General features: G+C 41.5%; 1 protein-coding gene across 1 annotated transcript; it reads right to left on the bottom strand.

The window, feature by feature from the left end:
- Window positions 1-36855: 36855 nt before the first annotated feature.
- Window positions 36856-132665, bottom strand: SCN10A (sodium voltage-gated channel alpha subunit 10). Its single transcript, XM_032861166.1, has 27 exons — window positions 132396-132665; window positions 130664-130791; window positions 127609-127689; window positions 104543-104671; window positions 103899-103990; window positions 101578-101799; window positions 101118-101181; window positions 97080-97221; window positions 96742-96939; window positions 95856-96026; window positions 92403-92696; window positions 89997-90108; window positions 80312-80550; window positions 77954-78127; window positions 65755-66114; window positions 63769-64215; window positions 62280-62420; window positions 60506-60629; window positions 59299-59453; window positions 56009-56182; window positions 51757-51879; window positions 50238-50522; window positions 49470-49523; window positions 48516-48653; window positions 46107-46211; window positions 41369-41639; window positions 36856-38567 (listed from the first exon to the last, which is right to left on the bottom strand). Exons 1-27 carry the CDS (start codon window positions 132663-132665, stop codon window positions 37354-37356), a joined length of 5907 nt encoding a protein of 1968 aa, XP_032717057.1. The 3' UTR covers window positions 36856-37353.
- Between the last annotated feature and the right edge of the window lie 10184 nt (window positions 132666-142849).

Genomic DNA, 142849 nt, shown 5'->3' with positions numbered 1-142849 from the left:
CAATGTGGGGATTTTGCCTGTTGTCAACTATGCCATTCCAACTGTCAGAGGTCAACAAACTTTTTTTGTAAAGTACCAGATACTAAATGTTTGTGGGACAGATATTTGTCTCCTCCTCCTTCTCAATACTTTAAAAATGTAACCAACAAATTGGACAACCTTGAAGAAATGGATAAATTCCTAGAAACATATAACCTTCCAAAACTGAATCAGGAAGAAATAGAAAATTTGAACAGACCAATTACTAGCAATGAGATTGCATCAGTAATTGAAAAAACTCCCAAAAAACAGAAGTCCAGGATCAGATGCTTTCATGGGCGAATTCTACAAAACATTTAAAGAACACTTGATACCTATTCTTCTGAAACTATTCCAAAAACAAAGAAGAGGAAGAAAACCTTCCAAATTCAGTCTGTGAGGCCAATATTATCTTGATACCAAAATTGGATAAAGACAGTACAAAAAGAAAAGAAAAGAAAACTATAGGCCAATATCTTTAATGAACATAGTTGTAAAAATCCTTAACAAAATATTAGCAAACTGAATCCAATGGTACATTAAGAAAACCATTCACTACAATTAGTGGGATTTATTTTAGGGATTTAAAAAAAAAAAAGAAAAAGTAAGAACCTTTCTTAGCTTGCAGGCTATGTCAAAAGATCCCCCCAAACCAAAGAACAAATAAAACAAACAAAATGAAATTACAACAACAACAACAACAACAACAGAACAAAAAGAAGGAAAAGGCAAAAGGCCAGATTTGGCCCACAGGCCATAATTTGCTAATCTCTGGTCTAGACCAGTGCTGTCCAATAAACTTCCAGTGATAGTGGAAATTTAAATTTAAACAGCTGCATGTGGCTAGTAGTGACTACATTGAACTACACAGATCTAGGTTCAGTAACTAGAGCATGGGTCAGTGAATCTACAGAATCAACTATGATTTGACCTTGACACTATTCATCACCTGACTCTCATAAACCCCCATTTTGACTGGTAGACCATAGAGGCATTTTGTGTCCCCTCAAATTAGTGTCGATTCAGAGTCAGTGTTTTGTAACCTTTGGAAGGTCTGCGTATTTCCCTTTTCCCAATGCACAGTTACTAGAGTAATTGGTTGCAGATCACTTTGGGAAAAGCCTGGTAGAAGATTTACAGTATATACTTAACGAGCTCTGCAATACCACTCTTCAAGGAGAATTTGTCTTCCTTTCAAGTGAAGGGATCTTAGCCTGTGAAGTTGTTAAGGAGGAGAGGTTTGACTCTTAAATGTAATGACTCAAGTTATGTTTCTGGCCACTGGATCTGGAGTTTCTCCTGTTAAGTAGATCAAGCGAATTTTAGTAGGATTCCCATTTATTTTATTCCCATCAACTAGCCATCCTCAATGATTGCTATGTTGCAAATTATTTTGATTACCTCTTTTCCTTTGCTACCTATTATAGTAAAAGCACACTTCCTTGTCTTTTAATTAAGGCAGTTACACATTGCCTTTTGGCCTCTGGTACTCTGGAATTCCATCATCCCACTGAAATCAAGGCTCCCAGGTCACCATGATACCTGATTGCAGAGGACAGACAGTGCAGAGCTTCTCAAAGATGTTGGTTCCTGCCCCAGCCCTTCCACCCACCATTAGTGTGTTTTTCAGTGCCTTGGAGAAGGGAAGGGTCTTTGACTATTTTGAGAGTTAGGTTGGAAAGGGCTGATATGCAGTCATGCATGATAAATCTACTCTACATTTCATGCCAGGGAACTTCCTAATATTGTGTTAGGGAAGTCCTGTCATCTCAACTTTATTAAATGTAGGCCACCATCAACTCCAAGTGGCACGGGTTGAGCATTCTTCTCCTTTTGCCAGGCTGTCAGGTAGAAGGTGGTTGTTGTGGTGGTGGGGGTGGCAGTCTAATCAGTGGTTGGGCTGAGTTTGAAGCTTTCTCCTATTGGTTTTAGGTCTTCCTTTTGTGTTGTCCTTCTCAGGGAGTCAATTTCCTGCCACTCTCAGTTGTATTCCAGTTATTCTTATAGGACACTTGCTAGCATAATGGTGGGCAACAGGGAGGTAAACATGCTTTGATGTATTGATTTACCCTCAGTTTTGGGAGGGTATGTGAACCTGGATCTTGGGAATGTATCCTTCAAAATTATTCATGCCTCTCAATACAATCCTAGGTCTCCCACATATTCCCGTCCCCCCTTGCCCCTGTAGAGTTTTTTTTTTGTGTGTGTTTGTTTTGTCTCCCAGATGTAGTGGGTTTCCACCATGCTCTCAGGCTCACGTTTTGTCCTTCCCATTTAGAATAACGCTTTGTTTTTAAGAAGAGATTAGGAAGCACTGGTCTGGATAGAGTTTTGGCTGTGAATGCTATTCCTCTTCCCCGCCAGCACTAGGGATGGAGCTTTATCAAGATTCTTCCTAATCTTCCTTGTGAAAGTCAGGTGGAGTTTGGGAGAAAAGGGATGCAAGAGGGTGTGAACTCCACTATTTCTGGGCCCCTGCAAGAACTTTACACTCTCAAGCTTCTCGCTGGCTTATATGGCATTTCAAGGATCTGTCTCTATTAAACAAATGCTCAGGTCTTGTTCTTCCCTACAGAGCCTGTCTCAATTCAGATATTAGTTGTTGTCCTGTGAACTCCATTCTCTCAGTTGCCTGCTAACATCAGAAACAGAATTATGATGCCCACTCTCATTGCTACTGATCAGCATCCCTCAGGAGGCCCTCAGTGCAAGAAGAGAAGAAAGGAAATGGAGGCTGAAGGGTTGAAAGGAAGACACAAAACATTTACTATCAAAAGTCATGACTGTCTACAAGGAAAATCTAAGAGAATGTGCAAACATAGCACCAAAAATAGTTCAAAAAGTTTCCAGATACAAGATCAACATTTGAAAATCAATAGCATTCCTCTCCAATAGCAAGAATCATGGGAGGCACTCATAAAAGGTAAAATGTACCTTTCTGTTATCATCTGAATATTTGTGTCCTCCTAAAATTCTTATGTTGAAATCCTAATCCTTAAGGTGATGGAAATAGAAGGTGGGGTATTTGGGAGGTGGCTAGCCTCATGAGTGGGATCAGAGCACTTACAAAAGAGACCCCAAAGACTTCCCTAGCCCCTTCCTCCATGTGAGAATACAAAGAGAAATCTGAAATCCAGAAGACCCTCACCCAACCAGGCTGGCACCCTGATCTTGCACTTCCAGCTTCCAGAAACTAAATTTCTGTGGCTCGTAAGTCCTACTTCAATGGTATTTTGTTATAGCAGCCTGAATGAACTAAGATATTTTCATAACAGCAACACAATATTTCCTAGGAATAAATACAATAAAAACTGGCAAGTATTTTATGAAAATTGCTCTCAGATGTTATTGAAGGACATAAAGATCTGAATAAACAGCTGTATTTTGATATTGGATTAGAAGACTGAATATTTTCAAGATGTCATTTTCTTTCCTAATAATCTTTGAATTCACTGTATTTTCAATAAATATTCCAGCAGGTGATTTTATGGAACAAATAATGATTCAAAAATTCATTTGGAAAATGAAAAGGCCAGGACAGTAATAAAATTCTGAGTAAGACCAGGGAAGGGAGACTGCTTGCCAGAGTTACTAGAGTAATTTATATAGTGTAAATAGTAATTTACATGGTGTGTTGCAAGGACAAGGATAGAGAAGTAGGTTAGTGGGATTGCACAGAGTGTCCATAAACAGATCCAAGCATATGTAGGAGCTTGATACTATATATGTCAGAGGTGGTATTTCAGATCACTTAGGGAGTGAATGGCTCCCCAAAAATGGTATTGGAACAAATAATAAGTAATATAGAAAAATACTGAATTCTGTGCAGAGATAATCTACTTTCAAAGTAATAAAATTTTCAGTTGTGTACACTGCCACTGTATCAGTCAAGGTCCTGTTAGGAGACAAAAACCACACTCGTTATTCACATAAGGAAAATACTATTATGAATTAGTAAAAAGTGCTTAGCTACTAAAAGAAGTAAAGAAGACTTTAATGGATCTAAAAGTAGCAGATGTGACAAATCGCCACCATAGGACAGAGGACAAATTTTCCATCATAAGAGTGGAAAAAAAATTATTAGGAGAATGCCACCCCCACGGCTATTTGAAGACGATAATGGCTCCCACAGGAACACACTATGGATGGTAGAGAAGTTTACCACAGAGTGTGGGTTTGGAGCTGGTCTTCAGAATTGGTCACCATTGGGTGAGACTGTGGGTAGGCCAGACCTGACTTATAGAAGTGATTTAATGGATGGTGTGCCATTGCCCAGGGTGCAGCCAGAGCTGGTCTTCTTTTTCTTCTTCTTTTCCCCCTCCCCCTCCTCCTCCTCCTTCTTCTTCCTCGGCATTTTAAAAAAAGATTTTATTTATCTATTTGACAGAGAGAGAGAGAGAGAGTGTGAGAGCGCAAGCACAAGCAGGGGGAGGAGCAACAGAGGGAGAGACAGAAGCAGACTCCCCGCTGAGCAAGGAGCCCAATTTGGAGCTTAATTCCAGGACCCTGGGACCATGACCTGAGTGAGCCTAAGGCAGACACTTAACCAGCTAAGCCACCCAGGTGCCCCAGAGCTAATCTTCTGGGATAAGTAGTTATAATGGAGGCCCAGAACCTGGGAGGGAATGTGTTCTTGTTAGAACCTAGTCATGTGGTAACATCTAGTTGTGTGTGGGACTGCGAGACAAGAAATCTGGGTAACTTTCAGTTATGCATCTAGAGGAGAGAATGTGCCCTTCTCTTTCCTGCTTCCCACTGGCCGGAATGTGGTTGTAACAGCAGAAGCCAGAGCAACCCTTCATGAGATGGAGTCTTCATGGTGAAGATGTCAGAACAGCATGATAAAGGGAGCCTTGGCTCCTGATCATTCTAGAGCTGCCCTTTCAGTCCTACGCTTCTTGTCTGGACTTTTATGTGATGGAGAAATGAACCTCTAACTGTTTAAGCCTTTGTTAATACAGTTCTTTCTGTTATAGCAGCCAAGGCTATATCCTAACCAACATAGACCTATACCTTATATATCAAAGAATGAAATTCCAGCTAAATTAAAGACTAAGATATAAAAACAAAACACACAAAAATTTAAACCTTTAGAAGAATCATAGAGGGGCGTCTGGGTGGCTCAGTGGGTTAATTCCTCTACCTTCGGCTCAGGTCATGATCCCAGGGTCCTGGGATCGAGCCCTGCATCGGGCGCTCTGCTCAGCAAGAAGCCTGCATGCCACCCCCCCACACTCTGCCTGACTCTCTGCCTAATTGTGATCTATGTCTGTCAAATAAATAAATAAAATCTTAAAAAAAAGAAGAATCATAGAAAAATACCTTTATATTTTCCATTATATAAGGAGTAATTTCTTAGATAAATCATAAAAAGGGAAAAGATTGGCATATATGACTACATTTAGATTAAAATCTTTTTTTAAAAAGATTTTATTTATTTATTTGACAGACAGAGATCACAAGTAGGCAGAGAGGCAGACAGAGAGAGAGGAAGAAGCAGGTTCCCTGCTGAGCAGAGAGCCTGACGTGGGGCTCGATCCCAGGACCCTGGGATCATGACCTGAGCCGAAGGCAGAGTCTTTAACCCACTGAGCCACCCAGGTGTCCCTAAAATCTTTTCTATTTTTATAAAAATCATTAAAAATAAAGAAACAGTAACTAACATGTATGGTGAAGGCTTATTCTTTACAAGTGATTGTTTTAAATTTCTTTTTAGTTATTACATATTTATGGTTGAAACAATGCTCTGAAGTCTGTGCCATTGCTATCTGCATATTGTCAAGGAGGAAATGAAGGCACAGACAGGGTATGCCATTTGCTTATAGTCATAGACCTAGTAAGTAGTAGAAGTGGGTGTTGAACCTTGGCTATCATGAGCCAGAGGCCACATACATGACCACCGTATTATGCTGCTCTTAATTAATTTCTAAATAGACTAGAAAGAGAAAAGATAGTCTGGGAGAAAATGTTTTCAGTGTAGATAATGACTTTATATCTGGAATACATAAAGAACTCTCCAAATTTAGAAGACAATGTAAGAGACAAGTGGACAAAAAATACAAAGAGGCAGTGCATAGAAGAGGAGGTCCAAATGGTAAATTTTTTTAAAAAAGGGATTATGTTGTGCTCGCTTTGGCAGCACATACACTAAAAAAGGGATTATGTTTATATCTTCCAGAAAATGAGAGAACATTTCCCGATTCATTTTATGAAACTAGTACTACTCTGATATCAAAGCCAAAGACAGCACCAAGAAAGAGAAAAGGGACCAATATCTTTTATGAGCTTAGATGCAAAAATCATAAAAAAATTAATAAATTTAACCCAGCAATGTATGAAAATTATTATGCACCATTGCCAAGTGTGATTTATTCCAGGTATTCAAAGCTGGTTGGAAAATAATTTGAGTCTTTGAAAATAAATTAATGTGATCACCATACCAACAGGCATTAAAAAAGAAAAATGTTATGATCATATCAACTGATGCAGAAGAAAGCATTTGACAAAATCTAACACCTATTCATGATAAAAACTCTCAGCAAGTTAGGAATAGAGGGGAACTTCCTCAACTTGATAAAGAACATCTACTGAAAAACCTACAGCTAACCTATTTAATAGCGAAAGACCAAATGCTTTTTCCTCTAAGATTAAGAATGAGGCACGAATATCCATTCTTACCACACTTTTCAACATGATACTTAGGAAGTTCTAGCCAGTACAATAAGGCAATAAAACAAAACCCAAAAAACAAAAAAGCATGCAGAGTAGAAAGAAATTAAACTGTCCCTATTTGTAAGTGACATGATTTCTAGTAGGAAATCTCAAGGAATCTACAAAAACAAACTCCCAGAACTAATCAATGAGTTAAATAAGATGTCAGGATGCAAGATCAAGCAATACACAAATTTCAGTTAGATTTCTATACACTAACGATGAGCACATGGAGACTGAAATTAAAACCCTAATATCAGTATAATTACTCCAAAGAAAATGAAATACTCAGGTATAGATAAAACAAAACGCATAGGATCTAGATCTTGAAAATTACAAAATGGTAGATAAAAGAAATTCAAGAAGATCTAAATGAAGAGACATACCTTATTCATTTTTAAGACTCAATAGGGTAAAGATATCAATTTTGCCCAAATTAATCTATAAATTTAGTGCAATTCCTATAAAAAAAAAACTCAGCAATGGTTTTTATAGACATTGACAAGCTTATTGTAAATTTTATATGGAAAGGCCCAGGACCTGGAATAGCTAAAATAACTTTGAAAAAAAGAGTGAGGACATCACTCTACTTGATACTAAGTCTTACAACACTGTTGCAGTGATCCAGACAGTGTAGCAATGGTGGAGGGATCAACACATCGATCAACAAAATGGAACAGAGAATTCAGAAATAGACCCACACAAATATGTCCAAATGATTTTTGACAAAGTTACAACAACAATTTAATGGAGAAAGGATAGACTTTTAAACAAATGGTTTTGGGGCAGTTAGACATCTCTGAGCAAAAATGTGAACCTAAACCACACACACACAAAACCTCAAAATAGACCACACACATGTAAATGTAGATCTAAAAACCTTAGAAAAATATGTCAGATTTCAGGTCTGAGACTTTGACACCAAAAATATGACCCATAAAAGGAAAACTTGACCAATTGTATCTCCTCAAAATTTAAAACTATTGCAGCCCAAAGACCCTGTTAAGAGGATGAAAAGACAAGTTATAGTCAGCGAGAAAATATTTGCAAACCACATATCCGGCAAAGGATGACTACCTAGAATATGTATAGTATTCCCAAATCTCAGCACAGAAACATTGAATAATACCAAAAAAACACCAGAAAAAAATGAAAAATGAACATAGGACATGAATAAACATTTCACTGAAGATTTACAGATGGCAAATAAAGACATAAAAAGATGTTCAATGTCATTAATCATTAAGGAAATTCAAATTAAAATCATGGGAAGATATCATTATATATCCATTCCAATGGCTAAGATACAAAATAGTGGTAACACCAAATGCTGATGAGAATGTGGAGGACTTGGGTCACTCAGACATTGCTGGTAGGAATGTAAAATGGTAGTCACTCTGGAAAATAATAATTTCTTACAAAAGTAAACTTGCATTTGTATCATCCAGCAATGGCACTAACATTTGGTCCACTTGGGTTTCTAAAAAAAATATCACAGACTGGGTGACTTATGAACACAGACATTTATTTCTCACAGTTCTGGACGCTGGAAAGTCCAAGATCAAGGGCATGGCAGATGTGCCATCTGGTGAGGCCCTCTTCCTGGTACACAGATGGCTGTCTTCACAATGTGTCCTCATGTGGTGGAAGGGGCAAGAGAAATCACTGGGGTGTCTTATGTAAGGGCACTAATCCTATTCACAGGGGTTCTACCCTCATGACCTAACACCTCCTGAAGGCTCCACTTACAAACACCATCATAATGGGGATTAAATTTCAACACACGAATTTAGGGGGGGACACAAACATTCAGTCTATAGAAGCACTCATTTATCCTAAAGAAATGAAAGTGTACATTTATACAAAAACTTACACATGAAGGTTCATAGCAAGTTTCTTTCTTTCTTCCTTTCTTTCTTTCTTTCTTTCTTTCTTTCTTTCTTTCTTTCTTTCTTTCTTTCTTTCTTTTTCTTTCTTCCTCTTTTTTTAAAGAGAGAGAGTGCATGTGTACTAGCCTGGGGTGAGGGGAGGGGGAGGGGAAAGAGGGAGAGAGAGAGAGAATACCAAGCAGGCTCCACACCCAGTGCAGAGCCTGATTTAAGGCTCAATCTCATCACCCTGAGATCATAACCTGAGGTGAAATCAGAAGTCAGACGCTTAACCAACTGAGCCACCCAGGCACCCGCATAGCAGCTTTATTCTTAATAGCTGAATACTGGAAAAAACCCAGATGTCTTTCAATGAGTAAATGGTTCAAGAAATTGTGATACATCTGTACCATGGCATCTGACTCATCAATCAAAAAGAATAAACTATTGATACACCCAATGATTTGGAAGGATCTCAATGGAATTATGCTGAGTAAAGAAAACCAATTACATATTAATTAGACTACATATTGCATGCTTCTATTTAGTAACATTATCGAGATGGCATAATTGTAGAGAGAGAATTGTAGGAGAATGGATTAGCGGTTGCCAGAGTTTGGCATGGGATAGAGAGGGTGACTGTGCTGTTAAGGGGAACACAGGAAATATTTGTAATGAATTTGTCCTGTGCTTTCTCTGTGGCTTTTCATATGAATCACTGTAAGTGACAAAATTGCATAGAACAAAATACACACAACCCAAATGAAGGCTTGAAAAATTGGTGAAATCTGGATAAAGTTTGTGGAGCCTATCAGTGTAAATTTCCTGGTCATGATATTGTACCATAGTTATGAAAGGCTTTTCCATTGGGGGAAATGGGATGAAGAGCATATGGGATTTCTCTGAATTATTTCTTACAACTCCATGTGAATATAGAGTTATCTCAAAATAAGAAGTTTTTTTTTTTTAATGATTTGGCGGAGAAAGACAACTATCATATGATCTCCCTGATATGAGGAAGTGGAGATGCAATGTGGGGGGTTTAAGGGGTAAGAAAAGAATAAATGAAACAAGATGGGATCGGGAGGGAGACAAAACATAAGATACTCTTAACGTCACAAAACAAACTGAGGGGGGCCGGGAGGAGGGCGGTAGGGAGAGGGTGGTTGGGTTATGGACATTGGGGAGGGTATGTGCTATGGTGAGTGCTGTGAAGTGTGTAAACCTGGGGATTCACAGACCTGTACCCCTGGGGCTAATAATACATTATATGTTTATAAAAAATAAAAACAATTTAAAAAATAAAATAAATAAAATTTAAAAAATTAAAAAATGATTTGAAAAAGTTGGACTCTGAAGATGTCTTAGGAATAATTTATTAGTTTTGCATATATACTCATTTCTTTAAAATTCCAGTATAATTAACATATAGTGTTATATTAGTTTCGGGTGTACCAAAGTTTTACTTACATACTCTTTTTCATGTATTCATAGAAGTGATATATAATGCATGTCTAAAGAAATCTAGGGGTACATGTGTGATACAGTTGGCTAAGCAACTGACTCTTGATCTCAGCTCAGGTCTTGATCTCAGGATTGTGAGATCAAGCTCTGCATTGGGTTCCATGAAGTGTGGGGAGACTACTTGAAAAAAAAATCTAAAAGAGCTATTTCAACAGGTACAAAATACAAATTCTAAATGATAAGAAAAAATAGGAACCAGTAAAGTATGATTAAAATATCAATGATGGGGCACCTGGGTAGCTCAGTCAGTTAAGCGGCTGCCTTTGATTCAGGTTATGATATCTCAGGGTCCTAGGATTGAGCCCCATATGGGGCTCCCTGCTCAGTGGGGAGCCTGCTTCTCCCTCCCCTTCCCATTCCTGCCCTCTCTCTTACTATCTCTGTCTCTGTCAAATAAAGAAAATCTTTAAAAAAAGGTACAATTAAAAAAATCAATGATTTATTATTTCACCATGTCAATACAAATTAAAATTTCTGACATCTAAGTGTGGATGATGACGTGAATAAGTAAGAAATTTCTATACTACTGGTAGAATTTGCTTTGAGCACTTTGAGTATATACAACCCTTGAGGGGTATGTACCCTAAAGAAATTTTTGCATCTATGCACAAACAATTGTATATAAGATTGTTCTGAGCAGCATTCTTTGTAACACCAAAAATCTGAAACAATGTGAATGTTCACCAATTGGAAATGGTTTATTTAGACTCTGGTATATTCACAAGATGAAAAATAACTAACAGTTAAAATGAATGATGAGTTCAAAAAATAATGTTGAATGAAAAGTGAGATGTAGAAAATCACATGAAATGTCACTTACACATATTTTACAAAAATACCTGATATTGTATCTTATTCATTAAACAATTTTATGTAATATAAATATAAAAACCCAGCAAAAATATAGGTGCTCTAAATCTCTGAAAATAGTTGCTTCTGAGAAGTGAGGAAGACGAGATTGGGAAGAGGTACAAGGGGCACCTCCACTCATCTTTAATGTCTGAATTGTTTTAAGAATAAAGGAAGAGTTCTGAAGTAATGGGATTGCTGAACAGTTACAGTGCTCCAAGCACAGATCTGACTCTTTGGTTCCATCCTTGATTATTCACAATACTATGAGCTGGATGCAACTACTAGCCATTTTTGCAGAGAGGAAGATGAGACCGGAGAGGTTAGATAACTCACTGGAAGTCCCAAGTGGGCAGATCTGGATTTGATTTCAGGAGGGTTCACCCCAGAGTCCTGCCCTTCACTACTGAAGCGCTGGCATTTGTTATTCAGAGAGGTGGGTCAAATGGGCGGTTGTCTGTGGAATTGTTCATTGTGCTTTTCTCTAGATCTTAAAATTAGAATAAGAATTAGAAATAAAGAAATCAATTATCGTATGGTTTCACTTATTTGTGGAGTATAACAAATAACATGGAGGACATAGGGAGATGGAGAGGAGAAGGGAGTTGAGGGAAATTGGAAGGGGAGGTGAACCATGAGAGACTATGGACTCTGAAAAACAACCTGTGGGTTTTGAAGGGGTGGGGGGTGGGAGGTTGGGGGAGCCAGGTGGTGGGTATTAGGGAGGACACGTATTGCGTGGAGCACTGGGTGTGGTGCATAAGCAATGAATTCTGTTATGCTGAAAAGAAATTTAAAAAAAATAAAAAAAAAAGAGAAATAAAGAAATCAAGCAAAGCAACCAAACAAACAAGAGTGAAGTGAGCAGAGAGCGAATCTAGACCATTCTTTAGCTAATTTGCTTTCAAGGCGCGCAGGGAGATGGATCAGGAGGAAGATGTGTGGACAAGGGAGAGGGAGTGTGTGTTTTAAGATGAGATATAGAACACACTGGAAGGCAGATCGGAAAGACAACATTGATGATAAAGGAGAAATGTAACCATAGCGGGGATGAGGGTATAATGTGATCAGGGCACAGGATGACCCTGGAGATGAAACTCTTTTTTCCATTTTAAGAGCAGAGAATTCAGAGAATATGCTCATAGAGACACGTAGATTCATCTACTTGCTAGTGGGAAGATATCTGATAACTTTATTCTTTCAGTGAAGTGTAACAGGATATTCAGTTGGAAGTGTTGATTGAGACTCCAGAACTGACATGCCGAAGTAAGGTGTTAGACCATGATGCCACTTTTTGAAGAAATAGTTATGATTCTTAAACTCCACCCACACTGAGGGCTGAAGAGGTAAGCCTGTCAAGATGAGAGTAGAAGGGGTGGCTCAGTGGGTTAAGCCTCTGCCTTCGGCTCAGGTCATGATCCCAGGGTCCTGGGATCGAGCCCCACATCGGGCTCTTTGCTCAGTGGGGAGCCTGCTTCCCCCTCTCTCTCTGCCTGCCTCTCTGCCTACTTGTGATCTCTGTCTGTCAAATGAATAAATAAAATCTTAAAAAAAAAAGAGTTTCCTTCTCTAAAAAAAAAAAAAAGAAAGTAGAAGGATTTCTGAGGATGATTCTTTGTTGGGGATTACAGCATACACTGAGACAGTGCCCTGGAGAGGTGTTTTGTGGGGTACCTGTCTTTTATCTGAATCTTGCGAGAAGGTCCATTTTGAGAGTTACGTGTGTGGGAGATGTAGTGGCTAGTGTGTGATTCCTGCTTGGGACATTAAAAAGCTAAAGATGTTAAACAGCTGAAGGAGTTGTGATAGACATACCCTGCCAGAATTTGTTCAGGTAGAGGACCTTGTGTGTTCCCATGCATCAAATGTAAGTTACCAGAGGGAGAGAGAGAGAAGAGAAATCATCTAGTAGCAGGGCCTCTAAGCAGACAGAATCTGGAGGTGGACCCTCAGGGTTTCTCAGGGCTGTGGAAAGAAGTGAGTGGGCAGATCAGCTGGAGAAGAGCATATTACTCCAGACAAAAGAACTATAGCTGAGAGATCTCCAGGAATGAGAGCTTTTAGATGAACTTATAAAAGCCCCCCACCAAGGGGCGCCTGGGTGGCTCAGTGGGTTAAGCCGCTGCCTTCGGCTCAGGTCATGATCTCAGAGTCCTGGGATCAAGCCCCGCATCGGGCTCTCTGCTCAGCAGGGAGCCTGCTTCCTCCTCTCTCTCTGCCTGCCTCTCTGCCTGCTTGTGATCTCTCTCTGTCAAATAAATAAAAGCCCCCCACCACCCCCAAAATGGTCTTTAAACATTGCCCAGGCTCAGAAAGAAGAGAATTTTCTACTTCCCTTGTCTCTCCAATCCCAAGCCCTGTAAGAGTCAAAAGGAGCATCTATGAGAGAGGGGAAGGCAAGTGAGTGGACCCCTTTCCCAGGCAGACAACTTACAGCAGCAGACCTCAACCTGAGGGTGGGGAGTAGTCAGAACTCTGAATGAAGTTGGGAGCCCTGGCTATTACATGTGACCAAGGTTCTAAATATCAAATCAACTGTGTTTTTGGACTTAAAGTAATCAATGGACTTTTTGTTACATGAAAGTAATCAGTAAAGTTATGGGACAATCCAAGATTTTGTTCAGAAGTGTGGCAATTTCCATTCCGAATAAAATTTAAGGGAAGGTTAATGACACAAATGAAGTTGCATCACTGAATAAAGACGTAAGAGTTAGGGGCATAGACTGAGAATTAAGGGGGGGAAGAAGGCAGGGATTAGGAGGGTTGGAGATTTGAGAAAAGAGAAAGAGGCACAAAAATATCATTTTGGTGGGAAGGAAAATGAACTTTCTAAGGAAATGCATTGGGATCATTGTACAATATTTAGAACCCATCTAAAATTTGTGGTCATGAAATTGAAGTGAGACCAGCAACTGTTTGGAGCAGGAACAGAGAGTGTAGCAACTTGGGTTTAACTGGGGCAGTTCAAAGTTTTACCAGATGTGTAAGAGGAAGGGAGAAGGTGACAAAAATGTGAAAGTGTTTGCAAACATGTGAATACAAAACTAGACCATGACATCAAAGTAGGTAAGAGGTGGCATCTGGGTGGCTCAGTCAGTTAAGTGTCCAACTTTTGGTTTTGGTTCAGGTCATGATCTCAGGGTCGTGAGATGGAGTCCACATCAGGATCTGCCTGCTTGAGACTTTTCCCCCTCTCTTTCCCACCTCCTCTGCTACGCCCTCTGTTCTCTCTCTAAAAATAAATAAAATCTTAAAAAAACAACAGCAAAGTGGGATAGGAGAGGATAAGAGTGATGGAAAGTCAAAGACCTACAGAAGACTTACAGCACTGAAAGAATTGTTTCAATGAGAATAATAAGTGTACTGGAGAGGGAAAAGTTGGCAAAATTAGGAGACTGGTGTTGCAATGAGTGATGGCAAAGTTCAGAATATGATCACCTGAGTGAATGATGAACGTGGGGTGGAGGATATCATCACTGGGCCTGAGAAACCTGTGTACTGGACGAATCATTCTGGAACTGCGGATAAGAACAGAGTTGGGAACAGCAAGCCAGAGGCCATGGCATTGATGTATGGTGAAGAATAACCTCAAACTGTCAGTGATACCCCAGAGTTCAGTGGATAGATCAAAAGCACTGGTCATTAGGGCCAGGATTAGGATGAGGCAAAAAAGGTGCCAGGGTGCAAAATATAAAAAGGCACTCACTCTTGGGTTAATGCAAGTGCGAGATCAGCACTTGAGAATGAACTCTTCCCTAAATTTAGTGCTCAGAGCACCTTGCTTGCCTCATTCTAGTCCCAGCCTGGTAGATGTTACTAGAGGGGAAAGGACATCCTTGAAAAAGGGAAGGAGGTTAGCCTTCTCTTTGAGTACTTGGCACACTGGGAAAAGTCAAAATTACCATGGGAAGGCTTTTTGAATGGACCTCTACTTCAGAAACCCTGCTTCATGGTACTGAGGGAAATCCGTGAGAACCATAGGTACTTGGCAGGAGGTGTTGCTAAATCTAACTAGAAAACAACTTTTCTGGTCCAATATGGCTAAGGATTCTCAGACAATACATTGTTGGATATCTGCTCTGGTGGGCTCCAGCTATGGTGTCTTCAGGATCTACTGCAATGCAAAAGTTCTGCCTTTTCTGTGCTGCTCCCACCAATGACTGAAGATGGTGGGGGAACAAGAGTTGGGCCATTCTTGCTCAACAAATAGTCCTCCACTGGGCAATCTTTGTTCTGGGACTCCCCACCAACTCTCACAGCTGCACTGCAGACCAAGGGTCTTCCTGCCCAATCTTACTTCCTTCCCGTTCTTCTTCCAGAGTATCAGACTTGCATCTCAGTCTGAGGCTCTGCCTGCAGACTCCTGCACCCTCCCTTTTATTCTTCATAAAGGTCTACCCAATAAATCTCTTGCACATATAGTTATGACTTGACATCAGCTCTTGGAGGACTCAGAGTGACACAGGAGTCCTCTCCCCATCATGCATAAGAGAAGTTTGTTTTGGTTATAGATTCTTTATGGGAGAGATCCAAGGAGGGATTTTGAGAACTGGTTGCTATAGAAAATGTTTCAACTGGCAAGATAAAGACATCTGAAGTGCTCTCTATTTTCCTCAAGGAGATTCATATTCAGAGATTTAAAACTTTGTAAAACACAGTGCAGGCTCTGTCCAAAGATGGGAGAGTGGGTGGGTTAGTTGGACATCACAGTCCACACATATGATCCCACTTGGAATGAAGGCATCAGTTTGACTCCTTGTTCCTTGGTGCTCAGGAAAGAGCTTCACATGATCATTGACTTCTTTTATGGGGTAGATAACAAAGGGGAAACCAGGAAGTTTCTCTCAGTCCTCTGCTGCTTTGAGCGACACAAATTAAACTACATGTTAACTTATGGCCACTTAGCATGTGCCACGTGACATAATGCCACATGCCAGGAATAGACACATGACAACTTCTCAGTAAAGTCCCAACCTGAGGGTCTTGGTGCAAACTGTGGACTTCCAAGATGCCCAGTACAATAAATACAGTAATGGAAAAGGGGGCCATAGGTGGTCGTGGACTTGTCAAGAATCTTGTCAGCTTACAAGATGTGCTGAAAAGCCCAAACTTGAGCTTGTAATGACCCTTTGTTTATCACAGAACAGTTTTGAAGGGGAGGCAAGGATCCACTTGGTCCTAAGGCTGTTCCCCCCAAATCAAATCTTCGGTAGTACTTTGAGAAGATGGGGAGAGGAGCCTCACCAGCATCATCAATCAGGAGCGGGGGATGATGGGTAGGATGCTAGAACAGGGAGATTATGTTATCACTTCTGGGTAGGACCCTGTATATACCTCATATAACTTAGGGGAAGTGATGCCCTTCCTGCAGCTTTTTTCCGGGAATAATATACAGCAAGCCTGCAGATGGGATGTTGGGTATGTGGACAGCCTGAGAAAGCAGCTTCCTAGTTCTGAGCAATGGGATATCTGGGAGTTTGTCTTAATTTGGGTTCCCTCAAATCAGGAGCTGAGACAAAGAATTGGGGACAGGTAGTATTTGGAAGGTGACAAAAGTGAAGAAGCAGAGAGAGTTAGCTAAGGAAAGGAGAAAATCCCCCAAAAGCTGGATAGTGCTTTGGGCAAATGGACAGTGCAGGGGGGTAGGGTGAGCCAAGACAGTTACCTAAGGCACAAAAGTTAAGGGGGCTCTAACTCTCAGGTTTGCAAAAAGCTGCCTCTATAATCAGGGCTCAGACTTCTCTGATCAAGCTGACTCTGAACTGCCCTCTGAGGCCTAGAAAGTTGGGTATTTACTGCATTGGTTGAGAGTTATGCTGAAGGCTGTCAACATCTCCCCTTCTCTGTGTACACCTGGGATGTGTGCTTGTGCAGAAAAGCTCAGTGACTTTGGAGAAAGCCCTGAGAGTGGAAAGCTGTATGGTTATTCAAAGTTGGATGAGGCAAGGAATGTGGTGTAGGGTGTGGTATCTGCTCAAGGGTCAAAAATTGTAGGATGCAACCATGGCCTCCCAAAATGGGTTTTGGAGAAGCTATCCACCAGCCTGTGTACTATTCAAAGTGCTGGATGTATCCAGAGAGGAACCTGCATGTGGTTAGATGCTGCTTTGCAAGTGAAGTACGGTGTTACCCACCCAATACATCTACACTCCATGGGGGTGGGCCTGCAGCATTGCCCTTTCTGTGAACTACCCTAGGGCACATCGTGGCAGGATGGGTTTTCTGATTTTCTCCTCTGTTATTTTTCTGTTTCTTTCAGTGGGCAGAGAGAGCATTTTTATCTCCTTCAAACTTTCTTGGTGGGTTCACCGGGCAGGAATCTTTACTCCCATTGTATAGGCAAAGGAAGTTGTTTTTGATCACAATCAAAGATTGTGACATGTAAGCAAGGGAAGGCCTGGAATCAAATTAGAACCTTCTGCTCTCTCTTCCAGAGCTCAGTCTAGAGCACCATATTGCTTACCTGATGAATTGAGTGATCATTTGCAGACATCTTCAGCCTCCAAATGGTTCTGGGGCTCCCTGTTCTAACTATAGGAAGCATCATCATTCAACAGGCATACAACACATGCCTTTATATTGCTTTATAATATGATTAAATCTGTAAGCAGGAGCAGCCACATTTCTAGTAATAAATTCACTTGGTTCTGGTCAGGGAAAAAAATGAGTCCTCTTCATGCATACCCCTTTAGAATTTGTTTTCTTCATATAATGAAATATATCAACTGAGTTTTGTTTTTGGTGTTGGTTCTATTGTCAGAACCGGTATTTTAATGGGTCAACAGTAGACATGAACTTTCTTGGTATAGATTTGATGTCTACAGGCAAATCCTGCTTTTCTCTGCCTGAACTCTCTTGGGTGATGATTCATTTGGGGCCACTGAAGAGAACACACTTCAAACATATTTCCGTATCAGGGAACATATGAATGACTTTCCAGAGACAGAGTGCATTGCTCATATTTGGGTTCAAGAACAATTTGTCTGAAGGAAAAGGATTTGGACTTGTCACCACAGATGAAGATGCAAGCTGACATTCTGGTCCATGTTGTGGGGCAGGTAGTGAGGTTCTCACTGAGCATACCTAGTGACTTTAGTCTCTCCAGAGACTAAAATCCACAGTACAGGTTCCCATTTGACACAACCTCCAGTCTCTCTGTCCCAAATTTCAGCTTCTCCATGATTCATTACTGTGGCCAGAGTGATTTCTACAACACACACATCCATCTGTAACCTTCATTGGGCATTTTTGCCTGTCCAATCACTTCTTCCTATTTGGTAAGAGTACCTTAACTTGTTTTTGGGGTGTGTGTGTGTGTGTTTCTGGGATGGGAGGAGGTAATTGATTAGAGTCTTGTTGGGGCTATCAATCAAAATGCCCTTGCCCTGTCTAGCTGGAGCTGGGCCAATCAAATCCCTGATTGGACACCTGCAGGGAAAAAGGCTGGGACTAATTAATTGGTCCTGGCTCCCTGAAGAGATTGTTTGTTGGTGCCTATTGCCCAGAGACCTGGCTGTTATTCTGGCTGATTATTCAGCATTTATTTCCATTCTGAGCTTCCCAAGGGTCTTCCTGTAAATTTGTTTTATGTTGGAATTGGTGTCTGTTGCTTGTAACCAGAAACTGATACCTGGAGGTGGGTATTGCTATTAATATACCTTAAAGTGTGGCATTGGATATGTTGAGAAGTGGCAGGATACTGAGACTCTCCCATGTCAAATCTGAATCTGGACGTTTCTTTCTTTCTTTATCTTTTTTTTTTTTAAGACTTTACTTATTTATTTATTTAGAGAGAGAGCACAAGCAGGGGGAAGGGAAGAGGGAGAGGGAGAAAGAATCTTCAGCAGACTACTTCTGAGCATGGAGCCTTATACAGGGATCGAGTCCATGACCCTAAGATCATGATCTAATCCAAAATTCAAGAGTCAATATTTAACCAACTGAATCTGGAAGACACTCCTGAATCTGGAAATTCCTGCTATGCTTTTAGCTATAGCTTGTTGTATCTGGAGACTCAGATGACCTTTACATGCTCTTTTTACAGCAGGAGTCTAAGGGACTTTGAAAAAACAACAACAACAACTCTAGGATTTGGAAAGCTGTGGGCTTCTTCCTGCAGGCTTAGTGAAGGCACATAAAGAAAGACAAACTTTGCCTCAACCGGTCCATGTGAAAGCAGAAAGGGAGGCTTTTTCTGGCTATGACTTGTACCCTGAGGTCTTGGAATCTTAGGCCTTGGAGAATGGAAAACAAATTTCTATCCTAGATTAATATTGTTAGAGAAAGGGCATGATGGTTGGAAACAGGGATGTGCTGGAGCCAGATCATACTGGCTCTTAGTTGACTGCATACTTCTTCTCCATTCTGCCTTCAGGGATGTCATGTTGGTAGCCTTGATATGGGCCATGGTGGGAGTATTTATACCAGATAAATCAGAAACTGCTAAAATCAGAGATTTTATACATTATATGTTTATAAAAAAATTAAAAAATTAAAAAAAATAAAATCAGAGATTTTTCCTCCTGAAGAGCTAATTGTTAAACATTTTCCAGCATACCAATGATTGGAAACAGAGAGATGACAGTAGGAATGGGAGCTGGGAGAAGATTAACACCCTTCCTGCCTTTTCTCCCCCTGAATGATCCTTTCCTTCTACTCCCTGTAGAGAAATGGAGACGTGACTCTAATTTATAGAGCGGTTCAGTGAGATATAGACTGGGATTGGGCAGGTGAGATGTGCCTCCACACACAAGACAACGATTTTCAACAGTATCTGTATACAGTGGGTGGTTGAGGCCAGGATGAAGGCCATTCAGCCAAGGACTGCAGATGGGGGTGGGAGGGACAAGATGTTCATTGCTAAAAGGCAGTAATATTCCATCCCAAGTCTAGACTGAAAGACCATAACCCAGCAAAAACTACTGAGTTGCTAAAATGCAAGAGATGGAAATCATGTTGTTTTCAGGGAGTTGTATTGCCTGAGAGACTTCGGTCCAGGCAAATAATGGCTTGTGACTGCTCAAACCTGAAGACAATTCCCAGAGCCCACAGATGCCAACAGAAAGTGCAATTAGTTGTCCATTCCTCAGAAGGAGTCTCTTCCCAGTGCTCCTTCTCATGAGGGAGTAGGACAATGGATGAAGGATTCTCCCAGAAGCAGAGCCAAGAAATCCCTCCATTGTCAGGGCAAGCAGTACATGCTCCAGTGTATACTGTGGACTTGTACTTCTGGAGGTGGTTCCTTTTCTAAATAGGGTTTTTTTTTTAATTGGAGCTAAATGTTTATCCTATATTATTGTATATCAGATGACTAGCCTTCAGGTAGTGGGCTATAAGAAGTTAGCTGTGGACTGATCAAGAAGAAAGCATTTCACTCATTTTACAAATATTGTGAATCTACTTTGACATGTTCTAGGTATAGGGAACTATCAGTGCACAAAGAAGGTAGAGTCCTTGCCCTCATAGAGCTTACATTCCAATGGGGAAGACAGACCATAAGCAAGTACATGTATGATATCTGGGAGGGCGATAAGTGCTATGGATATAGCTGTAATTAGACAGGTTGGTCAGGAAGAACTGAAGAAAGTATAGGAAAGAGCCATGTGGATATACTGCCTGAGAGAAAAGCAAATTCCAAGGGCCTTTATACCTAGGCAAGAGCATGCCTGGTGTGTTTAAGGAACAGGAGGAAGGACAATATGACTGGGAGATGAGGTCAGAAAGGAGTGAGAGGCAAATTACATAAAACCATTGTAATGACATCTACTTGGAGAACCATAGGTGCCATGGATGGATTTTAAGCTCTGGCTGCTGTTTGAGGAGAATAGACTATTGAGAACAAGTGTAGAAATGGGGGACCATTTGGGAGACTATTGAAATAACGCTTGTGAGAGATGATAATTATTTGGATAAAGTTGATTGTTAAGGTGATAAGAAGTGGTCAAATCCCAGATATTTCTTTAACATGAATATTAACTTTAAACAATATTTCATGAATTTTCATTTAATATTAATATAAAAATTCAAAAAAGTTTTTGATAATGCACAAAGTAAAAAGAATAATATCATCTATTCTATCATCATCAAAACAAAACCATTGTAAAACCTTTTGGTGTATCCATCTCATCTTTTCTTTTTTTAATGCATAGAATTTAAAAGATCATCATAATATTACATCATATGCAATTTTTCATACTTATTTTTTCATTTAACATTAGATTATCAACATTTTCACAGTATTACCTCATCTTCATAAATATTATTTAAAAAAATTTCTAACTTAAATTCAATTTAATTAACATATACTATATTATTAGTTTCAAAGTTACAATTTAGTGATTCATCAGTTGCATACAAGACCCAGTGCTCGTTACTTCAAGTGCCCTCTTTAATGGCCATCACTCAATTACCCCATCCCCTGATCCCTCTCCCTTCCAGCAACCCTCAGTTTGTTTCTTACAGTTAAGAGTCTCTTATGATTTGCCTGCCTCTCTGTTTTTGTCTTACTTTGTTTTTCCTTCCTTTCTCCTCTGTTCTTATGTTTTATTTCCTGAATTCCATGTATGAGTAAGATCATATGGTATTTGTCTTTCTCTGACTGATCTATTTCACTTAGCTTAATACCCTCTAGATCCATCGATGCCATTGCAACTGGCAAAATTTAATTCTTTTTGATAGCTGAGCAATATTGTATATATTTATATATATCTATTATAGATCTAGATATATATAATCTCACATCTTCTTTATCCATTCATCTATTGATGAATATTTGGGCTCTTCCCATATTTTGGCTATTGTGGGCATTGCTGCTATAAACATTGGGGTGCATGTGCCCCTTCAAATCACTATTTTTGTACCCTTTAGATAAACACCTAGTAGTGCAACAGCTGGTTCATATGATACTTCTGTTTTTAACCTTTTGAGGAACTTCCATACTGTTTCCCACAGTGGTGCACCAGTTTGCATTCCCACCAACAGTGTAAGAGGGCCCCCCTTTCTCCACATCCTCACTGACGTCTGTTGTTTCCTGAGTTGTTAATTTTAGCCATTCTGACCAGTGTGACATGGTATCTCATTGTGGTTTTGAATTTTATTTCCCTGATGATGAGTGTTGTTGAGCAGCTTTTCATGTGTCTCTTGGCCATTTGTTTGTCTTCTTTGGAGAAATGGATACTAGACCTTTATCTGATAAGACATTTGCAAATATCTTCTCCCGTTTTGTAGGTTGCCTTTCAGTTTGTTGACTGTTTACTTTGCTGTGCAAAAGCCTTTTATCTTGATGAAGTCCTAATAGTTCATTTTTGCTTTTGTTGCTCTTGTCTTTGGAGATGTGTCCAGCAAGAAGGTGCTGTGATCAAAGAGGTTGCTGCCTGTGTTCGAGTCTAGGATTTTAATGGATTCCTGTCTCACATTCAGGTCTTTCATCCATTTTGAGTCTATTTTTGTGTATTGTGTATGGAAGTGGTCCAGTTTCATTCTTCTGCATGTGAATGTCCAGTTTTCCCAGCACCATTTGTTGAAGAGACTATCTTTTTTCCATTGGATATTCTTTCCTACTTTGTTGAAGATTAGTTGACCATAGAGTTGAGGATCCATTTTTGGGTTCTATATTTTGTTCCTTTGATCTATGTGTCTGTTTGCTGGTACTGTACTGTTTTGATGATTACAGCTTTGTGATAGAGTTTGAAGTTCAGAAATGTGGTATCTCAAGGTTTGGTTTTCTTTTCAACATTCCCTTGGCTATTTAGAGTCTTTTGTGGTTCCATACAAATTTTAAGATTGTTCCAGCTCTGTGAAAAATGTTGTTGGTAAGTGGATAAGGATTGCATTGAAAGTGTAGATTGCTCTAGGTAGCATAGACATTTTCACAATATTTTTTTCTTCCAATTCATGAGAATGGAATGTTTTTCCATTTCTTTGTGAGTTCCTCAATTTCTTTTGTGAGTGTTTTATAGTTTTCAGAGTACAGATCCTTTACCTCTTTGGTTAAGTTTTTTTCCTAGGCATCTTATGTTTTTTAGTGTAATTGTAAATGGTATTGGTTCCTTGATTTTTCTTTCTTCTGCCTCATTTTTGGTGTATAAGAATGTAACTGACCTCTGTGCATTTATTTAATATCTTGCAACTTTGCTGAATTCCTGTATCAGTTCTAGCAATTTTTTGTTGGAATCTTTGGGTTTTCTACATAGACTATCATGTCATCTGTGAAAGAGTGAGAGTTTGACTTCTTCTTTGCTGATTTGCATGCCTTTTATTTCCATTTATTGTCTGATTGCTGAGGTTAAGACTTTCAGTACTATGTTGGACAGCAGTGGTAAGAGTGGACATCCCTGTTGTGCTCCTGACCTTGGGGGAAAGCTCTCAGTTTTTCCCCATTGAGGATGGTATTCACTGTGAGTTTTTTGTATATGGCTTTTATGATATTGAGGTACATTCCCTCTATCCCTACAAGGCAGTGAGTTTTTATCAAGAAAGTATGTTGTACTTTGTCAAATGCTTTTTCTCCATCTATTGAGATCATATGGTTCCTGTCCTTTTTTTAATTAATGTTGTGTATCACATAGATTGGTTTGTAGATGTTGGATCACCCTTGCAACACAGGAATAAATCGCACTTGGTCACAGTGAATAATCCTCTTAATGCATTATTGGATCCTTAGTATCTTTTTTTTTTTTTAAGATTATTTATTTATTTATTTGACAGAGAGAGAGAGACAGCAAGAGAAGGAACACAAGCAGGGGAAGTGACAGAGGGAGAAGCAGGCTTCCTGCAGAGCAGGGTGCCTGATGTGGGCCTCCATCCCAGGACCCTGGGATCATGATCTGAGCCAAAGGCAGACGCTTAATGACTGAGTCACCCAGGCGCCCTGATTCAATTTCTTTGCTGGCTATGGGTCTTTTCAGGTTTTCTATTTCTTCCCTTTTCAGTTTTGGTCATTTATGTTTCTAGGAATGCATCCATTTCTTCCAGGTTGTCTAATATGTTGCCGCATAATTGTTTATAATATTCTCTTACAATTGTTTGTATTTCTTTGGTGTTGGTTGTGATCTCTCCTCTTTCATTCTTCATTATTTATTTGGGTCCTTTCTCTTTTCCTTTTGATAAGTCTGGCTAGGGGTTTATCAATCTTATTAATTCTTTCAAAGAACCAACTCTTAGTTTCATTGATCTGTTCTACCATTTTTAAAAAAATTTCTAGATCATTGATTTCTGCTCTAATCTTTATTATTTCTCTTCTTCTATTGGATTTAAACTTTATTTCCTGTTCTTTTTCCAGCTCCTTTAGTAGGAGTAAGGTTAGGTTGTGTATTTGGGACTTTTCTTGTTTCTTTTTTTTAATTAAAAAAAGATTATTCATTTATTTATATGACACAGAGAGCAGAATGGATGAGAAAAAACACAAGTGGGGGGAGGGGCAGAGGGAGAAGAAGAAGAAGCCTCCCCACTGAGCAGGGAGCCTGATGATGTGGGGCTCAATCCCAGGATCCTGGGACCATGATGCAAGCCAAAGGCAGACACCCAATTGACTGAGCTACCCAGGCACACCTAGACTTTTCTTCTTTCTTAAGGAAGGTCTGTATTGCTATAGACTTCCCTCTTAGGACCACCTTTGTTGCTTTCTAAAGGTTCTGAACTGTCATGTTTTCCTTTTAATTTGCTTCCATGTATTTTTAAAATTCATCTTTAATTTTTCTGGTTAACCCATTAGTTCTTTAGTAGGATGCTCTAATCTTCATGTATTTGTGGTCCTTCCAAATTTTTTTCTTGTAGTCAACTTCAAGTTTTAAAGCATTGTGGTCTGAAAATATGAATGGAATAATATCAATTATTTCATACCAGCTGATACCTGATTTGTGACCTAATATGTGATCTATTCTGGAGAATGTTCTATGTGCACTTGAGAAGAATGTGTATTCTGCTGCTTTAGGATGAAATGCTCTGTATATATCTGTTAAGTTCATCTGGTCCAGTGTATCATTCAAAGCCCTTGTTTCTTTGTTGGTCTTCCGCTTAGATGATCTGCCCATTGCTGTGAGTGGGGTGTTAAAATACCCCACTATTACTGTACTATTATCATTGAGCATCTCTAACTTTGTTAACTGGTTTATATGTTTGGCTGCTCCCAAGTTAGGACATTAATATTTACAATTGTTAGAACTTCTTGTTGGATAGACACTTTTATTATGAAATAGTGTCCTTCTTCATCTCTTATTGCAATCTTTGGTTTAAAATCTAGTTTGTCTGACATAAGGATTGCTACTCCAGCTTTCCTTTGATGTCCATTAGCATGATAAATTGTTCTTCACCCCTCACATTCAATCTGGAGGTGTCAAATGGTCTGAAATGAGTCTCTTGTGGACAGCATATTGAAGGGTCTTTAAAAAAAAAATCCAATCTGATACCCTATGTCTTTTGAATGGAGCATTTAGTCCATTTCCATTCAGAGTAATTATTGAAAGATATGAATTTAGTGCCACTGTATTACTGTCAAGTCACTGTTTCTGCACATTGTCTCTGTTCCTTTCTGATCTTTGTTATTTTTGGGCTCCCTCTCTGCTCAAAGGATCCCCTTTAATATCTCTTTCAGGATTTGTTCACAAATTTCTTTAGTTTCTTTTGTGTTGGAAACTCATTATCTCTTCTTCTACCCTGAATTACAGCCTAGCTGGATAAAGTATTCTTGGCTGAATATTTTTCCCATTTAGCATACTGAACATACCACGCCGGTCTTTTCTGGCCTGTCAGGTCTTTGTGGATAGGTCTGCTCCCAAACTTATGTTTCTACCCTTGTAGGTTAAGGACCTCTTGTCCTGAGCTGCTTTTGGGATTTTCTCTTTATCTCTGAAATTGCAAGCTTCACTATAATATGTTGAGGTGTTGGCCTATTTTTATTGATTTTGAGGGGGTTCTCTGTGTCTCCTGGATTGAATGCCTGTTTTCACCCCCAGATTAGGGAAGTTCTTGGCTATAATTTTGTTCAAATAAACCTTCTGCTCCCCCCCTTCATCTTCTGGGACCTCTATTAGCCAGATATTATTTTGCTTTATGGAATCACTAATTTCTTGAAGTCTCCCTTAGTGTTCCAGTAGTTGTCTTTATCCTCTCCTCATTATGTCCAGAAAAGAACAAAGAGAGAGAGGAAAAAAAAAAACACAACAATACCAATGCAACAACAGGGAAAAAACAAACTAGAAGAAAATAAAAACAAAACAAAATAAGAAAAAAATCAAACCAGAAACAAAACAGAACAAAACAAAATACTAGATTTTGGGTGTATTTTGGTCTGCTTGTTAAAAGAAATGATCCCAAAATAAGAAAGAAAGAAACACACACACACACACACACACACACACACACACACACACACAAAATACAATGAACAGAAACCAAAAAGAAAAAAAATATATATAATGTATATATAAAAATAAAAATTAAAAAAGAATTGAAAAAATAAGAAAATAAGTTGAAAAAAGCCTGAAAGACCAAAGAATAATTTAAAAACCTGCAAATGCTACATACTGTTTTCCCTAAGAGCTGAGGTTTCACAGTTCTCTATGATCGGTAAACTTGGTGCTAGCAGGTTGTTCCTGCTGGTTTGTTGAGGGAGAGGCCTGTTGCACTGATTGTCAATTGGTAGAGTTTAATTGGTAGAGTCTTTTGCCAAGAGACCAGGCGCAGTGTAAGAGGCTCCAGATTGCACTATGTGGCACTGTTTGCTCCCTGAAGACTTTGGACACTGATGTGGGGGATTCGGAGTCAATCGCTTTTGACCAGTTTCCCAACAGACTGGGTGTTCACCCAGCCCATGATAGAGTATTTTTATCTCAGGCACGTGACTGAATTTCATGTTGCTAAACTTACAGACTCCTATAGCTCAGACTCACAGTGTTCCTCTCAGAGGAGGGAATGATGTCTCCTTGTGCTTCTTCCTTTTTCTGGGCTCTTGATGGGAGAGTGGTCACGGCTTATGGAAACACCAAGAAGAAAGCCAGTGCCTAGACTCACTATTTTCAGCTAGCTTCCCCACTTTGATGCTTGGGAACTCTGCCTCACTCAGGCACCCCTTTTCTTCTTGTGACTCCAGGGATCCTGAGACTGCTCTGTCCCACATGGGATTCCACCCTGCTTTACCACCTGAGTACCATTAAGCCAGGAATGTCCCCCACTGTAGCACACTTCTAAAAGTTCCAATTTTGTGATCTGTTGATTCTAATACTTTGCGGTAGCCTTCTTAAGCTGTATCTCTCCGTGTGGCCATATCCTCCAGTTTATCACGGCAATTCAAGTCTCCGCACCTCCAACCTTCCAAAAAGTGGTTGCTTTTCTATTTGTAGAATTGCAGCATTTCTTTTCACAGATCTCTGATTGATTTTGCAGGTGTTCAGAATGATTTAATAATGATCTAGCTGAGGGGCGCCTGGGTGGCTCAGTGGGTTAAGCCTCTGCCTTCTGCTCAGGTCATGATCTCAGAGTTCTGGGATCTCAGAGTCCTGCATCGGGCTCTCTGCTGGGTTGGGACCCTGCTTCCTCCTCTCTCTCTCTGTGTACTCTCTCTCTCTCTCTGTGCCTACTTGTGATCTCTCTCTGTCAAATAAATAAAAAAAAATGATCTAGCTGGATTTCATGGATTGGAGGAATTTAGGGTTCTCTAATCCTTTGCCATCTTAACTCCTCCCCTCCTGGATGTTTTGAAAGTAAAGTTGGCATGATTTGATCATCTATTATTCAAATAGTCTTCAGTTGAAGCTGGATGCAATAATTGGACAAAGTTCTGGGCTGCCTTTCTTTGGGAAGAGGGGGAGTATATTTGTATGTAGGATAGTTACATTATGTTAGGAAGGTGTTTTGATATTACATGTCTGGAAAAAAGAATATATAGTGATATTGGGTGACTCAGGGGTGGACAGAGTGGATTATTATTGTTTTAGCCTGCTCATCATCCTTTCTCTCTTCTTATGACCACAGAACTTTTCTATTTGGAAACCAATCCCAGCTCAGCTTGTGGCTTTCAGGGTGAACATATGATCCAGGAATAGTCAATAGTTGCATGTCTGGATACAGCATTTGCTTAAGGAAAGGGATATGATAAGATCTGGGCCAGGGACATGCTTCCCTGGGAATTTTGCTAGAATTATTGGGAAAGAGTAATTTCCCCTCTTAGATCACAGATGTAATCTGTGACTTGCAGAATAATCTTTTGCCACTACATGGAGAGAGTCTGCTTGAGAATGGAGCTAATACAGAAGAAAGCAGAACCCGGAAGGAGAGACATAATATCCTGATGCATCATTTGAGCTCCTAGATCCAGGTAGGCCTGGATCCAACTGTATCTCTTGGCTTCCTGTTAAATGGATAAATATTTTTTTTTCTTTTCCCCATAAACTAATTTGGGTTGGATTTCTATCACTTACAACCAGGGCTAATAATATTCCATCAGTATGCACAGGTAAAACAAAGTATTTCTGTACTGACTGGTAAATAGCTGATGCCTTGGGTGATCCCTACCTTTTCCCTGGCTTTCCTGGCCTTCTTTTGGGACCTCCCTCTAGACTTCTCCTAGATGCAACAACTGAAGGGTTAGTACCTGGCACAATGGCAGGGGGAGGGAGGGCGGAGTTGCTGCCAGAAGCCTGCTTTAGCAATATGGTCAGTCCTGATTGGTGCCCTATGCCAGGCAGGTTGTTAAGTATTTTAATATCACCCATGATACTGTAAAAAGAATTTATAGAGGTACAAAATTTTGTTCCCATTATGATCATATCACTCCTCTATTTCCTGCTGTGCTTGGTTCACAATAGTTTGGTTACATTTGCTCAAACTCTTTATCCACTCGCACATTTCCTTCATCTTTTGCATTTGATATTCCTTTTCTCTAAAATTTCTTTTCTTATTACTCATTACAGGCAGTCCTCAGAGACATTGCATGTTTGGTTGCAGACCATCACAATGGAGTGAATATAGTAATAAAGTGAGTAAAATTAATTTTTTGGTTTCCCAGTGCATATAAACCTTATGTTTACACTATATGGTAGTCTAGTAAGTGTGCAATGGGATTATGTCTAAAAAGTGTACATATTTGGGTGCCTGGGTGGCTCAGTGGGTTAAAGCCTCTGCCTTTCTTCGGCTCAGGTCATGATCTTGGGGTCCTGGGATCGAGTCCTGCATCGGGCTCTCTGCTCAGCAGGGAGCCTGCTTCCTCCTCTCTTTCTCTCTGCCTGCCTCTCTGCCTACTTATGATCTGTCTGTCAAATAAATAAATAAATAAAAATCTTTTTTTAAAAAGTATATATTTTAATTAAAAATACTTTACTGCTAAAAAATGCTAACCATCATTCCAGCTTCCAGTGAGTCATCTTTTTGTTGATGGAGGCCTTGCCTCAATGTTGATGGCCACTGACTGATCAGGGTAGTGATTACCAAAGGCTGGGGTGACTGTGGTAATTTCTTAAAATAAAACAACAATGAAGTTTGCTACATTGATTGACTTCCTTTCATGAATGGTTTCTCTGTAGTATGAAATACTGTTTGATAGCATTTTACCCACAGTGGAACTTCTTTCAAAATGGGATCAGTGCTCTCAAACTTTGCTGCTGCTTTATCGACTAAATAAATATAATATTCTAAATCCTTTGTTGTCATTTCATAAATCTTCACAGCATCTTCACCAGAAGTATATTCCATCTTTATTTTAAAAGATTTATTTATTTATTTTAAAGAGAGAGAGAGAGAGAGAGTGCAAATGGGAGAGTGGGGGGAACCTTGACTCCCCAATGAGTGTAGGGCCTGATGGTGGGCTTGATCACACAACCCATGAGATCATGAGCTAAGCCAAAATCACAAGTCAGATGCTTAACCGAGCGAGACACCCAGGTGCCCCATTTTTTTTTTTTAAAGATTCATTTATTTATTTAAGAGAGAGAGAAAGAGAGACAGAGTTGTAGGAGTATATTTCATCTTAGGAAACCACTTTCTTTGCTCATCTATAAGAAACATCTTTTCATCCATTCCAGTTTTACCATGAGATTGCAGCAATTCAGTTTCATCTTCAGGCTCCACTTCTAATTCCAGTTCTCTTGTTATTTCTACCACATCTGCAAGTACAGCCTCCACTGAAGCCTTGAGCCCCTCAGTCATCCATAAGGGTTGGAATCAACTTCTTAAATTCCTGTTAATATTGGTGTTTTGATCTCCTCTTGTGAATCACAAATGCTCTTAATGGTATCTAGAATAGGTGAATCCTTTCCAGAAGGTTTTCAATTTACTTTGCCCACATCCACCACGGGAATCACTATCTATGGCAGCTATAATCTTATGAAATATATTTCTTAAATAATAAGACTTGAAAGTCAAAATTACTCCTTGATCCATGAGCTGCAGAATGGATGTTGTATTAGATATGAAGACAACATTAATCTCATTGTCCATCTCCATCAGAGCTCTTGGGTGACCAAGTGCATTGTCAGTGAGCAGTAATATTTTAAAAAGACAGTTTTAAGTAGGTCTCAGCAGTAGGTCTCAACAATGGGCTTAAGATATTCAGTAAACTGTGTTGTAAAAACATGTGCTCTCATTCAAGCTTGTTGTTCCATTTATAGCACATAGGCAGAGTAGATTGAGCTTTATTCTTAAGGGCCCTGGCATTTTTGGATTGGTAACTGAGCATTGGCTTCAACTTAAAATCACTGGCTGCATCAGCCCCTAAAGAGAGTCATCCTGTCCTTTGAAGTCAGGCACTGACTTCTCTCTCACCTTGGAAGTCCTAAGTGGCATCTTCTTCCATAGAAGACTGTTTCTTCTACATAGAAAATCTGTCGTTTAGTGTAGCCACCTTCATTAATGATCTTAACCAGATCTTCAGGAGAACTTGCTGCAGCTTCTACACCAGCAGAAGCTGCTTCACCTTGCACTTTGATGTTATGCAGATGGCTTCTTTCCTTAAACTTCACAAATCAACCTTTGCTAGCTTCAAACTGTTCTTCTGTGGTTTCCTCACCCTCTCAGCCTTCACAGAATTAAAGAGAGTTAGGGCCTTACTCTGTATGAGGCTTTGGCTTGATGGAATGTTGTGGCTGGTTTGATCTTCTGTCCAGACTCCTAAAACTTTCTCCATATCAGCAATAAGGCTGTTTTGCTCTCTTATCATTCCTGTGTTTACTGAAATAGCACTTTTTTTAAAAAAAGATTTTATCCATTCATTTGACAGACAGAGATCACAAGTAGGCAGAGAAGCAGGCAGAGAGAGAGAGGAGGAAGCAGGCTCCCGGCCAAGCAGAAAGCCGGATGCGGGGCTGGATCCCAGGATCCCGGGATCACGACCTGAGCCGAAGGCAGGTCATGATCCCGGGCGTCCCTGAAATAGCACTTTTAATATCCTTCAAGAACTTTTCCTTTGCTGTCACACTTGGCTGAAAGATCTGTGCAAGAAGCCTAGCTTTCAGCCCATCTTGGTTTTCAACATGCCTTCCTCACTAAGCTTAATAATCTTTAGCTTTTGACTCAAAGTGAGAGATGTGTGACTCTCTCTCCTTTTCATTTGAACGTTCAGAGGCCACTAAGCATTATTAATTGGCTTAATTTCAATATTGTTGTTTCAGGGAATAAGGAGGCCTGAGGAGTGGGAGAGAGGTGGGGGAAATGGCCAGTTGGTGGAGCAGACAGAACACACACAACATTTATTAGTTAAGTTTGTCGTCTTATATGGGCACAGTTTGTGGCACCTTGAAACAATTACAATAGTAGCATTGATGATCCTTGATGACATACCATTATAACAAATATAATAACAATGAGAAAGTTTAAAATGTTGTGAGAATTACCAAAATGTGACACTGAGGCATGAAGTGAGCAAATGCTATTGGGGAAATGGTGCCAATAGACTTGCTGGATATAGGGTTGTCAAAGAATTTCAACTTGTAAAAAAATGGTATTTGTGAAGTGCAATAAAGTGACACACAACAAACATGGTATGCTTCTATTGAACTCCTACTCCTCCTTTTATAATTCAGCTCTGATAATCCAAGCCCAAGATAGAATCACCATAATTCAGAGTAGCAGATAGTAACTACTTCTGTGAAAGGGAGGGGAATCTAAGCTAAGCCATTAATTTTTTAATTGTGATATATACACACAGAAAAGTACATTAGACATGTATGTTTATCTTCACATTTAGTTATAAATGCAACACTCATAAAGAGAACCACCTGCATGATGAATTAGAATGTTGCCGAAAACCCAGTCACAAATGCCTCTTTCCCCCTGGTGGGAATCTCTACCCTAATTTTTATGTGGTAATCTGTTTTTCAAGTCATTCCTAAACAATATATTTGCTTTTGCCTGTTTTTGAACCCCTTTTAATACATAATATATGTAGTTTTACATCTGGCTTCTTTCACTCAATATTGTGCTTCTAAGATTCATCTGTAGCTATCTCTCAACCATTTTCATTACTGCATAAAATTACATTTGTGAAAACATATAACATATTGACTTATTCTATTGCTGGTGAACATTAGGTTCTGTCTAATTTGTGTCCATTATGAACAATGTTGATAAGAGGTTTTCTTGTACATGTCTCCTAGAGTACGTGTGCATAGATTTCTCTAGGTTTCTACTTAGAGTGGAAAACCTGAGTCATAGGTATATGTATCTTCAAGTCTTCTAGTAAAGTGTTTCTCAGGATGATTGTGACAATTTAATTACTTTCCAGTGGTGCAGTTCTTGTTGCTCAACATCTTTGCCAACAGTTGTTATTTGTTAGACTCCAAAAGCTTTGCAGATCTGATAGATGTGTAGTGGTATTTCACTATGGTTTTCATTTGAATTTCTCTGATTACTAATTAAGTTGTACACCTTCACGTTTCTTGGTTATTCAGGTTTCTTCTTTTGTGAAGAGACCATTTTGCCATTTTTTTTTGCCATTTTTCTACTGTGTTGTGTATTGATTTGTAGAAATTAATAAAAGTCTCCTTTGAATATTACACTTTTGCTGGGTCTAAACATTTTAAATATTTTTCCACTGTAAAGTTTGCTTTTTCACCTTTTAATGATCTATTTTAATGAACTGATGTTCTAAATTTTAATGTTTAAATTTATCAGTCTTTTCCTTATTCCATATCATGTAGATATTTTCCTGTATTATCTTCTAAAAGCTTCATAGATTTGCCTTTCACATTTATGTACACTTGAATTTGATTTTTCAAGTACAGTTTTTGGTAGGGATCCAATTTTGTTTTATTTCTTGTGAAAACACTATTGTCCTATTACCATTTGTAGGAAGGTCATCTTTTCCTCACTGCTATGTTATGCCATCTTTGTCATATACTAAGTGTCCGTATATGCTTTGGTCTGTTTCCTTTTGTTATTGATTCTCAGCTAAATCAGATTATGGTCAGAAAACACACCATATGCTTTTAATTTCTTGAAAACTTTAAAAATCTTATTCTATGTCAAGTTATAATAACTATTTTTTAAATTATCCCTAAGAACTTGAAAAAAAACCCCATGTATTTTGCAGCTATGTATTTTGCAGCTATGTGTTTAATATTTACATGGTATATCTTTTCCCCTCTTTTTACCTTTTTGATAATCTTAGGTTTTAGTGGTGTCTTTCTTTCTTTCTTTTTTTTTGTGTGGTGTCTTTCTATAAACATTATTTATTAGAATTTTAAAATTCTGTCTTATAATCTTTGCTGATTTTTGAAGCACATAGTCCTTTTATATTTAATACAATTCTTGATATATTTGTGTTCAAATATACTACATTTCTTTGTCTTTTGAACTCATTCCTCTTGCTCTTTATTTCTCTTTTATCTTCTTTATTATCTTACTTTTTTGATTATCTAATTATTTATTAGTATATTTCCCCCATCCTAGTTTGGAATATATTCTGTTTCTGTTCTGCTTGTGGCAATCCTAGTAATTAATTCATGAATTCTTAACTTATCAAAGTCTAATAATAATGCAAACTTTTATTTTCCTTTTGAATAAAAGTAAAGCTTTAGAGGCCTTACTCAATTCGCATCTTCCCAACTTACATATTATTGTAGTCTAGTATTTATCTATCATTTTCATTGTTTTCAATTGGAGGGGTGGTTCAAAAAACTTAGCTTGTAACTGCTGGAAATCATGGGATTAAAATTTTTTTTTCAAAAATTAATCTCAGCCTATGTTCAGCTCCAGACTGAGGATGTGTCTAATTGTTGCATCCCCAATGCTTAAGGAAGTGACTTCGCCTAAGGCAAATGCTCTAGCAGAGTGACTTCTGCTGACATCTTCCCATATGTGTTGGCTGAATGTTCCTGAATGCTCTTGGCCATCTATATCTGTGTGTTACACAGTTTAGTGGATTAAAAAGTCAGGGTAGGGGTGTCTGGGTGGCTCAGTCAGTTAAGTGTCTGCCTTCTGCTCAGGTCATGATCTCAGGGTCCTGGGATTGAGCACTGAGGGAGACTGTTCCTCCCTCTGCCTGCCACGCTCCCTGCTTATGTTCTTTCTTTTGCTTTCTGTCAAATAAATAAATAAAATCTTTTTTTTTTTTTTTTTAAAGTCAGGATAGTGTTTATGGTAGAGACATTTTAAGGATCCTGTGGGTTCCGGATATTTATACAGTCAACACCACTGTTCTGTCTCTTGTTTCCCTTCAGCATTTTGATATACTTACATAATCTGGATCAGAGAGATTCCAGTGCCATCTCCTATGGGTGATGCTGAGAAGCTAGCTCTGACTCTCCATCTGCCCTGGATCTCTGAGATTTGCTCCTATCTTGTAATTGGACCACCAGATGAACTTTGAAACTAGATCTCATGAAGTTTTCGAAGGCTAAGCTTGAATTTGCACCAAATAAATTTCTGAAAACTGTGCAATGCACTCTGTATATATTGTATCACTTTTCCAGTAGTTCCCATCATAATTTGGAATATGTGTCTGTATGGCATTAAATGTGGGGTGTGTTAGTTTGCTAGGGCTGCTGTAAAAAAGTACTACAAACTAGGTGGCTTTATATAACTGGAACGTGTTCTATCCCAGTTCTGGAGGCCAGAGTCTGAAATCAAGATATTGATAGGGCTGTGCTATCTCTGAAGGTTCCTGAGAAGAATCCTTCCTTGCCCTTTTCTAGTTTTGGTACTTGCCAGCAATACTTCGCATTCCTTGGCTTACAACCACATCACTCCAATTTCTGCCTCTGTCTTCACAAAGCTGCCTTCTCACTGTGTGTGTGTGTTTTCACATGGCATTCTTCTCCGTGTGTGTTTATGTCCAAATTTCCCTCATGTTTTAAAGACATTCATCATTGGATTAAGGCCCACTTAAATCCAGTATGACTGTGTTTTAATTTGACTCATCTGCACTCTATTTCCAAATAAGACCACATTTGCAGGTACCATGAGTTAGAACTTCAACATATCTTTTCTTTGGCAGAGGGAGTGTGTGTGCACAATTCAACTTACAGCCTGGGGCAAAAAATGTATCAAGAATATCTTCGAGAATAATATCGTCTACTTAATAGAACTAGTCTGATGATTGGGTACATTTAATTCTTCCACATAACATAAAAATAAGCCAGTCTCCAAGCTCTCTGTCTATCTAGCTGTCTTGGATGGCATTTTCATTTACTGCATGGGATTTAGATGTTGAAGAAACTGCACAGTCAGTATCTGTTCTCCCTTGTTCGGTGGAACCAGTGAGGAAGAGCCATTTTGTTGAACTCATCCTTAAGGTGCAAACTGTACATCTGGAGAACATCTGATTTGTACAAAGACAACCCAGCCCTCAGATATTCCATCATTGCCTTACTAACCTACATCTGTGGGTACTGACCAACCCCACAAACATCTTGACAGCCTCCTCAGCCTCTGATGGGCTAACAGTGACAGAGAAAGGAAATCAAGACTTCAGAAAATCTGTACCAATGAGGCATGTATGGTGGACTAGTCTCTAGGCTTTGTAATTATATAAATGGGAGCTCTTATGAAGTGACCAAATGTCAGTCAAATTGACCTGATCCTTGTCATTGTGGCAGGAAATGTCCCAAAGGCTAATACAAGATCATGGCTGTCATTATGATCCTTTATATCCTACGTTGTCACAAAACTCCTTGCTCTCCTTCATCTTAAGACCCACCACATTCTTTGGTCTGAATATTCTTTTCTGACAACAAATTCTCCACCTGCTGAATAAATCCAAGTAATCATATGGGGCTTAGTTTCCATTATCTCTTGTGCTTAGAGTGTGCTTGTCATATAATAGGTACTTAATAACATTTGTAGGATATATTTAAGAAAATAGTGACTATACCTTTTATCTTTCAGACCATCTTTTTCAAAATGTCCCTTTTCTTTTGATTATACTAATTATGGAATCGTGGCCCAAGGGGAATGTGAAAACCTTCCTTATTAAGGTCTGACTATGGGATGTGAAACAGGTTCTGGAATGTATCCAAAGCTACCACTTTAGCTACACAAAAGAAAAGTCTGGCCATTATAACTTCAGGAGAGAGTGTTTTCCTTATCTAAATTGGTGCAAAGCACCACTGAGTTTTACAAAAAGAAATGCAAGGGCCATAGAGAGTGTCCACTTTGTCTCCCACCTCCTACCACTTTTACAAGTGGGGAAACAGGTTCAGAGAGGAAAGAATGTGGTTCAGGTAGCATGGTGTTGGTGGAATACTTAGGATTAGAACAAACTTTCAGGACAGTGCTCCTTCCTGCTCCACCCAGATTCAAGCTCAAACTGCAAAATAATAATAGGAACACTGAAAATGAAGAAGTGATTTATGACACGTCAGTATTACATTAGATTTTAAAATGGTGCTTTAAGATGTAACATTGGTCCTGATATACCTTTAAAAATATTAATTTTAATGGATATCTCAAAGGCCTTTCATGACATAGACCACAGGTATTACCTTGGGCAGGAGCAATTGTCTGGCAGCTGTCAACATGCAGTCATGCAAAATCCTAAATAACATTGTCATTCTCAGTGTGGTGTTTCACAGAGGAATAACCTGGACCTTCAGTAACATCCTTGCCATATATCTTTGGTAGTTCTGGTCCTGAGAAGTTTATCACAGTAAATGTAAGCTCTGGGCACAATTAAAATAAAAGGACCAGGGACATTTTCTGGAAAGCAAGAGAATACATCATCTGATACTGAAATTCAAAAGGATTGTCACAGTGGAGATGTTCTTGGCTTCTGACTCCTGTTGGTTTTGAGGGCTTCTCCAAAGGTGGGCACCAAATGCATTCTCTGCCCAGTTCTGACACTGTGACTGGTGGCATGCATTGGTGAGGTGGTAACTGAGTGCCACCTTTAGTGGGAAAGAGTTTTCACAGAGCAGAAGGTCACACCAGAACTGGTTAAGTCCATGCTGTAGTGTCCTCACTAGGGCCCAGGGGCAGTTACTTTCTTACTGGTAGCTTCCTCTTCATTCTGCATTGAGCTAGATGTGCTCATGTTGACTCGATCACTAAGGCCTCTAGTGACACTATCATAGGATGGTGGGAAAGATGTGGTAGATGCAGTTTCAGATTTGTCTGGGAGTGTGCAATTTTCATTTGCCATGAATACAGCAAAGGCTTCATCTGGGGGAGACATAGCCTCCTCCTCAGCCCTTGGCACACCTCGGGGGTTGGAGATTGTCATGGAGCGGTGTAACACATAGCTCCGATAGGCCTTTTGAATGACAGTAGCTGAAATGTCTTCCTGCTTCCATCGGAGGGTGGTTGCTATTGGTTCATAGGATGTTTTTGAAACATTAGTTGCCATAAACTTCTCTTCAATATTTGCCTTCAGAGAATCCAACTCCCCAGATTCTCCCAGAACATTCTTAGTGAAGGCAAAAAGAATGTCCAAACAGTGAATCTTATCTCCAGGGACCAAGGGTAGGTCCATCTGGATTAATATACTCTGATTGGGTTTTGGGATTCGCAGGGGGCCTGAAAGAGTGTCTGCAAAGTCTGAGAGGGCAGAAAAGGTAATAAATTGAGTGGCCTCTGGGTCGAACTTCTCCCAGGTCTCATAGAACATGTCAAAGTCATCCTCACTCAAAGGTTCACTGCTTTCCTGCGTGGCCACATTGAAGTTCTCCAGAATCACTGCAATGTACATGTTGACCACAATGAGGAAGGAGATGATGATGTATGTGGTAAAGAAGAGGATGCCCACGGCTGGGTTCCCACAGTTGCCCCGGGAGCCATTGCTGTTGGGCAGATTGGGGTCACAGTAAGGGGGTCCTGTGTTGAGGATAGGGCTGAGGAGGCCATCCCAGCCAGCTGATGTGGTGATCTGGAAGAGGCACAGCATGCTGTTGGCGAAGGTCTGGAAGTTGAACATGTCATCGATGCCAGCCTCCCAACTTACATGGGGGAAGCTGGCCATGCCGAAGATGGAGTAGATGAACATGACAAGGAAGAGCAGCAGCCCTATGTTAAAGAGGGCAGGCAGGGACATCATAAGGGCAAAGAGCAGTGTGCGGATTCCCTTGGCTGCTCGTATCAGCCTGAGGATGCGACCAATTCGGGCCAAGCGGATGACTCGGAAGAGTGTTGGGGAGAAGTAATTTTCAAGTGACGTAAGAATTGCAGAAAATACCAGGCCTTTAGAAGAGAGGGAAATGATCTAATTAGTACTTGCAAGCTTGAGCCCTGACAAAGCTGGCTGCAATCATACTCTCCAATCTCTGCTCTGTATGGATCCCCATGTGAGCATCTATATTCAAGGACTCTGGGCCTTCTGAGCCTTGCATGGTGGCTGGCATAAAGTGGGGGCTCAGTATGTGCTCATTGCATAAGTTTTTTCTCTCTCAAATAAGTCCCATGCTTCCCACCATGTTCTTATCTTTCTTTCCCTCCACCCAGAATGTTTTCTTCTCAGTCTATGGTCAAAGCCCTGCCTTCTGCAGCCTAGTTTAATTGGAAGTGACTACACCATATTCTGCATGTATACAGCCCTTGTCTGCTTCTGTCTATGACACAGGCCCTACTCTTCCCTGAGAACTTAGCCTTGGGACATGACTTTTCCTCCACCTTTTCCTGGTCCTGTGCTCTGCAAAGGCCAGGATCCCCTGTGATTCATCTCCTCATCTCCTACTGTGAAGATTGACTCAGTTCCTGGCACATGGTCCTGTGAATAATTGTACAGAGCTTGGTGTTAATTATAAAGGGGTCTGAAGAGTTGGGCAACTTGCTGACAGCTAAAGTAGACTGGCTTTGAATGGCCAGCTGTCTGCATAATGGCTTTTATTTGTTTCTTTCATCTCCAGCTGTGTTTGAACTCTATGTTAGGGCCTGGAGATGGGCTTGTTTAGGGTCAGTTATGGTCCTCCCAACCCCCCAACTATGAACAAAGCTGGAAAGATGAAGAATGTATATGTCTCTCTATATGATATCTAACTTGAAGATTTGTTAAGCTTGATCTTGGGGCTGTGGATCCCTATAAGGACCACGAAAGATTAGGTGGAGTTAGGTCAGACAGGATGCAAAACCTCTCAGGACAAATGGTGAGGAGCGTGGTGGCAAACTCTCTCTCCTTGCCAGAGTTCCCTTGACCCTCTTCCCCTACTTGCCTTTTATCATATGAATATGGATGATCATAGTATTGTGTTGGAAAGAGGAAGGAAATGGGAAGAGATTTGGGAAGTAATTATAATATTGTATTATTAAAAACTTTATGAAAGCCCCTCTCTTAAAGCAAATTTAATTAGGATGTATATGTCTATATAATCTACTAAGATTCTGCCAGCCAATGAGTCTACATAATACCTTAAGGGAGTATGAGTCTTCATACTTGTAATAAATTGTTACTCAATACGTGTCTTGCTAGTGGGAAAGGTGAAAGGGAGAGAGGGAGGGCAGAAGGATTAAGAGGTGGGCTCTTTCACTTGTTTTCCAGCGGTCTCTATGACTGATTTCTAACCAGTGGATTGTGTTGCTGTGTAGGTCATTGGAACTGGTAGTTAAGATGTCCCCATCATAGAATGGAGTACTCTGAGTGTATTTTATTTCTATAGTGTTGATATGGAAGTCACATAAGCAGGCTCTTTTCTCTATTATAAAGTCAAAATGATCTTTAGAGTTTCTCAGTTTGGAAAGCAAACACACAAAACAAACCTCCCACAAAAAACAGCAGCAACAGGAAAACAAAACAAAACAGAAAACAAAAATAAATGTAAACTTCCCAAACAAACAGTCCAAGGCTGTATTTCAGCACAAGGGAGGGGAGATTGATTAAGTTCTGCCAAGTTGTATTTAGATGCTGTTAGCTCTTGATGGTAAATCAATGGAAAATTAAATCTCTAGCTATGTTTTGACATGAAAAGTAAGCAGGTCATGATATAATAGGTCAGGATATATTTATAATGCCAAGTAAATCCAGTGCACTGGGATTAGGCCTTTGTAGGGCCAGACTTTGCCTAAACCACAAGAGGGCTAAGGACATTCTTTTGGTTGTTGGTAGAAGGCAGCTAATTCATTAGAAGAACATTAGCTAGGTCTAAATTCAGCTCTCTCCTTTACAAACTATATGACCTTACATAACTTTCTTAATCTGTAAGGCTCAATTTTAAAATGTATAAAATGAGGATAATGACATTCCTTCAGAGAGCTGTTGTGAAGACCCAAGGAACCCAGTCTGGTCCTCAGAAGTCAGCAAGCTCTCAATTGTGGTGGCTCCATTCTAAAGTCCTCAGTCTGGTCCTCAGAAGTCAGCAAGCTCTCAATTGTGGTGGCTCCATGCTAAAGTCTTTAGCATCTGACTTAATGAGTTTTCTCTGAATGCCCATTGGCCCCCCCAATACCGGGTCTATTCAAAACCCAGACTAGGCTCTAAGAGCACTGACCTCTTGGCATTGATTCTTTGACTTGTCTAACACTCACATTCCCTAAGTAGATAGTTATATACAGATTTAATTGCAGATTCTTGACTTAAGAATCTCCTTTGAATACTCTTAGTTTTTGCTCACTCTTCTGGCAACCACCTCCTTTTCCAGAAAGCATTTAATGACTCACCTCAAATCATACCACCCATTCTCCTCTTTGAAGACCATCAAGATAAGGCCCACTGGAAATTCCATCATATATCATCTGGAGGAGTGATTGTCCCTATCAGCCCCAAAGTTCAGGCAATGGGCTATGCACACAGTAGGTGCCTAAAAACACTTTGTGACAGCATGGAGAAGGCCAATGGAAACTCTCCATTTCACAGAGAGGATAGGGACATTTTAAATCTGCTGCTCTTGGAAAACAGCAAATACTGGGCTCCTCTAACATATAATGTATATTGAAAAAGTTTGTTGGTTGTCCTCTTGGTTTTGAAAAAAAAAAAAAACAAAAAAACAAAAAACAGCCCAAACAACCCCAAGCAGAGTTTGGGTTTCCCCACCACCTGTAAGCCCACTTACTCCCAATGGAGAGGACCACGACAATGAAGTCAAACACATTCCAGCCATTGGTGAAGTAGTAATGCCGCAAGGCAAACATCTTCATGACACACTCGCCCGTGAAGACAGCCACAAAGAACTGATTGATTTTGTTAAGGATTTTTGTCTTTTCTTCACTCTGCTCATCAGTCTCCACCATCATGGTGATCATGTTGAGGCAGATGAGGACCATGATGACAATGTCGAAAGCTTGTCTGGTCACAATGTCAAAGACAAAGCCCTGGTACTTGTTCTGGGAAAACAAGAGATGGTCCATCAGGGCCTTTCTGGCCAGTATACAAGGGGCATCTGGAGAGGCTGCATTCTCCATAGAAGGCTTTCTGAAACCTGTCTCTTATCTTCCTCACTCCACATCCAAACAGAAGCCAAGTCCTGTCCTTGCGCCTTCCAAAATCTTATTCTTAGTTGATTCTACTTCAATGCTTCAATTCAAGTCCTCATTGCCTTTCCCACCCCCTTGAAGTCACCAGGCACTTTTTCCTCATTGGCGGACCATTTGCAAGCTCTTCCCATCCCATCACTTGGCTATCTAAATTCCAATAGTCTTGAGTATCTATTTTTCTTAAGCCCCACTCCTTCCAGGGAGTTCTCCCTAATTTCCTAATCACATCGCACTACATTGCCCATTTCCTCTCTCCCACAGCCTTTGGTTAGACTTGAGTTCTAGCATTTCGTGTGCATTTTTCTTCTTCTCTACTAGAGAGTGGGCTCTTTGAGGATGGGACCATGTCTTATTTAACATTGTTGTCCCATAGTTCCTACATAGCATGAGTTCAAGAACTGCAAACCCAGTGGCTGCTCATTCTCCCCTACCCTAGGTATTCTAGGGCAGGAGGGTAGGCCTGGAGTCCTTCTTGTTTCCCACTATAACTTTCAGACCTTTGCTCCTCCTGCATCTTTGCAAAACCCTTCCTCCTTTGAAGCTTGTGTCATCTAGGTAGTTTACCTTCACCTCTTCTTCATTGCTGCCACTTACCAACCTCCTGATCCTCCGGCTTCATTACTGAGGAATGAGGCTTTTAGCCAGACTTTAATCAGACTCTTGGTTACTTACTTTTGGTTCCTTAGGTAAATCTCTAATGACCTAGCTCTTCCTAGTTTAAAGAAAAAAAAATCTTCCTGAACCTTACATCTCCCTCCAGCTACCACCTTACTTTCTCCCTACTACTCCCCCCACTTTCACAGCCGAATTCTTGAAGGCATTTTGTGTAATCACTGTTACCACTCATTCCTCAATTCACCCCCCACATGGCTTTTGTCCACATTCTGTTACTGAGATGGTTCTCGTTAAGATCACCAATGACCTCCAGAATGTAAGTACAAGGACACCTGTTTGGCATTGCTTGCCACACCTGCCACCTTGAAACTCTCCTTTCTTAGTCTCCAGCATGCCATACTTCCTTGGTTCTTTTCTTGTCTTTCTATCTATTCTTTTTTGAGTCTTCTTTATGCAACCCTTAGATGTTGGAGCACCTCAAGGCTCAGTCCTATGCACCCTTTGCTCTTCATTCCATTCTTTCTCTCTTAGGAATCTCTCCAACCTGTGAATTGGTATCTGTGTGATTTTTGCTAATTTTATTTCTATGTCACAGGACTATAGTCTCTTTGAGGGGAGGAATTTTGTATGTGTTACTCACTGCTCTATCCTCAGTGTCTACAGAGTACCTGGCATGAAATGGATGTTCAATAAATAGATGAATGAATGGATGACAGAATGGACAGCTCTGAATTACCCACACCTCATATAAAATTAGAAGACCACTCTATTGTATACAACAGGCACTTACTGAATGTATACTATGTGCTGGGCTCTGCATGAGTGGAGGCAGAGAGGACCCTGTCATGTGTCTCATCAGGGAGCTCACAGGAGCTGCAAAGCAGACATGGGCAGAAGGGCTGAGACAGAGGCTGGGTCTCGCTTTATTCTTCCTGGTGAGGAGAGGTTGTTACACTGTGGGGTTAGAGCAAAGAATCAGACACAGGTAGGCCTAGATCTGGGGATAACTGATGGCCCATGTCTTTTCCAGAGTAGAAGGGGGATTGAAGAGCCACTAATAACTTCAATTTCATCACTGAAAATGGTGAAAAAATAAAGCCCTTTCATGACCACACAACTTCTAATTAAACAGAGCAGGTGACAACATTACTAAGTTGCGGGCATTGAGATTATCCTGGATATTTGGTTGCTGGGGAATGGAGCAGCTTGCTGGCTGCTCTTGGCTTAACCTGTGAGTAGGGTTCACTCCTTTGCAACTCTCAGTGCTCTCAGAGATGTTGAAGTGGGTGACTGATGATGTGAGCCTATTATTTTCCTATATAGCGAAGTACGTGAAACCTGCTTTTAGTAATTTCTATAGCAGGGAATGTTATAGAATAAAACTTCCCAGTCTTGTGGAAGCTGTAGTCTTTGCTATGGATGAAGCATACAATTTAGAACTTGAGCTTTGCCAGTGGTGAGGTGGAGTGAGTGTGTGTGTGTGTCTGTGTGCGCGTGCGTGTATGTGTGTGTATCCCAAGTTGGTCCTGCTGTGAAATGGCACCCATGCTCCTGTGGGGCAGAACTCTTGTGTCACTGCTCTGTTTATCTGACCAGCTCAACCTGTTGGGGCTGCTAAGGGAAGAAGGTGAGTATTCTAGTACCAATAATCTAGTGAAAAGAGAGCTGGATCTGGGAGGGTGAATCTTAGGTAAGAGTGGGAACTTCTCTTTTTGCTGGTGTTTCTTTCTTGGCTCTGGACTTTGAGGAAGGCAGATGATCAGGCTTATCTAACAGGGTGGTGGGTGCCAAGATGTGGCCTGCCATCTGGTTGCTGTCCAGGAGCAAGGATGGGCCGAGACTTGTGGGCCCTGGAGAGCAGCCATATGCAGTTGCTGCTTGGGCCCCTGATCTGCTAGTTTTTTCTTTGGGACCCCTAAGACTTCAAAGTCTTGTTTAAATGTTCCAGCCTTGCCTTGGCTATGATAGGGGAACAGAGGGAAAAAAGTGTTGGCTATGCTTGGAACAGAGTATTAAGGAGAGAGCCACGTTCCTCCACTAAAGCTAGGACAGTACTGATAGTTAATTAGTAATATAGTCCCTTCCCATCCAAAGGGATGATGACTCTCAGAAACACAGTTAGGCTGTGAGGTCTCACGTCCCTTATCCGTGTGGTGGGCCTCTTCCATTGTCAACCGTGGAGGGTCTTGGTTATGGTTTGATTAGGAGAAATGGTGACTGTCATGATTTTGCCAAGGTATGTCCATAGCACAGACTCCTTAGTGTCTGGTTCAAGTGTAGATTCAGCATCAGTCCAGCCACCAGTGAAGGCCAGCAGGGATTCATCTGCTTGTTTCTCTGTAAGTCACAGGATCTTTCTCCCCTGAATTGATGCTGATTGGCTGGGCTCAGCCACTTACCTACATCTTTTCATTCTGAGCCTGTTCCAGCTCATTGGACTGGCTGACTGAGGGGTACTCCCTGAGACTTAAGCTATCTTGATTTCATAGGGATTTGGAAGGAAACCTCTGCCTCTACAGAGGTCTGAACATCCTATCACCCTTCATTATAACACTTCTTATTGGAACTGAGCATACCAATACATTCATGACCACTGTTTCCAAGTAAAGTATATCCAAAGGTCATAGAATTTTCCCCCCTGCAAATGTTTTCTAGATTATGTGCTCATGAAGTTTTTAGCAATTTATATAAACCCCATACCTTGACTTAGAAATCTTAATGCCTTGGCCAACAGAATATGTCTCCCTAATTCTAGGGAAAGGTCCTCTCCTTTGTTGCAGGTCTTTAGGCTTTGCCCTGGTAGTGGTGGTTGGGGGGGGGGTGCCAATGGCATAGTATCCTAGACACACCTGTAGTTCTCTTCACAGATACTGCATCTTATCCACAGAAAGGTTATGTAAGTGAACAAGATGTCAATTCCATTCTGATGGCTCAGAAACTCTTGGAAGAAGTTTCACTGTACATTCCCTACATAATAATACTCCCACTGATGAACCTGTTCATCTACTCTCAGCAGAGGCTAACTAGAGGTTTGACATTTTCCATCTTCTAGTGGAGGACTGAGAAGAACTTAGGTGATAATATGTATGGTTTGGGTGTTGTGTTTCATGGGGTAATAGAGGACATGTCTCTTAAGGTTTTTGTGAATAAAGAAATCAAAGTGGAGTATAGCTCTAAGTTTTGGTCAATCTTTAAACACAAGGATGGGATAACTTTTGGCTCCTATTGACCATGACCATGACCATGACTGGGGCCAGGATCCTACGGGCTTGGGTTTTTGGCCATTTCCTAACTATGTACTGTAGGCATGGGGTGGGATGTAGGGTAAGGCTGGAGATTCATTGCCACCTAGATCATGAAGCATAACCACAAAAACACTTCATCTCAGGGCTCTTACCATCTTTAGTATCATTTAGCCTAACCTGCTCCCAATCTTGTGATTGAACCCTAAACTGGTTGGGGAACTCAGTACTTCCTTAAATAGATCTATTTGGAGTATCTATGGGAGATATACTCTCTCCAGAAGACCAGAGTTCCTTCTTTAACACTTCTCATTCTTTGGGCCAAGGAACTCTCATTACATCATCCCCAAATTCAACCTAGTTTTCCCCCTTCACAGAGAGCACTGGCCAACCCCTACCCACCCACCATAGGCATAAGCTATTGGTTGGACTTCCAGACACATTCTTCTCTGGAGCTCACCAGGGGCCGTGGGATGGGCTTCTGGGGCTTCTTGGAGCCCAGCTTCTTCATGGCATTGTAGTACTTCTTTTGTTCCTCTGTCATGAAGATGTCCTGGCCCCCTAAGTACAGGAGAGGATAACAAACACCACTGTTATTAAAGTTACAGGAACTCCCAGGGATACCAAAATCAGAGCATGCTGGAGAAGAACAACATCTCCACATTCTTCCTTCTCTGCAGAAAGACAATGTCAAGGCCCGAATCAAGCAGTGACCTGCCTAGGTGCCACAATCGGTGACAGAGTGGGTGGGACAGAGTCCCAGCTCTGTCTCCCTGCCTGAGTTTCTGGAACAAAACATGTTTGTTTCTCTTCCATAAGAGCCCAGAGGGGATGCTTGATAAGAGGGTGGGAAGAATTTGGAGGCAGAACCTAAGGAGAAAATAAATATTGTTTAAAATCTGAGCCTTGCATCCAGCCTGACAATATTAGTCAAATCTACTGGGCTTCTGGAATCTTAGTTCCTGCCTAGGACAAGATCTTCTCTCAGGGCCTTCTGCAGCAAAGACCTTGAGATCCAGCCCTTTAACTCCTTCCTGGAGAGGAGGAGCTAAGGAAAGTTACTGCCTTATCCAAGGGTCCTTGGAGAACTCTTTATTGGTTCTCTTGAGTCCCACCATTTGCATTGACTTCTGCTTTACAGTGCCAAAATTTTCACCATCAAAAATGCCTTCCTCCCTTAGTTTTGGGTTTTCTTTGAGGACCCTGTAGACCTCCTGCATTCAATCCCTCAAATTCCTGGCCTAATTTGAATTCTTCCCATTTCCATACCATGTTTGTGTAAAGTAGTTCACTGTAAATGCTTGGGAAATGGGTTGAGATCTCTGGGATTTGAGAGGATATTTTAGAAAATCTATGGATACAGAGAGCCTTCAGGGAGAGACTTCTCAGTGGGGCAGGGGCAGAGGATTGGGAGCACTGGGTGGAGCACTGAAAATTCTGGGCAAGGAGTCAGCATATATAGCCCCCACCCCCAACTTCATCACTGGTTTATCTCATTCTATTACCTAACATGACCCTGTCAAGGTCTCACTTAGTTTCCTCACCTATAAAATGGGAGAATGGATTGTTTGAATGGTCTCAAAGCCCTCAAGGGTGATGATGACATTGATCAGCACTTCATAGCTGTCTTGCTGAGCCCCTCTGGGTTGGAGAAGGGCTGCCCACTTCTTATGCCCAGAACTCTGGCAAGGACTTCCTATAGGTGGGAAGGCTATGCCATTAGACTTTCATTCTAAAATATAATAGTACAGTAGCTCAGTCCTAAACTAGGTACTTCTTTTTTTTTTTTTTTTAGATTTGATTTATTTATCTGAGAGAGAGAGAGAAAACAAGCGAGCAAGAGAGGATGAGCCGGGGGGGGGGGGGGGGGCAGAGGGAGAAGGAGAAGACTCTCCACTGAGTGGGGAGCCCAAACCGGTGGCCTGATCCCAGGACCTTAGGATCATGACCTGAGAAGAAAGGCAGACACTTAACCTACTTTCTTGTACAGGCTTTTACTTTCCCCTCACCAGAATCTTATGAGCAGGTATTATTAACTCCACTGAATAGATAAGAAAGCTGAGGCTCAGAGAGTTTTCAGTAATTGCCAGGATCAGCCATCTAGCGAGTGGTTGAACTGGGAATGCAAGCCCAGGTTTGTATGATGCCAAAACTAATGCTGGGCTCTTGGTCCTATACTATGTGACTTATCCATAGGACCCTGTTTTTTCCTCTTGATCTCAGCTTACTTTGGTCTAACGTGGTGCTTTATCTACCTCAAGGGAATGGAGGGTGTTAAATGAAAGGGTAAATAGAGGGTAACAAGAAAGCATCTTACACTTTTAATGCCCTAACATTTTAATGTAAATATGAGAGGTTATCTGGAATTCAGTTCCTATTCATCAGAGTCAGCATCCATGGAGGCAAGTGTCTTCCTCCCCATCCCAAGGAGGATTTGGATTCTGCCAACACTGAATCTCTGGCCCTTGTGGAGGCCTCCTGACTTAGTGCTTCTGGGGGTCAGAGCTCCAGACAGAGGCAGCAAGTTCTGGAGCCCTTTCTTTACCTGTTGATGTTTCCCAAGGGTTACCTGGGGCACACTCAGCATACCAGGTTCCAAATGGGAAGACCTGGGCACTCTGGGAAAGAGGAAGGGGACCCGGACAGAAGTGGGGATGTTGTTGACACAGAGAAATGCAGCTCTTCCAGCAGCAACCCCAGGACACCAGGCAGGGGTGAGTGCTACAATCGGGGTGCAAACGTGGATGTTGGTGTAAAAGGCCAAAACTGGGCTTCTGGTCAGACATGAAGGCTAGGGAGTGTTGGCTTTAGTCATGAAGTCAGGTGACAGGGAGGGAAAGATTCATGGAAACACCCGAGCCCCACTTATCTTTTTTTTCTGTTGATTGAAGTTGTCAATTATGACCCCAACAAACAGATTGAGTGTGAAGAAGCCACCAAAAATGATGAAGATGACGAAGTACAAGTACATGTACACATTGTCCTCCCACTTAGGCTGCAAGTTCACCTGTGAATAGACAAGGGGAGGCATAGGGAGCAGGTGGGTATGTTTGTGTTCATCCCTGAGACAAGGACTTGGGTGTCGGTGGGTGGTTTATTTGAGAGTCAGGAACCAGGACTAAGGGATGGGGAGGGTAAACAGGAGAAAAGCCAAATGAGGTGTTGTTAAGCAGGCCATCACTAGGGGGCAACTGGTGCTCTATCCTGTTGGGGTTCTCCAGTGAACTGAGTAGAATGAACCTCAGAATTGTACCTCTAAGGGATTGGGAAGCTGAAGCATTTATCTGCAGATTCCCCAAACTTATCTGTGAAGATTGCCCCTGTGGACATTCAATCCCTTACCCTTGGGGGAGGGACTCTGAGGCATTGAAGAAAGTCAAGTCTCAGAGAATCAGAAGCACGGCTCGGGAGTGAACTCAAGAGGTGGAATGAGGGGATTGGGGCAGGGCATCAGCTCTGCCTCAGCAGCAAAGTATCTTTCCTCAGCAGCACCCATCTCCTTCCCCTGCTGCCATGACAATATCCTGCCTCTGCCCAGGGAGTGCTCTCACACATAGTCCTGGAGAGGTTATCTGTTATTTTCCTCAGTGGTGAGCAGGAGAACTTGAAAAGCCTAGGGAATGTGCCTGGTAGGGGAACAGGTGAGGTTAGCTTAAACATTCAATAGAGGCACAGCTGGACACTGCTCCAGGGGAGGATAAGGCCAGGCTATTGGGGGACTGCCCTTTTTGGTACCAAAGCCACCTTTATTCCATTTCAAACAGACTGATGTGAGTGGGATGGACCAAAGGGAAGGCAGTAGGCATGGTGGGCTGAGACTCACATCTCGGGCATCAACAGCTGCATACATGATGTCCATCCAGCCTTTAAAGGTTGCCTGGAAACAAGGAGCAGAGGCCACTCAGTGTCTGACCATTGTCTATGCTGAACTTTGTTTTGATTCACTTATTTGTCTGTTTTTCTCATAGAGCACGGACCACCTGGAGGCAGTTTTCTATATCTGCTGGGGCTAAGCACAGCACCTGGCCCACCACAGCCATTCAGGGATTATTTGTTGAACCAATGCATGAACAAACAGTGGGATGTAGGAAGGTGTGGGTAACTGCATGACAAGTGTATAAGCAATTGCATCAACACCTGATGGATGAAGGCAAGGTATGAATGAATGAATGGCAGTGTGGATGTTTTTGCCTGTCATCGCCACCAGCACTTCCTATCATTATAACAGACCTGGAATACAATTTATTACTGTCTAGGAGAGGATCTTCAGTAGAAGACTGAACAGGTGTCTATATCATGTCTATTTTGTACAAAGAGTAAATTCTAAGTCATCACCTGATACAGCTGCATTGTAGGCTCATCCCTTTATTCTAGGCTGCCAGCCCACGCTTGTCTAATTGCACCACTGTGACATCACTTTCATGGGTAAGGCCCTGCAGCCTCATGCTAGTCTATAGGAATGGGTAGTGACTTCAGCTCACACTGATTGCTACCTCTTGCAAAGTCTCTACATAGCAACTTCTGAAAGACCTCAGACCCTCCACATTATAAAATAGCCAAAGGAAGAGACATGGTTGATCTCAGAACTTACCACCTGCAGAAGTGCTAGGTAACCCATTGCAACATTATCAAAGTTGACTTTCACATTGACCCAGAAGAAGCTGCCAGTGTGGTTCTGATCTTTGCAGTCAGATATGTTATTCACAATAGATAAAGGCACAAGAGAAAGGTGTTCATTGGTTTTGTTGATGCACCGCCCAAACTTCCCCGCAAAGAAGTTCACACCCATGATGCTGAAGATGAGCCAGAAGATGAGGCAGACGAGGAGAACATTCATGATGGACGGGATGGCACCCACCAGGGCATCTACCACCACCTGGGGGGAAATGCAAAAGGATCTGGAACACTTCTTGCTGATTCCTACTTCTGTCTACACTCACTCTGCTTCATGAACCAGTGGTCTTTGGAAGCAGTACGGGAAGTGGGTTAATTAGAGCAATAATTCAGACTGAGAAGACTGAGAGGTACTGGGTAGCTGAAGATGGGTTTAGATCTTCTCCCTAAACATTCTGGGCAGGTTTTAGGGTCTTTCCCCAGGATTAAGGAGATGGATGAACTTACAGTACACACATGCTCTTTTAGGGGTGTGAGTGGGTGTGTTGTGCTTGTATATACAGACTTCTAGGAACTTGCTTTATTCTTCTTAAATGTTATTTTAAAAGGGCTTTAAAAAATATAGTTCAAGGTGTGCCTTGGTCAAGAATCAGTGAAAATCAAAATCCGTATTCACAAACATGTTTATTTGTAAAGCAGCAACCTAGAAATAAAACAAATTTCAAACTATTTCAATCATAAGTTCCTAGTGTTTGTGAAGGTACAAGTGAATTTTTAAAGTCCACTTTTGTTTTTGAAGATACGATGTATTCTTTGAGTCAATGGGGGAAGAAAGCAAAACCTTACTTTCAGTACCTGGAGCCTTTTATAATTAGGAGGAAGGTGAGGGGGACAAATTAGCATTCTCTTGTCCCACCAGTAATTCAAGGGCCTGGCTTGTGAGCACTCCATTGTGAGGAAGACAGTGAGGACAAGGTGGAGGTGACAGTGATGGGCAAGGAAAGGTTTGGACGAAAGGGAAGACTCCATGACTACATTGTGTTGGGGAGGATGCTTTCCAGTGGATGGCAGCCATGGTGCTGAGCTGATGGTGCCACCACATTCAAATGGAGTGTCAGAGGAAAGGTTCATTTGTCTTGGAAAAATGAAGGGTTTGGGGTGTTCTGGAGATCTTGGCAAAAAGGACATTAGGCAGGTTAGGGAGATCGAGGTAAGAGATGTTAACGCACACTTCACTATAAGCAGGAAAGTGTGAGTCTGAGTGCTGATAGACATGATATTTGAGTTGAGAATGGGAGAGTGCTCAAAAAGGGACACGAAGGAAAACCAGAGCATTAGGATATGGCAGCGCTACCAAAATCCCAGTGGGAAACGAGTACCAAGAGCCCACCTGTTGGGGTAGGCCTAGAGCTCAGGTTCAGGGGCATGGGGGGCATGGGAAGTGGGGAAAGGGTACCAAATGCTGCAGACCAGAGCAGTTTGGAGATAGGTCTTACCCGCATGCCTTCGAATCGAGACAGAGCCCGCAGGGGCCTCAGGGCACGGAGGGTCCGAAGGGCTTTGATGGATGCCACGTCAGAATACTGCAGGATTTTTGCTATAAGGCTTGTCAGGGAGATCTGATGCAGGCAGAGAGCAAAAGCATTACTCTAGGTTCCAGAGGTCCTGGTAGAAGGAGACAGGAAATCCCTCCCGTACCACACTCTGTCCAAGCCATCATCCTGGCTCCCATCTTATTTTGAACTCCAGTGAAAGTTCTAGAGACAGTTCCATTTCTTTCCCTTATTAAAGATTTCATTCATCACTTCTTGAACCTCAGTCCTCCACAGCACCACGCTGCGGTGTGTGGGTGGTCAAGCTCCCAGTGTATTATATCAACCTTCCTTTTCCCCTCCAGAGGCACCAGCCAGACTTCAACAGCCTTGAAACTCTGACTTTCAGAGACTTGGAGAGATGATTTCCTTTGTGGAGGTCATACTGAAAGTATATTTTGAAGAATGCAAAGTGAGTCTCAACTGTATTTGCCCAGGAAAGTAGAGGGCAAAGAGTCCTGGTCTCTTTCCCTTCTCAACCCCTGATTTTTTTTTGGGGGGGGGTGCTTTGGGTCAGTGCTTTTCTAGTTCAGGTCACATTTTCCCCCTGTATGAATGAGGGAGTCAAAGTTAGAGTGAGTGGTATGGATCTATGAAATCCAGTTTTCACAGGTGGCTGAGATATAAAGACTAGGTTGTGTGATTCCCTGTTGGGTTTTTTTTTTTTTTTTAAGTGTTGTACCATGAACTGTAAAGGACACAAATTGACATGGACAAATGGCCACACCTTCCAGGAGCTTTGAAGGTCCCAGTGTGGTACCATATGCATAGGCTTCAGCTTGCTGGATACTGTGACCTAATCCTGGAAGACCCCAACTGCACCATGACTGGTGGGCTGAATTCAGGCTTAGCTTCTCCTGGCAGCTAGGTTGGGAGATACACCAGACCTTCAGGAAGGAAGGGGTCTCCATTTGGTTGCTAGAGCCTCAAACAATGCCTATTCTCTAAATGCTTATTCCATCAGGACCAAGACAGGGAATGGAAAAAATACCCTTTCTTCATCCATGCAGGGCTCCAGACACCAGCAGGTGGCACCCAGCTGTCTGGCTGACAGAGGGAGGGGAGGTTTGGGGCCGGTTTTATGCTGGACCCTATTCAGTCTTTTGCTCAGCCTCCTGGGAAGGCTGCCTCATGTGTAAAATCTATAGCTGGAGGAATCAGGGTCTGGGGTCAAAGTCCTCCACCCAAGCCCAGCTCCACTCCCACTGCTCAGGCTGTTAGCCCCCCAACTGATCTCTAGTATTGCATCCATTCTCCACTGCAAATTTGATTATAATCATGTGTGTCTCTTACTCCCAGAATTCACTGGTGTTTTATCATCCTCAGGTTAAGTCCTAGATTTCTTAGCCTGTATTATTTAGCTGCATACTACTTTTTCAGCCGTATTTCACTCATATATTCTTCCTAAGTAAAATTGTTTCCTAAATTTACCTGTGTCTGTACTTTTGCTCAGGGTCAGCTTTTAAATAAAATTGCCCCCCCACCATCCCACAGTCCTCTTTGCATTTCAATGCTCCTGCTCATTTTCAACCCCACATTTAATGTCAGTTCCTATACGAAGCCTTCCCAACTACCCCACCCCCACAGGCTCTTGTCTCTGTGTCCCTAAGACAATAATTATTTCTGGCAGTGCTCACCACATACCGCCCTTATAATAGGTTTATTTTTCTCTGTGTGTCTTATCTGCTGAGAGATTACAGCACAAACTCTTAGAGATAGGGAGTTTTTACTTCTTGGCTTCTGCCCATCCCACAGCACTGCATAAGACAATCCTATGTTCAGTAGTCATAAATAAACATTTGATAAATTGAAGAAAATATAGAGGCATGTTGCGATGGATGAGAGGAAGAGGAAAAAGAAGGAAGATGGACGGGAAGAGTATTTGGATAGAATAATGGATTAAAAGAAACAAAGATGGAGAGGACAGGCAGTTGAAAGGAAGGATGAAAGAAAGAAGAAGGACAAAATATGGAAGTATAGCACACTGGATGGATGGGATGGATGAAAGGGAGAAGAACAGATGGCTGAGTGAAATGACTGATAGATGAATGGAAAGAGTTAGATAGAATAAATGAATAGAAGAGATTAGAGAATGGATGGAAGGTTGACTGGTTGAGAGGAGGAGTGAAAGGAAAATGGATGAATGGATAGATGGGTGGAAAGAAGGAAGGATGGGGGCATCTGGGTGGCTCAGTCAGTTATGGGTCTGCCTTTAGCTCAGGTTATCCTGGGGTCCTAGGATTGAGCCTCACGTTGGGCTCCCTGCTCAGCAGGGAGTCTGCCCCTCCCTCTCCCTCTGTCCTTCCCCCTTTTGTGCATGGGCTCTCTCTCTCAAATAAATAAATAAATAAATAAATAAATAAATAAAATCTTTTAAAAAAGAAGGAAGGATAAGTAGATGGTTAAAGGAAACATAAGAAGATGGAAGAATGAATGGCTAGGATGATGCTTGGATTAAAGATGTATGAATGAATGAGTAGAAGGTTAGATGACTGAATAGTCAGAGAGATGAACCAAAAGATAGAAAGACAGAAGGATTAATAATCAGTTGATAGATAGATGAAAGGAAGGTTAGGATGAATGGATAAGTGGAAGAGAAGAGAGAAAGAAGAATGAGAATGGATGGAAGGAAGGAGAGGACGGACTGACAGGATAAATGGAAGAAGTAATGATGAACAGATGTTTAGAAGAAGAGAAAAAGGAAGGGTGAATGGCTGGGTAGATGGAAGGAGGGATATGTGGATGGAAGGATGGATGATCAGAAGGAAGAATTAGGAGGAGGATGGATGGAATGAGAGGGTGAACATTGAAGGTGATCAGGACTTAAATGAGTGAGACGTATGTAGGTAAGAGTGACTGTGCCCCTAACAGGGGTGTGAAGCCAGAAGAAAACACTTTTCCTTCATTTATGAATAATTATTTTATATGCACAAAGTTATCACCTGTGACTCAGATTTCAGGCCTCACAGCTAATCCCTGCGGAACAGTGTCCTGATGCTGCCAGCGTGTTGGTATCAGGCAAGAAGAGAACTGAGTACACAGACCTGCTGTGGGGGACCTGCCAGCACAGGAGGCTGGACAGAATGTTCTGTACTGGACCCCATCCAGCTTCAGGAGGCGAGCACTGAATACAGACACATTTCCTGACACCTCTGATGTGCAGCCCTTGGTCCTGGTGGCTGCTGGAGTGTGGGAGGCAGAGACAAACACAGCATGAGCCTCCCCCTGCCGGTGGGGACCCTCAGCTGTACAGCAGTAAGCAAATAACTCAGGCAGCCATCCTGCAAAGTCAAGAGGGCAAAGACCTGGACAGAGATAGAGGATCGTTGTGGGTAGGATGAGAGAGAGCGACCACTCCTGGCTTTTGGGGGCAAGGAAGGCTCTTTGGAGATTTCACTGAGAATGGTCTCCTCACAGAAGTGAGGAATCCTAGGTCTAGCATGTGGGAGGCACTTGGTCAATCCCCTCGTGCAGTGTTAAGTGGCCCCAGGTTAATATGAGTCTGAACACATGTGCTTCAACTCAGCATCTCTCCAAAGGACCCTCTGTCCCTTTTAGTTCCATTGGGGAGAAGCTGGTGGGGCAAGCTCGGTGATTCTCCACCTGGCTGCACACATATTGGACAATGCCTAGGAGCTCCTATAAGATGTTGATGCCTGAGCTTCACCTAGGACTGGAGAGATCTGAATCTCTGGGAGTAGCAGTATTGGTTCACTATATTTTTAAGAGTTCCCAGGTGATTCTAAAGTATAGCCAGGGCTGAGGACCACTGAAGCAGAAGGTGGGAAGATTCTCTGGGTGGTGCAGTCCTTGGCTCCCATTTGCCCAGAAGCCCTGTCAAGTGATGCAAGGTCCTAAGACCCTTGAGATCCTCCTGTGTCATCTTGCTTTGGATGTCAAATACGAAGGGCAGTCAGTGGTCTTGTGGGTGGAGGCCTAGGAACTGAGGACTCAGCCGAGCATCCCCACCGTGCCGGAGTCGTGTACTGTCTGATCTTACCATTCCCCAGTGTGCAGGCTATTCTCAGAGTTCTTGCTAAGAGCTCAAGACTATGGAGCGGCCCACGAGACGAGGCCACCACTTCCTTGGTGCTAGCAACAGCTATCCCTTAGAGGTGAGGACCCCAAACCCCATGAGTGCCCATGAGCCACTCACATTCACGATGAGAAAGTCCAGCCAGCACCAGGCATTGGTGAAGTAATTTTTGAAGCCATAGGCCACCCACTTGAGCAGCATCTCGAATACAAAGATAAATGTAAACACCCTGTCAGTATATTCCAGCAAGGCCTTCACAGTGGGCTTCTGGTCAAGGTGATAGTCTTCAAAGGCCTGGAGGGAAGAAAGGGAGCAGAATGATAGGCTGCCTGGACCCACAGCACTAGCGCCCAGTGATAAGGAAGGACCCCACCAGCCCTGCCCTCAACCCCTGGGAGTACTTTGGGAACCAGCTTGCCTGTATCATTTTGTTTTTCTGCTTAGGGTACATGTGTGTGGGGTGGGGTTCCGAGGGCCAGTGGAAGAGGCACTGTGTGATACAAACCAGGACCCCCTGGATCCAACGGGGCCTGCAGCCTGGCTTACTCTTTGCAGGGGAGCTGAAAGCAAGGGAGAAAAGAAACCTTCTCAAATTGGGGCTTGGAAGTGAACCAAAGGGATCCTAACAGCGACTTGGTTTAAAAATAAAAGCATCAAAGGATGTTCACAGGCAGTTCACAAAAATGAAAGTAAGAATTGTCCATGAACCTCTGAAAAAGAATGTTCTAGCTCACTGGTAATTAAGGAAATTCAAATGGAAAGAAGATGTCATTTTTCTCTTAAGAGATTGGTGGAGAGAGAAAAGAACGAGGGTAAGGCCAGGGTTGCTATGGCCGTGGGGATGTCCCTCCTCTCCTGCCTAACTGGGGGCTGCAAACCAGTTCAGTCTTCTGGGAGACCAATCTGGCAATAGGGCTCAAAGGTTTCGGGAGCCCAGCAATTCTGCTTTCACAGATTTAGCCTAAGGACACTTGATGTTCTTGGTGCCCCACCCAGACGCCCGTGGAGGGGCCAGGGCAGCCGTCCCCCAGCAGCTGTGAGGTTGGCTGCTAACAGCTGGTGGATGCCCCCTTTTCCTAAGGACCTCCCTGGGCTGAGGCGAACTGCCTCCTCCTGCAGAAATGCCTGGGAGGCCAAATGCCTGGTCTGGGGGCAGCCACAGCCAGTGACTACCCCCTTTGCTTCAAGGTGGCACAGCTCTGTGACACATTTTTTGCTTCATAGCTCCCGTGGGATCAAGCTGAGGTGGACTGTGTGGGAGCTGTGTCTTCTACCTCCTCTCCTGGTCCTGCCTCCCTCACGGGCTTCCCCTCAGAGCACGCCTTCCATAAGCTGCTTGCACAGGAATCCTTGCTGCGGATTCTGCTTCTAACTGGACCCAAGATGGGGAAGAAGCCAATGTCCTCAAAGGAGTCGACATACGCTGTTCAGTGCTTATTAGAAGTAAACAGCGGGATTATTTACATAAATGGTGGTGCATTCCCGTAATGGAAAGCACTGCAGCCACTAAGTCAGATAGTAGGAGTGTATTTACTGTGAGAATTTACTGAGAAATTACAGAATGCATAAATGTGGTTTCAGCTTTGTAATATTTATGTATCATATGCATAAGAGAGATGGGAAGGAAGTATACCAAAATGTTTTCAAAGTGAGATTCTCTTTGAGTGATAGGAAAATGGGTGATATTTTTTCTTTGCATCTTCCCATGATTTCCAAGTTTTTTTTTTTTTTTGCACTTTACTTTGTCAGATGAAAACTCATGTTATTTATTTATTTTTTTTTAAAGTACTCAAAGTAAAAGCATAAGGAAGACTAAATTTGGTGCCAGCCTGTTCAGTCCCTTGGGGAAGGAGATGGGGAGGTGAGGGCCCAGCAGCAGGTGCAGGATCTGCACTCCCTGCTGGGAGGGAGGGGAGCAGCTGGGGTGAGTGGAGTAGGGGAACAGAAAGAAAGGAAGGAGGAGGGGAGCATGGAGAAGAGAAATGAGGAGAGGAGGCCCATGGGGAAAGACAGGAGTGGAGGAGGTAATGAGGAAAGCACCTTGTCAACAGCAAATGTGACTATTGTCCTCGTCAAGGAGGACAGGAAAGAGGGGAGGGTGGGGAGAAATCACCCAGCCCCCTCTTGCCCGGCTATGTGGCCAGTGTACCAGAGCTGTGCGAAGCCAGCTGGGGCCATGGACAGTCACCACCCTGTACCCAGCTGTGACCCCAGATGTTGCCACACCCTCCCCTTCTCCAATGCCGAGCAGCCCTGGTTCCAGAGACTCTCTTCGCCCTCAGTATAGTGCCATTGCCCACCTGACCACCCCCTACCCCAGATCATGTCTTCTCACCCACCTTTGCTCTTCCCCGAGGCTGAACCGGTACACAGCGTGGCTTTGGCACCCTTCCTGGGATATCTGGTGTTTAAGTAGGTGCCCAGATATCCAATAGATTGTTTTTAGGGAGTAAATGACGCAGAAAGAACAAACCAAGTGAAGACACTTGGAGCCATCAGTCAGGAGAGCGGGCTTCTCGTCCTCCTTCAACTAATTAGCTGGGACCCCAGGCAGGTCCCTTCATGTCTTTGGGCCGTGCCTTCCTCATCCGTAAGAGGGAGACACCTGGGGATGGCGAGTCCCCTCCCGTGTCTACAGTTACTTTGGTCCACTGGGAAGATGAGTTGAGACTGTGCAGGGAGCAATCAGAGCCTCCTTCCTTGTCCTCCTTGGCCATTCAGCAAGGGGCTAAGGAAGTGGCTCCTGAGTCAGCATCTCTATGCCTGTAAGGCTGTGTTATTTAAAGTGTGGTCTTTGGCCCGCGGCCTCAGCATCCCCTGGAGCTTGTTGGAAATGCCAATTCTCAGGCCCCACCCCAGCTCTGATTCAGAATCTGCCTTTTAGCAAGCTCCCCAGGTAATTACATTATGAGAAGTGCGGATATAATGATGTGCTGTGAGCCTAGAATGAATAATAGTATTTGCAAGTGGCTTGATAAGACAGGAGGATGGCAATCTTTGCACTGGGCCTTTGGAGAAGGCCGGTGTTTGGGAGGCCAAGGGTTAGAAAGCCAGGGCTTTGGGATCAGATGAGGGTAGAGGTAGGTTTTGCTACTGACAAGCTAGGTAAACATGAACAAGTGCCTCAGGCCCTTTGAGTGTCCATTTCCTGGTCTATAAAGTGGATGCATACCCTCACTGCTTGAAATACTTGCAGCCAGGCTTTGCAGGCCAGGACATGTGGACCACAAGCATCCACCCTCCCCTGCTCCTAAGAGCAGCCCGTGTGGTGGGCTGCAGCTTCTTCTGCCATTGGTTGGGGACTTTCAGGCTTGGAATCAGGGGGAGCTGCCTGCTCCAGCTCCAGGCACTTGGGATTGCGTGAGACCCGATCTGGAGAGCTTTGGGGCAGGGACCCCGCCTCCCCTTACCAGAGACCCACTGCTGAGCAGGATCATGAAAATGATGAAGCTCTCAAACCAGCTGTGCTCCACGATGCGGTAGCAGGCCTTGCGCACCTGCCAGCCCATGGCCCACGGAAACTTGCTGGTGTCCACTTTACAGCAGGGACAGTGGCGAAGGCAGCCTGTGGGGAGAGGTGACTGATGGAGAGGGATTTCCCCCTGGGGAGGGAGGAGTATTTTTAGTCTGGCCCCGCTGGGAAAGCACTCTGCTGGGAAACCCACTTGCCACCCTGTAGGGAAGGAATTCTCCGGAATATGAGAGAAGCTGCACCCCTCTCAGGCAGCCTCTCAATCCTACCCTTTAAGTGTTCCTCCCTACCACTGAGGTCACCCACTCTCAAGTCCTCCCCAATTATCGTCCCTCTTGGAGAGGATACGTGTGGCCTCTGTCCTGTGCACACCCATTTCTGGAAGCCTGGCAAGTTGTGGGGCCTGGGTCAGTGCTGTCTGAGGTGCTATGCCCTGAGCCCTTGCTCACCTGAGAGGCCACCACATGGCCAATATGGAGCCTGGGTCCAGTCCAGCGCAGGGCTGTGTGGAACTGGAAACTCAAGGAAGTGTTGTTTTTTAGTTTATAGATTTTTTTGTATTGTTGAAGCCACAATGACTTTCATAGTGTGAACTATATGTCTATCCCCTTATTGCCAGCATATCTAGTGAGAACACAATGTGCCTCTCTATTCTAGACATGGAGGGAAACAAAGAGTAAGATGTGTTTTATACCTTTAGGACAAGATGTGGTGCGTTCAGAGTGCTATGGCCGTGGACATTTGTTCTGCCTTTCAGAGCTACACCAAAGACTGAGGGACATAGATGTAGCCTGACCCTTCTCTGGTCCTTTTTGTCCCCAAACAAGAGTGTTTACCTTTTCCCTGTTTAACCTCAAGAGGCCTGGTTTATTACTCTGAGGTATTTTTGAGGGTGAGGAGGAAGGTCTGTGTTGAGGTGGCCGGGTCTGACGTGGGCCTACTAGGCTGCTGTGACCGTGGTGCTTGTGTCAGATGCTGGCCCCCCACCCTGACTGGCGGAGGAGGCAGCAAGCGGCCCTGTGTGTCTGTCTTCCATGGACCCCAGGCCAGGGCCCCGGACACACAGGTGCCCAGATGAGAGCTTGTTGAATGCGATTCTGGCCCAAATGAATGTCAGCACGGGAGTTCTGTGGTCGCTGCTTTACCTTCTGTGAAGCAGTCATCTGGCTCCTCAAGGTCGTCTGCCAGCTCAGGGATTTTCCTCAGGATCTCTTCAGGATCCAGGCAGTCCACCGTGCTGCCTTCTGAGGAGCTCGTGTCGTCCTCTCCCTGCAGGGCAGAAGCCCAGGGCAGCAAACTCAGCTCTCTGAGGGCCCCAGTGAGTCTGCACATGGTTACTGCAGGTCTGCCTGGCCAAGGGCTCCGAGAGGTAGGGAGAGCCCCTTGGGGCTGGAACCACCGCAGTGATCTTTGTGTGTTTGGGGCCTCGCCAGCTGAGGCCCACAACAGTGATGCTCTCTACGGAGCCCCAGAGGTTTAGCTGTGCGAGGCTTTAAACCTCCAGGCCCCTGATGGAGTGCTGGCGAGGGCCCGAGACACCGTAATTACACCCATAAAGACTCGTGGCATTCACTGGGCTTGAATATTTAATCAGGGAGCAATGCTGCAGGGGCCCTGCTGCCCTCCTGGCAGCTCCAGCCCTATAATGTCTCCAGATGAATTCAATTAGGAGTTGAAGCTGCTCTCATATTAGTAAACCTGATAGCTTGGCTAATGGACCCAAATGGTGGGGTGGGTCCCCATCTGTCACTGTCAGGCCCTTCTCTGCCTGGCCGGGGTCATGGACAGAAAAAACCAAACCAAACCAAACCAAACCAAACCAAAACCGATACCCAGCAGCTGTGTGCTGAAAACACTGAGTAGAGATGACTAGCTAGGGGAATCCTGAGAATGTTCTGAAGGAAACAATGATGTCCACATGTAGAAGGTGGCAACCTCATCCGGCAGGAACCAAGTGGCTTCTGGTCCCCCAGCCCCAGCTCAGCCCACCTTCTCGTCTCACCCTGCTGTGGTCATCCCTGCCCAGGGACACACAACCAGTGGCTGACATTTCTCAGACTGAAGGACACGATAACTTTGGGCACAAATGATGTCTTTCTTATCTTTGCCCAGTCCGGTGCCTGTCATGGCATCAGCTCTCAGAGGCTAGGAGTCAAGTTAAATTCCTGAATTTAATGCCGTGGTACGAACGACACTAAATCTTTCTAGATGCCTCTTCCTTGTAGCTTATTTCCATCAAAGATTTGTAATGAAACCACCAAGTTTCCTTTTACCTCTTATATGACATTCCCAAACCCCAAAATTTTGCTTCCTGCTCAGGCTGCGTAAGGCTGTCAGTACACTACTTACTACGGACAGCCTCTACAGAGCACCAGAATGTTTTTGGCTGGAAAAAATGATGTGGACAAAAGAGATTGGGGGTGGGGGGAGTCACAGGATAGACTTCCTCACCCACGAGTGACTCTGACTTTCATCTGCTGGCTCAGAAAGACACTTTCTCTGTGCATTGTCTTTTGTTCCCTTTTCTCTTGGCTGTCATTTTCTGGGCACTTATTCCATCTCAGGCAGGAACTAAACACTTGACAAGCAGCATCTCATTTAAGCTTCAAAAGAATCCTCTCAGGTAGGCATTACTATTCCATTTCAGAGAGGAAGACAAGAAGACTCAGAGAGGTTGAAGATCTCATCCTCATCACCGCCTACCTCCTAACTGTGGAACCCCCCTTCTTTCCACTGAAATAATGCCGACCAGCCTGGAGGTGAGGACAGACCTTAAGAATTCTCACGCTGAGACGTGAGGTTATGTGCTGACTGCAGTCTGAAACACCACTTCCCGAGCTGCCCCATCCTCTGGCCCCTACCATCCCACCGGTCAGTGTCTGGTGGGCTGTTCAACCTCCCGGAAGTTCACATACCTACCTCTGCAGGGACCTGGGTAGCAGCCTTGTCTTTCCACTTCTCACCCTCATGGGAAGCCAGGTCCTCAGAGGACATTCCAGAGCCTGGGCTCCTGGGTGCCATGTGACCCTCGCATCTCTTGACTTGCTGCAACTGCTCCTGCTAGTGAGAGAGGGTCTCATCTGGGCACCTGTGCCCACCCTCAGCTGATTGCTTCTCAGTTTGAAGAGATATCTCCCCCATAGTCTGCCAGAGATAAGGACCTAATCTCTGTAGCAAAAATACCGGCATTCTTACACACACGCTTGTGTGAAGTCAGCCTGGAGTCTCTATAACCAGATCTTTTTAACTCTTGGCTCCATTACTTACAAGCCATGTATCAACCTGATCTCCATTTCTCCCACCTGCAAAATTGAGAAGGCAAGATCTACTTTATTCAGTGATTTTGCTGACTAAATCTGTGAATGCTTGGAAAACACTTGGCATGAAGCGTTTGGCTCAATAGATGTTAACCACGACCATTACTACTTGTCCAGAAGTCAGAGAGATAGAGACCTTGGCCATCTGAAGTCCCCCAAGGACCCCAAAGTATCTGAAAATGCCTCTGAGTGGGTACAGTCATCATGAAGTTCATGTCCTTTATTCCGGGGATGGTGATGCCCTGCCCTCGGCTGTCATCCACACAAAGGCATGTAAAATATGGCAGCTGATAATAGCAGCTGCTGGAACACAAGAGAAGTGACAGCTGCAGGGGAAGAAGACTGTGGTAGAGCTACAGACTCAAAGCACAGCTGTCTGAGGCCACTTAGTGGCCTGGCCAGCCACCCTGCCTGCCTCCAGACCTCACAGGACCCCTGCCTTCCATACCGTGCCAAAGCCACTGAGAAGAGGTCAACGAGGGTTGATACATCAGCTTAAGGTAGTAGGGAACTATGCAAAGTATTTAAAATTATATATATTGCCAAAAGGCTTAAATGTGCTTTGAATTCTTTGGGGCCAAAAAGAAAAGGTGTCATTTCCCTGTGACATCCTTTGTTTGGAAAATCTGGATAAATCTGGATAAATGAGTCCTATGATGATCAGGACTCCCTATCTGATGAAGATCAGATGAATCTCGCTCTTGGACAACATCTGTTCTTTGGGGAGTCTTGTTAGTTCTTAGAGGAGTCTCATTAGCATCTTAGGCACAGAGCCTGAGTTGGGCAAAGTTAAGAGGGGCAGTTGTGCAAAAGATAATCCCAAGAACCTCAAAGTGGTCTGAGACTAAGGTCCTGCCCCTGTTCTCACTTGCCTGGGGAATTCTGACCCTTTTTTCCAGGCTCTGCTCAAAGGCCACCTCCTTCAGAAACTTGGCATGGTATTTGCTTCCTGACATTGGGTGCCCATAGACTTGATTTGCCCGGGGCTCATCAAGTCTGTGCCAGTCCTGATGTTGGACAACCTCCTTATTCAAATTTCCCTTCTGCCCCGTCACTCCAGCCCTCAGGCTGTCCCGTGGGAGGACTCTCACCTGCCCTTGAGGGATCACTTCCTGCTGGGAGCTCCGAGCATCCTCCTCACCATCCTCCTCCAGGTCATCAAGGTCAGATTCTCCTTCGGCAATAGGCACAGAGACCCATATGTTGGGGTTGGTGATGAAGTCGTTGTAGTCATCTTTGGGGCCTCTGGACACTGGAAGCCCTCTGGGGCTCCCCACAGCTGCATCAGCAGCGATGTGGTTCTCAGCTTTGGAGCTGGAGAGTGGGAGTTTCACCACCAGCTGGGGCTCTGTCTTGGGCCAGGGCAGCAGGCAGGGCCTGGTGCAGAAGCTGCAGATGGCCTTCCTGGTACGATGGCCAAATGCCTGGATCCGTGCCAGGGCGACCTGTAGGTTGTTCACCTCCCCATCTTCATCTGGAGCTGCAAGGTTGTCAGCACTGAAGGAGTTCAGCAGCAGGGCGATGAACAGGTTGAGCACCTGGAGAGTACGAGTGGAAGCAATGATGGCTTGACCAACAAGCTGAGTTCCTCCATAGTCTGCCAGGTTGGCAACCAGCCAGAGTGCAAGACAACCACACCTGGGCCTCTCTCTGCCCACCCAATGTGCTTTCCTTCTGGGCGGATGGACAGTTTGAGAGCCATTGAGGGGAGTCCTGGGGATGTCCCAAGCAACCTGCCTCATGTGTTTCCAGGCTTGGAAACACATTGTCTGCCATGGAGAAGGATCAGCCCTGCTGAACCAAGGGACATTCAGGCATAGCAGAAAGGAACACGTATGGGTCTGCCCTGGGACTACTGTCATCTGCCAAAGCCCTGGGTTCTTTTCCTTGCCTTGGGGTCCTGGGTAATCTCCTTGCTGTTTCTAACTTCATGTTCTTCTCCCATGAGCAGAGAGTGGGGACTTCCATCCTTCTGGAATGGTCATGAAGAGGAAACTACTTGAGAGCTCTAAGAGTGCTCAGGAAGAGAAAATTCCTGCCTGAGGGTTAGGGCCCCTGTAGCTCTGCAGGCATGCTGAGCTCAGCCTGGAAGAAAGGATCTTCAGCCAACCTCCTATCTTGGGAACTGGGGGGGAAGACATCTTTGGCTCCAGGACCCAGGTGGGAAAGACTGAAAAGTTTGGGTTTGTTGTTTCATCTCTTCTGGTTTAGCTTTCTTGTGTCTGTAAGACTCTCATAGAAAAGAATCCAAATTGGTTGACTTTCAGGGCAGTAAGAAAGGGGCTTCTGAGTGTTCACATGTCCCCCTACAACAGCCAGCACTGGTACAGCAAGGGTGCCCAGAACCACAGTGGGTGGGGATAAGCTGAGGTCATGGGGCCAACTAGGATAAAGAAGAGGGGGGCAATTGGCAGAAAGGTCTTCAGTGAGAATTCACTCCCAAATGTGGGAGTGGATTTTGTTATTGACATTATGGCATTGGTTGTTGTCCATGACCCAGCTTCTCCCTTTCCCCTTGTCTCATTGTGCCCGCCCTCCTGCTCATAGCTAGGATCAATGTAGCTCAGATAAATCAGTCAGCTCTCATGGCCCTAGAGAAAAATATCTCCTGAGACCCACTAGAGTGGAGAAGGAAATTTTTCTTCAACAAACAGCTAACAATTACTGAGTTCTTGTTGTGGCCTAGACACTGCACTAGGCAATTTGCATATGTCATCTCCTGTAGTTTAATTCCCTGGGTAAGCCTATGAATAAGCACTATCTTCTTGATTTGAAGGAAATTAAAGCTTGAGGAGATTGTCTCTTGTGCTGGGTCATCCAGCTTTACTAGTCATAGAGCTGGGATTCTAAACAGGTCTTTCCATCCCTCTCCTATGTGCTCATGCCAGTAAGTCAGATTACCTTCCTGTGGACAGTTCTTAGAACGTGCCCCACATGACTTTGCAAAGTTTGAAGACTTACAGTCAGGGAGGTATGATGGGGGCATAAAAATGTGCAACTTCAAAGCTTTTTAGGATAACCCAGAAGTCTTCTCCATTGTTCCCAAGACAGTGACCCCAGGGAGGCTCAGCACTTACCACCAGGTTCCCCAGCACCATCACTGTCAAGAAAAGGATGAGGCATATGGATTTCTGGCCAACTTCCATGCAGGCCCACATGTTCTCGATCCACTCCCCACACAGGATCCGGAAGACGATGAGGAAGGAGTGGAAGAAGTCATACATGTGCCAGCGTGGCCATTCTTCATTGGGCGCGGAGATATTATGCCGATTGTCACGGTAATTATCCCCCAGTAGCTGCTTGCCAACCAAAGCGAAGACAAAGACAATGATGGCCAGGATGATGGTGAGATTCCCCAGTGCCCCCACCGAGTTCCCGATGATCTTGATGAGTGTATTTAGGGTTGGCCAGGACTTGGCCAGCTTGAAGACCCGAAGCTGCAGAGAAACAGAGACTGTCAGGTCCTGGCTACTGTTCTCATGCCTTTTCATCTCAAGCTTTGACCTGAAACCAAAGGTCAGAGAAAAGCACAAGGCAGCTCATTTCATTAAGATGGGGGTGCTCCCAGGAAGCTGCTTTTAGAGACCTTTCTTTCTGTCATCAGTTACTTAAAAATATGACCAGCCTTCCATGGGTCCTTATGTATCAACATGCATCAGCAACTGTGGCAGTTAGGAGTTTTATACTGAGGTGATGGTCTTACCATACGTATTCCTTTTTGTAGCCACAGGCTTCCTAAATGTTGACCTATTCTATGTGGCACGATGGAGCTCACAAATAAGTGATAATGGCCCATTTCCGACCTGATGTAAGCTTAGCCTTTTGCAGGGAGGTCAGGACCCACTGTATTTGAGAAGTACTGGTGAATCATATCTTAGGGCAGTTCTCATCTTGGGGCCATGGACAGCATCTGCTACCACCACCAGCTCTGAAATGGCAAGTATATAATTTCATGGACCCAGCATTTACATGTTTGTTTGTTTCACGTCATTGAATGCTAGCCATGCATGTGCATGGCGCTGTGTGAACTTGTGGGGTATACAGAGAGAGGTATGTGCGCTCTTGCCCTCATGGAACTAGTGGCTTAGTTATGAAAAATAGGCAAAGACCCAAAAAGATTTCATTGTAAACCCAAACATGCTAAGTCCCACAAGGGAGCATAAACACTATGCATATAGATAGACTTTTAAAAAATATATTTGTGTGTTTCTTTAATTTGTTAGAAAGGAATATCTGGTTCTACTGTCATGAGTATTTATGGAGCACCTAGTAAAAGTCGGACTCTGGCGTAGGGGTTAAGATGCAATGCCAATCAGAACAGTGCAACAATAATTTCAGCAGCCACACAGCAGTAAGGCCCAAGGGAGGTTTAATCCTCTTATGCAGGAAGTTCCGTTCCTATGGGGGAGGGGCGTGCAATGGCCTATGTTCACCTTAGATCCAACCTGAAAGTTATGCTCCTCATACTGGAAGCGGAGCCTAAAACACCAGTTTTGTAGACTAAACACAGAGGCAGCATATAAGCTCAAACAAATACTGAGCACTGGAAACTAGATGGAGCCATTTTGTGGAGGGTTATTGGGAGAATGCCAAGTTTCCTTAGCAACATCATTGCCACAGATCTCTACTCTCACAGTAAACTCTGGACAAGTGCAAAGGCAGAGACTGGAGTAGGGCCCTTGTGGGGCCCGACTGGGGACAGTGAGGGACACACAGGTATGCTCACTGGCCATAAGCTAAGGAACAGACATGACTCTTGCCTTAATCTAATCGAAGTTTCCACTGGTTCCTTAGTTAGTTGGGGTGGGGGTAGGGAGTTTAGAAATTAATAATAGAATCTTGTTAGGTAGCAATTTGTTGTCCATAATTAACCTTTTGTTAAACTGCAAGCAAATCGTGTGTAATTGTCATTAGGGGGCATGAATCGAGTGGTCCTCTATGAATTCTTTTATTGTCTTTATGGAAGGCAAGAGAACAAGAGCCCTTTACTTGCTGTTCTAGAGATATCTGAGCTTGGGGGCCCCTAGTGTTAGCTATCAGTCAACACACATTTACAGAGTGCCTACTGTAGAGCTCCTGAATGAGCTGGCTGGCTCTTGCTGGTGTCTAGAGTGAGGGGTCCAGGAAAGCAGCCCCACATGTGTCCACGATTCCTGAGAATCTCACCTCTACCTCCATGCAAATGCTTTCTCTGCACTTTGCCCAGCTTAGCAATACATCAAAAAGAATTTTTTTCTTTTAAAGATTTTCTTTATTTGGGAGAGAGGAAGAAGCAGACTCCCTGCTGAGCAGGAACCCTGAGGCAGAGCTCCATCCCAGTACCCTGGGATCATGGCCTGAGCTGAAGGCAGACACTTAATTGACTGAGCCACCCAGGTGTCCCTCAAAAAGAATTTCTTTATAATATCACATAAGATTTATAAATTGTTGCTTTTAAATGCTGCTGAATATTGTTTCACATTTAATTAACCAATTCTCTAGTTAATCTCATAATATAAAAACATCTATTTAGAGGGGAAAAGACTAGAAGGAAATATACCAAGTTGGTAACATAGGCATGTTTGTATGGAAATATATCCAAATATCTTGGATCTTAGAGTTAAATTTTTCTCTATATTTTCAATTTACTTTAATTAGGAAGCTTTACTTTTAGAATAGAATGAAAAGTAAGTCTAAAGGTAAGTCTGTCCTCTACTGGGGAGGTCACCACTTGGTGATGAAGTGGACCTTATGACAAATATCAATAGACAAGGTAATATGGTAGACTACACTGGATCCCCCTTGGGTTTTCCTTTCCATCAAAAAGTTCTTTAGTATGCTAGATAGGGATGCCTGGGTGGCTCAGTCAGTTAAGTGTCTACTTTTGGTTTGGGTGATGATTCCAAGGTCCTGGGATGGAGTCCCGCATCAGGCTCCCTGCTCAGCAGGGAGTCTGCTTCTCTCTCTCTTTTTGCCCCTGCCCCTCTCCTCCTGCTCTATCTCTGGTTTTCTCTCTCTCAAATGAATAAATAAAATCTTTAAAAATGCTGGATAGTAAAATCTAAATTGTGTTGATGGTCTATCAGTAATGTAAGTAAATTCTTTAGCCAAAAATTAAATAAATATGGGAATTCAGATACAGAAACAGATTGTTGAAGTTAGCTTTTTCTCTGAAGACATTTGCAAAACCGAGTGAATCTAGCATAGGTTTTAATGGTCTAATGAAGCATGGAGAGCAGAAAACTTATCTCAGAGCCTGTCTAATATAGAAGGTCTAACAGGAATTTCTTCCCCCTTTTAAGACTAGATCCCAAAGAGCTCTAACTTCCATGTAAGGGCAAACCAGAAATAAACCCAGGAGAATGCCAGGGAAATTAAATGTCTAGTCCAGGTAGAGCGTGGGAAACGGACACTGAGAATTTAGATCCCCAAAGTGGTGCTCACATAGGATTTTGGCTAGAATTCACACTACTAAGTTGTTTCAACCTGAGAATTTAATTTAGAGAAAACCTACAAAGTGCCTTGCAGAAGTGAATGCAAACACTTTCTGAAGAAACCAGCCTGCATCCGGTCTCAAGGCACCCCCATCCAAAAGTGTCTAAGAGTTGCAGTAAAACAAACAAATACATAATAATGAGGCATCATGAGGGAGAGAGATCCAGGATGTGTACGTGGAAACTGCCACTCAATTTCCTTAGGTAATAAAATTATTAGCCAGAGATAACAGTATAAGTAGATATAATATGCTTAAAGAAATAAAACACAAACTGGAAGATATGGGAATAGAACAATAAATTATAAATAATAAGTTTTGAAAAATAACCATATGGAACTTCTAGAAATGAAAAATATAACACAACATTAAAAAACTCTAGAAGGGTGGGCACCTGGGTGGTTCAGTGGGTTAAGACTCTGCCTTCCGCTCAGGTCATGATCCCAGGGTCCTGGGCTCGAGTCCCGCTTTGGGCTCTCTGCTCAACGGGGAGCCAGCTTCTCCCTCTCTCTCTCTCTGCCTGCCTCTCTGCCTACTTGTGATCTCTCTCTGTCAAATAAATAAGTAAAAATCTTTAAAAAAAAATCTATGGAGGAGTTTCACATAAGATGTAATATAGTTCAGAAAAGAATTAATGAATTGCAGATATACAGAAGAAATTATCTAGAAGGTAGCCAGAAAGACATAGATGGAAAATTTCAAAAAGCCACAAGAACACAGGGAATAGAGTGGAAGAGTTTAATACATCTAATAAAAGTCCAAGAGAAGAAAGAGTGGTGTGGAGGCTAGATTTGCCCATATATTGTCTTGGATTTCTGGAACTGAAGAAAATCACAAATCTGTAGATTCAAGAAATCAAAGAATCTTAAGCATTATAAATGAAAAAATAAATAAATGTATAGCTAAACACATACTAATGAGATTACAGAACAGCAAAGACAAAGAGAAGATTTTAAAAGTACCCAGAGAGAAAGGAACAATAGTTAAAATTGAAAGCTTACTACTCATCACTGAGGAACTACTCACACTATGGAATAAATAAATCTTCTATGAACTGAGAAAAAGTAACTATTAATGCTCAACTTTCTTTACATTCATTAAAAATTGCGCTTAAAGACAAGGGTAAACTGAATGGCAAATTTCAGATAAATAAAACTGAGAGAGGTTCTTGCCAGAAGACATCCACTTAAAGAAATTCTAAAAAATCTTCAGGCAGAAGGAAAGTATCATATGCAAGAATGTAAAAAGAACAAGGATGTGCTAAGCCTGAGGGTGAATCTAAATGAGCACTGAGTGGATACAATAATAAAGTCTTATGGGGCATGACAGAGACTGGCTATATAGTCACCATGCACTTCTGCTCCTCTCAGACACAAAGGAAGACTGCTTTCCAACTTCAATTGCAAATAGTTGAGATCATGTTACTGGATTCTGGCTAATGGAATGCAGATGGAGACAAAAGTAGTGTATGCTACTTTCAGGCATAACCATAAAACACCAACGCACTTTCTCATCCTCTCCCATGGCCACTATAGAGGTCACCCATTGAAGATGGTGACATCATATCATACCGGATACCTGAGTCACTCCTCAAAGCAGACACACCAAGAGAACTTCCCAAACAGCACTGAATATGTTGTGATACAGAAACTTCTGTTATGTTAACTCACAGATGTAGAGATTGTCACAGTAACTAGATGTACTTACCTTGAGTTATGTAGAAACTGGTACACTGAAAAGAGCTCTTGCCATTTCAAGATAGCAAATGTGTGGCACTAGCTTAGTGGTCATGTTGAGGACAACAAGAAAACTGATATGAGAAGGCTCCAAAGGTCCTGATCTGTGTGGCAATGGCAGAAACATTGCCTGCAATAATGTGGGTGGGGCAGATCATGTGCCTCATGGGTCAGTAGCCCTAGGGGAAAGTTTTATAAAACAAAACCTTAGTATTGTGGGTCAGATGTAGAAGGTTGCATCTGTCAAGCTATTACAGGAAAGGGATGAGCTTGGAGAATATCGGGCTGATTAAAAAGAAGTAAAAGGAAATAGAATCTAGAAATTTAGAACCTTGAAGTTTCAGGAAAGTACACTGTTTTAGGTCCTAATCAGTTAAGCAATAAGATCAAGTCTTTTAAGTATTGAAGACCAGTTAAATTTTTCAATGAAATGAAGCAAATCTCCGCAAAGATTCTCTAAATGCTGTGGCCACCGTTTGAGAGCCACCACTTGAGAGAGAAAGGCCTGGGGGTGAGAAAGAAAGAAAAAAAGGGGAATTGAGAACTTTGCCACAGACCACAGAGAGGTTTGAAGCCACCTAACTTTTGAAGGAATTGCATTGTAAAAGAAGCCATGAACTCTGACTGAAAAAGCCTTTGACTGTTTAAAGCTGAAAAAAAGGCTTGGCCACATTTCCACAAATAGGAGGAAAGCTTTGAAGATTGTACAGACCTTCCTTGGATGTGGTAACGTCACTTCTTGAAGGAGGCCCCACTGGAGCTGACTGGCTTGCATCAGATGACATGAGTGAGAAACGAACCTTGACTGGGTTAAGCTATGGGGTTTTGGGGATTGTTGTACAATAGATAGAATTATTTATCATTGATTAAGTCTCATAGCTTCTTTTTAAACAAGATAAAACTAAAATAAATAATAATAGTAAGTTGGGAATTATTTATGATTGAATCATATAGCTTTTTAAAAACAAGATAAAATTAAAATGCTTAGCACAGTAGTAAGTTGGGAAGGGGTATATGGAGTGAAAAGTGGTCTTGGAAAGTAGAGGTTTTTGCTAACTTTTGACTTTAATTAAATAATTCCTAAGGTAACCACTCAAAGAATAAAAACAGAGAGGTTTGCAAACTAATAAAGGAGGAAAATGGAACAGGAAAAAATAAACAGTCCAAAATAAATAAAAAACTGAAGAAGAGAGGGGGTGCCTGGGTGACTCAGTTGGTTAAGTGTCTGCCTTTGGTTCATTTCATGATTCTGTGTTCCTGGGACCAAGCCCAGCAAGGAGCCTGCTTCTCCCCATCTCTCTGTCCCTCCCTCCCCCACGGCTCATGTGCTCTCTCTCAAATAAATAAATAAAATCTTAAAGAAAGAATTGAGGAAGACAGGGAACAAAAATACTAGGACAGATGAAGCAAACAGAAAACCCAAAATATGATAAGCACAAATCCAAACATATCAGTATGCACGATAAAGTAAGTGGGCTAAATGTTTTGGTTAAAAGACAAAGATTGGATTGTCAGAGGTAAATAAGAATCCAAAATCCAACTGTATTCTATTTATGAGACTCATACAAAAACCCTAAAGGTATACAAAAGTCGTAGAAAAAAGGATGGGTAAAGATACATCATGCAAATTCTATATTAAAGGAAAACAGAGTCTTTTAATTTTAATATAAGGCAGATGAGGTGTTTTTTTCTTAGGCAAAAAGCATTTTTTAGGGAGAAAGAAGGTCAATTCTTACTGATAAAAGTTTCACTTTACAGGGAAGATATAACAACTTAAAATATGTATGCATTTAATAATACAGCTTCAAGATAGAACCATAAGGAGAAACAGACCATGCCATAATCATTGTGGGAGATATTTTTATACACTACCATCTCAGTAATTGCTAGAACAGGCAGACAAAAATAAGCAGGGATGTAGAATATTTGGACCACACAATGAACTTTCTCTACCCGATGGATATATGCAGAGTATTGTACCCTACAACCGCAGAAGACACCTTTTCAAGTGAATAAGGATCATTTTCAACATGCTGGGCCCAAAGGAAATTACAATAAATTTCAAAGCATTGAACAAGTCGTGTATGTTCTTTTAAGTGTAATACAATTGAGCTAAAACTTGATGGCATGAAGATAGCTAGAAATTAAGAACTGTGCTTCTAATTAACCTTTGAGTCAAAGAAGAAATCAAATTTGAAATTAGAAAATATTTAAAGCGAAATAATAAGGAAAATTCTATATATGAAAGCAGTTCTTAGAAGGAAATGAAGTCTTCATTGAATAAATTGGAAAGGAAAATAGGTTGAAAATTCCATCTTAAGAAGTTAGAAAAGTGTAAAACATGTAGGACGGAGGATGTAATTAAGATAAGAAGCAGGATTACTTGAAATAGAAAACATCAATGAAGGAGAAGAGACCAATGAGCTAAAAGTTGGTTCTTTGAAAAGACTAATTAAATTGAGGACCTTTGGCAAGGCTAATATAGTAACAGATGAGAGAAAGCACAAATCACCATTTTTAAAGAAAGAAAAAGGTAACATAAGTGCAGGTGATATGGACCCTTAAAATATAATGGCATAGCACACACGACTTTATGCCAAAAAACTTGAAAATTTAGATAAGGGAAATTTTTAGAAAACTATAACTTACCAAAACCAATTTGAGAAACAGAAAACCTGAGTAGTTGCACAGCCAGTAAGAAAATTAAGTCAGTCATGAAAGATTTTGACCTCAAATGGCCTCATTGGTGAATTCTACCAACCCTATAAGGAGTAAGTAATTTCAATATTATCCAAAGACTGGGTATAGAGGAAGAGGACTATTTCTCACCTCTTTTTATGGAAATTAGTGCAACCTTGATAGCTAGTTGCTAACACCTGGCAAGTGCAATGTAGGAAGGAAAATTACAGACCAAATATTACTCATCAATAAGGATGCAAAAATTTTAAGCAAATTATAAGCAAACTGAAATTTCCATTGTATAGAAAAATGTATCATAATCAAGTTGTGTTCATCCAAGGAAGGCAATGTTGATTTTACAGCAGAAAATCAATTAATATAATTCACCACTTCAATGCATTAAAGGATAAAAATCATTTGATTATCTTAATACATGGAGGACAGTTGTCTGATAAAATTAAACATCCATTCATGATAAGTATACTTAACAAAAGAGAACTTCCTAAACCCATAAAAGTTTCTTCTTTAAAAAAAAATAAACATTACACTTGGTGAAATATTGAAAGCAATCTCTTTGAGATCAGGAAAACAGCAAGGATGTCTGCTATTAACACTTCCTTTCAACAGTAAAGGAGGCATCTTAATCATCACAATAGTGTAGTTAACCAAATGGAGAGGATGTGGAGAAAGAGGAATGCTCTTACACTGTTGGTGGGAATGCAAGTTGGTGTAGCCACTTTGGAGAACAGTGTGGAGATTCCTTAAGAAATTAAAAATAGAGCTTCCCTATGACCCTGCAATTGCACTACTGGGTATTTACCCCAAAGATACAGATGTAGTGAAAAGAAGGGCCATCTGTACCCCAATGTTTATAGCAGCAATGGCCATGATTGCCAAACTGTGGAAAGAACCAAGATGCCCTTCAGCGGACGAATGGATAAGGAAGATGTGGTCCATATACACTATGGAGTATTATGCCTCCATCAGAAAGGATGAATACCCATCTTTTGTAGCAGCATGGATGGGACTGGAAGAGATCATGCTGAGTGAAATAAGTCAAGCAGAGAGAGTCAATTATCATATGGTTTCACTTATTTGTGGAGCATAACAAATAGCATGGAGGACAAGGGGAGGTGGAGAGGAGAAGGGAATTGAGGGAAATTGGAAGGGGAGATGAACCATGAGAGACTCTGGACTCTGAAAAACAATCTGAGAGTTTTGAAGGGGCGGGGGGTGGGAGGTTGGGGGAACCAGGTGGCACAGATTGCATGGAGCACTGGGTGTGGTGCAAAAACAATGAATACTGTTATGCTGAAAAGAAATAAAAAATTTTAAAAAAAGAAAAAAAAAAGAACCAAATGGTTATAAGCATTAGAAAAAAAGAAACAAAACTCATTATTTGCATATGATATGATTGTGTTAAAAAATTTGAAAGCTGTATAGATAAATCAGAATTAATAAGAAATTTCTGGATACAAAAGTACTATGTAGCAAAATGTTAATAAAAAAACACTCAGAAAAAGACATTTAAAAAGAGATTTCATTTATAATAGCATAATGAACTAGGGAATATCTAAGAATAAATCTAACAAAAGATGGAGAAAATTCCTAATGGAAAAAAATTATAAAACTCTAGGGAGAGATTATACAACTATTGAAAGATTGAAAAAAATGGAGAGTGTACTGTTTTCATAGGTCAGAAGACTACATAATGTAAAGGTTGCATTTCTTCCCAAATTGATGTATAAATTATTACAGTCCCAATAGAAAAGAACAACAGTTTTGTGTGTATGTGGGGATGTAATTTGGCAAGTTGATTCTAAAATGAATACAGAGGTGCAGGGGCTGAGATATTCTTGAAGAAATAAGACAAGGTAGGTGACTTGCCTTATAGACACAGACATGCTCAAGGCAACTGCAGGACTTAAGACATGTGGTATTGCTACAAGGACAGACCAGTGGATGCATGGAGCCAGGATATCAGTGATGGGAAGGGAGGCAATGCTACTTTGAGAGGGAGCAAAAAGCAAAAAGGAAGACACAGAATTTTCATTTCTTCCTTCTGTCCTTGTTTGCCTCCTTTCTTTCAATCAACAGGTGTTTATTGAGTTCCTACTATGTGATGGACGTTGTGATAGAATAGTAGACAAGGAAACCCTGGTTTTTGTCTCACAGATGATTGCAAACTGTGTAAAACAGATTAATTTGCTGGGAGAATCCAACCTAAGATAATGTGGTCAGGAAGAACCTCTCTGAGGACGTGATGTGTGGGTTGAGCCAGGAGAAAGGAGAATGAATGATCTAAGTAAAGACAGGGGAAAGCATCCTGGGCCGAGGGAGTGAACGTGCAAAGGACTGGAGGCAGGAATAGTTCTGTTAAGTGTGACAAAGGGAGAGGAGGTCTCTCTGGCTGGAGCAAAGTGGGCAAAAGGAGACTGTTTGCAGAGGTAAGCAAGTCTTGATTTTGCCAACTCCGGAGACCATCAAAAGGACTCTGGATTTTGTCCTCAGAGCAATGGGAGACCACTGAAGACTTGCTTGTAAGCAACAAAAGATGATAATACTAGGATAAACTGTGTGCCTGTGGTTGGCCAGGGGAGGTATATGGGAACTCTGTGTGCTGTCTGTTCAATTTTTATGAACAATCTAAAACTTTTCTAAGAAATAAAATCTATTAATAAAAGTGATGAAACTGACGATATGGGCTGTGTGAATTTTCTACGGTAATGTCCACAGCCCAGGGTTAGGCACAGCAGAGGGAATATTTGGTTTCAGCTTCAATATTTGATAGGGTTTTGCCAAATACAAAAATGTGAAGGGCTAGAGCCAAAAGGTGGTTGAGTTTCTTTCAAGCGTATCATAATACTGATGGACCATGGTATCAGTCACTTAATGAGGAATGGGAAGGTGGTGGAGGAGGAAGACTAATGGCCCCCAGAAAAGCATGGGGGTGGTGGCCATGGTTAGGGAATGGTGAGATGAGCAGCATGTCAGGATCAGGAAGGTGGGACCAGAGAGGCAGGTCCCTGGAGAATTCTGTAGGCCAAGGCTATGGAATAAACCTGCCTATTTTTGATTGTTTGAGAATATAGGCTTCATGGAGTCAGCAAAAGAAGCACATAGATTTGAAAACACCAAGCTTGCATTCCCCCAAGTGTGCCAAAAATGTTCATATTTTAGTAGAAAACTAACTTCAGGCCCTCCCAGGGCATAGGGAGTATGGACTCTTGCTCCCTCAATGTTTGTACATGAGGGATCTTACATGGACCATTAATGGGTGCCTGCCTCTTGACATCGTTTCTAGGTACTTAGAGAAATCTGTCCTTCTAAAAATCCGTCTTTCTAAAAAATCTGTCCTAAAAAATCTGTCCTTCTAAATCACTAAAAAAATTGTTTTAATTCCTAACTTCTCAAGTTTCCACATTATGAGTACAGGGCTCTGTACAAGGCCCACTATGCCCTTCTTTCCATAGGACAATGAAAGACGTCATTTCAGACAGATGTCACTAACTGGTGGTATATGATACAAATGTGTCCCAGGATAGGCTTCATTTGACTTTAGAGTGCCTTTTTAAAAAAGTGGATTATTAGCCCACATTAAAGTATGGATTTTTTGTTTCTTATGAAAAGCTGCAGACTAGGACAATAATGGATAGGGACACTTCCTTGGCATAAATCTCCCTGACTCCTATGTAAATGCCCCTCCCTGGAGTCAAGCACTGTGTTGGGTCTGCCTACCTGTGTATGTGGGACAACTATTCAGTGCCAAGATCTCTTGCTTGGCCACCTTTATGTCATTATCTGCTTGATTCCTGCAGGCCTTTGAGTTTGCCGTCTCACTGCAGATAAACCAAGTCGGGGAGCTCAGTGCTGCTTTGCTGGCTCCCATGCTAAGGCCCCAAGCAGACCTTCTGTCCTAGAAGTGGATGTTGTGAGATTGCTGGACATTCTCTCTTTCACTCTGTCCTCTCTCTCTCCAAAGATGGACACTGGACCCTAGTTGTTTCTAAGAGAATACTGAGGATGGTAATTAGCCCATGCTAACATGCCATGTTATGTCAAGGGGTTAGTTCTGTGCCTGACACATTATCAGTGCTCAAGAAACAGTAGCTGCTATGATTATTACTGTTATTGTTATTTGATAAGAGAGCAAGAGGGTACAGTTGAGGGGGCCCAGGCCCAGAGATGAGAAGTCATGCCCCACTTTTGAGTAAATAGAAAGGACAGAGTCTTCAGCTCCCTGGAACCATGCCCTGCCTCCTCCACACAGGGACAGGAGAGAAAGAGATTGCTGGTTGCTGAGGTCCCAGAATGACAGCATCTGTTCCCAGAGGTGTGGCTCCCTGAATGTGGAGGGAGTCTCCCCAAGTCACCAAGAGAGAACATTACCAAGCGGAAGGTCCGCAGCACTGACAGGCTCCCCTTCTTGGCCGCACCCAGCTCTATCAGGCTCACAGTGACAATGATGCAGTCAAAGATGTTCCACCTCTTCTGGAAGTAGTAGTAGGGGTCAAAGGCAATGATTTTGAAGACCATTTCAGCAGTAAAAAACACAGTAAAGACCTGTGATTGGAAAGAAGAATCCATCTCAGCAGAGTCTGTGGAGTTAGGGGGCAATGACAAGTAGGGCAACAGGGAAATGTCTAGTTTAAAATAAAACAACAAATTACTTGACTTTGTTTTCATTTAGGTTCCTAATACTCTGTGGGCTCTTGAACGACTGGGGATGGAAACACTCAGTGTGACAGCACAGAGAGACTCTGGACCAGTGCTCAGGAGATATGCATTAGAACCCAGGCTTTAGTGTTTTCATATGAATAATGGTAGAGGAAGAGGATCATTAGGATAATAATTATTATATAATTATCTAAATGAGATGTCAATCTGGTTCAGTTAGTTAAAAGCTGGGATTGTGGGGCAACACAGACCCAGAGAAAAATCCAACTTAGCCATGTCCCAGCTTGTGAAAGCAGACAGAGTCAATTTCCTCATCTGTATAATGGGCATAAAATGAGAAAATGCATACACAATTCTCAGCAAAGGTCCTGGCCAATATTACCTCATTAATAAATAATAGCTGTTAAACTAGAGCAATAATAATAAGTTCTAAAAGTCTTTCAGCTCTGGGTATCTTTAGTTGTCATAAAAAGGGCAGGATTCTGACACTGAGAAAGGTCAAGCCCAGGCTCAGGTCATGGGAAAAGCAGCAGGAAAGGGAGATAAGTAGGGAAGAAAGATCGGGTGCTATTCTCTCATTTGATCTTAGCAAAGCCTCTCACCGGCCTGGGAAAGAGGTGGTTGCATTGTCTTTACACAGAAGGAAAGTCTGGGAGTTTAAGTGATCTGCCTGATACCACAGACTGCAACTCTGTAATTCAAAGTGCATGCACTGAGTGCATTTTGCAGACAAGTGAGGCATGGTGGGGTGGGCTGAGGTCCTGTGTCCTACTGAGACTGGGTCAGTGGGCTCCATCCTCACGGGCTGTGCCATCTTGGGCAGGATACTCAATCTCTCTTAGTCTCAGTACCTTCTTTGGGGCTGTGAGGGTGGTGATAGCCTCACAGCATCGTTGTGTTGTAGAGATAACACTGACAAAGCACCAAACTCTGCCTGCCTTTCTTGCTTTCTTTTTAAAACATGCCACTATGCTCTGTCCCAATGGTGAAGACCTTTTTCATTTCTTGTTACAACTTCTCCAGCTGCAAAATGAGAGTGTGGGCTCTAAGGTCTCTTCTGAAAGACCTTCTGTGGTTTGTGCTGACTTCTCGGAAATAGGATTTTCCTTCTCTTTCCACTTCTCCTCCTCATATTAACTTTAAGTAGAATGTGGCCTCTCAACCCAGGGGCTGCCAAAATATAATGGCAAGCCATGCTAGTTCCATAGCATCCCAGAACCTGCTGGAATCCTTTTCACATCACTGGCTTCTGGGAGAAGGGGAGGTTTCTGAGGAAGAGTAGTCACATTTCCCAGAGACTCTTCCTTTCTACTTAAGTCTGCAGCCCATGACGAGTTGGAGGAGTGAGACGATCCCGGCAGACCAAATAGGCTACCTCTAGTGGGGTAGATATTGCAGTGAACATGGAGGCAGGATCTTGAGCTTCTTACCTTCTGCTTACCGTGTAGTGAAGTCCAGTATGGATTTTATCTTGTTAAAAGCAAATAATACTAAAAAGAAATAATGGAGGACAACTCAAAGTAACATCCTGTCCAAACCAGATACAAGGAAAGTTCTGACTCTCTAGTGCTTTGGTTACAACAGCAACCACATTTCTATGTTCCTTTCCTCCCATTGCCTTCCCCACTCCTCCCCCACTCTGTCTGCCCTTAAATGATGCCACTGAAAATCCACCACCATTGTGTTTTGCAGTCATAAAAGCAATAGAACTAGGAGGAAACTTTGCAAGTCCATAGGCTGTCTTTAGATATGAAAGTGACATTTATCCTAACTTCAATGGAGATGGCAGCTGTGATTCAGAGAATTCAAGCGCCTGACCTAAGTTCTATAAACAGGGAGCTAGCTGCCTTTTGGTCAGGACTCTCCAGGTCTGTTTCCCTGTGCTGGTTTATCTAAAAGAAATTTGCACCAGCTCAGCCTGGCTCTCCAGGCTTGACTTCCTCTCTCAGTGCCACCACATCTCCAACACCTCCCCTCTCTCCGTCAACACTCCATTGAATGAAGACATGCTGCCATCCCACCCAAAGCCCCCCACCATGACAGCTGGGCAAAGGCTGCCAGCACACTCACAATGTTGCCTATCTGGAGCATGGCTTCGAAGGCGGCACTCATTCCGTGGTGCTCCATGGCCATGAAGACTGTGTTCACCACAATGCACAAGGTGATGGTGAGCTCTGCAAAGGGGTCTGTCACAATCCCAAAGAGAAGTGTCTTGAGCTTCACCCACATGGGGCAACACTCCCAGATCAAATACTTCTGAGCCAAAGTGGTGAAGCAGGGTGGGCACCTCCGTTCGGATTCCTCCAATTCTGTATCACAGGTGTGGTCAGTGACAGTTGTCAGCCATGTATCCTCTCATACTCCCATCCCCTGGTCATCCCCTAGACCTTGTCAATACTAATACCACTGGCAGTTTCTGCCCCAGCACCCTGCTGATGACCTTTTCCTGTTTTCCGAACTCCTTCAGTCCAGGAAATGCAGTCCAATCTCTGTCCCCATTCAGTCCCCCAAACATGGACCCTACACTTTTTAATTGCCCAACCCCCAAGTCATGTTCTTAGTTCTCCATTTACCTGGCTTAGATTTCATGTCCAGCCCTCTATAAACCCCCTTGCAGACACCCTTAGTTCTCTTCCCCTTCTCCACTCCTCTCTTTCCCTGAACATGCAGATTCTTCTAACAACCAGGTAAACCTGGTTAGAAAAACTATACAACCATGCTGACTGGTCCCACTAGAGAGTCATGAGTCCCAGTTTGTCACAGTCCAGAAATCCTGCCATGTTTCTCCATTTCAGTCTACTCCCTCAATCTTCCAGGCTAACATTTCTCACTTCCCCTCTCTCCTCCAACCTTCCCCTATCTACTTATTTGTTGCTGACCAGCATCTTTTGATTTCCCTCAGAATATAAAATCACTCACAAAAGAACTTCCCCTTCTTCCCTTTTCATTGAGTTTCCGAGGAATCTACAAGTTTATCACCATGTTCTGTACCCTATCCAGCACACGAGCTCACTCTACTCCTATTTGTCTACCTGCTCAAGGCCTGTGTCATCCCCTTTCTCTGCCCTCCAGACTATTCCCATCAGCATGTGAACATGCTTTAAGTGTATCTCCACTTTTCAAAAGATATCCCTGGGGCCCTTGTAATTCTTCATCTACTGTCCCCTTAGCAACAAAATTCCTTGTAAGAGTTTTCTACATTTAACTTCCTCTAATATCTCACTTCTGTTTCCTCCCTGACCCCTGGAATCAGGCTTTTACCTCTTCCACATTCAAATAATCAATTTCTAGTTATCCCCTTACTCTGCCTCTCACAGCATTTGACAGAATTTGTAATGTTCTCCTTGAAATCCCTTCCAGGACATCATAACCTCTTGGTTTTTCTCCCTTGTCAGTGACTTCTTCTCAACTTTAGTTCCTGTCTCTCCGTTTCCTGCCTCTGAATGTTGGAGATCTCAAGCATTCTCTCCTTGATATTTCTTTTTTCCCCTCTCTAGGTAATCTCCCTGAGCCCCATGGTCTTAAAAAACCATCGCTATGTTATCTGCCCCCAGATTATATGTTGAGTTTCTGATCTTTTCCTTAAGCAACAGGCTCATCTCTAGCTGCTTCCATTAAATCTCCATGTGGATGTGCAACTGGGCCACTTCAACAGAGGGCAACTCTAGAGGTCTATCTATAAATTCTCCTGTAAGATACACACTCTGCAGAAATGCCAGCCCACGTGGCAAGGAAAGATGCTGTCCATTGATTATATTACTACTACTACTACTACTACTACTATTAGAAACAACTGATAAAATCCATTTTGAAAAACAGTGAGTTAGATTTACCTACGGAGATGTAAAAAAAAAAAAACTTCATATATATGTGACCTGTGTGAGTGTGTGTGTGTGTGTGTGTGTGTGTGTGTGAATGCATGGAATGTAGCCTGAAGGATACATGAGAAACTGAGAGAGTGCACTGGGACACTGGGGAGCATCAAGTCTCTTTAGTATGAGAAAGACATAGTTTTCTTTGTATATGCATCTGTAGTATTTGAATTTTTTTGCTATATATATTTTTCAAAAGAAAGGAACTTATAGAAATAATATATGCTCCCAAATTTTACTAAGTTTCATTTTCCTATACATAAATTAAAAAATTATGTGTAGTCAAATTTATCCGTGTTGGTCTTTATGTTTACTTGTTTTCATGCCTTGCATTATAAGCCATTCTCATCACAAGATGATTTTCTCCTAGTTCTTTTGTAGCTTTACCTTTCCCTTACTATTTTAGGGCATTTGGAGTTTATTTTGAGTAAGGATTAAGATATTAATCCAGTTTATTTTTTCCAACCTCTGGCTATTTATAAAAACACTGTTTATTGCATAATATCTAATTTTCCAAAGGAATTGAAATTTCATTTTGGTCATAAATTATTTCTATCTATGCCCATATACTTTCATATGCAAATGTCCATTTCTGTTCCATAGATCAAACTATTTTCACTACCACGTTGTTGTAATGACTTATAATCTTTGTAAGCCTTTAAAATCTTCCAAACATTTTGTCAAATAAAGTAAAAAAAAAACTGAGAAAAATAATTGTGCTTCATATCATAGACAAAATGCTCATTTCATTAATATGTACGAACTCTTAAAAATCAATGAGAAAAAGACCAAACCAATAGAAAAATGATTAGACAGTTTCTAAAAGGAAAATTCAAATGGTTTATAAATATTTGAAAAGATGTCCAATAATCCTCAAAATGAAAGAAATGCAAAATAAAGCTATACTAAAATATTATTTCATGGATCAGATTTGCAAAGATAAGACAGTTTGATAATTATGTTTTGGAGGGTGTGGGTTTGGGTGGGTGCAAGTTGATATATTTATACAGAGCATCCTTTGTTGTTCAAAACTAAAAATGCTTACCCCCATGACAAAGCAATTTCACTTTGAGGCATTTAACCTATAGTGCATGTAGAAAGTGATGTAGTGACCGCAGAATTTACTTCCCATCAAGAAGGGAATGGCTAATTAAATTATGGCACTTCTATATAACGTAATACTAACAGTTATTGGAAAATGTAAGAGTACTTACATGGAATGATTTTCAGAATATATTCATTAAAAAAATTATGACACAGAATAACATGTGATATGCTACCATTTTCAAGGGAGAAGAAGGACTATATATTTTTAATTGAGCATAACAAAATATTTTTTGGAGGAAACACAGAACAACTGGTTTGGACATTTTTTCTGGAAAGGAGAGATGGGTAGACAGAAATATTTCTCTTTTTTTAAATATGCCCTTTGGTGTGTTTTAAATCCTGTATAACATATTGCCCATTCAAACAAAAATGTTCTAAATAAAAATTGGATAAACAGATTTTATTTAAAATAATGGAGCAAAGAACGTGTTGCTCTTTCCACTTCCAGAAATCAATGAAAGCATCCAGGAGACTGAGAAATAGAAATGCAAATTCTTGGCAATGATTTTGTGGATTTGATACCAAAAGCAAAGTCCACTAAAGCAAAAGTAAAGGCACAAGATGACATCAACTAAAAAGCTTCTGAGAAGGAAACCATCAACAAAAGGAAAAGGCAACTTATGGAATGAGAGAAAATTGCAAGCCATTGATCTGATAAGGAGTTAATATTCAAAATATATAAATAACTCCTACATATCTGTAGCAAAAAAACCCCCAAATAATTTGATTTTAAGTGGGCAGAGGAACTAAGTAGACTTTTTTTTTTTTTCCAAAGTAGATGTACAAATGGCCAACAGGTACATGAAAAGGTGCTTATATCACAAATCAGCAGTGAAATGCAATTAAAAACGCAATGAGATACCACCTCATACCTGATAGAATGGCTATCATCAAGAAGATAAGAGACAATAAGTGTTGGCAAGGATGTGGAGAAAAGGGAACTCTAGTGTACTGCTGGTGGGGATGTAAATTAGTGCAGCCACTGTGGAAAACAGTATGGAGATTCCTCAAAACATTAAAAATAAAACTACTATGTTAGTTCCAAAGGACATGAAATCAGTATCTCAAAGAGACATCTGTTCTCCCCATGTTTATTGATGCACTATTCACAATAGCCAAGATATGGAACAATCTAAGTGTCCATCAATAGATGGATGGATATAGATGATGTGAGACACATCCACCCGCCCATACACCCTCCTCCAAACACGGGAATATTATTCAGCCACAAGAAAGAAGGAAATATTGGTGTTTACCCTTAAACTTGAGGACATTATGCCAAGTGAAGTAAGTCAGAGCAAGGTGAATATTGATGCTACACAGTATCACTTCTATGTGGAATATTTAAAAAAAAGGGATGAACGTGTGAGGGATGTATTCATAACCTAGATAGGGAAAGCCTTTCACAATGTAAACATGTATCAAATCATCACAATGTACACTTTCAATATTTTACAGTTCTGTCAATTATACCTCGAAAACTGAAAAAAATCTTCCAAAATAATGATAATATAAAAAAAAGGATGTGCTGCCCCTCTACTTCCAGAAACCACTAAAGGCATCAAACCTGAGAGACAGAAATGCAAACTCTATTTTTAATGAAACTAGGAAACATTTGTAAAAATCAAATCATAAGTTATGTGCAAAGGCTAGCAAATACAGCACAGGTCAATCAGAGTACAGGAGAATGCTCTAAAAGGACACTTGGAATGACAGCAATATAAACTGGCAAAATATGTTTTCTAAAGCAGTTTGCACACCCTGGAGGCAAAATCAACGATCTCTAGCTGAAACAAAAGCAAGCACTTCCCTGGACCTATTCTGGCACTAAAAAGCACAGGAAGCCGTGTTGCATTAAAAATTGTGTCAGGAAGTTCATGTCTGTGAGGCAAGACAGGAAAAAACTCTGCCTTGTAAACAGCCTTAACTGTTGCTGATCTTGAATGTCTGGGGAGACCCAGAGTCTAAGCGAAACATGCACTTGCTAGCTTGGAACATGATCACAGCTCTTTCCCTGAAAGACTCCTACAGAAATTTAAGCCAGAAAGAACGTCCTTCCCTTCCTTCAGCTACAATTTGTGATGCCATTTCTCCTATTAACATTCTTCACTTGTGCATCCTTTCCTGTCGCTTCAGGAATCTATTGAATATTCTCTCTTTCCTTTATCTTCAGTCTTTCCCATTCTCACAGATCCTCCCCATTAGCATGTAAATATACTTTTTAAAAACTCCATACAAGAAAATAAATAAACAATGCTACTTACACCCTGGTGATGTTTTACTATCTCCTCTCTTTCTCAGGCAAACTTCTGAAAACGTTGTCTATATACGATATATCTTTCTCCTCCCACCACACCTCCCTTCTTCAACCTCCTCCTGTACTCTGCAAACTAGATCACTGAAGACATCCCTATAACTAAAGCCCCTGGACTCTTCTCAGACTTAATCTTACTCGATTTTTCTACAGCATCTTTTGCTGCTTTTGTCTTTTCTATTCTTCCTGAAGGAATTCAGACCCCAGGTCTGTGTTGTATTCTTCTGGGTCTTCTCCTATTTCTGGACATTCCTTCTCAGCTTCGTCTGCTGACTTTGTCTCTTCTGCTCAATCACGAAACATTATAGTTTCCTTAGAACTCTGTCCCAGGTCTTCTCTTCTTACTCAATTCCCCTGTCATCTTATCCACCTGCACCTTTCCAAAATTATCGTCTACATTCAAACAGCTTTCAAATATGTATTTCTAGGTCGTCCTCATCTTCTAAGTTCTAGACCCATTTATTGCAAATCTGACTTCCTCCTGGAAATTCTTACCTGAATGCCCCAAGGACACCTGAAAACTGCTATGTCCCAGACTCAACTCATGATCTTCCCTCTCATCTTTCCCCAGTGAATCCCACTAAAGTATTCCTTTTACAAGCTGTTGCACCAGTATCCTTTCAGTTGCTTATGCCAGAACCATGTGAACCACCAAGTCCTGAATCTTAGGTCCCTGGGATAGCTCTTAATCCTCCCAATTCCTACCACTCTTACTGTTACCACCACAGAGTCCAGGCACTGCCATCTCTCAGCTGGTTTCCTCCCAACTGGTTTCCTTGCCAACACTCTTCCCCTTTTAATTCCATTCCCTACACGAATTCAGAGTAACCTTTACAAAATGCAAATGTAGCTCCCTTGCCTCCAATCCTTTAATGGCACCTTACTGCTCTTAAGATGAAGCCCAAAATCCTTAATTTGGTATAGGAAATTCTGTGGGTTTGGCCCCAGTCCATCTCTCCAGCCTTATTTTGAGCCCCTCTCCTCCTTGCTCTCTGTGCTCCCACCAACTACATCAGGCTTTTTCATTTCTTTAAATACTAAACTCTCTTCTGCTTCAGAGATTTTGCTGTCCTTTCTGCTTGGAATACTTCCCTAACTCCAGGCTAAACTTACCATATTTCCTTTAGCATCCTGTACTTCTCCTTCAAGACACTCAGCACACTGGTAATAACTTATTCCAAGTCCCTGTCTCCTACTCAGCATGAGGGTAGAGACTAGGTTGTGTTGACTGCTATGCCCCTGCTTTTGGTCTAGTCTGGACAACTGTCCAATCTTAGCTTGTGTGCCAAGCATAGATGGTTCGTGTGCCCTGAGCTCAGTGAATCGCCAAGTTCTTATTGGGTTGGGCCAAACTTTCTCAGGCACAATCACTCCCAAAGAGGTGGCCTCTATAAATTCCAACACATCTTGGACAATGCTAGGTACCCTTCATATATTGTGAGTGTTGTGGGTATAATGTCCGACCAGAGAAGATCAGAAGTCATCTGCCCTATGCTCAAACAACTTTGACCTCTTTGCCCTAATCTGAAGTTGTCTTTACCCAGATTGTCTTAAAAATATCAGTGTGTCTCCTGCTTTTCCTAGTCTATTCTTCCTCGAGAGGAAGTCTGTCCTACCTCAGGATATCTGATCATTCCTTATTCTCTTCCTATCTATTAGTTCAGGTCATTATAATAAGCATCACCCCCAAATGTCACATTTGTGTGTCACTCTCATTCACCATTCATTCAACAACTGTTTGTTGAATGTCTACCATATGCCAAGCACTGCTCTTTCAGGTTCTGGAATCTAACCATGAATGAAACAGGTACATCTCTGCCCTCGTTTACTACAGAGTAAATAAGAATAGCCAACATCTGCTGAACATTTACTAAGTGCCAGTTGTGGATCTAGACCCTTTACTTATGCTAACTCACTTAATCCTCAAAAAACATTACAAGATAAGTACATTTTCACTATTTTACAGGTGAGGCAATTGAAGCATAGAACAGTTAATGGAGATCCAAAGTTGCACAGCCTACCCTGCATGGCAGAGCCAGGAAGCAAACCCAGGCAGTCTAGCTCCAGAGTCTGTGTTCTGAACTATCATGCTCTGTTGCTTCTCATCAATTCTGAGACCTCTTTTGTTCTAACCTGGGTTGGGATGTGTTTGGAACACTCTTTTTGTTGATTCTTGTCTCTTTCCTGCAAAATACATTGCATGCCATTCATCTGTCTGGAACTCTCTCCCCTACTTTCTCTTAAGTCTGAATCCCTTACTTCATTCAGATTTCTGGTCTCCTTAGGGAGACTAGCTTTTTGCGTCCAGCTTATCTGAAATAGCCCCTCAGTAGTCCTGTCTTTCCCATCTCCTTCCCTACTTTTTTTTTTTCCCCTACTTCTTATCATTACCTGAAAATCTATTTTTTTTTAAATTTTCTGTATGCTCTGGCTCCCAGAATGTAAATTCCATGTGTGCTGGCTTCAATCTCATTCACCACTGATTTCCCAGCACCAGAATAATGCCAGACATAAAGCAGGTGCTAAACAAATGCTCGTTGAAGAGTAAATAAATGAAAAAAAAAAAAAAGAGGAAGAGGAAGCTTGAAAATTCTGGGAAATAAATGAAAAAGCAAGCTGTTTGTATTTAACATTAACTGTTTGATGGCTAATAGCAAAAAGAAAAAAGAATTGAAGCAACTCACCAGGCCAACAAAAAATCACAGGCATAGCAGCATGTTAACATTCTACACAGCCATGAAAAATGTTAGGCATACAGACACTATTACAATGAAAAGTGATTTTGGAGGGGCAGGAGGTGGGAGGTTGGGTGAACCTGGTAGTAGGTATTGAGGAGGGCACATATTGCATGGAGTACTGGGTGTGGCGCATAAACAATGAATTTTGGAACACTGAAAACAAATTTAAAAAATAAATAAAAATTTTAAAAAAAGAAAAGTGATTTTAAAATAATGATCAATGAGGGAAAAGAATAAGAAAGAATATGTACAATATGGTCACATGGTTTTTACTGAAATATGTACACATTTCCCAAAACACAAACTCATGTATGCAAGAAATGTAACTTAAAGGTTCCCCCTCCATAATTGAATTAGTATATACTGCAAGTCCCCAACCTGGGAATCTTGTTTTAGTTAATTCATTATCTGCTACTACTTCACTATCTGAAGTTGTGTCTGAGTTCTGGAGGGCCCAGGGTTCACCAGCAGTGGAACTGCTGAGCAGGTCCTTGGTCATTGCCAGGTGTATTTTACAAGTCACTGTAGTTCCCATGTGGTCTCTGGTGGGAGAGTCACCAAGATGGCCGTTCCTTCTTTGCCTCTCTCTCACCTCTTTCTCCAGCCCCCCAGCTACTCACCTGCCCTGCAGGCCACAGGGCACTCTCTGGGAGCTGCCTCAGGCCCTCTCTACCCAAGTGGGTTATCTGCCTGTTCTACTGTACAGTTTCTATGCCATGCTGGGTATGTGGGTCTTTTCCTAAGACTTGCCACTCCTCGCTTCACCTAGAAAGTAAGGTATAGATTGGTTCTGTTTTCAAATCCCTCAAACTTTTGTGTCTTTTTTTGTTTTGTCATGCCCTTCCTCACAGTTAGGACTCAGTCCAGGACTGGAAGGGGAGCACACAGAGAGCCCTTTCTCAGAAACACACCAGCATCCAAGCTTCCTCTCCCTCCTTCAGTCCAGTACATGTTAAATTTGTCTAGGGGAGGCAAGTAACTGGACAGGACGAAAGCCATATTTTCCATACCCTGAGGCAAAATAAAGGGTGGATAAGAAGACAGGCCTTATACTCAGGGTCAGGAGGATGCAGTCATGCTTTTTGGGAACTTGAGCGTCAGGTGGTCGTGAACAAGTGCCACTTTTCCTCCAGCTTCTGTTTTGGTGTAAGCAATTGGAATACAACCCTGAGGAGGCTAAGTGGATTCCCATCTGATTGATGGAGCCCTGAATTAACAAGAATTTAGTTAAATTGACTGATTAATTTACTTAAGTCATCTTCCAATGCTTAGCATAATGGGGGATTGAGATAAAAATTAAGTTATAACCATAAAAGTTACAACCATGAAAAATGACAGGATAATTTTGCTGTATTTAAAAATTAAGGACTGTAAATTTTCTTGCATACCTGAGGTAGCTTGAAATTCTCTGGTGCCTGCCAGATCACTTTCTCAAATTTAGTTTTGTGAATGCAAATGAAGCAGATGTAAATTTGAACAAGAGTTGAAACTAGGGCATTAAAAACTCATTAGATTCTATTGCTTTTGAAAAAATTGTCCATATTTTTAAAAAAACACACATTGATAAAGGATGATGGGATGAAGGGCATAAAAAGGAAGAGTATTTAGGATCCCAGGACACAGATGCGTGACATCTTTGACACAGGTTTGGAACATCTCCTCTGCTGCTCAAATGCAGACTCACTGTAGCACCATGGGTGGATGTTCCAATGAGTGATACTTACCCTCGAGGACAGAGGTCATGATGCTGACAACACTCATTGCCCTTTTGGCTCTGAAAGGTTCATCCAAGTATTCTGCTGATAAGAAAGTCTTCTTCTGTCCTGCATCGAATGCCTGCTGGGACACAAACAGTCAGGATACTCCCCCAACCTGAAGTCATCAGTGGCAAAGACAGGTCACTCAGCCTCTTACTGGCCAGTCTTTTGTGGTCACAAGTTGCCTGGTGAAGCTATGATCCTCTACAGTTATGCTTTGGGAAATGGGGCTGCTTCTCGAACTTGGGATAAGAGCTTAGGCATGAAGATCAGAGTCTAGGTTTGTAGCTAACACTATAATGTGGGCTCACCTGAAGCTAGGTGCAAGCAGAGTCTAGGTTTTTAACTAACACTATAACATGGGCTCACCTGAGGCTCTGCAAACTCCTGCCTGAGGACAGGTCCTTGGGCACCAGAGTGGGCGATAGGGTTGTCTCAAGTGTCTCTGAGGTATCTACCCAAGGTAAGTGAGAGCTGCCGGAGTGGTGGACCAGGCAGTCATTCTAAGACTTAGTCTCTGCTGTGCATATGGGGTTCACAAAGCATTCCTCTCAGGATAGGCTTTCTTGACCTCCTTTCTAATAGGCTCATTACTCTCCCAGCATACAACCCAGTTCCAAACTCCACATAGTCCTTTTCTTTCTAAGGGAACAATTGTGTGTCTTGATTCTCCAGTGTTCCTTGTCTGACACAATCCTTTGAGCCTTTCCTCTTCGGGTCTTCACTGGAAGTTCCATCTGGGTTCTGTGCCCCTGAGTTTAGTCACACACTACCCTGGATATGGGGAATCCTGTGCCCACAGCAGCTGATTCAGCGCTGCACACCCATTCCGAATCCAAATCTGACAAGCATTTATTGAGCACCTCCCATAGATGAAGCTCATAGGTATACAGTAGAAAGTGCCTTAATACATATAAAGAACGTTCAGAAAGTTTTCAATGATGAGAGCTCAACAAGAGATGCTAAAACTATTGTTATTTGTCAGACACCTGTGTACCAATGCAGGCACTTTATGATTCTATTTAACCCTTCAGCTACTTAGAAACTTTTTAAATGGGAGACATGGGGGATTGAAGACTTTAAGGGACTTGTTATAGGTGTCTCAGCTGGTAAGTGACACACCTGTCATTGAAACCCACATCCATGTGACACAGAAGAGCCTAAAGAGTTAATCTTGCATTAGCCAAGCAATTTAATTAAAATGAATCAAAAGCTAGAATATCTCAGAGAGTTAGTAATCTAGGGAGAAATTCTTTAATGAGGTGCTTTCTGTACAAGCAGCATCACCCTGGCCCTCCCGTTCTGGTCAGGCTTGTCCAATGGGAGGCACACACAGAAGATCAGAGTCTGGAAGGAGAGAGGAGTAGGCTGTCACCTGGCTTCTTCCTTGCTGAGCTGTGGCTGGGTAGTGGCTGTGATCTTCCCCCTGGTTCACAAGTTCTGCTGGGCCACCCAGCTCTTGCTGGTCCTTCCTCTTACGTCTTCAGCCTGAGCATGTAACAGCTCCCCCTTATTGCTCATCTCTAGGTGTTTCCCTGTCCCTCCTTAGTTCTGAGCCCAGCACACACCTCTGTAAATGCTTCAATAAACTCTCCCCACTTGCCCATTGAAATGGTTCATCTGTTTCTAGCTGGGATCACATGGCATCCAGTCAGAGATGGAGCTAAGGTAACCCGGTAGGACTTATCCAAGTTGCAGAGCCATACATGGTCAGTTTACAAGTCTGTTTGCAGACTTCTCTGTGTCCCTGGCTAGACAGAGAGGGCAAATGAAAAACACTAGAAGCATCATTACTGAAACTAAAGGGAGATTTCAAATTAAATCACAGCTCTCAATTTAATAAGGAGTCCCTGGTTTGCTATTGTACTCTGCCATTATTCTATTAAGAGTGCTTGCCAGTTAGTCGCTGTTGCCTAATTTGTACATTTTGGCAAGTTATTGCTTCTCTGAGTAAAGCAAGGGATACTTTGCTTTTGCTAATATCTGTGCAGGGCACCTCCCAGAATTTCACTGGATCCCATGTGCTAAGCCCAGCATAGTAATACAAGCAGAAAGAGAACTTTCCATTTTTCTCATATTCATGTCTCTAAAGCAGTGATAGTGAGTGGGGGCAGAGGAACAATGAAAAAAAAGGGGGGATCAATTCGGAAGTAATTTGTATTTATGTGCAGCTGAGTAAACCAGAGAATCTGTTTGACCTCAGGTAAACCCAACCCCTCTCTCTGGCTCTTACCTGCCCTGCCTGTAAAATGAGGGTAGCTGGGAAATGTTGGACAGAGTGTTGCCTAAGGGACCTTTCCATGGGTGACACTCAGGGTTTCTTGGCCTCTACCTGGAGGGCAGCCCAAGAGTCTGGAGCATTGACAAACTTACCGAGACTTCGATGCCCCCTGGGGCAAGCTCACCAGTGGACAGTGTGGAGTGTCCGTCTTCTCCATGTCCGGGCCCAGGGTTAGAGGGTTGAGGCAGTGGACTCCTAAGGAGGGGGCCTTGCTGGCCAACACCCCCACCCAGCAGCAGGGAGCCCCGATGACTTTCACGGTCTCCAGGAAAAACTCCATCTTCTGTGACCCCATCAGGGAATGAGGTATCCGGGCAAGGGGCACGGAAATGGAACACACTCCCATGGCTAGCCCGGCGTCTCCCAGAGGTGAGGCCTAGGAAAGACTGGGTATTGCCCCAAAGGAGCAAGAAATAAAGGCAGGCTGGAAGCTCAGCTTGCTGGCAAATCTGGAGCCCAACACTTCCTCCACCCACTCCCATTCCCCTGCTCTTATTCTCATGAACTTCCAGAAGAAAACTAAAGACACAGATCTAAGGCATAATCAAGGTAAACATGGGAAGAGAATGAGGGAGAAGAATATTTTTGACATAGCCTGGGAAAAGGCCAGGAGAGATGAGAGATTATAGGGTGCTTAAGACCAGCAAATAGGTCATGACAGCCAAGAATGTCAGAAGACAACCTTGTCACCCAAAGGGATTAGTCTTTACCAGCATTTGCCATGGGGCTGGACAAAGCTGTCTTAAATTCCTTGTTTCACATGTAAAGTTGAGACCTGAGGATACTATTATGCAAACCTGGTAAATGGTTGTTGAATGAACAAGTGCACTTTATTGTCTGAAAATTAGGTTCTGCAATTCATTAGATCCAGCATGTATAAACCTGAGAGTTTGTGTTGCAAAGGAGACAAGAGCTTTGTAATGTAATGAGTTTCAAGGATCCCTTGAGGCAAACTTTGAATAGTCTACAATGGGGAGATTGAAGGGAGAGTTACAGCCTAATTTCCTGGAAGAATAATGCTATTCCTCCAAATCAATAAACATTTTCCATCAAAATCTACCACTGAGGGAACTGTGAGACTTAGAGTTGCCCAAGGAAAGGAGCTAATTCACAGGCCCAGAGCCCCTGGAGCCTGGGTTGGGTAGTACCCTTGACCCTGTCGGAACTTAACCATAACAAGTTATCAGTTCTGTCCTAGACCGTCTGAAGTATTTCTGAAGATCTACACACTGACTTCCCAGTAAACTCTGATCATACTGCTGCATGTTTCCCCTATCCTTAATTCCTTCTGGTAATAAAACTACTGAAGTTGGGACATCTTGTCCATTAGAGTCCTCCTTACTTACTCCCCTGTACCACAGAACTGAAGTTTCCTTTCTGGATTATTTGGAGCCCAGTTCTGTTCAGCAACTATCACTGTAATCTCAGTAATTTAAACAGGGCACTCTTTACCTAGAATATATGTCCAAGGATTATGGAACTCATAAAAAAAAATCCACAAATCCTTCCCACTTTTGAAGTAAAGGAGCAGATCTGGCAAATCTTTATTAAAAATGGGATGACTGAGTTACTTGAGGTTGGACACTAAGCAAACCAATGAAGAAACTAAGAAGATTTTGGTCCCATATTGGACATGTAGTGCTTCCCTGGCCACCAGTTAATATTTCAGAATTGACTTATTTGACAAATGGTGGGCAATGACCTCTGAATCTAAGAGCTAGAATTGCCTTAAAATGCATCACCCAAGCAGACCAGCTGGAGTCCTGTGGTTTCTCTGAAACCCTCGCTGTGTCTCTCCTCGTTGCTACCCTCAACCTCTCACTCACAGCTGCTAGTTAGAAAATGGCTTTATGTAAAAACTGCTTATAGTCGCTTTACTACAAGAGCACACCTGGGAAAAGAGGAAGGGGAAGCCATCTTGAGCGAATTCCAATCCATTAGTGAACAGTAAAGAAGTATCCAAATAGTGCTTCCCTGCCTTTGCACATACATGTTCTCTTTTAGGCCTGAAAAATACTCATCTTCCCCTCCTCTGCAGTCTTCAATTACTGGAGGAACCTGTACTTACTATTTGCAATTCATTTCAAATATCTGCTCCTCCATGAAGCCTTTCCTAATACACCTCCACCTCCATAAGAGAGGGTGCCTCTAATATCCCCAAAACACCATGTGTGTTTCCCTAATATAGTATGTAGCACATAAGCTGTTTTTCTATTTGTCTCCTCCACCAAGTAGACATCCTTGGGAAATGGACCACGTTTTAGTCATCTCTTTACACCACTGCACTTAGTATTATTGCATTACCAAGATGAGTTCCTCTTTTGTCCATCTGAAGGTAAATCAATTTGGAGAGATGAGCACATACACACCAAACAATTACTGGACATCCAGGTGCTAATCTACGTGGGGCTGACGAATGAGGGGAATTAAAGCCCCATGCACAGTATCACTGACATTTCCATGGAAGCTGTGATTCATCCTGGTCAAATCCCCTTTCAAACATCTTCTGATCTGTACTTTGTGCATGCCAGCTGCTGCTCAAAAGAGGCAGAGCAAGGAAGGGAAGGGCCCAGAACTGATCAACGCTGAGGTGTGTATGTCTCTGAGACCAGTGTGCATGTGAGCATGTCTATGTACATATAGGCACACCATAAGTCTGGGGACTGGAGAGACTGTGTTATAAGAAGTAGAACATCCTTCAGATGAACACAGGAAGAGAGACTGAGAGGGAAGTGAAGTTCAAGAGGCCTGAAAAATAGCCGTGTTTATCCCCTTTCTCATACTGTTAATGTGGGAGCTGCTCTTCCACAAAGGGGTTATCATCTCTTAGGTCTCTGGAAAGGGCATATTTGGGGTACACAGGACTTTCAAGGGAGAGTGGGGTGGTGGGAGGAAACTTGGTGGGTATAGGGAACCTTGGAGTGGGATGTAGAAGGTTTGGGTGGTGAACGGAATTGTTACAGGGTCTGAAGTGAGGTACTGAAGTTATTCTTAGGCTGGACTGCATCACAGAGATGGGTCTGGAATCCTTTCCAAGGTCACAAAGAAGCTTATAAATGATTTCAGCACCTCGGACAGAATTACAGATCAGAAAGTTATAAGGAAGCTAACCCTCGATGTCCACAGGTCCTTGGACAACTCAAGGTCAGCATGTCCAATATGGGCTCACCACTTTTCCCTACAAACTTAGGTTCTTCCTCCAGTGTTCCTGCCTTAGAATCATCACCCATCTAACTACACAATTCTGGAAACTGGGAGTCATTTTGGACTCCTATCTCCTTTTTCCACATTCTGAAGTTCCAGTCTTATTGTCCCCTACCCCAATAAAAGTCGCAATTCACTCCCTTTTCATGTCCACAATGCCCCTGTCCTAGTTTAGGCCACCATTTGATTGGGGGCGGGGTGGTGTGTTTTCTGGATTACTATAACATCCTCCTAATCTTTGTGCCTCTAGCTGTCTCCCTGCTACAAATGTCTTCCTACTCCAATCATTGTTCATGGCAGCTGCAAAGGTGGCTTATTCTTATAGAACTTGAGCACTTTACCATTCTGCGTTGGTTGTAAGGATCAGATTGGGGTGATTTGTTGTCATCTGTAGAGCCCTCTGACACCTTTGGTTTCATTCTGTGCTTTCTCTCACTGGCAGTTTTGGAAGCTAAAGGTGATCCATTGTGGGACTGGAGAGATGCTGTGTCAATCCCCAGTGCTGCCAGCACCTGAAGAGAAAGAACAGCAGCTGCAGCCAATAACATGTGATTGAGCTTAGCATGAATGTGTCCCTTACCCATGCAGTGTCACAGAGGTGACGGTATCTAAAACAAAGGAGGTCAGGATTAGAACCTGGGTGGTAGTGGGATTGAGGCATGGCAGGAAGAGCCACCTCTGGGTGATCCCTTTCATTCACACTCCTTAGTATGCCCTACTGATGCCCTGCCCAAATCCATTTTCCAGGTCAGTATACTCATCTTCAGCTGCTTGAGTGTTAGCTGCTAATGGATCACAGCTACACTATTCTGTGAGTATTTCCTTTGACTGTACATTTGGCTGGGGCCGGTAGGGGGGTGTAGAAGGCCAGCCCTCTTGCCTCGAGGCACAGTTAACTTTGTGATACAAGCATACCACAGAGCTCCCCATGGGATCAGGGTGAAGGTCATCTCTAGCTGAGGCCACCTTCTTGTTTAATTCTTCTCCTGTCCCATCCTACTTCCTTCTCTTTCATTTTCCTGAGAGCACCCCTCAATAAATCACTGGCACAAGATCTTCATTAGGTTCTTTTTTAAAGAACACCTGACCTAAAATGGTCCTTAAGGTACAGTGAATCTTCTTACAGTTCCCTGGAATGACAGACTTAATCTAATTGGCTCATCCAGAACTTTGTCCAAGAATGTGCAGCTTGTAATGGACTTCACAAAGCATCCACCCCTCACAGACCTCCTGCTCCTTCCGGACCATCTCAAGGGCCTCTTGGAACTTCTTCTCCTTGGCTTCAATTTCATCAATGGTTGCCTGGTTCTGCTCCTCATATGCCATGGTGACCACAGCCAAGATCAAGTTGACCAGGTAGAAAGACCCCAAGAAGATGACAAGCACGAAAAAGACCATATACATTTTCCCAGAAGCCCTCAGGGTCTGCAGATTCAAGAGAAAGGACATCTGTATCCAGAGTTTGAGGGCCCCTGATGTTGCCAGCTTCCTCTAGGGAAAAGGTAGGCATGCATCTGACTCCCTAGCTTCCAAACCAGTCTGTAGGGAGACATGCAGATCAATACCTGCTGGTAGAGGCGTTCCCAGGAATCCTGTGTCATCAGGCGGAAGAGTGACAGGAAAGCCCAAGCAAAGGAATCAAAGCTGGTGTAGTTAAAATCTGGGTTGTCAGCTGTCTTAAGACAGAGATAACCTTGAGGGCAGTGGCTGCAGCAAGAATAGAGAAGGTCATCAATTGCATAGTCTCTCTGCTCCTTGGGGGCAAGGCAGCCCAGGGCTATAGGAAGACCATAGGGTTTGAAGTCAAAGATTAGAGTTTAAGACCTGGCCTCCCTCTTGTTAGCTGGATGATCTTCATTCCTTTAAGGTTCAGTTCTTCTTGCCCATTTATTTTTTATTTTATTTTTATAATTTATTTATTTATTTATTTGAGAAAGAGAGAGAGAGAGAGAGAGAGAGAGAGAAGGAGAGGGAGGAGGGTTAGAGGGAGAAACAGACTCCCCATTGAGTGGGGAGCCTTACAAGGGCCTCAATACAGGGCTCTGGGATCCTGACCCAAGCAGAAGGCAGACACTTAACCGACTGAGCCACCCAGGCGCCCCTCTCTTGCCCATTTAAATGGGGATGATAATACTCTCACTTCAGAGTTTCATGCAGAGGGGGTGGCCTGACAGCTGACTGTCCAGACAAGATTCCATAAGGTGGCAAACTCTTTGCAGGTTCACACAAGGGGAAGGAGAGTCAGTATCAATAATGCAGACTGAAAACCCGAGGCTTTTGGCGACATCTGCCAACCTGTCCATCAAAGGAGGACTCACATTAGTCAATTTCACTCACCAATTATATATAACAATAAAAACAACACTTTCCACTTACTGGGCACTTACGTGTGCCTCTCTCTTCCTAAGTGCTTTATAAATGCTATAAATTAATCATTTGACCCATCCTTTCTTACAGATGTGGAAGCTGAGGTTCAGGGAAAAGAGGTCAGTTGCTAAAACCATACAGATGTCAATGTATTTATTCAAAAGGAGAAATATAAATGTCAAATAGCCTGTGAAGACTGACTTATGATGGAAGGCCAAATTGAAGATGACCACATGGTGAGCATTGGGGTGGGCAGTGCAGGACTGACTCTTCACTTTCTCATAATAAGGGAATAAGTTGATGTCAAGAAGTATCTCTAAGCTAAAAGCATGTGAGGTGTTCTCACTTACCTCAGTGGGATGGCTTTGCTGAGAAAACAGTAATATCTTATTTGTAGTCTAGGATTCTACTACTCTAGCACACCTCCACTAACACCAATCTCTGGGGCTGTCCTTATTCCAGACATCCATGGAAACACACAATTCTGGGACCCATACAATTGATTAGGGTGCCAGCAACTTGACTATAATTAATCCTAATTCTATCTTCAATCTTGATTGGAGATTTGTGAGTTCCTAGCCTCTCTAGACCCACACTTAAAGACAGACAATCTTTTTTTTTTTTTTTTTTTTTTTTAAAGATTTTATTTATTTATTTGACAGAGAGAGATCACAAGTAGACAGAGAGGCAGGCAGAGAGAGAGGAGGAAGCAGGCTCCCTGCTGAGCAGAGAGCCCGATGCGGGACTCGATCCCAGGACCCCGAGATCATGACCTGAGCCGAAGGCAGCAGCTTAACCCACTGAGCCACCCAGGCGCCCCAAGACAGACAATCTTTTGATTTGCTTGCCAAAGGAGCTAGTTAACCCATAGGTTTTCTAGTTAACTCCAAGGGTAGCCTAATTTCCATGTCTTCCATTAAATCCCACTACAGTTGCTACACATCAATAATGAATTGCTCTAAGAATTAAATGAGATCACACTACAACACTTCTTGCATGGTGCCTTCAGCATAGTAAATATTATATGTAAATTGTAAATTAAAATTTCTGCTGTTTTTAACCTGAAGTGACCAAAAGAATGGACTGGAAGAGTACATGTGAAAGAATGCTGAAAATCATTACATGTTTCCTAGTACTTGTTTTCTACCTTGAGACCCTGGACTTTCCTACTATAGTGCCACTGGTCATTGAGGGTCTCAGGTCTCTGGATTCTCTGTGGCCCAGCACAGGACCCAGTTTTCATCTTCACAGTATGCCCTTCAGGACTTACTCTGCCCATCATCCTGAGTTGGCCTCCCTTGCCATCCCAGCCCTACCCACTTCTTTATTTCCTGGCCAAGACCTGCCCAGCAGGATGTCTGACCTCTTTTACAGCTGGGTTGTGGGTTATGGGGCCATGGGTGGACACCATAGCTTTACCACAGATAGTCCTTAAGCTACTCTGGAGCCATTGCCATGAGAAATGCCATTATCCAGATAGGAAAAAAGACATTGAGTGGGCTTTTGGTTTAGATTTAAGTCAAAGACAAACTGACATCAGAACAGTCCTATCTCTGAACCAAAGAACCAAATGCCAAGTGCATTTGTGAAGAAAGAGGAAAAGGAGCCCATGTTGATCAAATTCTCAGCTCTATTTGAGATTGTCTGGCTAATGAGCTGATTAAGGCAAAGCTCCATACAGGTCCCACCTAGCTCCACTTGGGTAATCTGAGGTTGTTAGCCATTCAGGGAATGAGGTCATATGGGCTTGGGGTTCCAGATCCCCAAACATGGAGATTGGAAAGATGAGCCTTGCTGATCTGTTGCCTGAACTTTCTGTTCATGCCTGCTCCAGTGGTCAAAGCAGCAGGCAAGCTTGAGGGGACAGCTACCCCTTTGCTTTGTCTCACATTCTATTCTGCCCCCTGGGATGGCCCCTGTCCAAACCATCTCTTATTCAACAAAACTGGCGACATCCTGCCTGTCCTTCAATGCTCACCTCAACCACCACCTCCAGGAACCTTCCCTGACCTCCTGCCCTGTCTCCCACCATCACCTCACTGTGTCTTCTCAGCCCATGGAGCCTCTAGCAGAGCACTTCTTCTTTACAGGGAAGCATCTTTATGTATATGCATCCGAGCTCACAAACTGGCAGCTTGCAGGCTGAATTTGGCTTGCAGAAACGTTTTGTTTGGCCCACAATATGTAGACATTTTTTAGAATTGGTAGCCAATGTTTGTAGTTGGGAGATTTCACATAAAAATCTAAATTCTTGTCTTTCTTTTTTTAAAAGTTAGAAGAGCTGGAAGCAGTGGACTCACATTTCCATGTGGCAACCAAAAGCTGGGCTGAGCAGTGGACTGGCCCTTTTAAATGGGGGTACAAACTGCCATCACCCAGTTGCCACCCAGCCTAATCCTCTCATTTGTTATGTATCAAGCCTCTGTAAGAATTTGAAATGGCAAAGACGGATGCACGTGTTTCTTCCTATGTCGTGTGTGGATAAAAAAGCCCATGTGACGGAGTTGTGGTGATCAAATGTAGAACATTTGACATGGAACATATTTAATATATATTAGTTCCTTCCTGGGGTAGATTGCCAAAATGGCCACAACTGTTCTACCTGTATCCATAATACCCATTTGCCATAAAATTGCCATAGCTCCTCCAGTCAAGAGGTAGAGTTTATCTCCAAGTTCCTTAGATTTGCACTGGTCTGTGACTTGGCTTTTGTCAATAGAATGCAGTAGAAGTGACATTGTGCCAGTTCTGAACCTCGGTCTCAAGAGATCTTACACACTTTCACTCTTTCTCTTGGAACCCTCTCTCTGCCCTTGAGAACAAGACCAGGCTAGCCTGCTGGGAGATGATACCACATGGAACAGAAAAGCTGCCCCAGCTGAGACTGTCCTAGATTAGCTGGCCCCTTGCTAATCTGTCCATTGTTTGCAGATGTATGAATAAGCTCAGGCAATACCAGAACACCAGGCTGATCTCAGTTCAATATGCTAATGTGCAGAATCCTGAGCTAAATAAACGGCTAGTGTTCTAAGCCACAAAATCCTGGGACTGTTGGTTACATAACAAAAACTAACTCCTACACTCCTTCCCCATGAGCCTGGGGATGGCTAAAGCTATGACTAATTCATTTCTACATCATCCTTGGGGTCTGCAAACCAGTCGCTACCCAGAAAATGATAATGGCAAAGAGAAAGGACGGCTGGGCATTGGTGCATCGTCATGGGTTGGGCACTCACCCTGCATCAGATCCATTGCCACACAGTAAGGGATCTGAAGTGCCTGGCTTATAATAGTAGAAATCTGCAGGAGAAAGAAAGAAATGAAAGCCATGAATATAGCTCTGAACCCTCTAGCTCAAGCTTTATGCAGTGGAGGCACCACCTTCTCAGTCTTCTGCCTGAGCAAGGCGTGTTCTCTTAGCTATGTGCTCTCAGTAGGCATGCTGGGACTTTTGGAAGGGTGAAGTCCCATCTGGGAAGAGAAAAGCCAAGCAGTGACTTTAACTCTGAGCCTCCCCCAGCAGGATGACTTGCCCCTAGATTTATAGCTCATTTCCTTGTAAAAGGGACATTGGACAACAGAAAATGGGGACCCAAAATAAAACATAGATCAGGAGAAGCATTTTCGCAGGGAAGAGGAATGAAAATATATTTCCATATAGGTATGTGGAGGCTTTACATCCCTGGCCAACCAGACCTGTGTCACTATGGCAGTAATTCCACTCTTGTTTTCTGTAAAAGGAATAGTTGCCCGTTTCGTTGAGAGCTGCACAATTCTTGACACATTTGTTCTTGAGGTTGCCCTTGAAGAGCTGTAGACCCACCAAGGCAAAGACACTCAAGCAGAAGACAGTGAGGATGGTCACATCTGCCAGTTTCCTCACTGAGTGGATCAGAGCTCCCACAATGACCTTCAGTCCTGTGGGAAGATGACAGCAACACTCCCATGTGTATGAGGTACCAGCCACAGAGCACACACATATGCCTGACGTCCTCTATCTTAACTGCCCTATCCTTTCACTACATATAGGTGTGAGGGGCTTTACAAACTTTAGGGCAGTTCCAAGTGCAGTTCCCCATTTGAACCTTGTAAAAACCCTGAGATGGAGGCAGAGATTATTGTTCCATTGTAAGGATGAGACACCTGAGACATAGGTGATGCGTTTTTTTTTTTTTTATCATTGTAAACCTAATAAACTTCTGATAGTAGCAATTCAATTTAAAATATAATTATTGAGTACCTGTTATGTTTCAGGCACTTTGCTAGATATAAGGCTACTAACTTGATTCTAGTAATTTGACATCTGTTTTTCTATACTCACTTCAGTCCTGGGAGGCAGCCTGAGGATGGAAACACATGGACTTCAGTGTGTGTGTTGAGAGACAGAGAGAGAGAGAGAGATGCAAAGGAGATAGAATGAGACAGAGAAAGAAAGACAGAAACACAAAGACACAGAGAGACAAACACAGCAATAGAATGAGACCATGAGAGACACTGGGACAAGCACAACTGGCAGTCTCTGCTTGTTTAAGGAGAGAGGATTTGTGGCTGTGGAGAATGATATTAGCTTCTTTCAGAGAGCAGATTCACAGATAAGCAGAAAGAGCTCCAAACAGGGAAGCAATGTGGAACCCATCCTTGTCTTGTCATTTTGGTTAACAAATAACCTATTGAGTACTAGCTGTGTTGGTCCCTGGGCTGGGAACTGAGCAGGGGGCTAAGGCAAGGGCATGTGGTGGGGTTAACAACTGAGAGGAAATGCTATTGCATTATTGAGCAGGTAGGTGTATATAGGAGCAACTCCTAAATGAAGCCTAGGGTGGGGATGGGATGGGGTGAAGTGTGGGGAAGTTGGGAGAGAGCAGGGAGTCTCCTTGAGAAGGTCAAACCTTAGCAGAACCCTGAAGAATGAGTATGAGTTGAATGAAGAGAGGAAGGACTCTCTTGATAGAGAAGCAGCCTGGCCAAATGCTGGGAGATGAGAAAAGGCAGGAATTATTTGTAGAATCACAGGTAGATTCTAGAACATGATGCAAGACAGGTAGAGGAGAGAGATGAGATTGGAGAGGGAGTCTAGACTGGACAGGTCTTATAAACAAGACTCAGGGTCTTCCTGGTTAAGACTAGGTAAGAGATATCAAATGGCAGCATTTACTACCTTCTTGCTATGACTCTCTTCATGAGGAAGCTTATATAGTGGAAGTTGGCAAAGACTTTCTAACCTTTCCCTGCAGAGCCAGACATAGAATGGTTGAAAGGACTTCCTCCATGGCTTGAGTGTTTCTGTTTTCCAGATGAGAGAATGGATTCTCAGGGGTGAGGGAAGGGAGATAATCCATCAGGCCACAAGGTGGAAGTCACAATGGTTTGCCTGGTCTCTGGCCTCACCATTCTTTCCACCATCCCATTGTGGGGTAAGGTGTATCCCTGAGATACTGGTGACAACAGAAGTCTTGAAGGCCCAATAAGATAAACTCTAATGAAACACTTTTGTTTCTAAATTCTCTGTAATCAAGAATGCCCAAATCTTTTCTCCTCTCTGGGTCCAAAGACAGGACTGAGGCTCAAGCTTTCAGATACATGGAAATGGCAAAGACACTCCCTAGATCCTAGGACTACCTACTCCCTTCCTCCCTATTTCCAAATTTATACATTTAGTTTAGTGTATAAAGGAGAAGCTCCAATTGGAAGCTTGCCTGAACCCCACAACAAGAACATAAAATGAGGACATGACCTTTTGGTCATTTATTGATGGCGATGTTATGAGGTATTATGCACAGAGCATTGGCCTAGGAATTGGGATACTAGGTCTCCATGTCACACTTTGCCTCATTAGTGGTGGGGACTTGGTATTGTGTTTTCTACTCTCTGGTCCTCAGTTTCTTGGTCTTTTAAATGGGGACAACAGTCCATGCCCTGGAGCTTTATAGGACTCTTGCAAAAATCAAAGTAGGACATTAGACTGTGTAAACCAGCATATGCTCTATGAATACAGGTAGTGGTAAAAAGCAACTCACCTGGGATCACAGAAACTGTCTTTAAGGCTCTAAGAACTCTGAATGTCCGTAGGCCTGAGATTCCTCGGAGATCTGTTGCTTCACCAATGTATCTGTAGGACCAGAAGTTGGTCAGTATCTCTGCAAAGAGACGGTCCTGGGAATGTATGTAGCAAAAATAAGGACAATTTTGGGTAACAAGAGTCTAAGAAGGACCCAGAGTGGACACAAAAATCTAATGGCATTTCCACATATAGACTGACACACTAAATTAACTATTGCAATAGCCTTTAAAATGGCTCCTTTGAGAAGGTGTATTATGATCCTGAGGGCTCTGTGTGGGTGGGTATTCAAGCATGTGGGCTTGGCCAACCTCATATACTGGTTCCTCAGGCAAAGTCCTTCAAGTCAGGTAGGTACAAGGCTGAGCCTTGTCTGCTCACTTTGACAGGCCAGTTATTAGCTCATAGTTGAAGTCTCTGACTTCTACCTGAAGGTATGGGACTAATCCTAAAGAAACCGTCGGCATAACACTTAGAAGCAGGGAAACCCCAGGCCATGCAGTTTCATATGAGGAAGCTGGATAGAGACAAGGAAACATCCCCAGAGTGTGAGCTACCCAGAAGCCCATGCAGACAAACACATCAGCACAGAGAAATACTCACGCCAGGGTAATGACGCTAAAATCCAGCCAGTTCCAAGGATCTCGCAGGTAAGCAAACTCATTTAGAAAAAATCCTCTTGCCAGTATCTTTATCAAGGCTTCAAAGGTGTAAATTACAGTGAAGACATATCTGGGAGAGAAGGTGGAAAGGAGTGCCATAGAGAGAGCTCAGAAGGGAGCTACTAGGATGGCTCCATAGGGAAATGTGCAAAAATCATCAGCAAGGTGGGGAAAAGGAAGAAGTAAGGTAAGGAGGCAAGACTGGGGCACTCAGAGAAGTCACACAAATGGGGACTGATGTGTGCAGCTGAGAAGGTTGGCAGCATCTTTGGCTTGAAAGGTGAGCAGAGGGCAATGGGAGGTGCGGAACCACCAGAAGGTTCAGAACAAGGATGCTCCTCTTTGTTGAGGTGTCCAGAGGGAAGCTCAAGGCTCCTCTCCCAACCTGTTGTCGGCTGACATGTAGAAGAGGTAGAGGCCCTTCTATGTCCCTCCTCTCCAAATTTCCTCTACTTCCAACTGTCTTTTCTTCTCCCACAATCTTTGGTCTGCAAGTGTTTTTGGGCCAGGAATCCCAGTCAAAGAGCCATTTAAGGCAGGAAACAACTAGGTGTCATGGAAGAAAAGCACCTAACATAAACATTTTCTCTGGAGGTTAGGTCTTGCCTGGGGAAGTCATATCAAATAGTCATTTGAGTTTGCTGGGCACTTTGTGGGTTTGTAGGTGAAGAGATGGATCTAGAGCTGAGGCTGAGAGTAAGGTAGTGTTTCTCAAATGTTCAGAATCACACAGTCACTGACGGCAGACATTTTCAAACTCTAGCAAGCATCTGAACACCTGGAGGGCTTGTTCAAACATAGATTTCTGGGTTCTACCTCCAGGGTCTCTTATTTAGTAAATCAAGCATAAGGCCTAAGAATGTGTATTTCTAACACATTCCCAGCCGATGCTAATGCTACTAGCCAGAGAGAATTACCCTTCCAGAACCAAAGAGATTCAGATACACACAAAATTTTGGGTACAGTCAATTTTTTAAATTGTAAAATCATAAACATAAACACTGCTATTAAAAATGGAAAGACATGATTACATATGACAGATTGAACATATGTATATACCTCTATCCTTTCTGAAATTCTTCTTAAATGTTAGTAGAAGGATTTTTCTTTTTTCTTTCCTTTTTTTTTTTTTAAAGCATAAACCCAGTAGGAGGAAGATAATGGAGAACACAACAACAGCATTTTGGAAACTAGGAAGCAGATGGATGGGTAGTAACTGACAGAGCAATCTCAAGAAAGCTAAAACCTGAGCTGGGAAGTGGGGAGTTCCCAGAAGTGAGCCAACCCACACTGCAGGTCTGCTTAGGGCTTAGAGACACTAAATACCTCTGAAAGTAGGGTTTGGGGAGAGGTGGTCAGGTGGAGCTGGATACAGCTTGAAAGTCTTTATAAGAAACAGCTATTCAGTGAGGAACCCCTTTAGTGAAGAATTGCTTCCTCTGTTCCAGAAAGAGATTGGATGTTCATTCTTTCAAGAGTTGAACAAGAGGGAGAGAGAGTTGCATGCTGAAACAGGATAAAGGACACTTCATACACTGAAAATCAGGCAACCCTCCCACCCACCTACTCTTTTCTGCCTTTCAGTTAGTTTCTAGAAGCCTGGAAGTCAGGTTAATAGCCCAAGAAGATGATATTTTTAATGTGAACCACTAAGGAACAAGCATCAAGAATTTGAAGGATGCTTCTAACATCAAAGACTAAAGCGACCAAAGAGGAAAGAAAGAAAAGCAAGAGGAGGAGGAGCAAGATGGCAGAGGAGTAGGAGATTGAAATATCATCAGATCCCAGGAGTTCAACTAGATAGTTATTAAACCATTCTGAATACCTACAAAATCAACAGGAGATAGAAAAGAAGAAGAGCAGCAATTCTAGGAAGAGAAAATCGACCACCTTCCAGAAGATAGGATGTGTGGAGAAGTGAATCCAAAGTGACAGAAAGATAGACAGCCAGGGGTGGGCCCTGCTCCCAGCAAGTGAGGAAAGCAGCAGAGCACAAAATCAGAACCTTTAGAAGTCTGTTCCACTGAGGGATGTCATTCCAGAAGCTAAGTGTGGGGAGGGGGTGTAGAGCCCTTGCAGGGACAGTGTAGTCTCAGGGCCCACGGGGACACAAAAACACCAGGGGTGTCTGAGGGTGGCAGAGCTCCCAGGTATCAGAGTGGGAAAGCCGACTACAGAGATGGAGCCAAGCAATGGGCTCTCAGATCAGAGTTACCTTAAACCATGATCCAAGGCACACTCAGACCATTGTTCTTTGAGCAAGGACCCCACAAGTGGCAGACCTGGAGAGACCCAACTTCCTTCCTCTTCTGGGAGGAGCAGTGCAGGAGTGCACTGCAGGAATCAGCTGGGTTTGAAGACTCCAAACGGGGCTGTGCACCAGAGATAGAAATGCTCAGTCACAGGCTGAGTGAGCTCAGAGTGTGGCTGGAGACCAGGGAGACGGGAGTGACTGACTGCTTCTCTTTGAGGGCGCACTGAGGAGTGGGGTCCGAGCTCTCCGCTTCTACAGAGCTGGAGATTGGGAGGCCACCATCTTCATTCCCGTCCCTTGAAGAGGTGTGGAAAGCGTTCAGGGAACAAAAGCCCCAGAGAGTGAACCCAAACGGATTACTTAGCTGGGCCCCTGGCAAGAGTGGTGCAATTCTGCCTCAGGTAAAGACATTTGAGAATCACTACAACAGGCCCCTCCCCCAGAAGAAAGGCTTTGTTCTAGTCTCCAGCCTGATTACGTTCTTTCTTCTTTTTTTTTCAGTTAACTTCTTATCAATTCCTTTTTTAGAATCCTTTTTAATTTTCATCTTTATAGTGTATTCCATCCCTTCATCATGTTTACCCTTATTTTTGTATATATGTTTTTCTTTCTTTAAAATTTTGGGAGGTAGTTTCTTCTAACAGTATAAAATACACTCAAAATCAAGTGTGTGTCTCTGTTCTATTCACCAGTCATATGTATGTGTGTGTATTTATCTACATACACACAAACACACACACACACACACACACACACACACACACACATATATATATATATATATACATATATATATATATGCTTTTTTTTCCTCCTTTCTTCTCCCTCCAGTTTTGGGTCTCTTCTGATTTGGTTAGTGTATATTTTTCTGGGGTCTTTGCTATCCTTTTAGTATTTTGTTCTCTCATTCATCTATTCATATCTAGATAAAATGATAAGGCGGAAAAACTCACCACAAAAAAAAGAACAAAAGGCAACATCGACAGCTAGGGATCTAATCAATACCGACATTAGTAATATGTCAAAACTAGAGTTCAGAATGCTGATTATCAAGGTTCTGGCTGGGCTCAAAAAAACATGGAAGATATTAGAGAGTCTCTTTCCGGAGAAATAAAAGAACTAAAATCTAGTCCAGTTGAAATTTAAAAAAGCTATAAATGAGGTGCAATAAAAAATGGAGACTCTTGTTGCTAGGATAAATGAAGTAGAAGAGAGAATTAATGATACAGAAGACCAAATGATGGAGAATAAAGAGGCTGAGCAAAAGAGAGACAAACAACTACTAGGCCATGAGGGGGAGAATTTGAGAGATAAGTGATACCATAAGATGAAACAATATTAGAATAATTGGGACCCCAGAAGAAGAGAGAGAGGGGCAGAAGGTATATTTGAGCAAATTATAGTAGAGAATTTCTCTAATTTGGTGAAGGGAACAACATCAAAATCCAGGAGGCAGAGAACCACCCTCAAAATAAACAAATATAGGTCCACACCCCATCATCTAATAGTAAAACTTATAAGTCTCAGTGACAAAGAGAAAATCCTGAAAGCAGCTCTGGACAAGAGGCCTTAACATACAATGGTAGAAATATTAGACTGGCAGCAGACTTATCCACAGAGACCTGGCAGGCCAGAAAGGACAGGCATGATATATTCAGAGCACTAAATGAGAATAATATGCAGCCAAGAATATTATATCCAGCTAGGTTGTCCTTGAAAATAGGAGAGATAAAAAGTTTCCAGGACAAACAAAAGCTAAAAGAATTTGCAAATACAAAACCAGCCCTCCAGAAAATATTGAAAGGGGTCCTCTAAGCAAAGAGAGAGCTTCAAAGTAACCTAGACCAGAAAGGAATAGAGACAATATGCAGTAACAGTCACCTTACAGGCAATACAATGGCACTAAATTCCTATTTTTCATTAGTTACCCTGAATGCAAATGGGCTAAATGCCCCAATCAAAAGACACGGGTTATCAGAATGGATAAAAAAACAAGACCGATCCATATGCTGTCTATAAGAAATGCATTTTAGACCCAAAGACACCTCCAGATTTAAAGTGAGGGGGTGGAAAACAATTTATCATGCTAAGGGACATCAAAAGAAAGATGGGGTGGCAATCCTTATATCAGATCAATTAGATTTTAAATCAAAGACTATAATAAGAGATGAGGAAGGACACTATATTATACTTAAAGGGTCTGTCCCAAAAGACCTAACAATTTTAAATATCTATGCTCCTAATATGGGAGCAGCCAATTATATAAAACAATTAATAACAAAATCAAAGAAACATATCAAAAATAATACAATAATAGTAGGGGACTTTAACAACCCCCTTACTGAAATGGACAGATCATCCAAGCAAAGGATCAAAAAGGAAATAAAGGCTTTAAATAACACACTGGACCAGATGGACATCACAGATATATTCAGAACACTCCATCCCAAAGCAACAAAATACACATTCTTCTCTAGTGCACATGGAACATTCTCCAGAATAGATCACATCCTGGGTCACAAGTCAGGTTTCAACTAGTACCAAAAGATTGGGATCATTCCTGAATATTTTCAGACCACAATGCTCTGAAGCTAGAACTCAATCACAAGAGGAAAGTTGGGAACTCAAGTACATGGAGGCTAAAGAGCACCCTACTAAAAAATAAATGGGTCAACCAGGAAATTAAAGAAGAATTGAAAAAAATCATGGAAACAAATGAAAATGAAAACAACCATTCAAAATCTTTGGGACACACCAAAGGCAGTCCTGAGAGGAAAGTATAGCAATATAAGACTTTCTCAAGAAACAAGAAAGGTCTCATGTATACAACCTAACCCTATACCTAAAGGAATTGGTGAAAGAACAGCAAAGAAAGCCTAAACCCAGGTGGAGAAGAGAAATCATAAAGATCAGAGCAGAAATCAATGAAATAGAAACCAAAGGAACAGTAGAATAGATCAACGAAACTAGGAGCTGGTTCTTTGAAATAATTAATAAGATTGATAAACCCCTGGCCAGACTTATTAAAAAGAAAAGAGAAAGGCCCCAAATTAATAAAATCACGAATGAAAGAAGAGAGATCAAAACCAACACCAAAGAAATACAAACAATTATAAGAACATATTATGAGCAGCTATATACCAGCAAATTTGACAATCTGGAAGAAATGCATGCATTCCTACCCACATATAACCTACCAAAACTGAACCAGGAAGAAATAGAAAACCTGAACTGACCCATAACCAGTAAGGAGATTGAAGCAATCATCAAAAATCTCCCAAGAGCCCAGGGCCAGAGAGCTTCCCAGGGGAATTCTACCAAACATTTAAAGAATAATTAATACCTATTCTCCTAAAATTGTTCCAAAAATATAGAAATGGAAAGAAAACATCCAAACTCCTTTTATGAGGCCAGCATTACCTTGATCCTAAAACCAGACAAAGACCCCCATCAAAATGGAGAATTACAGACCAATATCCTTGATGAACACAGATGCAAAAATTCTCACCAAAATACTAGCCAATAAGATCCAACAGTACATTAAAAAGATTATTCACCACAAACAAGTGGGATTTATTCCTGGGCTGCAAGGTAGGTCCAACATTGGCAAATCAATCAATGTGATACAATACATTAATGAAAGAAAGAACAAGAACCATATGATACTCTCAACAGATGCTGAAAAAGCATTTGACAAAATATAGCATTCTTTCTTGATCAAAACTCTCCACAGTATAAGCATAGAGGATATATGCCTCAATATCATCAAAGCCATCTATGAAAAACACACAGCGAATATCATTTTCAATGAGGAAAAACTGATAACTTTTCCCCTAAGATCAGGAACATAGCAGGGAGGTCCACTATCTCCACTGCTATTCAACACAGAACTAGAAGTCCTAGCCTAAACAATCAGACGACAAAAAGAAATACAGGGCATCTGCATCAACAAAGAAGTGGCAAAATTTTCACTCTTTGCAGATGATATGATACTTTATGTGGAAAACCCAAAAGACTCCACTCCAAAACTGATAGAACTCATACAGAAATTCAGTGAAGTGTCAGAATATAAAATCAATCCACAGAAATCAGTTGCATTTCTATACACCAACAGCAATACAGAAGAAAGAGAAATTAAGGAGTTGATCCCATTTACAATTGCACCCCAAACCATAAGATACCTATGAATAAACCTAACCAAAGAGGCTAAGAATCTGTACTCAGAAAACTATAAAGTACTTATGAAAGAAATTGAGGAAGACACAAAGAAATGGAAAAACGTTCCATGCTTATGGATTGGAAGAACAAATATTATGAAAATGTCTATGCTATCTAAAGCAATTTACACATTTAATGCAATCCCTATCAAAATACCATCAATTTTTTTCAAAGAAATGGAACAAATAATCCTAAAATTTATATGGAACCAGAAAAGACCCTGAATAGCCAGAGAAATGTTGAAAAAGAAATCCAAAGTTGGTGGCATCACAATTCCAGACCTCAAGCTCTATTATAAAGCTGTAGTCATCAAGATGGTATGGTACCGGCACAAAAACAGACACATAGATCAATGGAACAGAATAGAGAGCCCAGAAATAGACCCTCAACTCTATGGTCAACTAATCTGTGACAAAACAGGAAAGAATATCTAATGGAAAAAAGACTGTCTCTTCAACAAATTGTGTTGGGAAAATTGGATAGCCATATGCAGAAGAATGAAACTGGACCATTTCCTTACACCACACAGAAAAATAGACTCAAAATGGATGAAAGACCTCAATGTGAGAAAGGAATCCATCAAAATCCTTGAGGAGAACACAGGCAGCAACCTCTTCTACCTCAGCTGTAGCACCTTCCCAGAAACATCACCAAAGGCAAGGGAAGCAAGGACAAAAATGAACTACTGGGACTTCAAGATCAAAAGCCTTTGCACAGCAAGGGAAACAGTCAACAAAACCAAAAGACAACTAACTGTCAGAATGGGAGAAGATTGTTTGCAAATGACGTTATCAGATAAAGGGCTAAATCTATAAAGAACTTATCAAACTCAACACCCAAAGAACAAATAATCCAATTAAGAAATGGACAAAAGTGGGGCGCCTGGGTGGCTCAGTGGGTTAAAGCCTCTGCCTTCGGCTCAGGTCATGATCTCAGGGTCCTGGGATCGAGCCCCACATCGGGCTCTCTGCTCAGCAGGGAGCCTGTTTCCTCCTCTCTCTCTCTGCCTGCCTCTCTGCCTACTTGTGATCTCTGTCTGTCAAATAAATAAATAATCTTAAAAAAAAAAAGAAATGGACAGAAGTCATGAACAGACATTTCTGCAAAGAAGACATCCAAATGGCCAATAGACACATGAAAAAGTGCTCAACAGCACTCACCACCAGAGAAATACAAATCAAAACCACAATGAGATACCACCTCACACCAGTCAGAATGGCTAAATTTAACAAGTCAGGAAATGACAGATGTTGGCAAGGATGTGGAGAAAGGGGAACCCTCCTATACTGTTGGTGGGAATGCAAGCTAGTGCAGCAACTCTGGAAAACGGTACCGAGGTTCCTCAAAAAGTTGAAAATAGAGCTACCCTATGACCCAGCATTTGCACTACTGGGTATTTACCCCAAAGATACAAATGTAGTGATCAGAAGGGGCATGTGCTCCCAAATGTTTATAGCAGCAATGTCCACAATAGGCAAACTACGGATAGAATCTAGATGCTCATCAACAGATGAATGGATAAAGAAGATGTGGTATATATATACGATGAAATACTATGCAACCATCAAGAGAAATGAAATCTTGCCAATTGCACCAACATGGATGGAACTAGAGGGTATTGTGCTGTGCGAAATAAGTCAATCAGAGAAAGACAATTATCATATGATCTCTCTAATATGAGGAAATTGAGAGGTAGGGCAGGGGGTTATGGCAGGTAGGGAGGGAAAAAATGAAACAAGATGGGATCAGGATGGAGACGAACCATAAGAGACTCTGAATCTCATGGAACAAACTGAGGGTTGCTGGGGGGTAGGGGAGGTAGGGAGGGGGTGACTGGGTTATAGACATTGGGGAGGGTATGTGCTATGGTGAGTGCTGTGAAATGTGTAAGGTCTGATGATTCACAGACCTGTACTCCTGGGGGAAATAATACATTATATGTTAATAATAAATAAATAAATAAATAAATAAATAAATAAATAAAGAGAGGCAATACAGGAGCAGAAGAAAAGTTAGGAAAAAGTTATCATGAATATTTTTAGAGAGTTAAGAGATGAAAAGATATGGGATACTTAGAACAAGAACAGAAGGCTGTAAAGATGATTCAAAGAACAGAATAGAACTTGCAAATAAAAACATGATAGCAAAAGTAAAACTTTAATAGAAGAGGTGGAAATAAAATTAAAGAGATCTCACAGGAAGTGGGACCAAAAGAAATGACGAGAAGTGGTTTATAAGCATGAAAATTAGAGTCAGAGCAGTAGGTACAATGTTGACCAATAGGAGGTCTAGAAATAGACAAAGAGTCTAGAGAAAGTTATCAAAGAAATAATTCAAGAATATTTCTGAAAACTGAAGGATCTAAGTATTCAGTTGGAAACACCTAGAAGTGTTCAGGAAAATGAATGAATGTCAAGCATAACATCAACAAATTTCAGAACATTGTACACAGACAGAAGACCCTTACTTTTTTTGAGGGAGTGACAATCACAGGTTACATCCAGAAGATTAAGAATCAAAATATCATCAGATTTATCAATGGCAGCCTTGGAGGGTATCAGATAATGAAACAAATACCTTCAAAATTTTTAGGAAAATAATTTCTGATATAGAATTTCTTCCCCAGCTGAACTGTTATTATGAGGGCAAAATAAAGATAATTACAGATATACCAAGTCTCAGAAAATGTACTTTCATCTACCCTTCTAAGAAAGCTACCATAAGATGCTCCACCCAAATAAGAAAGTAACCAACAAAGAGGAAGCTCTGGGGATGCAGGGGAGAGAAACACAGATTCTAAAAGAAAATGGAGAAGGGAAAATCTCCAGAAAAGGTCTGTGCATCATGCCTTGAGAACACCTAGGTCACACTGAGTCAGGAGATGGAGGACTCCAGGAAACTGATGGATAGCCTGATACTTCTGACTAAATAGAAGCAATGAATAAACCTCTGGAGAAGAGTTTGGGAAAAAATTAGGGTAAAGACATAGAAAGCAGAGCAAATGAAGTAATGAAATCTGTATTAACTCTAGAGAAAGCGAAAAGGAGCATGTAATCAAAGGACACTGCACGACACAGCTGTCATGCCATTTGCTTGGCAATACTATTACACAATCGCGTCTGTAGTCAGGTGACGTATGTATCATCTGATTACCTAACCCCAGATGATAACCTAACTACGATATGAAAATAAGCGTGAGAGGAATTACGTGTGGGTGCGTACACCTAATTCTTTTTTTTTTTCCATAACAGAAAACCAATAGATAACATCTAAAGTGGAAAAATAAAAAATACAGTACGAGTATCTTATTGTAGAGAGGGAAGTTTCAGGATAAAAAGGTACAAAAGCTGACAGCACTCACCTCTGGAAATACAGGATTAGGGACAAGGAGATGAGAAGCATGAAATTGTTGTTTTGTTAGAATTTTTGTAGAACTCTGTGACCTTTTAAACCGTAAATCTCTGTATTTTATGTAAAAGTAAAAATCACATGAAAAAGAGAATAGCGGTAATGTCTTTTCATATCTGTGAGAGGGAAATAGTGTTTGAAATTATTCACGAAGAAATCTATATCTGGCTGGATGGCTGCTTGAGCTGTTAGCTTTCATATCTTGTTGGTCCCCCGCCCCAACTCTTTATGTTTTCTAAATTAGAAAACCTTAACTCAGAATTATAGGTTGTTGGGAACCTTTGACGGATTATTTCTGGCTTTTCAGATCAAATGCAGATCCAGAAATTATGGAGAGAGTTCTGAAGACTAATTTCAGTGTTTCACCAGAGGACGCAAGCTGAGGCTTTAACACCACCAGAAGCTGGAGGGTTAAAAGTCTCAACTTGGGGGACAGTAGCTGACAGAGTCGCACCCTCTTTCTGGTGGCATTTGGCTCACAAGGTATTTCTTTATGTTCTGTTGCCATGTTTGGATGTGATTTTTAATATGCAAAAGACACTCCTAATGGAGGAAGAAAATCACTGGGTATTGAGAAAGTCAAACTCTCAGCCATCAAACCATTTGCCCCACTGTTTAGTCTTAAGAGATCCTGGTGTCTGATCATCAAAAAACCCTGGTGTTTAGGCCCTGAAGTCAAAGATCCATACTGTTCAAAATCCTAAATGTATCACTAAGACAGACCATATGTATTAGCAGAAATGGCCATTTTAAAAGATTTTATTCCTTATTTTAAAACACCCCAAGTCTTCTCTGTTTGCCCATCACAGCAATCCAGTGTGGGAAAGCAGCATCTTATACTCACTTTCATCCCAGCCCTGTCAGCTGTGGAGACTCAGGCAGGCTAAGCAGCCACAGTCAGTTTGTACTCACAATTTCCACTGTGTCCCTTAAAGGCAACTCAGGGTCTGAAGGCATGCTATGTACCCCCACTGTTTTCCACGAATGAGGGATGTAGTGCATTTGGAAGCAGCATCTTTTCATTTGTATAGCGATGCCTTTCCTCGTTAACCATGTGACTGGAGCTTCTTCAGTAGAAGTTCCGTGGGTCTTTACCCCCCCGCCCCAAACAACTGTGGTGAAACATACATAACATAAAATTTACTGCCGTCACCATTTTAAGTATGCAATTCAGTGGCATTAAGTGTCTTCACAACATTGAGCAACCACGGCCACTATCCGTCTCCAAAACTTTTTTAGTATCCCAAAAGGAAACTCAGTACTCATCAAACAACTCCTCAGTCCTCCCCTGGTTAGTCCCTGGCAACTTCAATTCTACTTTCTGTCTCCATAAGTTCCTATTCTATGTAACTCATATAAGTGGAATCAGACAAGTCATACAATTTGTCCTTTTGTATCTGGCTAATTTTACTCAGCATAATGTTTTTTAAGGTCCATCCGTGTTGAAGCATGTGTTTAGAATCTCATTCTTTTTTTTAAAATTAACATACAATGTATTGTTTGTCAGGGGTACAGGTCTGTGAATCTCATTCATTTTTCATGCTGAATAATATTCCATTGTCCATCAATAAATCTATCACATTTTGTTATCTTTTCAGCTGTTGACAGACATTCAGACTGTTTCCATCTTTTGGTTCTTGTGAATAATGCTGTTATGAACTTTGGTGCACACCCTAACATGCGTTTTTAAGTTTACAAGCTAATCTTTAATGAATTAAACCAGAAATCTCTTCTTTTAAAATTAGCTGCATGATAAATAAGACAAAGTTCATTGATCACTTCTTTCTCACATATATGGTGAATGTATACTGAAAACTGGTATATCCATAGTTTCATTAAACTACAAAGTGGAATGTCTGCTTGTTTATATACGTAACAGTCATTGATTTTAAATGCCAGTCGCATTATAAGAAACCCAGTAGTTCTGATAAAGCTATTCCACCAATTGCTTGCTGCTTTCTTTCCAACTACAATATTTGTCATTGATTTGGAAGCTGGTTTCATGTCTTACCAGCAGGGTTATAGTTGTATTTGTTTTTGCTGCAAGGAGGAATGAGGACACTACAGTTTTCATGTCTTTTCAACCTTTAACATCAAGTGTTGATCATTTTTAGTGGAAAGCCTAATTTAGTTTCTTGTTTTTTTTTCTTCTTAGTGATTATTTTATTTATTATTTTTATTAACATATAATGTATTATTTGTTCCAGAGGTACAGGTCTGTGACTCATCAGTCTTATACAATTCACAGTGGTTACCACAGCACATCTAATTTTGTTTTTGTACTAGGAATAGTCAACTGGTTTAAAAGTGAGGTTGATAAGATTTGTTGAAAAATAATATGGAACTTTCAGTAATTTGGAAAATAATATGGAACTTTCAGTAGTGTATTATTATTTGATGAAAATGTTATTAGTAAATAATAAAATAAATCTGTCCACTTGTCTCATGACTTGCCTCAGATTCAAACTTTGTATTTATGACAGAGTCTATTCATTATTTATATCCGTGAACTTACTTCATATTGTGAGGTGTACTTTTTTATTTTCATCACCACTGTTGTATTTCTGCAAACCACTTTTGAAATGATTCATTTTTTTTTTGAACTGTGATATTATGCAGTGCAAGGATAACAGTGACAAATGCAAATTTAACAAATGTAAACAGGAACGGTCGGGTGACAATAAAGCACATTAGTTGGGATAAACTACACATGATTAACTTCATGTTAACCAGCATGAACTGTCAGTCTATGAAACACATACACTGCTTTTAAGAACATAAAGAAGTCAGAAATTCTATGAAAATTATATCTAACGTACATTTCAGATCTTTAAATTATGCATGAAAGAACTGCATTGCTTTTCCTTTTTATCTGTGAAATGATTTAGAGGCTACTGAGAGACTAGTGACCAACAGAGATCCTTGGGTAACTTGCTAAGGAACATTGTAGGGGAGGAAGATACCTGAATTACTATGCAAAACAGTGAGAAGACTTTGGAGTTCCCAGGGACAATACAGAAGGAAAATAGTGAGGCGGAGACGTGGAAAAGCAGCCCAAAGGGACAACTTATGAGAGAAGATTATAAATCAGCCTCATTTACCAAGACAGATCAAATGAAATACTGGTAAGTTGAATCCAGCAATGATCAAGCTGGAACTATTAAAACTAGATTGGAAAATTTATTAATGTAACCTACTATATTAACAGATGAAAGATAATCTTAATGAAATAGAAATATTGATAGAAACCATTCATAATGAAACTTTTAACAAACCAAGAGTGGAAAGAAATTCCCCTAACTTGATAAAGGCTAATTATGAGAATCCTATAGTCACCCTGATATTAGTGAAAATTAGAAGCATACTCTTTAAAATCAATGGCAAAAGAAATATGCTCACTATTGTAGCTTCAGTTCAGCAATATGCTGAATGTGCAGCCAGTTTGAAAAGATAGGAAAAACAAACAAGTCATATAAGACTCATAAAGAAAAAAGTTCATCATTATTTGCAGATAATGTAATTGTTTAAATAGAAAACTCAAGCTAATCTATAGAAAAATGTTGAACTTGTTCAGTTCAGCGAGGTTGCTGGATGCAAAACCAGTATGTAGACATTAAACCAGTATGCAGACAGTATTTTATTGCTAAAATAAAAATAAATATTCAAAAGGATGACCAAAGTGATAATAATATACCTAAGGATAAGAAACATAAGAACCTTACATAAGACAATGTTACAGAAGAATATAAAATAAGGCCTGTGTAAATTGGGAGATACCCCATGCTGATATGGGGGAAGTCTTGATATCATAAGTGTGGCAGTTCTTCCAGTGGTAATCAATAAATTCAGCGGATTTACAGTCAAAGTTACAACAGACTTGTAAGGAAAAAGCTTGAAAATATGACCCTTAAATTATAGAAAAGTAAAGAGAAGGACTAATAATTTTCAAGAAGGTAAAAAAGGAGGGGAGTTCTCATCAACAGGTCAAATTTTATTATCAAACATTTAGACCTGTGTGGTCTCCTGATGGAGTAACAAATCAATCAGGTTACTCCTGATGGAGTAACAAATCAATGCCCAGGAGAAACAGACCTGAGAATGCACAAGAATCTGGTGCATGACCGAGGGAGTAAAAGGAATCACTCAGGGAATGATGACCCATTAAAAATGGTGTTGGGATAATCCATACAGAAAAATCTCAGAAGCCTATCTCAAGCCATGTGCATACACATTAAAGTCTAGCAGGGGATGAAATACCTAAATGTAAAAAGAAATACTAGGACTTTTAGAAGAAAATACAGAAAACCTTTATGGAATATTATATAGCAGTAAAAAATGAATGAACTAGGTCTACATGTATCCACTTAAACCCATCTCAAAAACATAAGGTTGATTTAAAAAGTATCAGCTAGAGCGTGCATACAATGTGATGTTATTCGTGTACACCTGAAAATCACAAAACTGTACTTCACGCATGTAACTTCCCCTGTTCACCACAGGTTCCGTTTCATTTCATGTGTTTTTTCCGGGTGAGAAAACATTTATCTTTCCACTGTGCTTTTTCCTGCAACCAAATTGCTGTATTTTGTCAACTGTTTCTCCACATTCTCAGTATGGTTAGTGATGGGTGTCCCAGGGCTATCAAAGGACCCCTTCAGTGATTCTACGTGAGCTCAGAGGATGAGGATGGTGGGACATCCTTCTGCATTTTTTATCTCCAGCAATCTGGGGCCCAATCTGATATATCCTCCCCCTCTTTGGCGGCAGTGAATCTCTAGTTTCTTTCAGAGCCCAAGAAGGGATTTAAAAATGAAATATGTATATGAAATCTTCCCATAGGCAGACAGATAGGCAGGCAGGCAGGCAGAGAGGCAGGGGCCTATCTTTACCAGCAGATAGCAATGCAAAGCTAATGTTTCAGGGAGCTATCATGGCTGGGAGGGGAGATAAGGGATGGGAACTGTTTGAGTCCAAAACACTGTATCAAGAACATGGTGATAGGACCGGCTTCTGATTCCTCACTGGCTATGATCTCATTTCTACTCAAGAATACACAGCACGATCTTTGTAGTCCCAGGCTATGCCAGGGACATTTACCCTTTTCCTTTGGGCTCCCAGCAACATAGTAAACAACCAGTGGCTGTTATCAGTTTGCCTCTCAAAAATAAAATCTGGAATCTGATCATCTTAATGGGGCCAAAGATACTGAACATCATCCCATCCCTGCCGTAGACATTTCTAGAAATGAGACTTTTTTTCGAAGTGTGTTTATAAAGGAAGTTTTGTCAACAATGCAGTCCATACGAAATATGATAAAGAGTGAATTTATTAATAGTGGGAATGGAAATCGGCACAGCTTTGAAAAACAGTTTGGTAATATTTCAAAATTAACCCAGCAACTCCACTTCTGAGAATTCATCTCTCACAGGTACCAGTGTTATGTGTTCAAAGATGTGTGTGTAAGGAAGGATACTCACTGAAGAATCAAGATTGCAGAATATGGAGATTATGTTGATTAGGGTCACATAAGTGCCTATCAATAGGATAATAGTTAAGTAAATTTTGCTTCATCCATGTAAGCAAAATCTATTCGGTTCCTACAGAACTGCTAGGATTTTCATTGGGACTTTATCGAGTCTATAGATTATGGATCATAGATCTATAGGTTAATTTGGGCAACACTGGCATTTTAACAGCTGGTGAGTTGTCTAATCCTTGAACATAAGATATTGCTAAATTTATTTGATACTTTAAAATTTCTCTCAGTTGTGTTTTGTTATCCTTCAGTATAAAGATCTCACACACATATTTTTTAACAGCTTTTGGATTCATTATTTCTACTGTTTTTCTATTTCTTTTTTTTTTCCCCAAAGATTTTATTTATTTATTTTAGAGAGAAATAGAGAGAGAGAGAGCATGAGCTGGGGGAGGGGTAGAGGGAGAGGCTGAGAGAGAATCCCAAGCAGACTCCACAATGAGCATGGAGGCCAAGGTGGGGTTTGATCCCAGGATCCTGAGATCATGACCTGAGCTGAAATAAAAAAAACAGATGCATAACTGGCGGAGCCACCCAGGTGCCCCTGTTTTACTATTTCTCAACTTGTTAAGTTTTTCTTTGAAATTATTAATTTTTCTTCCAATTTTCCTTTCATTTATTGTTCTTTTTCTGGTTTTATATTAAGTGCTTAAATAATTCTTTTCATTTTGTTCTGAAATAAATATTCTCTCCTTTAATTCTATGGATTATCCCCTGAATATCTTTAACTGTACTCTATAGGTTCTAAATAAAGTACTTTTTAAATTTTTTCTTCCCTAGAAATTCTATAACTTTAGTTTGTACTATTTTTTTTAAAATCTGAGAATTGAAAGGTTTTTAACATTTCTAAATGGAAAGGTCTTTTTTTCCCCTAATTTTGTTTTTACTTTATTGCTGTGTGATCAGAGGATATTTCTAATCTTTTTACTTTTTGGAGCTATTTGAGGTTTTGTTGTGATTTAATATTTGGCCAATTTGTATGGAGGCATATTCTCTATTTTTTAGGGAATACAGTTTGATATATATGAATCAGATGTGTCTTAATAATTATTCAGGTCATCTATATCTTTACATACTTTTTTATACACTTGATCTGTCATGGGCTGAAAGAATTAATTACACTTTCTAAGCCTTGTAATGTTTTTATTTCCCTTATAGTGTCATAATTTTCAATTTATGAACATTGTTGCCATATTATTTATTGCAAAGATATAGGTTACTGTTTTGGATTATTTAGCATTACAAAGTGTCATTTTTATCCTGTTTAATGACTTTGGGCCTAAATACCACCTTTTTTGATATTCACATCTGACTTCCTGCTCTTTTTGTGTGCCTTGGCTTATATCTTTGTCCATTCATTAATTTTGACCTTTCTGCAACACCTGGAGCAGTATATTTTATTCAACATAAAACTGGCTATTGCTTTGTTGTATATGAATATGTGTGAAGACAACAGATAAGTCCAATCCATTTATATTTATTAACATGACAGAGTTGTTTGATCTTTGTTTATGTAACTTTAAGTTATGTTTTTAATAGTTTTAAAAAATATTTCATTGTCTGGTATGTTTTATTTGCTTTTTGTGTGTGTGATTCGAAACTTAGAACAGTTTTTATTTTAAATCTAGCAGCTGCCTCTGTAAATTCATAATTATAACTGAAATAGTGTGATGTATCACCCTTAGTATGCTATCTCTTTACATTCCATTTGGCAATTTTCTTTTCCCCTCTGTTTTATGCATCATCTGATTGTACTTAGTTGTATTTTTTTCATGCTAACCTTTGTACTTCAAATATAATTATTTTTCATTCCTTGATTTATCTACTTTAAAGAATACTCTTTAACTCCTTGCTATTACAGAAGCAACAGTAAGTGAACATACTCTGCTCCCACGTTCTTTCCTCTTTCCTCTTATTGCTATTTGTATCATGTTCACATTTTCAGGGCCTCTGAGGTTTTAGGGGTAAAATGCCTTGATTGTCATTTTTATCACTCTTTGTAGTCACCTCGGTTAACAAGCCTCGATGTGCTGAGTCATTTACCAAGCCTCTGCCCACTTTTGGCCCTCCGAGATTGTTATGACATCTTTGTCCTCTGCGCTTTTCTTTCTCCTTCTCTTTGTTCTTGTATATTTATACCGTTCTTTTCCCATCCTGTCATTTTATTGGCGTTCTGAGAGGGTTGGGGTAAAACATATGCATGCTATCTTCCATATTTAACCAGAATCCCCAAATAACTCTTACTTTTGAGAGAAAATGCTTTGCATTAAAAGTTCAAAATAAGGATAGAGATTTTACATGCTATACAATCTCAGCCTATATATAGTTAAGAAAACTGCAGACCCAAAAGGGTGCCACTTATTCTGAGTTCCCAAATGGGGGTTTAAAACCCAATCTATTGGCAGTTTCATCCTCCCCTGGAAATAGGGCCTTGACTGGTCAATCAGGAAATTGTTCTTTCCATTGGCATCTAAGAGTCTGCCACTCGGGTCCTCTTCATCCCCCAAAGAAAGATGAGGTATTCTGCATGAGAAGACACCTTGTTTTTTCCCCTAGCAAACTGCCCCCTCTGGAAGAATCTTTTTCCTTTGCTAATAACTTTCTTGCCCCCACCCTCCTACCTATGAAAACTTCCATTTTGCACAACTCCTCTCAGTGCCTCTCTGCTTGCTAGATGGGCTGCTGCCTGGTGCATGAATCATTTGATAAAGCCAATTAGATCTTCAAATAGATATATGTACATATATATGTATATATATGTATACACACACAGACACACAATAGAAAGAGAGAGAGAGAAAGACTAAGAGAGAGAGAGAGAAGATAATAACCTGAAATACCGACAGTGATTTCTCTACCTCCTCTCTTCTGATTTATATTTTTCAGTAGTCTGCATTTTATGCAATGGCCATTTTTAAAAAAATCATTTTGTTTTTAAGCTATTTATTGTGATATGTAATGTGCATAATAGAAATGCACATGAATTATAAATTCATTATAAAATGAACACTTGTGTATTAGCTCGGTCTACCATAACAATGTACTATAGACAGAGTGGTTAAAGTACAGAAATTGACTTCTCACGGTTCTAGAGGCTGGAAATTGGAGATGAGGGTGCCTCCTGGAGAGGCTCTGGTGAGAACCCTCTTCTTGGCTTGCTAAGGATTGATTTCTTACTGTGTCCTCATATGGCAGAGAGAGTTCTGGGTTCCATTCCCCTTCGTACAAGGACACCAGTTCTACTGGGTCATGGCTCTGCCCTACTGACCTCTTTGAACCATAGCACTGTCCTTAAAGGCCCTTTCTCCAGTATATCACATGGATTAGACCTTCCACGTGTGGATTTAGGGAGACATAATCCAGTCCATAGTGGCCGTGAGATAACTACTCATGTCACTAAATGGAACATTGTAAACACCCCACAAGCCCCTTCCCAATTATGTCCTCCTTCCTCTGTCTTAGAGGTTTTATTTATATTTTTGAGCTCCTAAGTAAGCATGTCTAAACAGAATAGTTAGTTTCTGCTTGTTTTTGAATTTTGCATAAATGGAGTCATACTTATGCACTCTTTTGTGTCTGGCCTTTTTCATCTCCATTTTGTGGAACTATAGTTTATTCATTTTCATTGCTGTAAATTATCCCATTTTAAGAATGTAAGAGAGATATTTAACATATTCCAAAATTTTGGACATTTAGGTTGTTTCCAACTGGGGCTTTCTATGGGCAGTATTCATAAACTTTCTCATAGCTCTATCTTGGTGCCCACACATATTTCTGTTGAGCATTTTATGTATCTAAGAGTTTAATTAATAATCACAGTCTATGTGTGTCTGCACCTGTATTTGATGATATCCATTGATCTCCAAAGAGGTTGGACAAATTTACATTCCCACCAACAGTATATGAGTTTCTGTTATTTTATATCTTTCTTAATACTTGATATTGTCAAAATTTTAAATTTCCCTCATCTGATGCATTTATAATAATCTCTGTGTAATTTTAAATCACATTTCCTTGATTAAGAAAAAGATTAAGAAAATGTTTATGTTCATTGACCATTTGGGTTTCTGCTTTTGTGAAATATCTATACAAATTTTTTGCTTATTTCAAAATTGGTTGCTCTGATGTGTTTCTAACTGATTTGTAGGGATCCTCTTCTGGATATAAACACTTTTTAGGTACACATGTTGCAAATATTTCCTCCTCAGTAGGCTTGCTTTCTCGCTCTTACAAAGTTGTCTTCTGATGAACTTAAGTACTTAATTTTAGTGTGCAAAAATGTATCAGTTTTTTCCTCTATGTTTACTGCTTCTTGTGCCACATGTAATAAATCTCTCTCTAAACTGAGGTCATCAGAAATTCTCATTTTTCCCCTAAAATATTTATGTTTTCATCTTTCACAAAGAAACTTAGATTTTAATCTACCTAGAATTGATTCTTGTATGTGGCATAAAGTTGGATGTTCAAAGGAATTATTCTTTTTTAAAAAATTTAAATTCAATTTAATTAACATATAGTATATTATTAGTTTTGGAGATAGAATTTAGTGATTCATCAGATGTTTCTTCAAAGAAGACATAAAAATGACTAACAGACACACAAAAAAATGTTCAACATCACTTGCATCAGGGAAATACAAATCAAAATCACAATAAGATACTGCCTCATGCTGGTCAGAAGGGCTAAAACTAACAACTCAGGAAACAACAGATGTTGGTGAGGATGCAGAGAAAGGACAAACCTTCTTACACTGTTGGTGGGAATGCAAACTGGTGTAGCCACTGTGGAAAACAGCATAGAGTTTCCTCAAAAAAGTTGCAAATAAAGCTACCTTATGACCCAAAAATTGCATTGCTAGGTATTTATCCAAAGGATACAAAAATAGTGATTCAAACAGGCACAGGCACCCCAATGTTTATAACAGCAATGTCCACAATAGCCAAAATATGGAAAGAGCCCAGATGTCCAGTGACAGATGAATGGATAAAGAAGATGAGATATATATGTATGTGTGTGTGTGTGTGTGGTGTGTGTGTTAATTGTTAATCGCACACACACCACACACACACACAAATATATATACAATGGAATATTACTTGGCCATCAAAAAGAAAGAAATCTTGCCATTTGAAACGATGTGGCTGGAACTAGAGGGTATTATGCTAAGCAATAAGTCAGTCACAGGAAGACAAATACCATATGGTTTCATTCATATGTGGAATTTAAGAAACAAAACAGATGAACAAGGGGGAAGGGAAGGAAAAATAAAATAAGATAAAAAATGAGAGGGAGGCAAACCATAAGAGATGCTGAACTCTAGGAAACAAACTGAGGGTTGTTGGAGGGGAGGTGCATGGGGAGAAGGGCTTAATGGGTTATGGGCATTAAAGAGAACACTTGCTGTGATGAGCAAAGTAATTTTTCTATTAAGATTCCTAATTCTTCAGCATCATTTATTGAGAACTGCCTTTCCCCCACTGTTTTACAGTGCCACCTTCAGCACAAATTCAATGTCTGTATGTGCACTGCCTGTTGATGAGCCAACAATTCTGTCCCGCTAGTCTGACTGATCCAACCCCAGTCACACACATTTTCAATGATTAGACCTTTTCAATACATTCTAACATCCTGAGGGCCAGTTCTCTTTTCCCACCTTGTTTTTCTTCCTCAGAAGTATCTTGGTTATAATTTGCTCTTTGCAATTTTATATAAATCTTTGAGTCAGGTTGTTGAGTAACACATAAAAGAAAAGCCTATTGGGATTTTGATTGGGCTCATATTAAATTTATTAGCTATTTTGGGGAGTCTTAAAATACTGTGACTTCAAATCCAGGAATATAATACATCTCTCCATTTATTGGGTTTTCTGTAATATTACTCAATATTTTTTGTAATTTTCTTTGTAGAGATCTTATTCATACTTTGATAATCCTCTTTCTAGATACTTGATATTTTAAAACAGCAGTGTAACTGATATTTTTAGAAAACTTAGCTATTTTCTCCTTGTTGCTAGTATATAAATATGTAATTAATTTATGTATATTAACTTGTACCCAGCTACCTTTCTATACTGTCTTGTTAACTTTAATAGTTTAGATTATATTGGCTGTTGTACCATGCAGTTGTATTATCTGTAGATCATGGCATCTTTGCTACTTTTCTTATTCTTATATGTATTTTTTTCTTTTCCTTCCCTTACTATGCTGGCTGGGCTCTCATTTACAAAGTTAAATAGGACTGATGAAACTGACATCTTCCCTTTCTTTCTTTTTGTTTCTGATCTCAAAGGGACAGCTGGCCATGTTTCACAATTAAGCATGCTGTTTGTTACTTCCTTCAAAGTAATTACCCTTTATCAGAGTGCAGCAATTCCCTTCTATTCCTTCTTTTCTTGGTATTTCTAATTATAAGCAGATATTAAACTTTATCAAATGATTTGTTAGCATCAGTTAAGGTGACCACCTGGTTAGCCTTCTTTAATCTATTAATAGAAATACAACATATGGTGGACCCTTGAACAACTTAGAGGTTAAAGGTACTGACACCTCCCATACAGTAAAAACCCACATATAAGTTTTGCCTCCCCCAAAACTTAACTATTAACAGCATACTGTTGACAGGAAGCCTTTCAATAACATCAACAGTCAATTAGCACATATTTTGTATGTTATATGTATTATATACTGTCTTCTTACAGTAAAATAAGCTAGAAAAAGAAAATGTTACTAAGAAAATCCTAAGGAAGAGAAAATACGTTGATAGTACTGTAGTATACTTATTTTTATAAAATTCATGTAAAAGTGGATCTACACAGTTTAAACCTATGTTGCTCAAGGGTCAAGTGTATTTTCTACTGTGGCATGTATTAATGTTATGACCAGCAAAAATTTTTAAAAAAAATTTAGAAGTTCAAAAAAGAAATTTCTACAGAGTTCCTATTAATGAGGCAAATGTACGTCAGTCTTACGCTGAGCTGGGGGCACCCCTCCCGGATGTGTTGGTGCAGGAGTTTATGGAAAGTTCCTATGCTCCCAAACTGCAGAGGTTCCATCTGCAAACCCAGGGAAAGAGAATACTCTCAGGAATATTAAGGTCACTTTGAAGTATATGAGCCATGATAACATAAACAGCTTTATTCATGGGTAATTTTCTGAACATGTTCCAGAACCATTTGTTCTTCTTTCTGTCTCGGTTTTGCGCCTGCCTCTCAGAGTAGGCCATCCCTAAACTTGGTTCATGTGTGCACCTAGCAGGCGAATGCAGCGGGCAAATGGGGAAGCTCATTTGCCCAGACCGCCCCAGACCCATGAAATCAGACTCTCTGGGGCTGAGACCCAGGCATTAATGTTTTTAAAACCTCCCCAGGGGATTCCAAGGTTGAGAACCAACAACTGACAGCTCTCCACAGCTGAAAATCACATGTGTGTTCATGCACTCAAAGTCCACAGAAAAGGAAATATCTAACCACCCCAAAGCCTGCAATACTCAGATGAGACTGGCAGGAAAAATAAAAGAAAAAAGCAGCCAAGTGAAGGAAGAGAAGGACAGAAAGAGGAGGCCCAGGTGTGACAGCGACAGCAAGTCTACTTACTCGATTCTTTCTGGGAGCTCGGTTTGGGTCATGCCCACACAATTGACCAAAATAGTGACGGTAATAAATAGACTGAACCACCTGAGCAGACTGTGTTAAGGAAAAGCTGAGATTTGCCGTGTTTCTCTGGTGTCACCTCTAGTCACCTTGATGCTGAATGATTAAATTCACAGGTTTTACCTAGGATCAGCTTTGCGATCTTATCACGTTAACAGCTGCTAACATTTACTGAGTGCCGGTTACTTCACATTATTTCTAATACAACCAAACTCGTATGTAAGTATTATAGCTATCCTTTGTAAAACAGGCTGGAAAACTTAAATAATTTTCCAAGGCCATACAAGTTAGTTAGCTATATGGTGCTGAGATGTGACCCCCTTTACCAACAGAACCCTCAGCAAGATGGAAGAAAACAAGAATCCTTTCTCCAAAATGTCTTTCCGCCCTGACAGCTTCACTTTCTGATACAATGTAGCCTGAAATTTTGTCCAGGAAGGGTCTCTTTCTTCCTAAAAGACAAAGAGACTACTTCTAGGAAGTTAGAGGTAAAGGGAGGGTTACCAGCAGTCATGGGAATTGGTTGAGTCAGATGGGTTTCCCCACTTAGCTGAGATCAGTCGCACTGAGGAAATGTGTCCCTGGCTAGAAATGGTGGGGGCAGGTACAGGGATGTAAAATGCTGCTTCAAGGAGAAAATTCCAGATAGAATTAGGCTGGGATGGAGAATTCTTTCTAACCAGAGATGAGAATATTCAAGGTTGAACCACGGGACTACCACAAGGGGAAGGTGACACTGAAGAAGGTGAGTGGAAACCTGATGGGAAGAAATGTTGGTGCAGAAAATCCAAAGAAAAATTTCCCCCATAGGACATTTTTCTCAGGACCAGCTTGGGTTCCTAACAATTACGTCCTAAAGAAAAACAAAGCCTGAAGATAAGCTTGACCTACAGAGAGAGTGAACCACTCATCTTTCATAATTTCAGTTTGAGCAGAAGTATTTAAATCTTTTTTAGTTTTCTGTAAATGTCTTTAGTGTGCCCTGTTTTACAGTTACTTAGGAACACATCTATTTTGAAAAGGGAAATTCTGCTAATTAAACCACATTTTCCTGTTGACTTGCAATTAAATTAAGAAATGTGTTCACATGGGGGAAAATGCTAACTCAAGGATTAAATTAAAATCATATCTCCAACTTCACAAACCTTTAAAGGTAATGTATTACATACACTATTACTTGTGGAAACATTCATAGCAAATTTGATTAGAATTATAATTTTGGTGAAATATTAGTAATAGGACACTTAGAATTCCATACCTTGAAGAATATCTTTTGGAGTGGAGCTACCAAGTTCATAAGATTTAAATATATAAATACAGGCTTTGTGAGAAGGAGACACCTAAGAGCTTTTCTGTCCAGCTATGACTCCATCCAGCAATTATGATTCATCAAATCTCAAGATGAAAAGAATATTCACCGGTCACTTGATTCTTTAAAGGGATTTCATTTCTAATTAGCTGTTTCTTACAGATAATTAAGATGTAACTGAACCAGGATGTGTGGAAAGGAGTTTGTATATTTGCTGTTTTTCTTTATTGGTAATTTTTATGTAATTAGATATATTAAAAAAAAAAAAAACCCAAGTAGAGATGACATACTGAGAGAATAAATTACCTCAGTTTATTTCCCTTAACTGCCTACTTCCTTATTGCTGATACTGTTCTAAGCAGGGTACAGGCTGGGCCTCTTAACTGAATCTGTGACCTTGGACAATTTATTTAATTCCTTTGAGTAACAGTTTCATCATCTGTAAAATGGGGATGCAAATCTCTTCTTCAAAGTTTTCTGTACCTACGACAGTGATGACACTTAGGAGGTATTTAGCAAACGGTAGCCTACTATTACCACTAAATATCCTTCTATAGGATCAGAAAATTCAAGATTGAATTAAGAAAATATAACTCCCACTGCTTGGCCATAAAGATAAAACATGTAAAAGGAAAATGTAGTGCAACTACATGGAGCAGTGCAGTTTCATTTTTGAGATGACTCTTTGCCAGAGCTATCAGCTCACTGAATGCTGTCCAGCAATCCAGCAAGCTGCCCCAGAGTGGGGGGAGAGAGCTCCTTTTATTGGAGCCTCCCAAGAAGAGGCTGGCTACCATCTGTCAGGCAGCTGAGGCAAGGCTGTTCTTGCAAATCAACCTCCTGGAAGCCAGGGCTGAATTTGTCTTTAGGAACTTCCAATTTGGACAGTCACCAGGGAAGATCCTTGGAAACGAAGCCAAAGTCTCTTTTTTGTCCTAGTTTGGCTTGCCTTGAAAAACAAAACAAAACAAAACAAAACAAAAACTGGAGGCAGATTCTGAAGGTACCTAAAGCTGTTATTATAATACAGACATTTGACCGATATTTCTCTAATCATTACTAATGATTACCAATGGCATGAACCTTGAACTATTAACATTTTTTTTGGACTACTGAACTTAGTAGCCTGCTAGTAGTTTGGGGGTAACTTGGGATATTGGCAGTGTCTGTGACCGGTGTGGTCCCACTGAGACAATCTATGCTCTGCCCATTGTGGTCTGTCCTCTTTGTCCTCTGGCAGGTGCTGCTCTTTTGCCCAATGAACAGCCGGTCCTCATCATGGCTAGGGCACAGAGGAACAACCCATGCCTATTTCAAAAGCCAAAGAAGCTTCGGGGCCCTCTCATTGGTTATTATATTGTGAGATGAGCCCGCCTCACGTGGTAAGAATGTGCTCTGTATGTCAGCAAAGCTCATTCATAAGTAGGACATTTTTTTAGGTGGTACATGCCCAGGTGTGTCCAGACTAGTCTAAACCCACCTGTGGCTTGCATGAGCACCTCCTCTGTCTTGGGACAGCTTTCAGGTGTTGGACATATTAAAGCCACAGACATTTTCCTCTCAACGCAATGATTTCGTTGTTTCCGGATTCAATTAGAGGACACCCATATTGCTAACCTCTAAAGAAGGTGCTGGACACAGTGGGCAAAGCCTGATTCTAGAGGAGTCATGTGGAAGAAACAACAGTGCAAAGGATATGAGTGGACGGACACTTTGATGGCTGTTCTTCTGATCAGGTTGAAAGGACTGAATAACCACAGGGCCCGAGTGGCACTAAACCGTGAAATGGTCCTCCCTTTGTTGAGCACCATAAACGTCTACAACAAAACGAAGCAGAAGGTGGACCTGAAGTGAGAAGCATGCATCCTCACACAGTCGTGGTTTGGAGCACGAATGGTATCCTTTCAGGCTTATGAGCAAGGCGAGGTCCGGGAACCATGCATCCATTAGTGCAGAGCCAAGTGGAGGGACAGAGGTAGTGGGGATCAAGGACTGAGGGCCACATTCTCACCCTCCTAGCAAGACCTCAGGCCCTGTCAGTGACTGTGCATCAAGATGAGCCCACGGAGTGTGCCCAGTGGGCAGGAGTCTGACCTGGGGCTGTGGGATGCTTCAGCCCCAGGGCCAGGATTCTGGCAACGGGAGGATATGGTTCTGGCTGCATTAAATTCCTCTTCGGATTAGCGGGTCATCCCTGGTGCGGGGATGCTCCCCCCTGCTCTCTGCCTCCTAGGTCTCCCCTCTAAAGCCCTCTCTCTACTGCTTGCCTCTGAGCATCTAGGAAGGTGAGGGTTCTTGGCCTGTGAGAGGAGGGAGAAAGACATTTTAGTGTTTTTTTTATTTTCTCTATAAACCATATTTGAGATGGCTGATTCCTGTCCTTTCCAACTCCCAAACATGCACACATCATTTTGGGGGCTGGAGGTTGCTGTGTGGAACATCTAAGACACAATACAAAGAGGGGAATTGTCATGAAGCAGCTCTCATTTAAACTAGCGGTTCTCAAATGTTTTGATTTCAGGAGACTTTTATACTCTATGGAATATTATGTCTCCATCAGAAAGGAGGAATATGCAACTTTTGTATCAACGTGGACTGGGACTGGAGGAGATTATGCTGAGTGAATAAGTGAATAAGAGAGAGTCAATTATCATATGGTTTCACTTACTTGTGGAGCATAAGGAATAACATGGAGGACATTGGGTGAAGGAGAGGAGAAAGAAGGCCTTTGGGGGAAATTGGAGGGGGAGACAAACCATGAGAGACTGTGGACTCTGAGAAACAAACTGAGGGTTTTAGAGGGGTAGGGGTGGGAGGATGGGTGAGCCTGGTGGCGGGTATTAGGGAGGGCACGTGTTGCATGGAGCACTGGATGTGGTGCATAAACAATGAATCTTGGAACACTGAAAAAATAAGTTTAAAAAAAGTTATGGAGGCCCTTTTGCTTATACTGTGTGTGTGAGACAGAGAGAGTATATAAGACCTCCTGAACCCACTAAAAGGGTTTAAGGAACCCCAGGGATTCTGAGATCAAACTTTGAGGACCACTCATTAAATCATCCTGATTTCTGATCCCCATCTCTACTCTACCCCCACCCCAATACTCAGGATCCCTGCTCCCATTTGCAAAGACAGCCAACATCATGGGAGATCCTAGGGCAGTGGTCATCCAAGAGAACAGCCAACTTCCTCTTAAAATTTCATAGCAGCTGTTGTTGCTTTTGAGGATTTGAGTTTAATTAGTCTCCACCATAAATATAAAAATGTGAAGACAGTACCAAAGACGGAGTTGGATACATTTGTCATTAACTGAGTCTAGCTCACAGCCACATCACCCAGGTCAGGAGAACACCCTAGGCTGAGTGGAGCAGAGGCTTCCTCTCCCAGAGCTGAGAACAGCCTCCCAGTCAATCACCCTTACCCGGTGTGTGCTGTAGAAAGGGTCCAGATCCTCCAGGGGCTCCCCAATCAGCTCTGCTGGGAGCTCACCATAGAACTTGGGCAGCTGGTTGCAAGCTTTCAAGTCTAGCTGGGGCCGAGGCTTCTCTTCTTGGTCCTTCTGCTCCCTGTGCTTATCTTTGGCTTTCTTTGCTGCCTGCGTGGCAGCAATTCGCTTTTCAATCTCCACCAGGGACTCCGGAGTGAATCGACGGAAGTTGGTAGTTTCCAGGGACCCAAAGGGGAATGCCATCTTCTCATTCTTCTTCAGGAAGAAGTATACTCTTATAAGAGTGGACATCACAACAGAGAGGTAACAGCTTGCCCATTGGCCCTCTCCCTCCATTTCTTTCCTTAACTCACACTTCCTCGCTGGAACAGCAACCCCCCGCCCCAACTCAGTTCCTTCCTTAACTCACACTGAGCTCTCCCCAGAGCTTTCCCCAGAGTCTCACTGTCCCTGTGGCATTCTCTGGGGAGGGTGTTTATTCAATCCTCCTCCGGGCACCTCGGGGTTGAGCTATGTTCTCCATGAGCTTCTAAGACATGGCTCCTTCATCCGTTGCTCCTTCACCACCACCACCACCACCACCAGATTTAGCCACACTGCCCTCTCTTCTCAATTCTATGACCACTGAGCAACAGGTTCTCACCTGCATTCATTAAATACTGGTTCATGTGGTCTGTGGCAAAAACAATGCTAGTAAAATTTTCCCCATTGAAAAGCATTTGTTAAAAAGCATGGAAGGCATTGACATTTTTTGTTGTTCTTTTATTATGCAATGATATGCTTTTAAGAAGTGACAGCCGTTCCTGGACATGACAAGAGAGAGGAGGAGGCCCACTACCTTGAGCACATGGCTGCACTTGCCAGCTGAGAGTGTGCTGTGTGCCTAATGCTCTAAGCTTGGCAGCATATTTGCATTTTTTGTTCTTAATAAAGTACATTATTTAATTTTCCTATTTAGTTGTTTTTTTCTTCTAATGTAAAGTTTTTCTTTAAAAAAATCATATGAATAAGATTTTGATTCTTTCTTCGAATGATTGATTCATGAGCCCATTTTTGCTGTTTATTTTAATCTAAATGCACCCACATTTCCGGACAGTGTATCGATGACTTAAACACACCATGATGATTTAAAAATTGTTCATAAGTTTATAAAATCCTGATCTAATTCATGGTCTCTAATACTGCCAGACTCGGTCTTTGGGACTCTGGGTCCACCATGGTCCATAAAAAGCCTGGAAGGCACTCCAATGACTAGATTTCCCTTCTTTTTTTTTTTTTTTTTTTTAAATTAACACATAATGTATTATTAGCCCCAGGGGTACAGGTCTGTGAATCATCAGTCTTACACAATCCACAGCACTCATCATAGCACATACCCTCCCCAGTGTCCATCACCCAGCCCCCCATCCCTACCCCGTACCCCCCCCAGCAACCCTCAGTACGTTTCTGAGATTAAGAGTCTCTTATGGCTTATGACTAGGTTTTCTATGAGCTACAATATTCTCAGGAAGTTTATCACCCCTAGCACTAGCCTAGAAGCAAATAGGATGGCTTGCTATCACAGAAGGATAGAGCATTATCTATGTGGCATTCTCCTGACTTACTCTAGGGAAGCTACATCTGAAGCCCTGCAACAGGCATCCATCCTTTTAGTTCTCTGCAGTCAACACTGGATCTGTGGATAATGTAGTTTTCCCACCTGCTCTAGTGCAGAGATCTTCAAATGCCAGTGCACAATGTGGTGCTACACCAACTGTGTCATTTTCACTGGGGGTGTGAGTTAAGATACAGATTGCTGGACCTCTGCCTACAAAGATTCTCAATCAATAGGTCTAAGGTGAGATCTAGGAAGCTGCATTTTACAGGTTCATAGCTGAACTGTTGAAGTGTTCTATCTTTGAGAGGCAGCGGAAGCTACTGCAACTGTGGATGTGAGATGGAGTGAAGATTACGGTTATAAAATCAAAGTAGGATCTGGTGGCCTGCTCCCACAGCTCTAGAATCTGGAGGAAAGTCTTCCTGGATTCTAAAAGGAAGTCAGAAGCCAGTGTTGGTTGGATTAGAGAAGAGACCTGGCATCAAGTGGTCACTCTTGTTGAGTGACCATCCTAAGAAACCTACTCCTCAGAGGTTTTGGTAGGGCAGACTTTGGGACCTCCTCCCTTCTGCAATCAGAATTAGGGCAACTTCTGGCCAGAAACCTCAGGGAGCTTATACTCAGGGGATTGGAACAAAGAGTGAAATTTGGTTGTTTCTGAGGATTAAGTTTCTGTAGGTATTTGCCCTGTATCTGGGATTTCTGGGCTACAAAAAGACCTACTGGATCTCCTCTGGATGGACCATAAAGGCAGGCGTCTTAACTTAGATTTCTGAGCTCTGGTAGTAGGCAGTTTCTGAGAAGGACCGAAGGTGATTGAATAGATAACAAGAGTTTCACATTTGTCATTTCACTTGTGATGGAAATAACTGGTTGGTCTTTAATCAAGATTTATAATCTAGGCAAGCCAGCTGACTCAGGGTTGCTAAATGGAGGTGGATGTAAATAAGGGTACAAAGGAAGGTTTCCTTGAAATGACAGTGGACAGGGCAGGTGTGATATTGTGATTTATTTTAAGAAATATATGTTTAGTCTTTGTCCCCATTTCTGGCACAGAGCTCTTAAAACCCTTGGAATTTCCTAAGTGATGTGTTTTGTATGATATTGAGGTATATTTTGAAAGTCACCTAAGGATGGGGACTGATTGCCAACAGAACCAACTATTAGAAGATTGAAACTTTAGGTTCCCCATCTCACCTCTGACCTCCAGGGAGAGGAAAGAGGCTGGAAGTTGAATTCAATAACCAACGGTCAATGGTTTAATCAATCATGCCTATGTCATAAAGACTTCATAAGAATCCAAAAGGACAGAATTTGGAGAGCTTCTGGGTTGTTGAATACATAGAGATTGCGGAGAGAGATCACCTCAGAGAGGATATGAAAATTCTGCACTCCTTTCCCCATATTCTGCCTATGCATCTCTTCCATCTCGCTGTCCCTAAGTTATATCTTTTTATAAAAAACCTGTAATCTAGTAAGTAAAATGTTTCTCTAAGTTCTGTGAGCCATCCTAGCAAATTAATCAAACCCAAGGAGGAGGTCACGGAAACCTCTAGTTTAGAGGTTTCTAAATTGTTCAGAAGCACAGGGAAAAATCTGGGCTTGCAATTGGCATCTGAAGTTTTGTATATGTGGGCAAGGGTCAGTCTTGTAAAACTGAGCCCTTAACCTGTGGGACCTGATGCTAACTGAACTATTGAACACCCAGTTTGTGTCTGGAAAATTGCACCTTGGTGGAGTGGGAACCCCCCCCCCACACACACACATTAGAATTGATAATTAGAACATCTTAGCAGGACAAAGGGTTCTTTCTTTCAGCCTCTGCTGTTATTAGTGGAACAAATGTTTCTATGGTCTTGCAGCAAGTCTGAGTTGCTCACAAAGATGGCTGAGCATCATGAGAAGACTTACTTAAATTATCAATCCACAGTGACAACAAGAGTGGGCACAATTCTCTCTCCCTTTTTAGGACGAGAAAGAGAGAGCATGAGCACATGCATGGTGGGGGGAGAGGAAGAAGGAGAGGGGGAGAAAGAATCTTCAGCAAAATGGGGCTGCATCTCTTGGGGTCATGAGCTGAAATCAAGAGTCGGATGCTTAACTGATTGAGCCACCCAGTCACACCCACAATGATCTCTTTTAATCCCCAAAGAAATCCTATAGAGTAGGTAGAAGGCATTTTCTTACATATAAGAGAATTAATAATCAGTGATTACTATAGGTTATAAAGATATAATTGAACTAATCAAGATCGTCTCTGAGGTTTTTGACTCCATACCCAGTGATCTCATTTCTGGGATGGGTCCCACTTGCTGGAGCAGTTCTGGAATCCTACTGACTGGGGTATTATCGAAGGGCTCTCTAGGACTTGAAAGGTATGGATTCATCTGAATGCATTCAGATTTGATGAAGTTTCAAGGGGTCTCAGAACAGCCTCTTTGTGTTATATTGTTCATTGATGCTGTTAAGAAATCGATGGAGGAATTTCCCCACTAATGTAGCTTTTTGCATCTGTAAGGCAGTTATGATGTAAGCAAACAGATAATTATAATTTTTCCAGGACCTGATTAGTAGGTGAATATATCAGCCCCCATCCCACGTAGGATTGCATCTTCTCATGCATCTTATGGTTGTTCTTATCCATTTACGTACAATGAAAATGATCATTTTCTTTCATGTGACTCCTAAATCTGGAACCTTTCTTCTGAACTCTGGACCCACTAATCCAATGTCTTTGACATATAGCTCTTTGAATACTCCATAGACACCTCAAAGTCATTGTCCTCCATGATCTCTCTATCCTCTCTCCACCCCAAATTTTCTGCCTCCTTTTCCCCTATATCAGTAAATTACATAACCATTTTTGAAAATGGAGGCTTAGGGGCTCCTCTTTGTGTCTCTTTCTCCCACAGGTCTTCCTCCCTTATGTTTTCAACTCCTCAGATACAGCAATGAAAAAAACTATAGACTTTGGGAGCTTAAATGTAGCTCTGGGTCTCAGCCAACTTAGGCCAGCTTCCTAGAGAGATACTTTCCAGAAAAGATTGAAATTATGATGACATCATTGGAAGTCTGGAGTCACATTTGAAACATAAATCTAAATTTATATCTCTAGCCAAGACCTTTCACCTACATTCCAACTTATATTTAGCTAACCATTGATTATCCTTCATAAAGATGCCTGATAGATGTATAAAGCCTAACTACTGACATCCTTACCCTAAATAAATATGCTTTTCCTTTTGTCATGATCATTTCAATAAATTGAGACATCATCCTTCCAAGGGCTCAAACCCTGAGTCTTGAAACTTTGGAATTATCCATTACTTCACTTTCTCTCTCCCAAATCTCACATTTAGATGACCAGAAAACTCTAATTACCTTGCATTGGAAGTTCAGCTGTCTACTTCTTATCACAGCCACTGCTACCTGCATAGCTCAAACCACTATCATCTACCTCCATGGCTACTGCCATGGTCCAACCACTGTGACCCACTTTCAATGCTACTTCTATAGCCCAAATCACTATCATCTGCCACCACCTCCATAGTTCAAACCACTACCACCTACCTCCACTGCTACTCCCCTGGTCTAACCACTGGTACACTTATCCACTGCTACATCGATGGCTCAAATCACTACCATCCTCCTCTACTGCTCCTGTTATGGTCTAAACTACTGTCACTGAACTGCTGCTACCTCCATAGACCAAACCATTGTCACGTCCTGCTTGTGTCACTAACCCGTCTTTTCAAAATGTCTCACTGCTAGGATTGTTTCAAGTCTTTGCAGCCTACCCTTCTAGAAGCAACAGGAATGATCCTTTGAAGTGTATTGCCGTAAACTTCATCTCTGAGCTCAACTCATATCATTCTCTTCCTTACTCACTGAAACCCAGGCCCACAGACCACCTAGATGTTTATTGGACACAACAAGTACACTCTTGCCTCAAGGTGTTTGAACTTGTTATTCTTTCTGCATACTATTCTCTTCCCATTTATAACCACTGGGCTCATTTGAATATCACCTGTTAGGGAAGCCTTGCCTGACCATTCCAAATGAAGGCCTTTGGCCAGTCTCTACCCTTTTACCTCCCTTCACTTTTCCTCAAAGCACTTTTAACTAATTAACATTTATTTATTTACTATCTCCTTAAACTAGTACTTTTCCTTTCATGAGAGTTTGGATTTTTCTGTTTGTTTAACTGTTGAATCCTTAACACTCAGAACAATGCTCAACACATACTAGATGATAATAAACATTTGTGGATTACATGAGTGAATAAACTCAAGGGATCCTGAATGGGTATCAGATACTTACAGAATATTGCTAAATTTTTATCTGCAAGCAGAATTGGGTTTGGGGGAAACAAACACAAGTACTTAAACCATGAGACCAGAGTGGGTAGAAACTAACCATTTCCCATGTTGCAGGGAAAAAAGATTAAAGGTTGTCTGTTCAATAACAACTTAAGGTTTAAGATTCCTAAAACCCACCCTGATTTGAATAAAATTTGATCTCTAAGGTGAGAGGAGAGAAATTAAGGTGGGAACGTGGAGGGCTGTGGGGGCAGAGAAGCACTGAACATTATAGAGATGCTGTACCCAAAAAGGAAAAAAACCAGGGAAATCTTGGTGTCATAGAAATAGTAGGAAGACAAGTTTTAAAAACTGCTGAGCTTTGTTCTAATAGTGGGAATGGTTTTTAGTCAGGGAGAGTGTGAATAAGTACCATGGAGTGGAGAGGATGTGACTAGATCATTTGAGTTGTTGAAAGAGACAGATAACTGCAAAGTTGAATAAACTAATTACATTACCCAAAGAACAGGAACATGAAAATGAACTGCTCCATGCTCTGATGCCATGATTTGGCTGCCTGATGGAACAGCAAGCATGTTGTCAGGATGTCACTAAGACTGAGAATATAGTTGGACCTTTCATACCACTAGATTGAGAGAAAGATGAATTGGTGGTGAGAAATAGTAACCACTCTACTGACACATTTGAGTGAAACTGTGTTGCACGTGGTGTCACACATGGTGCTCAGAGTGTGGTTAGGCTCTCTAGCTCATGGAATGAGCAAACAACTTAGCTTTGGCATTGGTGCTATCGCTGGACTCTCTAAGCTAATGGGAGCATAGAATTAAATGTCCCTTTTTGGGAAGATGTGGCCAGAGTAGCCAAGACTTAGAAATGTCCCTGAGATGTCAGAATTTTAGATCATCAGTGATGCTGAAATGTGCCTATCTAAGCTACCCATTTCCCTGAAAATTTTAATCTTTAGGCACCTAATTGGAGCAACAGGACACTGGATAGGGGAGCAAGTTGGGCAGGGAAGAGATAGAATTTGAAGTAGCTATGCCACTGGGAAAGTGTAATAAGCTGTTCTCAATGAAGAAAGTGAGACCACATTATCTGTGATCCTGCCCAGTAGTCAAAAATTGAGCCTCAGCTATCTGTGGCCCAGGAAAATATCACTAAGACATCTTTGAAGTTGAATAGTCCTGAGTTGCCCCTGGTGCTAAAAGAATGGAGTTATGGAAATTCTTGCTGAATGTAATTTACCTCCAAATAATTCAGAGATAATAGCTAGCTAATCTGTTGTCCAGGGATGGAGTATTTTGGGCGGGGGTGGTGGGGTTGGGGCGGGGGGGGGGGGGGGGGGGGGGGGGGCATGCACTATCCATGGTTCTGAAAGAGCAAGCCTGTCTGCTGTGGTCCTGAGCTGTCCATGGTTCTGAAGAAGAACTCTGGGGATGGGTAAGAGCTGAGTGGGAATGGTTTTCTGTGAGGTGTGCTGAATAAGTGATATGTTTGTAATGCTGAATCAGTGTGCCAGGCTGAAGTGCTGAGAATAAGTGAGTTTCTATGAGGGCTAAAATAGAAGAAAGGAATAATTAAAGGAAGAAAGAGTTTCAGGAAGAAAGTGCCCAAAAGGCATTTAAGTAATAACATCTCTACTCAACAAAATTGATATCCAAATGAAGTTTGAGAGGAGGAAAATATTATTTTATGAATGGTCTTTGCTTCCCTACCATTTCCCCCAACCCACTGAAAATGAGATTGAAAGGAGGAAAAATATTTTCATCACTAAGGAAGAAAACAAATTTCTTATCACATCACAAGTTCCTGGCAGTGTTGTGGACTTTGAAACTCAGGATGGTGGGTTGAGTCAGCTTTAGAGACTTCAAGCTATAATTATTCAAGAAACCCAGAGAAGTGGTGTGGTTTTGTCACAACAACACTGGGCTTGGAATCAGAAAACTTTAGTTCTGATACTGAGTAGGTCTTCTGAATTATCTCTCTCATTTCTATGATTTGTAAACTGGTGAGGATAACATCTGCTCTGCTAATTTGACACTGTTGTTGGGAGAATCAAATAATGTATGTGAAAGCATTTTGTAAGCTAAGTGCTGTACAAATGCACAATATAGACTTTAATATTTCCCATTACACATGCTATTTAATGGCCAATAGCCACTTAGCCTCTTTCAATTTGACACTACTAGCTCTCAGCATATAAATGAAATAAACATGTTGGATCATTTACAATTAAGCGGTATAAAGAACTCATAATGTTGCCACTTTATTTCTCTATCTCCCAACTTTAATGTGTGAATATTTTGAATATGGTTCTGCTGCCCTAAATAAAAGTGTTTATTTAATGGGGGTAATACAAATTACAATAGACTCAAGACTTTGAAGGGGATTTATGATGTGGATATAATTTTTTATGTAAAACATATAAAATCTACTTCTTTCCCCCATTCTTAATTCTTTTCCCTAACAGAATTCCTGTCCTATTCAAAAGGACCTTATCAGAATATATCACTAACAAACCTTCAGAATTCTTGCAGAAGGGTGTCTGGTGGGGCACCTGGGTGGCTCAGTGGGTTAAAGTCTCTGCCTTCGGCTCAGGTCATGATCTCAGGGTCCTGGGATCAAGCCCCATATCAGGTTCTCTGCTCAGAGGGGAGCCTGCTTCCCCCTCTCTCTCTGCCTGCCTCTCTGCCTACTTGTGATCTCTCTCTGTCAAATAAATAAATAACAATTTTTTTTTAAAGAAGGGTGTCTGGCAAGTGAGTTTCTTATAATTTTTAAAACTGTGTCTTAACTGTGCCCAAGCATATTTAAATAATCCAATGTATTGTAAGGATAAAGTGCAAGCTTGATTTAACAAGAATATGGAAATCACCATATAGACAATTTTTTGCCATTGCAAAATCTTGGTGGACAGTAGAATTTGGACAGTGAATTTTATAATTGCTTAATATTTTTAGGGATTCTGGAAATTCCTAGCATTAGATTTAGGTAGATGACATAATATCACAAAGGACCTGCATGACAGATGCATTCTTCATTACATGTCATTACACCTCAACACACTCTAATATGTCTCTTCCAGCCCCTTTCATAAAAGTTTTTACTAAGTTGTAAATGACCTCTGGGGTGCCAAATCCATACAAACTTTTAGATTTCTGCTTACTTGACTTCTTAGCAGGATTCAACACAGCTGACCCTTCCATTTTTCTTGAAATCCTCTCTCTTTGTCACATCTGAGACATTATCGAAGGCTTCTTTTCTATATGGCTGCTAAATACTGAGCTTCTTTGGGTGCTGTCCTAACTCGGTTCTACATCCCCTCTCATGGAAATCTAATCCTTTCCCATGGTTTTAACTTCCACTCAAACCTCTCTTCTGCGCCAGACCTGACTACCTGCCTGTTGCTGTTGTTTTTTTAATTTCCTTCATCTAAACTAGCTTATTTCCAGTTCCCTCTTTTGTTAAATGGCACCATCAAGCAGCTTTATGGCTACTGCCATCATAAACCCATAGACCCTCCCTCTCCCTCACTGTTCACATATGCCTCAAACACCAAGCCTCAGCCATCTCTTATCTGGCTTCTGTGCTTGTTCATTAACAGGTCTCTCTGTACATTCTGTTTTCTCTATACACATACCAACCAACACAATCTTTTTAAAATGTAAATCTCATGTCATTCCTCTGATTATACTTTTCAATGGTTTCCCAAGCCCTTCAGACAATGTCTAAATTCATTCCTGTGGCACATAAGTCTTGGCAGGATCTGGTCCATGCCCATCTCCTCCATCTATATCTCACTTTCCCTGGCTTTTCCCCCCAGTAGTTACCCTGGTTTTCTTTCAGTTTCTCAAATTCACCATATTCCTTTCTGCTTTGGTAGCTTCACACACGTATTTTTTCCTCTCATTAATGCCTTTTCTATCCTTTTCCCCTGATTGGCTTCTATTTTTCCATCAGTTTATTTTAAATATCACTTTCTCGGAGCGGTCTTTCCTGACCCTCTGGACTGGACTAGTTTGCTTTGTTATTCATTTGCACAGAAGCCTTTACTTTCCTTTATGACACATGTAAGTGTTTGATAAATATTTGTTGAGTAAAGGAATAGGTGAATGAATGGTGGTGGCTCTCAGAGACAAACTATGTTAGAAGAGCATCATGAATATGATCTATGATTGTTCAGTCTAATGTTTCTGTTGTCAGTGTACCTGATTTGACCTTAGAGTAAAAGGATTTTTCTCATTGTCCTCCAGTGACTAAGCTTCTCTGGTGTAGGAAAAAAATCCTGGAGCTGTCCATGGATGCAAGAAAACTGAAATGGGGGAGAAGATGACTGAAGGAGAATTCAGTGAATGTACTAAGAGGGAGTCCTTGTGATGCAATGGGAAGAACTATGACTGGGGAGTGAGGAGACCAGGGTTCACCCTTGGTCCTTCTATTGATTTGCTTTCTCATGTTGAATATGTTTTGTTTGTTTGTATTTGAGAAGCAATTACCATACAGGAAGATGA

This window comes from Lontra canadensis, unplaced genomic scaffold (genome assembly GCF_010015895.1).
Source record: "Lontra canadensis isolate GAN:19392208 unplaced genomic scaffold, GSC_riverotter_1.0 scaffold20, whole genome shotgun sequence".
Taxonomy (NCBI): Eukaryota; Metazoa; Chordata; class Mammalia; order Carnivora; family Mustelidae; genus Lontra; species Lontra canadensis.
The sequence above is the reverse complement of the archived record's forward strand: the minus strand, read 5'-3'. Positions and strand labels throughout refer to the sequence as shown.

Bases quoted from the DNA above. Each gene is read 5' to 3' on its own strand.
- SCN10A (XM_032861166.1), bottom strand. From the start codon at position 132,665: ATGGCATTCCCCTTTGGGTCCCTGGAAACTACCAACTTCCGTCGATTC. The intron at 130,792-132,395 runs GTAAGGGTGATT...GTTTTGTTGTAG, and splicing joins CTTTCTACAGCACACACCGG to ACGTTTATGGTGCTCAACAA. The intron at 50,523-51,756 runs GTAAGACCTATC...ATTTCCCCCCAG, and splicing joins CTCGATTCGAAGGCATGCGG to GTGGTGGTAGATGCCCTGGT.